The sequence below is a fragment of the Pleurodeles waltl genome, chromosome 1_1 (assembly GCF_031143425.1).
Source record: "Pleurodeles waltl isolate 20211129_DDA chromosome 1_1, aPleWal1.hap1.20221129, whole genome shotgun sequence".
Classification (NCBI taxonomy): domain Eukaryota; kingdom Metazoa; phylum Chordata; class Amphibia; order Caudata; family Salamandridae; genus Pleurodeles; species Pleurodeles waltl.
Window position 1 is genome coordinate 8,970,855 of NC_090436.1, and position 130,114 is coordinate 9,100,968.

Genomic DNA, 130,114 nt, shown 5'->3' on the forward strand with positions numbered 1-130,114 from the left:
GAACCAGACATCTGACATCAGTCCCCCTTCTTGCAGAGACTCTCACCCCTTCATCTTTCTTGGCTGCTAAAAGTTTCCTATTCTCTGAAGTGTTGTGGGCACAGCCCCTCTTTGGGGTGAGAAGGGACACATCGGGTCTGGTTTGGAGTGGTAAACACTTCGACAAAGTAAGATACTCAGTCACTCTGACGGAGTACCCGTCCACATCTAGAGATGTCCGCCGGCCCAGCGGACACCTCTTACCCTGGCAGGAACCGCTGTGAAGGCGGTTCCTGTCAGAGTGTCAGTACTTTGATGTCAGCCCGTCAACATGATTCTCTCAGGGGGTGTACAGAAAGAGGGAATGTCCTGTAGTACACTACAGAACAGCCACCCCCGGGCTGGGAGATGCACCCACACATGGCAGTGGGAGATGGCTTCCCGGCAGCAAGGCGCAGGCAGGCTTGGATGGATTCTTCAAGCGTAAAACATGATGTCGAGTTAATAAGAATGTGTGCGCAACATCAAGAACATGTTGCACTAAAACGAAAACTCTGCACTTGACAGAGCTATACTTTCCTGTGCTTGACTTGACTAGGCCCAAATTAGACCTTAGTTAAATTTTGGTTTCCAACGCAGCCTTGATGTGTGTTTTCCTTCCCTTGTTATGAAGCGCTGTATTGACTTGCTGTTCTCGAAGAGCTATTTAGGAAGCCTTTGGGAACATTGAAGGCTCTGCCTGCCGGTAATACCGCAGGTCAGTCATTCATGAGACTTCCCTTGTTTTGTGTAACTCGATTTCTAGCGCCTCATCCGAAAGATGGGTCAGACTAGGGCACATTAATACTCATTTAGGCGCTAGAGGGAGCCTGGAGGCAATGGGTGACGCTGTATAATTCTGTATTGTGATTCGTTTAGCTCTGCTCAAGTTATGCTGACTGCAATTTCCATTGAGGTCTGTTGTGGATTTCCCTGCGGCCCTTCTCACCTCCTGCAGTAATTGTAATTGTAATTGTAATCGTATTTATATAGCGCTTACTACCCCTGACGAGGCGTCGAAGCGCTTTTCGATGAGTAGCACGCTACTCCGGTACCCAACAAGAATTAGTGATGGATTAGTATAATTTAAATAAGGAGTACAGTTTTAGTATTATTATGAGTTAATTTGAGTTGCGGATATGAGAGTTTGTTAGTTAGATTGACTGGAGTAATGGAGGGGTGGAGGAGGAAAGAAATCCAGAAGTGTTAATTGGGAGTATATCCTTCATTTACTCAACCTAAAGGCTTGGGATGAATAAAGGGGGGCGGAGGGGGAAGAGTATGTGGAAGGGTTAGGGAGAGCATAGTAGTAGGGTGAGATGAATGCAGGAGAATTTAGTAGGGTTGTGTGGGAGGTCACAGTAGTAGAGTGAGGTTTGGTGAGTTAGATGTGGAAGCGGAGGGAAGAGCTTAGGCAGAGATATTTAGGAGATGAAAGTGGTCGAAGGGATTTGGGATGAGTCCGAGTGAGAATGGAGGATAGTTTGATAGAGACATGACATAAGAGTGATGAGTAGATAAGTGTGATAAGATGAGAGCAGAAATTCATAGATATCTAGTATAACAACCCATGCAATGATCCACAAACATGCCAGGCACAGAAACATATACATATACATTCACATATATATATATATATATATATATATATTTATACACACACACACACACATGAATAGACACACATATGCACATACAATACATAATTAGAATCATGGGTAAAAAATACTTAGTCAGACAGGTTTAAAAGAGTGTGTGTGTATTTTATTGTTATTGGTTTAGTTTCTGTAAAATGAGCATCGTGGCCTACCCAACCGGAGTATTTTCTACGAGTATGTCAGTAAGCGTTACCTAGCATGTTTTATATGCCCCGTTTATATTGTACACTAAGGGTACGTGATGGGCCACGGGGTAAGCGTCTCCAGCAACCTTGTGTGCCTTTGGCAATGTGATTGTTACTAGTGCGTCTTTGTGGAGATGTCCTTGTGCTTCTGCGCATCAACAACGCACCACCGGAATCGGCGGTAAACGCATTGGGGTCGTTTTGGAAAGCTGTCCATCATCCTGGTAAAAGGCGGGAATTCCTTTACCTACTTCGAGGGTCGACGGGGCGTGGCTCAGCGGGCGGAAGCTTACAGGTGCTTTATAAAGGGAGAACCTTCTACTCTGTGTCTCCAGCAGAGGAAGATAGAACCCGAGCGTCACAGTCAGATGCAGATTACGCTCCAGTACATCATCAGTTCACCTCCAGGAAGGATTCTAGATCTTTTCTGCTATGGGATCTCTGAGCGTACAGCCTTGCTTTATCTTTGCCAAGCCCAAGAGTTAGGGTGGCTTGTCCTTTCCAGAGGCTGAGCTTCAACTGCGGCACCTGCTACGTTTATATTTCTAAGTGCTTCCTGTTGAGGTTTAGTTTCTGTAAAATGAGCATCGTGGTCTACCCAACCGGAGTATTTTCTACGAGTATGTCAGTAGGCGTTACCTAGCATGTTTTATATGCCCCGTTTATATTGTACACTAGGGTACGTGATGGGCCATGGGGTAAACGTCTCCAGCAACCTTGTGTGCCTTTGGCAATGTTATTGTTACTAGTGCGTCTTTGTGGAGATGTCCTCGTGCTTCTGAGCATCAACAACGCACCACCGGAAATCGGCGGTAAACGCAGTGGGGTCGTTTTGGAAAGCTGTCCATCATCGCGGTAAAAAGGCGGGAATTCCTTTACCTACTTCGAGGGTGGAAGGGGCGTGGCTCAGCGGGCGGAGCTTACAGGTGCTTTATAAAGGGAGAACCTTCTACTCTGTGTCTCCAGGAGAGGAAGATAGAACCCGCGCGTCACAGTCAGATACAGCTTACGCTCCAGTACATCATCAGTTCACCTCCAGGAAGGATTCTAGATCTTTTTCTGCTATGGGATCTCTGAGCGCACAGCCTTGCTTTATCTTTGCCAAGCCCAAGAGTTAGGGTGGCTTGTCCTTTCCAGAAGCTGAGCTTCAACTGCGGCACCTGCTACGATTATATTGTACACTAGGGGTTCGTGATGGGCCACGGGGTAAACGTCTCCAGCAACCTTGTGTGCCTTTGGCAATGTTATTGTTACTAGTGCGTCTTTGTGGAGATGTCCTTGTGCTTCTGCGCATCAACAACGCACCACGTGAATCGGCGGTAAACGCAGTGGGGTCGTTTTGGAAAGCTGTCCATCATCCTGGTAAAAGGCGGGAGCGCACAGCCTTGCTTTATCTTTGCCAAGTCCGAGAGTTAGGGTGGCTTGTCCTTTCCAGAAGCTGAGCTTCAACTGCGGCACCTGCTACGATTATATTTGTAAGTGCTTCCTTTGAGGTTTAGTTTCTGTAAAATGAGCATCGTGGCCTACCCAACCGGAGTATTTTCTACGAGTATGTCAGTAAGCATAACCTAGCATATTTTATACGCCCCGTTTATATTGTGCACTAAGGGTACGTGATGGGCCACGGGGTAAACGTCTCCAGCAACCTTGTGTGCCTTTGGCAATGCCATTGTTACTAGTGCGTCTTTGTGGAGATGCCCTCTTGATCCTGCGCATCAAAAACGCACCACCTGAATCGGCGGGAAACGCAGTGGGGGCCCTTTGGAAAGCTGCCCATCACCCTGACAAGGCGGGAAGACCTTTGCTACTACGAGGGTGGGCGGGGCTTTACCCAGCGGGCGGAGTTTACAGATGATTTATAAAGGGAGAACCCTGCACTCTGCTGTCTCTAGGAGAGGAAGATAGAACCCACTCGTCACAGTCAGATTACGCGCCTGTGCATCATCAATTCACCTCCACGAAGGATTCAAGTTGTTTTTCTGGTATGGAATCTCCGAGCGCACACTTCTGTTTTGCCTTTGCCAAGCCCAAGAGTTAGGGTGGCTTGTCCTTTCCAGAAACGGAGCTTCAACTGTGACACCGGCGACGTTTATATTTGTAAGTGCTTCCTGTTTCGGTCTAGTTTCTGTAAAATGAGCATCATGGCATCCCCAACTGGAGTATTTTCTACCAGTAAGTCATTATGGGTTACCTAGCATGTTTAAACGCCCCTTTTGTATTGTACAGTTAGGCTACGTGATGGACCACGGGGTAAACGTTTCCTGCAACCTTGTGTGCCTTTGGCAATGCGATTGTTACTCGTGCGTCTTTATGGAGATTCCCTCGTGCTCCTGCGCATCAAAAGCGCACAAACGTGTTTTGCCTTTGCCAAACCCAAGAGTTAGGGTGGCTTTCCAGAAGCGGAGCTTCAACTAGGGCACCTGCGACTTTATATTTGTAAATGCTTCCTGTTTAGGTCTAGTTTCTTTAAAATGAGCATCATGGCCTACACAACCGGAGTATTTTCTACCAGTAAGTCAGTAAGCGTCACCTAGCATGTTTTAAACGCCCTTTTTGTATTGTACACTAAGGCTACGTGATGGACCACGGGGTAAACGTCTCCAGCAACCTTGTGTGCCTTTGGCAATGCGTTGTTACTCGTGCGTCTTTATGGAGATGCCCTCGTGCTCCTGCGCATCAAGAGAGCACAAACGTGTTTTGCCTTTGCCAAACCCAAGAGTTAGGGTGGCTTGTCCTTTCCAGAAGTGGAGCTTCAACTAGGGCACCTGTGACGTTTATATTTGTAAGTGCTTCCTGTTTAGGTCTAGTTTCTGTAAAATGAGCATCATGGCCTACACAACCGGAGTATTTTCTTCCAGTAAGTAATTAAGGGTTACCTAGCATGTTTAAACGCCCCTTTGGCATTGCGATTGTTACTCGTGCGTCTTTGTGGAGATGCCCTCGTGCTCCTGCGCATCAAGAACGCACCACCTGAATCGGCGGTAAACGCAGTGGGGGCCCTTTGGAAAGCTGTCCATCATCCTGACAAGGCGGGAAGACCTTTGCTACTACGAGGGTGGGCGGGGCGTTACCCAGCGGGCGGAGCTTACAGATGATTTATAAAGGGAGAACCCTGCACTCTGCTGTCGCTAGGAGAGGAAGATAGAACCCACTCGTCACAGTCAGATTACGCGCCTGTGCATCATCAATTCACCTCCACGAAGGATTCAAGTTGTTTTTCTGGTATGGAATCTCCGAGCGCACACTTCTGTTTTGCCTTTGCCAAGCCCAAGAGTTAGGGTGGCTTGTCCTTTCCAGAAGCGGAGCTTCAACTAGGGCACCTGTGACTTTATATTTGTAAGTGCTTCCTGTTTAGGTCTAGTTTCTTTAAAATGAGCATCATGGCCTACACAACCGGAGTATTTTCTACCAGTAAGTCAGTAAGCGTCACCTAGCATGTTTTGAACGCCCTTTTTGTATTGTACACTAAGGCTACGTGATAGACCACAGGGTAAACGTCTCCAGCAACCTTGTGTGCCTTTGGCAATGCCATTGTTACTAGTGCGTCTTTATGGAGATGCCCTCTTGATCCTGCGCATCAAGAACGCACCACCTGAATCGGCGGGAAACGCAGTGGGGGCCCTTTGGTCTTGGTTTCTTCATGGGTAGACAAGCTGGTGTTCACTCCAGAAAGGTGTGCAAACTCTCCTTTATTAATCAAGGGAACAGGATAGATGCCGGACTACATTAGAAGAATGAGGATTATTTTGATATTCCCTCAGAAAATGACACACATCACAATTTAAGATCCTTGTTTTATACTTGACATATCCTCACTGTCTTTTTAGAGTCTTTATAAACCGCTCCGCCCTTATCATTGGCCTGAAGCCCTCTGTGAGCGGTGCATCTGTGAATATTGTTGAAATTATGTACGTAAATTTGCAATTTAGTTGCCTGAAATGGGGACCCACTGTCATCTCAATCTCTTTAGGTATTCCCTGTGCTCGGAGTATACTTTCCAGTTTGGGAATCACCTTTTCGAAGAATTTTGTCAACATGAACTCACCATCTGGACAATCGTTCTAGGCTTCCAGGACCACCAAAAGCTTCCCAGCATCATTACTCTTGTGAGGGGCTCTTGGTGAGTACCGGAGAAAAGCTGCAAACAAGTGAAAGGAACTCAAAAATAAGGAGTGAGCAAAAATACTCCCCCTATAGTCTGTGAATAAATAGACTTTTTGGGGAAAGCCGACTCAACCTCCTGGTAACCACAATGGAACCCTTACAGGGGACAAGCTCACACGAGCTGGCGTCCACCACCAGTTCTATGGTTTTGACTGGAATACTATATCTCATAAAGTGCCTTGAAGCTGTACACTTTTCTCTTCTGTGGTTCTTTTGTGGTTCATGTGAAATTATGCTTACTGAGGCCCCGCTGAGCGTCTAGTAATATACAGATGCTGAGGAAGGACACCAGCCAGTATGTTGGCATCGCTGTTTCTGCACCATGATGGCCGTACTGACCTTCTGCAGATCAGTGTAAACACCCTCACTCATGAAAATATAGCAGAGGATCTTCTGCTTGTTTAGAAAGAGGTGCATTAGGCTGTGTGCACACTCCAGGAGCCTCTGCAGGAAAGCTCGCAGCCACTCATGGTGTTTGTAGATAGTGGTGGCATAAATTAATATACCCTCACTCACATTTTAGTCCTACCATAAATGGTAGTGTTTTCCTAATCATGTTCTAGGAGACTTCAGCCATTGATGAGATACAAACCTGGGACATCTGTTTCTTCATAGCCCAACAAGTGTGAAAAATGTAGTCCTGTCCTTTTCCCGGGAACAGTTGATGGTAGCCAGACTTGCTTTTAGTGCTTCTATCCACGAGCCACCTTTTTTCCACAAAGAAGTCAGTCCATAGGTCTCATTCATGAGACCCTTTTTGCCATATATGGTGTGGACCTCAAACTACTATAATACCCCCAACAAATGCCATACGCTGTCTCTCCTTGGATTCCTCTATTTGATAAAAATACAGATGGACTCATGAAATGTGGCATATGGTCACTAGTTTCAGACATCACCAAGTAGGATCATATCACTCTGGAGGTTTTAGGTTTCTCGAACACCTTTTCCTGCATTGATAGACCACCTGTCTGATACGCAACAATTTTACCACATTGCTATCTATCACAGGTTGAGGGCTCCCCACCCCCGGCCACCCCGATATCCATTTCACAGTTTCTTTTCAGTATTAGATATGCTGTTCTACTCTGGATTACTTTTTGATTACGCAGTAGCTACATCGGACACACATGATGCCCCTTTATTTTAATTTGTCTTGGATGAAGTTCTTTGCCTGTCAGTGAGTTACCTAAGGCCCTGCATGCTGTTTTTCTGTAGTTTCATCTTCGCCCAGTATCAGTATGCGATAGCACCTCAGTTCACTCTGTGGCTAGTTTGAGTTCTCTATTAGTCCCCTCTACACTGATACAGAAGCACATTTGTGTTAAGGAGCTTTCATGCCAGATGTCCTCTGGCTCTTCCAGAATTCCTTGAGTTGAAAAAGAGGCCTCTTCTCGTACAACTTTGTTTTCGGGTCAGTAGTGGCCCCTACATAGTTTAACTGTGGGAACAGCTTTTATTAGAGGTGAGTGACCGTGGAGCTCTGATCTGTTGCTGAATGGCATGTATTTTTTTGTTTTTTCCAAAGGTAGTGTATGATCTGATTGTCATTTTTCATCACTCAGTGCATTCATTCAGTCAGCACACATCAAACTCATAGTTTGTACATGCTGACGCAAAGTGATACTCGCGTTTTGCGGTCTTATAACCAACCTAGAAGGAACAATGAAACAAAAGGACAGACACATGGGACAGAAACATAAGAACATCTTTCTACTGATGCTGATGTAATTCTTCTCCCAGGCATTTCAGAGATAAAAAGGCATCAAACCTATGGCTTCTTTTGCAGGTTTGCTAATCCTACCATATTGAATTTATCGTGTTCAGGAAGTTCTTCCGTTCCTCGTTAGTGAGCTGCACCCAGTGTTTTAAGTACTTGCAGTACTAGTGATGCACAGTCTGAGCGGAAGCTGGTTTCGGTGGAGGTTGGCTATGTTGAGATGTTCAAGCCCTCATCACTGCCTCTTGCCATTAGCGTACACACCAAACCGGAAGACGGTCTTGTGCCTAAAGTTCATCCCGGGGAGAGAGAGGCGGAGAGGAAACAAAGAACAGGACAGAGATTTCCTCAGTTGTTTTTTCCTAAGTGATCTTGTGGTGGGGGAGAAAGGTATCGTACCCCTCAAGCTTAACGGGCCCCTTGTGTTTGGCTGACCTTCAGTTGTGCGCCCGGAAAGGCTAGCGAAGGGGTTGGGACAGCTGGATCACAGGGCTTCATCCTTCAAGGGTCTGTGCATCAGGTGCTGGCCCTCCTGCCTAACTTCTCTGCATCTGCACTAACTCTAGAGCTGTTTGCTCTAAACCAAGCATTTGCACATTCATACATTGCCAGTCTCTGGAGACCTCCAACATCCTCCTACTCAACAGAAGACAGCACATGCAAGCAAGCTAATGGAGCAGGGTAAGCTTGGTTAGAATTTACCTAAATTTGGTTCCAGGTGCTTACGCTGCCGGGCGAATCACTGTGTCCACCACTGGGCCTGCTCCGCCCCAACCTCCAGGAGAAATATCTCACTTAACTTCAGAGCCTGTGGTCGTAGATGGAGTCCAGCCCAGCGTTCCCTTGCTTGCCTGATGGAGAGGGGTTTCCTGAACACAATGTACCAGGCTGTTAGATAACGTCTAACTTGTTTAAGGCAACACAGACAGAAGGCAACCAAAGATAATGCAAGGCGGGCGCCATTTCAGCAGTGCAGAGCTTCACCCGTGATCAGCTGGAGCATGTAAGTCTGAATCCATACAATATTGAAACATTTTACATATTTTCTTTCACTGGAAATGAATTGGAGCAAGACCGTGTGAAAGAGTAGAAACTTAAAGATAACTATTAATATCTTCAATGTGAGAAAGCTGTACTAGTCTGAAACGCCCAGCACTAGCAGAACCTGACTCCACAACTAAAATTGTTGCTTTGTTCTCCCAACGAGGCCATGCTTTACTAACAATTGTCTAACATGGAGTTACAGGGCCGCAGTACATTAAAAATGTGTAAATGTGAAGAAATACTTGGCCTCCTGTAGCCTTCAAACTGATATAATAAAGACATAACAACCGATTCATAAAATCCAGCAGCACGTGTGTAGTCTCACATGAGCAATAGTCTTTTCATATCACACATATAAGTCTTAAGGAAAGATTCAGACGAAATCTCTTTCTAAGAAGAAGAATAGAGAATTACGAAAACTACACAAAGCATGTGTTAGAAACGGGGTCTCTAGTTGGCAGTTGGTTTGCACCCTGTCCATGTAGGGACCCTCACTCTAGTCAGGGTAAGGGAGATACTCAGTCAGACACCCCCTGCTCACCCCCTTGGTAGCTTGGCACGAGTGGTCAGGCTTATCTCAGAAGCAATGTGTAAAGCATTTGCACATAACACACAGCAAGAAGTGGAACCACTACAAAAGGACACCACACCAGTTTTACAAAAATAGCCAATATTTATCTATATAAAACAAGACCAAACACGATAAAAATCCAACATACAGTAATAAAAATATGAATTCTGCAAGATTTACTCAAAAATACAATTCCTTGAAGTCGATAGCTCCACCTGGGGACATCACGGCGTTGTGATCAACAAAACCAACAGTTCAGGCCGGCCGCGGCGTTGCAGGCCAGCTATGGTATCGGGAAGACCCGCAAACAGTACCTTGGATTTGCAGGGCGTCGTGACCCTTGCGGTGAGCTCCGGAGAGCGGCGTCGCTGTTGCCGCTGTGTCAGTTCCGGAGTTGGTGCGTGGGTCGTCGGGCCCTTGAGGTCACACGTGTTGCGGATCGAACTCTGGGCTGATGAAGTCAGGAGCACTGGCATGGATGGGTGCAAAGCGGGACGATGCGACGTGCGGTGCCCACAGGTCATGGTGCAGGCAGCAGCTCGGTGATAGCGTCCAGCGGCATCGGTGAGACCAGGGCTGCGGTGTGAAGCGGGGCGGTGTGACGTGTGGTGTCCACAGATCACGGTGCAGGCAGTGGCAGTGGCGTTGCGGAAACGCTGTCATCGGTAGGCCCAAGCCAGCGGTGCGGGACGGTACTTCGTGATCCTCATGAGCAGTGCCCGCAGCCCACGTGCAGGCAGGGATGCCTGGTGATGACACTGGAGTCGATGGCGCTGGAGTTGGTGGACCGGGGCTGCAGTGCAGGACGGGACGGTGCTTCGAGCTCCTCACGAGCGGTGTCCACAGGCCACGGTGCAGGCAGCGGCGCCGGTGTCAGCAGGAGCGTCGTCATCAGGGAGGCCAGGCTGCGTTGTGAGCAGGCGATGCAGGAGTGCGGGGCCCACAGATCGCGGTACGAGCAGCAGCTCGGTGAAGTCGTCTGATGACTGCGTTAGTGAGACCAGGGTCGTGATTCGAAGTGGGGCAGTGCAACTCCGTGCGGTGTCGGCAGGTCACGGTGCAGGCCAGTGCGGTGGTTTCTCCTCTTGAACAGCACAAAACACACAGTTCCCAGTGCTACAGGTCGAGGAAACTGAAGTCTATGGTGTCCCTGAGACTTCCAGCAGGAGGCAAGCTCTACTACAAGCCCTTGGAGAACTCTCTCAAGCAGGATACACAGCAAAGTTCACCCCTTGAACTATTTTCAGGCAGAAGCTGCAACTGTAGGCCAGTCCAGCAAAGCAACACAGCAAAGGGACAGTACTCCTCCTTCAGCTCTTCTCCTTGCAGAGGTTTCTCTTGATTCCATAAAGATTCTAAAAGTCTGGGGTTTTGGGTCTTCTTCTTATACCTTGTTCTGCCTTCGAAGTTGGCAAACTTCAAAGCAAAGGCTCAAGTATTTGCCAGATCCTTCCTTGTCCAGGCCAGGCCCCAGATGCACACCAGGGGGTTGGAGACTACATTGTGTGAGGGCCGGCACACAGGTGTGAACGACCACTCCTCCCTCCCCTCTAGCTCAGATGGCTCATCAGGATATGCAGGCTACACTGCCCGCCCTCTTTTGTGTCATTGTCTAGAGCGGTGCAAAACAGCCCAACTGTCAAACTGACCCAGACAGACAATCCACAAACAGGCAGAGTCCCAGAATGGTTTAAGCAAGAAAATGCCTACTTTCTAAAAGTAGCATTTTCAAACAGACAATTTAAAAACCAACTTCACTAAAAGATGTATTTTTAAATTGTGAGTTCGGAGACCAAAAACTCCACATTTTTATCTGCTCTAAAAAGGAACCTACGCTTTAAGGATATTTAAAGGCAGCCCCCATGTTACCCCATGAGAGATAGGCCTTGCACGGTGAAAACTGAATTTGTCATTATTTCACTGTTAGGACATATAAAACACTCCACTATATGTCCTCCCTTAAACATACACTGCACCCTGCCCCTGGGGCTACCTAGGGCCTACCTTAGGGGTGCCTGACATGTAGTAAAAGGGAAGGTTTAGGCCTGGCAAGTGCGTTCACTTGCCAAGTCCAATTGGAGGTTTAAAACTGCACACACAGACACTACAGTGGCAGGTCTGAGCCATGTTTACAGAGCTACTAATGTGGGTGGCACAACCAGTGCTGCAGGCCCACTAGCAGCATTTGCTTTACAGGCCCCTGACACCTCTAGTGCACTGTACTAGGGACGTACCAGTAAATCAAATATGGCAATCATGGATAAACCAATCGACAGTTCACTTTACACAAAGAGCATATGCACTTTAGCACTGGTTAGCAGTGGTAAAGTGCTCAGAGTCCTAAAGCCAACAAAAACTGGTCAGAATAATTAGGAGGCAGGAGGCAAAAAGATTGGGGATAACCCTGCAAAAAGGGCCAGGTGCAACACAATGCCTCTCCAAAGGTCATGTTGGACCTTTTCAGACCTGAGAACAGTAAGATGGGCTACACAGTGCATGCACACAAATATACTTGCATAAACCATATTAGAAACATTTTTAGCTACATTTAATAGTTGTTTTGTCAATCTGGCTTTTACAGGTGTCAAAATACATGTTCATGTTTCAATGTACAACAAACATGCTGTGGGCTGGGAAGGAAAGTGGGACGAGTAGGTAAACTGGATTAGATACTTGTGCTGGTTAATGAGGACAAAACAGGGCCATTGTGTTGTTCGGGCTGCTTCTGCCCTTCTACAAAACAGCAACAATGAACCAGTATTGTTTCCACTAAACCAGAACAGGCGGTGGTTGCCCAGCCAGGGCAAGATCTCATGGCCCTCCAGGCCTCTGTTGACATTGAGGCCAACCTGTCCAGAGGTCACATACCCAGCCTGTCCAGTGGTCACATACCCAGCCGGTCTAGGGCTCACAAACCCAGCCACTCCAGTGGTCACATACCCAGCCGGTCTAGGGGTCACATACCCAACCTGTCCATGGGTCACATACCCACCCTGTCCAGGGGTCACATACCCAACCTGTCCATGGGTCACATACCCACCCTGTCCAGGGGTCACATACCCACCCTGTCCAGGGGTCACATACCCAGCCTGTCCAGGGGTCACATACCAGCCTGTCCAGGGGTCACATACCCACCCGGTCTAGGGCTCACAAACCCAGCCTGTCCAGTGGTCACATACCTAGCTGGTCTAGGGGTCACATACCCAGCCTGTCCAGTGGTCACATACCCAGCCGGTCTAGGGCTCACAAACCCAGCCTCTCCAGTGGTCACATACCCAGCCGGTCTAGGGGTCACATACCCAACCTGTCCATGGGTCACATACCCACCCTGTCCAGGGGTCACATACCCACCCTGTCCAGGGGTCACATACCCAGCCTGTCCAGGGGTCACATACCCAGCCGGTCTAGGGGTCACATACCCAGCCTGTCCAGGGGTCACATACCCACCCGGTCTAGGGCTCACAAACCCAGCCTGTCCAGTGGTCACATACCTAGCTGGTCTAGGGGTCACATACCCAGCCTGTCCAGGGGTCACATACCCAACCTGTCCAGGGGTCACATACACAGCCTGTCCAGTGGTCACAAACCCAGCCTGTCCAGTGGTCACATACCCAGCCGGTCTAGGGCTCACAAACCTAGCCTGTCCAGTGGTCACATACCCAGCTGGTCTAGGGGTCACATACCTAGCCTGTCCAGGGGTCACATACCCAACCTGTCCATGGGTCACATACCCAGCCTGTCCAGGTGTCAAATACCAGCCTGTTTAGGGTCACATACCCAGCCTGTCCAGTGGTCACATACCCAGCCTGTCCAGGTGTCAAATACCAGCCTGTTTAGGGTCACATACCCAGCCTGTCCAGTGGTCACATACCCAGCCGGTCTAGGGGTCACATACCCAGCCTGTCCAGGGGTCACATACCCACCCTGTCCAGGGGTCACATACCCACCCTGTACAGGGGTCACATACCATACATGTCAACATCTTACAGCAGGCAAGTGGGAGATTTTGTTGAGGCCTCTCATGCTCTAGTCTCCTCCTTTAAGAATTCATTGCAAAGCGTTAGCCTTTGATGTCAGAAGTAATTCTTGGAGGGGGAGATGTGCGTGTGTGGCAGGCATCAACATTTCACTTTATTTTTATTTTTTTCTGTCCTCATAAAATTGTTGCCATTGAACTCTGATCTGGTGCCGCCAGCCTCATGAGCTCAGGAAGACACAACCCTCTAGGTCATAGGGTGAGACAGGTTCCCAGCCCAGCCAGGTCAGGGCGAGTAATCATCGGGCATAAGACACATTAAACACCTCAGATCTTCAAAAGATCCCAAATCTGATTCCCAAACCTCAATGCTTCTCTTTTGTCTACTTCTTTCAAGAAAATTACAGAACTTCTCCATTCTTTCCAATTAGGAGGGGAGGTTCGAACCCAACTTTTACAAACTTTCCTTCTTGCAAGTACTATTAAATAAAACACCAACCATCTTTGGTTTAAATTAGGAAAAGGAAAAGGGGGAGGAGGGTCAATGTCCAAAGTCAAAATCCCAAATATAATTAGACGGTGGTCATTTGAACCACGAAGCACAAAGAGTCAAAGACTGTCTTACCCCCCGCCGACCACAATCCCTCTCATTTTGGGCAGGCGGCAAACATATGGACATCGTCGGCCTCTACGCCGCCACACCGTTTACACTCTGAAGTTGAGCCACTTCTCTTTCTCTTTGCCAACCGCCCAGGGGTCCAGGACACTCTGTGAAGGGTAAAGAGGTGATTTCTTCTAATGCCGCTGAGTATAATATAGCAAAAGACACTCGCCATCAGTGTTCCAGCTCCACCCCCGGCAGATATCCGCTCCTTTTCCTATATAATGGTTGCAACACATTCTCTACTCTTGATAGGAGATGTTGGCACCATCGAGAGGCTTCCTTCTTTGTGTCTCCAACTGCCTGTAAATCCTGCTCCATTTGGATTGGGTCCGGGCCAAGACCCCTGTTGTAAATGGCCCTTTTTGCAGGGTTATCCCCAAACTTTTTGCCTTCTTCCTCCTATTTTTTCAGGTCTGTTTTTGCTGGTTTATTGTCTCTGCAAACTTCACCACTGCTAATCAGTGCTAAAGTGCAACTGCTCCCTATAGAAATTGTACTGTTGATTGATTGATCCATGATTGGCATATTTGATTTATTAGTAAGCCCCTAGTAAAGTGCACTAGAGGTGCCCAGGGCCTGTAAATCAAATGCTACTAGTGGGCCTGCAGCACTGGTTGTGGCACCCACATAAGTAGCTCTGTAATCATGTCTCAGACCTGCCACTGCAGTGTCTGTGTGTGCAGTTTTGACTGTAACTTCGACTTGGTAAGTGTACCCACTTGCCAGTCCTAAACCTTCCCTTTTCTTACATGTAAGGCACCCCTAACGTAGGCCCTAGGTAGCCCCAAGGGCAGGGTGCTGTGTATGGTTAAGATAGGACATATAGTAATGAGTTTTATATGTCCTGACAGTGAAATATTGCTAAATTCATTTTTCTCTGTTGCAAGGCCTGTCCCTCTCATAGGTTAACATGGGGGCTACCTTTAAATCTGATTAAAGTGTAGATTCCCTTTGGGAGCGGATGGACATGTGGAGATTGGGTCTCTGAGCTCATAATTTAAAAATACATCTTTTAGTAAAGTTGATTTTAAGATTGTGCCTTTGAAAATGCCACATTTAGAAAGTAGGCATTTTCTTGCTTAACCCCTTCAAAGCGGGCGTCAGTTTAGCAAATAGCAGAGATGGCATCTTGATGGATGACTGCTGCCGTCACTCGGGTTATAGAGGACAGCTCTGACATAGGATCAGAGACTGAGACATCAGATACTGAGACAGCATCTGAGGGATAGGACAATGGCGCAGACTCTGGGAGTGATTTTTCAGTCGGAGGAGTCCCATTCGTTAACTCCTCTTCCAGTACATTATGAGGGAGGTGATGAGGACAGTTCTGCTGTCCCTTCGCAAGCAGTCTGTGCAACTGGGTAATAGTGGGTTAGCCCAACCCAGAGAGCAGGTGAATGCGGCGGCAAGCAGAGAGAGAGAGAGAGTGCTCTCTTGGGAGCTCCCCAATTTAGTTCAGCCCCAAATTCCACCGCCCAAATCGTATTGTGGAGACATCAAAATTATCTATCGCAAAACGAACTGGTTTTGTAAGGCAGGCACCTGTGTTTTTGGTCCTGGGTTCGGTGGCCATATAGAGAAACACACTAAACCCAAACATTTCTGGAAACTAGACATTCGGGGGAGTCCACAGAGGTGTGACTTGTGTGGATTCCCCAAAGTTTTCTTACCCAGAATACCCTGCAAAGCTGAAATGTTGAATAAAAACTCTATTTTTCTCGCATTTCTGTCACACAAACTACAGGAATATGCTGGGATCCACAAAATTCCTACCACCCAGTGATTCCTCACCTGTCCTGATAAAAATACTACCCCACTTGAGTGCCTACACCTAGTGCCTGCGTCAGGAATGGATCACCCCAGGGTCAACAGCTGCCTCATGTAAGGACCAACATTGACCGTTGTGTGATCTATTCCTGTCGCGGGCACCAGGCCTACCCACACAAGTGAGGTACCATTTTTATTGGGAGACTTGGGGGAATTCTGGGTGGGAGGAAATTTGTGGCTCCTCTTAGATTCCAGAACTTTCTGTCACCGAAATGAGAGGAAAAAGTGTTTTTTTGGCCAAATTTTGAGGTTTGCAAAGGATTCTGGGTAACAGAACCTGGTCAGAGCCCCACAAGTCACCCCATCTTGGATTCCCCTGGGATAATAGTTTTCAAAAATACACTGGTTTGCTAGGTTTCCCCAGGTGCCGGCTGAGCTAGAAGCCAAAATCCACAGGTAGGCACTGTTTTCTATGAAAAAATGTGATGTGTCCACGTTGTGTTTTGGGGCATTTCCTGTCGCGGGCGCTAGGCCTACCCACACAAGTGAGGTATCATTTTTATCAGGAGACTTGGGGGAACGCTGGGTGGAAGGAAATTTGTGGCTCCTCTCAGATTCTAGAACCTTCTGTCACCGAAATGTGAGGAAAACTTGTTTTTGTAGCCACATTTTGAGGTTTGCAAAGGATTCTGGGTAACAGAACCTGGTCAGAGCCCCACAAGTCACCCCATCTTGGATTCCCCTAGGTCTCTAGTTTAAAAAAATGCACAGGTTTGGTAGGTTTCCCTAGGTGCCGGCTGAGCTACAGGCCAAAATCTACAGGTAGGCACTTTCCAAAAAACACCTCTGTTTTCTTTGAAAAAATTTGATGTGTCCATGTTGTGTTTTGGGGCGTTTCCTGTCGCGGGCGCTAGTTCTACCCACACAAGTGAGGTATCATTTTTATTGGGAGACTTGGGAGAACATAGATCAGCAAAACAAGTGTTATTGCCCCTTGTCTTTCTCTACATTTTTTCCTTCCAAATATAGGAGAGTGTGTAAAAAAGACATCTATTTGAGAAATGCCCTGTAATTCACATGCTAGTATGGTCACGACGGAATTCAGAGATGTGCAAATAACCACTGCTCCTCAACACCTTATCTTATGCCAATTTTGGAAATGCAAAGGTTTTCTTGATACCTATTTTCACTCTTCATATTTCAGCAAATGAATTGCTGTATACCCAGTATAGAATGAAAACCAACTGCAGGGTGCAGCTCATTTATTGGCTCTGGGTACCTAGGGTTCTTGATGAACCTACAAGCCCTTTATATCCCCGCAACCAGAAGAGTCCAGCAGACATAACGGTATATTGCTTTCAAAAATCTGACATCGCAGGAAAAAGTTACAGAGTAAAACATAAAGAAAAATGGCTGTTGTTTTCAGCTCAATTTCAATATTTGTTTATTTCAGCTGTTATTTTCTGTAGGAAAACCTTGTAGGATCTACACAAATGACCACTTGCTGAATTAAGAATTTTGTCTAGTTTTCAGAAATGGTTAGCTTTCCGGGATCCAGCATTGGTTTCACACCCATTCCTGTCACTAACTGGAAGGAGGCTGAAAGCACCAAAAATAGTAAAAATGGGGTATGTCCCAGTAAAATGCCAAATTTATGTTGAAAAAAGTGGTTTTCTGATTCAAGTCTGCCCGTTCCTGAAAGGTGGGAAGATGGTGATTTCAGCACCAGAAACTCTTTGTTGATGGCATTTTCAGGGGAAAACCACAAGCCTTCTTCGGCAGCCCTTTTTTCCCATTTTTTTGGAAAAAACGAAATTTTCACTGTATTTTGGCAAATTTCTTGGTCTCCTCCAGGGGAAACCACAATCTCTGGGTGCCATTAGAATCCCTAGGATGTTGGAAAAAAAGGAAGCAAATTTGGCGTGGATAGCTTATGTTGGCAAACAGTTATGAAGGCCTAAGCGCGAACCACCCCAAATAGCCAAAAAAGGGCTCAGCACGGGGGGGGAGAAAGGCCCAGCAGCTAAGAGGTTAATCCATTCTGTGACTCTGCCTGTTTGTGGATTCCCCATCTGGGTCAGTTTACAGTTGGGCTGTTTACACCTCTTCCCTAGACAGTGACACAAAGGGGGCTGGGGGTAGCCTGCATATCTTGATTAGCCATCTGTGCTGGAGGGGAGGGGAGGAGTGGTCACTCACACCTGAAAGGACTGTGCCTGCCCTCACACAATGCCGTCTCCGACCCCCTGGTGAGTGTCTGGGGCCTGGCCTGGGACAAGGAAGGATCTTTCAAACACTTAAAACTTTACTTTGAAGTTTGGAAACTTCAAAGGCAGAACTGGGTATAAGAAGCAGACCCAAAACCCCAGAACTTTAGATTCTTTCGGGAATCAAGAGGAACCTCTGCCCAGGAGAAGAGCTGAAGAGCTGAAGGAGGAGTACTGTCCCTTTGCTGTGTTGCTTTGCTGGACATGCCTGCAGTTGCTGCTTCTGCCTGAAAAGAGTGCAAAGGGTGAACTTTGCTGTGTGTCCTGCTTGAGAAAATTCTCCAAGGGCTTGGAGTAGAGCTTGCCTCCTGTTGGAAGTCTCAGGGACACCAAAGATTTCAGTTTCCTCGACCTGCAGCACTGGGAACTACGTGTTTTGTGCTGTCCAAGAGGAGAAACCACTGTGACACCGCCAACGACGCCGCTGGCCTGCACCGTGACCTGCCGACGCTGCACGGAGTCGCATTGCCCCACTTCGCACCGCAACCCTGGTCTCACCGACGCCGTCATCGGACGCTTCACCGAGCCGCTGCTCGCACCGCGACCTGTGGGCCCTGCACTCTGGCGTCACCTGCTCACACCGCAGCCTGGGCATTCCCGACGACGTCGCTCCTGCGGACACTGGCGCTGCTGCCTGCACCGTGGCCTGTGGACACCGCTCGTGAGGAGCACGAAGCACTGTTCCGTCCCATGCCGCAGCCCCGGTCCACCGACGCCAGCACCATCGGCTCCAGTGTCGTCACCAGGCATCCTTGCCTGCACTGTGGCCTGTGGACACCGCTCGTGAGGGTAACAAAGCACTGTCCCGTCCCACACAGCTGGCTTGGGCCTACCGACGACAGCACTTCCGCAACGACGACGCCGCTGCCTGCACCGTGACCTGTGGACACCGCACATCGCACTGCCCCGCTTCACACCGAAGCCCTGGTCTCACCAACGCCGCTGGATGCCGTCACCGAGCCGTTGCCTGCACCGTGACCTGTGGGCACCGCACGTCGCATCGTCCTGCTCCGCACCGCAGCCCCGACGCTATCCCCGCCAGCGCACCTGATTTCATCAGCCCGGAGTTCGTTCCCCGAGGTGCGTGACTTCAAGGGCCCGACGACTCCTGCACTGACTCCGGAACCGACGCCAGCGACGCCGCTCTCCAGAGCTCATCGCGAGGATCACGACGCCCTGCGAATCCAAGGTACTGTTCGTGGGTCTTCCCGACACCGCAGCTGGCCCGCGACGCCGAGGACAGCCTGAACTTTTGGTTTTGTTGTTCACAACGCCGTGATAGCCCCAGGTGGAGTTATTGAGTTCAAGGAACTGTATTGTTAAGTACATCTTGCAGCATTCATATTTTTATCACTGTATGTTGGATTTTTTTAATCATATTTGGTCTTGTTTTATATAGATAAATATTGGCTGTTTTTCTAAAACTGGTGTGGTGTCCTTTTGTAGTGTTTTCACTTATTACTGTGTGTTATGTGCAAATGCTTTACACATTGCTTCTTGGATAAGCCTGATTGCTCGTGCCAAGCTACCAAGGGGGTGAGCAGGGGTTATCTGAGCGGGTATCTCCCTTATCCTGACTAGAGTGAGGGTTCCTACTTGGGCAGGGTGCAAACCGACTGCCAACTAGAGACCCCATTGCTAACATTGGTTGTCAGCGGTGAGGATAGGACTTGCATTTGCACTTGACCTACAGTGATTGGGGTACACTACTACCATATCGCAGACCATTACGTGCCACATACAGTTGTTTGTTTTTGATTTTTTTCTCTTTGACCTACTTTTGATCTTAAGTTCAAGTGAACCCCAACGACATCATGTCTCAATCGAGCATCTTCAGTTGCATCCCAGGATTTGGTTTTTGAGGAGGATAGGTTGGAAACCTATTCCATGAGGGAACTGAAGGCAGTTTGTAAAAACCTCAAAGTTCAGATCAGAGGCCTTACCAAAAAGGAGGAGCTACAGAAGGCGCTGAGGGCCTGGGTAGCAGCCAGAACTGCCAGTGGGCAGTCTGAGGATCCAAATGGAGAGTCTACTGACACAAATTCTAGGGAAGATGTACTGAGGGTGCAGGAGCTGCCGGGGGGGAGGTACCCCCTGTGCCAAGCAGTAGTGGTGGATCAAAAGGACTGACTCCAGAGGAGCTGGAGGACAGGAGAGAAGCCTGGAGGCACCAGATTGAGTTGGAGAGATTAAAAATGGAGGCTCAGAGGGAGCAGCGAGCCATGGAGGAAAGAAAGATGCTTTTGGACCATGAGCTTAAAGTAAAAGAGCTGGATGTGAGGAGCAGGTCCAGCCAGGATGGTGGCAGCAATTCCTCAGTGCAGTCAGACAGAATTGTGCACATTCCTAAAAACGTAGGGAGAGAGTGTGGTTTCAGGGATATGAGGCGTCCATCCACATGAATTAGATCCCTGAGAAGAATTGGGGAGCAGGATTGTGGAACCACTTCACAGAGGAGGGGAGGGACACTTTGCTAGCTTTGGGTAAAGGGTACAACCTAAACTACGCTGACATGAAGGAGGCCCTTCTCACTCGGTATGGTCTCACTCCTGACAAGTACAGGGATCAGTTTAGGCAGAGTAAGAAAACTGAGTCCCAGACCTGATTAGAGTGTGTAGATTTGTCTTGCAGAGCACTGGATGGTTGGGTGAAGGGTAGTAATGTGACAGATTTTCAGGGGCTGTACAACTTAATTGCGTGGGAGCACTTGTCTAGTCTGTGTTTTGCAGAGCTGCTCCAGCACTTGACTGATAGTAAGCTGACTGACCCCAGGAAGCGTGCTATGGAGGTGGACCGCTGGGTGAGTACCAGGGTCCACAAGAAGGTTTATGGGGGAAACTCAGCCAAAGGTGGGCAGGGTTCCCAGAAGAAGGAGAGGGAAGTCAAGGGAGATGCAGACAGGTCCCAGGATAAGGAGGGAGAAAAAGAGTCCCTGGCCCCTTCTGACAGGAAGGAGGGAGGTTCTGGTAGGCGGTGGCCCAAGCCACCCGTTCACCTGGAAAATCTTGAATCTAGATATGGTCCCTTGTGTCTTATTGTTCCAAAACTCCCAGCTCAAAGTTAGCTCATCGCCAATTAACTGCCTCAATCTAGTAACTCCACTGTGTTTAAGGTGCACAGCCAAACTATGCAGTAAACACTCTGGGATCCCTGGTGAATCCCAAATGGGAGCTAATTTACTATAGTAGGCTGATACCAAGAAAGGATCTAATTTCGTACCAACTAACGGCAGCTGCTCGTAGACATTTCAGCCTAACATTTTTGAAACATTTCGGGGCCCTAAACTTATAAGAGAAGCCAGTTGTGGGATAATCTCTCAACCTTGCCCTGAACATAGATCCCATTATTGAACCATCTGGAGTCAACAACAACATGCTATTATTCTTTAATTGGTAAGACCAACAGTACAACTGCAGATCAGGAAGGGCCAAACCCCGACACCCACCTTCCTCCTCAATTTTTCCAGGAAAGGCAAATACCTTTACTGGCCCAAATGAATGACGTAATCTTCACCTGCAAATTTAGGATAACTTTTTTTATCAAAATGTAAAGGGATATTATCAAATAAGAAAGTAATCTTCAGTAGAATGGACATCTTGATCGGATTAACACGTTCAAAGATCATAAGTGCCAAATTTCCCCACTTTCTCAAATTACCTCCTTAGCCACCTTTTCAAGATTCTTGAAAGCTAGCTCTCCCAGATCTTGCGTGATCCTTATACCCAAATACCTCATCTCAGGAACCTTTCTAGGATCTTCACAGTCTTGCTTCCAGGACATTATCTCTGTTTTCGCTTCGTTTACGTCATCAGAAGCCAATTTTGAGAAGATCATCACTTCCTTTACAAGGTTAAGGATCGCCGACGTAACATCGGAGGTATATACCATCAAATCTTCGGCATACCGCATAACTTTCCTATAAAAATCGCTGACCACAAAAGGTCTTATATATTCATTTGACCTCAGACTCTCTGCGAAGGGTTCAATATATAGACCAAAAAGGATCGGGGAGAAGGGACACCCTTGCCTGGTACCTCTTTCTATCCCCACTTTCGGCGATAAAATGCCACTGACCAAAATTTTCGCAGATGGGGCACTATATATCTATGTCAGTACATTAATTAGAGACTTGCCAATTCCAAAGTGGGCTAAGACCACCATGAGATATTTCCAATTCACATGGTCATCTACCGTTAGGACTGCCAGGGAAATATCTAAAGTTGTAGCCAAATCAAAAGAGCAAATTAAGGTATGATTAAGATCTCTCATATTTCTGCCCAGCAGAAATCCCTGCTGATCCTAATGTATCAAATGTCCAGCCACTTTATTCAGGCGCCCTGCTAGAATACTGGTAAAAACCTTGTAGTCGCAATTAAGTAGTAATATCGGGCGATAAGATTGGAATTCCAAGGGATTCTTACCGGGCTTCAACAATAAGGAAATTACTGCATCATTCCAAGAATTCAGGATGGGGGAACCCCCCAACAGTATAGCGTTAAACAACTGCACCCAGACTGGAATAATGACGTCTTCCATTACTGCATATAGCTCACTAGGGATCCCATCGGGATCCGGCACTTTCTCTTTCTTTATTCTCTTAACAGCGGCTAAAATCTCATTGCCAGATATTTCTTGACTCAATAATTGTGCTTCCTCACTCGGCAATCTTGGAAGTGCTTCTGCCCAGGCCATGCCTGCATTGCCCCTAAATCTGGATCTAAATCTTCCTTATGTAACTCCTGGAAAAAGGATTTAAATGCAGCGATTATTCTAGAGTTATCCTCGACCACCGCACCTACGCTATCATTCATAACCTTCTTGATGTTATTCTGGCGCCCTTCCAAGCCAACAGCTTACCACAACTTTCCTCATGAATGATATCACATGCTCTGCCGGCTTCCCACTGCTTGGCCACCTTATCCTGCAGCAGAGTCCTGAATCTTAACTGTAGTTCTTCTAAGTGCTCTAGCGCTGCCCCCTGCCTGCCTCACTAAACGTATCTGCTTTTAACTCCTCTTCGGCCTGCAGTCTCCCCCTCCAATTTGACTTGTTGCAACTTCTCATGACTCACCCTGTGAACCGCCAAACTAGTTATCGGCCCCCTTAGCCAAGCCTTATAAGTTTCCCATATCACATGAATTGGAGCTGTTGCCATATTGCAGGAGGAAAACTTGTGCAGCTGCTGAGATATCCTGTGAACTAACTGTGACTGCGCCACTTCTATCAATTGTCCACCTCCTTGCCTCCCATCCCTCCTTCTGCTGAATTTTCAACAGTAAGGCCGAATGGTCCGATACATGGATGGGCATCTGCTCATTCAGTAACTCTCTCCATCACTTTTCTCTCAACAAGAAAGAAGTCTAGCCTAGAATAATGACTGTTCTTTTTACTATGAAAAGTGTACTCCCCACTATTCCCTCTTAATTTTCGCAAAACATCACATAGATCAAAATTATCCATCATATCCAGCAAATAACTTCTCATTTTTGGTGAATTAATTTGTATTCTCTACGACGACCTGTCTAAAGCATTATCCAGTAGGACAGATCCCCCCAAAATAATTGGGGCTTTAAACACAAGAAGGTTATCAAACAGCCGGGACAATGAAGTAGTGTTATCCACATTTGGCCAATAGTAACTAATGTGTATATGACATTGTGAACCTTTATCTCCGCAATTATCCATCGCCCTCCCTCATCCATCTAACACCGAACTAAACTTACCCCTGAATTTGCTTTACCGACCAGGGCCACTCCTTTAGACCGTCACGATTGATCTGTTGCTGTTATAGTTTCCACCCATCCTAGCTTAGAAAATAGGTCTTTACACTCCTGCCTCAAGAGATGAGTCTCCTGCAACATCAATATCTGTGCTTTACTATGTTTTAAGTATTGCAGAATCAATCAACGTCTTTGAACAACCTGAAGACCGTTAACATTCCAGCATAGAATCGCCCACGGTTTCATCAGGTTTTCCTGACCCGAACCCATTCGGTCCAGCCTAGTTTCTGCTGAGCCCTATGCCCAAAGAAGCTACTTAATACTTCAGTCAGGCTACTGGTCTCCCTGATAGTAATCTGACGGGTCACCTGCCTTGAATTGAGGACATTCAATTTTTGTTTTCTTTTTTCCCACTTCCCCCCACCACAAGTGCCCACCCTGGAGTAACCCAACCATCTCATACTGGGCATATCCTGGTGCCCATTCCACCTAATCCCGTTGGGGAGCCAACATCACATCTCTATGCCCCTGCTTCGCTATCTGGGAGATAAAACTATCCAAATCCACAGGATCCGAAAAATTGTACGTCTTATTTCACCATATAACTTTCATGATAGCCAGAAACCACAATTGCGCTGTGGCACTCAGTTTCCTTAACTCCTCCAGCCTCTTCCCCAGTTCCCACTGTCTATCAGCGGTCTCCTTAGAGCCATCAGATTGAATCCTGAAGGATGCCCCAGGAGCTTGAGGCGAGCCATATTTTACGGCCAACCCCAATAACTTCTCTTTCACAGAGTATGAGAGAAAATTTATTGTGATCTTCCAAGTGCTCTTCTGCCCAGGATGTTGTTTGAATAGATCTCTGTGCACTCGCTGGATTTCCACTTCGAGATTATCCATCCAGTTGTCGTGCGGGAGGGAAGTTTTCAGAAGGTTAATCACAAATGTTTTAATATCTGAGCCGTCCACACCCTCCTTCACCCCTGGAATCCTAACATTGTTCCGTCTAGCATTATTTTCAATGCTCTCGAGTTTGGACTTAAGACTTGATACCTCCTGAGAATTTTCCTGGACCACTGTTTGGAGCATCTGAAACCCCTCCTCTAAGTCCTGTGTACGCTGGGCCAAAATCTCAATTTTAACTTCTAGGCTGGAGCAGTTAATTTGAATCCATTCTGATTTGCCTCTGAGATTGCAAAACGATCCTTGATCTCTTGGGACAACTGGGCAAGAGTCGTCTGGACCAAATCGCAACCCCTTGGCCCGCTAGCCTGTAATCCTGAATCTTCCAACACTCTGGGCTTCTGGGGCCCTAGAAGTATTCCGCCGCCCCCTCCAAACACTTCCCCATCAGACAAGTTAGAGGGGACCATCCCCACATCTACAGCACCCTCATGAGACATTAGAATCATAAGCGAGGAGGGGAGGCACAAATGGGTAGCTCTGTCAAGACTGCACTCTCCAAATCCATCCCACTTGCCTCGCGACCACGCTCAGTTAAACTTAGCTGCTTCCTCTTGCCCTCTGTAAGATGATCACTCATTTCTGTACGAGTTTTAAAATGCGATTTTAATGAAGACGTGATTCTCTTAGAATTTTTAGTTAACAGACTCTTATCCTCGGTTAGGGATTTCTCTGCTGCCACTCTCGTTGCAGGTGATTTCAGCGAGTTTTGGGGATGGGGGCGTTTATTAGTGCGTTCTTCAAGTGGGGTTTAACCAACCTAACAGAAGCCCGTGCTTTCATCTGTTCTACACCAGTACTCAGGCCTTCCTCACACTCCTGTATGCTACGGGAACGCACGGACCTCAACAAGTGTCTCTCAAAACAATCCTGCTTCATGCGTTTCATAAAGTGAGCCTTATCGTCAGCTCCTTTACCCAGCTCACCGCCTGAACTTTGGTCTGGAAACTCCATTAACTGAGAAAGCGGCTTGTTTCAATCATCTGCCCCACTCCGCTGTTTCAGGTGTTTTTTTCCTCCGGTGCTGAACCCAGGGCTGGTGCAGGCAGAAAACTCCAACTTGTGCTGGCTCTGCCCCAGCCGCCCTCTGCGAGGCCTCAAGTGTACTGCGCACTGACTCCAGACCGCGCCGGCCATCGAAGTCCAAAAAGAAAAGACCCCCGGGGCCACCATGAAGACCGGCACCCACAAAATACGATGAAGGGGGCTCCCTACATTACCCTAAACATTGTCGCGCCGCCAGGTAGTCTGCTGCGCTATTCCCACCGTGATGAGCCTCTCCCCAGGCTGGTGCTCCGACCGGGCCCTAGCCAGCCGCCATGTTCCCCGCTTCCACACTCATCACTCCCCAACATTTCTCTTTTGCCTTGTTTCCAGCGGAGCATGATTCAGCAATACCAATCAGGTTTCTGCATGAAGGAATCAGGAGAGTAGCCTTGAGACTTGTAGTCTCTAGCCTGTATCAGGGCGGTTCGCATGTATGACATGCTAAGGCTCATCCTGGCCAGTGGTCACATACCCAGCCTGGCCAGGGGTTACATACTTAAGACCCAGCCTAGCCAAGGGACACATACCCACCCTGGTTAGGGATCACATACTTAAGACCCAGCCTAGCTAGAAGTCACAGACTAAAGACCCAGCATAGCCAAGGGTCACATACTTAGGGGGTTATTCTAACTTTGGAGGAGGTGTTAATCCGTCCCAAAAGTGACGGAAAAGTGACGGATTTACCACCAGCCGTATTACGAGTCCATTATATCCTATGGAACTCGTAATACGGCTGGTGGTATATCCGTCACTTTACCGTCACTTTTGGGACGGATTAACACTCCTCCAAAGTTAGAATAACCCCCTTAGTCTGGTTGGGGATCACATACTTAAGACCCAGCCTAGCTAGGAGTCACAGACTTAAGACTCAGCTTAGCCAAGGGTCACATACCCAGCCTGGCCAGGGGTCACATACCCAGCATAGCCAGGGGTCACATACCCAGCCTAGCGAGGAGTCCGAGACTTAAGACCCAGCCTAGCCAAGGGTCACATACCCAGCCTGGTTGGGGATCACATACTTAAGGCCCAGACAAGTTAGAAGTCAAAGATCTAAGGCCCAGCAAAGCCAAGGGTCCCATACCAGCCTGGCCAGGGGTCACATACCCAGCCTGGTTAGGGATCACAAACTTAAGGCCCAGCCTAGCCAAGGGACATATACCCAGTTTGGTTAGGGATCACATACTTAAGGCCCAGCATAGCCAAGGGTCACATACATAAGGCCCAGCATAGCCAGGGGTCACATACCCAACATAGCCAGGGGTCACAAACTATAGGCCCAGCATGGCCAGGGGTCATATACTTAAGGCCCAGCCTGGCCAGGGAACACATACTTAAGGCCCAGCATAGCCAGGGGTCACATACCCAGTCTGGCCAAGGGTCACATACCCAGCCTTGCCAAGGGTCACATACCCGGCCTCGTTAGGAATCACATACTTAAGGCCCAGTCTAGCTAGAAGTCACAGACATATGGCCCAGCATAGCCAAAGATCACATACCCAGCCTAGCCAGGGGTCACATACTTAAGGCCCAGCATAGCCAGGGGTCACATACTCAGCCTTGCCAGGGTCACATACCCAGCCTGGTTAGGGATCACATACTTAAGGCCCAGCCTACTTAGAAGTCACATACTTAAGGCCCAGCATAGCGAAGGGTCACATACATAAGGCCCAGCTTATCCAAGGGTCACATACCCAGCCTGTCCAGGGATCACATACATATGGCCGAGGATAGCCAGGGGTCACATACCCAGCCTGGCCAGGGGTCCCATACCCAGCATAGCTAGGGGTCACATACGTAAGGCCAGGCATGGCCAGGGTCACATACTTAAGGCCCAGCCTGGCCAGGGGTCACATACGTATGGCCCAGCATAGCCAGGAGTCACATAACCAGCCTGGCCAGGGATCACATACCCAGCCTGGCCAGGGGTCACATATTTAAGGCCCAGCATAGCCAAGGGTCACATACTTAAGGCCCAGCATGGTCAGGGGGCACATACTTAAGGCCCAGCATAGCCATGGGTCACATACTTAAGGCCCAGCCTGGCCAGGGGTCACATAATTAAGGCCCAGCATAGCCAGGGGTCATATACCCAGCCTGGCCAGGGGTCACATACTTAAGCCCAGCATAGCCAAGTGTCACATACTTAAGGCCCAGTCTGGCCAGGGGACACATACTGAAGGCCCAGCATAGCCATGGGTCACATACCCAGCCTGGCCAGGGATCACATACCCAGCCTGGCCAGGGGTCACATATTTAAGGCCCAGCATAGCCAAGGGTCACATACTTAAGGCCCAGCATGGCCAGAGGGCACATACTTAAGGCCCAGCCTGGTCAGGGGGCACATACTTAAGGCCCAGCATAGCCAGGGGTCACATACTTAAGGCCCAGCCTGGCCAGGGGTCACATACTTAAGCCCAGCATAGCCAAGTGTCACATACTTAAGGCTCAGCCTGGCCAGGGGCCACATACTTAAGGCCCAGCATAGCCATGGGTCACATACCCAGCCTGGCCAGGCGTCACATACCCAGCCTGGCCAGAGGTCACATAACCAGCCTGGCCAAGGGTCACATACCCAGCCTTGCCAGGGGTCATATACCCAGCCTTGCCAAGGGTCACATACCAAGCCTGGTTAGGGATCACATACCTTGTCGCGTGGGCTCTCATTATCCTAAATGAGACTACTGGATTTCTAGGCAGCAGGATCGATAACGGTGTGGGGGACTGAGTCTGGCCCACGTGTAAGGAACTCTGTCACCCTAAATCCGTTTTTTGCTCCGGCTAACTAGCAGTGCCTCATTTCTCCCAAGGGGAAGAGATGATTGGGCAGCCGAGCGCATGACATCTTTGGAACTTCTCAGGGAAGTCGTGGTCACTCAGATCCAAACCAACTCTCTCATTTACAATATGATCTCATATACAAATGACAAAGGCGGTTTAAGTTTTATATAATGTTTTAATAAAACGACTGCATTTTAGATATTAAGGCGTGAGCCGCAATAACCAGAACCATACAACACAGTAGGATTGAAATAGTCACGAGGAGAGTGAAACATAAGAATAACGCTATCATGGTGTTAACAATTTCTACTCTCTCTCAGCTAGTTCTATTTCGAGCACAGCATGTTAAGCTTTAAACTTGCATTTCAGATTCCCTGGGAAGACATCAACCCTTATACCTGAGCAAAGGCCTGTGATCTGGTTCAGCATCTGCAACGAGGCAGTCAGAGTCTAGTTGTGGTTCCCTGGTCGGAATCTCCCTCTCCCGTGTATTGGGACAAGGAAGTGTTTTTATAACTAACATGTCAGCGTGATCACAAAATGTCCCTACGCAGGAATGCCAAAGACTAAACTCCTACCACGTCTATCGGCAATGTACCAGACTGTATCCTTGACTGAAGCACAGAGTAATGCGTTATGGAGAACTCCAGTGCTGAAGTAGGCTAAACAGTGTGATATGAAATATAAAACAAGACCGTAGAACTGGCTATTTGAAAAATAACAGTACGAAGCCGAATAAAAAGCATTTAGAGCAAAGTGCACGAAGGCTCTAAGCTACGAGCAAAGGAATAAAATACATCCAGGGCAAAATGTACAAAGGCCTAAAGCCTGAAGCTTATGCGCAAAGGATACGTAAAACTGACCACACTACACCCTCCCCTTGTCGGTAGCAAGTGATTAAAAAATTAATAAAAATATGCCCCAGATATAAACAAAACAGAACAAGATACATTTCGACAAGGTCAGAGGACAACAAAGTCATAAATTTGGGAAGCATGTGACGATAAAGCCAAATTCAATGTAATATCAATTTCTGCTTCATTGAGAAGAAAAAAAAAAAATCCAATTGTCAGACAGAAGCAATAGAAAGCAGCAGTTCCTCCACTTCGAGATATGTCAATATCGGAAGATCCACGCCAAAAAGTACCATGGAGCAGGTGTGTTCCAAAGCCCCAAAACCATTCAGGGCGGCACCCCGTGCAGGGCCTATGAATGAGACAATACCATCTTCCTCCAGGAAGGGAATCTCATAAACTGCCTCGCGAAGCAAACGCAACCGTAGTGCACAAGTCTGGGAATGAGCCCTAATCGGGAACATCAACAGACCAGCATCGACCACTGGAGGGCGCTGCAGTGAGAGACAGAGGGTCAGTGCATGTTCAAACGAGCACCAGAGGCACCGAAACACGGGCTGCACACAATCCAAAACCAGCCTGAATGTCAGAGACCAGTCACTCTCCAAATGTCCCAGGAGTGTTGCTCCAAAATGCTGCATCATGCGTTCACGACACAGCTGCGTCGACGGGAGCATCAATATGGGATCTCGTCGTTGCGGGACAGCCATTGCGGAAGAACAGCAGCAACAGCAAGACTCCAGCCAATAAAGCTAAAGTAATCGGGAAACCCCCAAAAATGCTTCCGAAAATAGAGTGAATAGCCGAAGGTATTAAACCGAATATGGAAGAGAAGGTGTGAGCAAAACCAACGGCTTTGAAAAAATGTGCAATTCCAGTACTGCTGGATGCATTAAATATACGTCCCACAAGTTCACCAAAGTGCCTCGGAAAGTTAGTATTCAAAAGGGACTGTATCTCTGCTGATGACCTTGCCACCTGAAGTGCGTAGGTCTCGCTAGCAGATGTAAGGGCCACATGCTTTTGAAACAATAGAGCCTTTAATCGACTCAACTTGTCTAAATTTACCTTGGAAGTAGCAATATGAGGCCAGATGTCTGCTACCTCCTTAATTTGAGTGGGGGGAAACAACACATTCCCGCAGCACGTAACGGCCTTGGTGACAACGACTACGTAAACTATTCCGGCACGCATGCCACAACAGTGTTCGCTGTTAAGAAGAATGTAACTGCCGTTACAAAGCACCTGGAAAGTGTTTTTAATAACTGGGACTGGAACTCCCTTCAGATAACAAGCTAAGTTAGCAATCGAAGCATTACACGCCCCGTGCAAGGACAGCTGTTTACAAACCATGGAATGGCTGACAGAAGTTTCGCATTCGCTACCGCTAAGAAAAACCTCCCTCAAACCATTAATACATCTGTATAGAAAGGGAAGCTCCCAAACCTCGTGTATGTAACTGTCTCCCAACCGTTCGTATCTACCCACCGGAACGTGCTTCAAACAAGAAGTAAATTGCAGAGTGGAGATAGGCAGATTAATAACCCCATGAATCAACCACTCATCTGACGGAATCTCAGCAACCGTAAAAGGCAGTTTCTCAAATTTTTCAATATTTAACATAACATACGTTGCTTCCTTTTTAGCCATCAGCTGTTGTTGACGAGTCAAATTAAAGGAAACAAATATCTCCCTGGCACGAATGTGCTGCCACATGACACGACCTGCCTTCAAGGTCTGTAGAGTCCAACCCAGCTGCATGATGGACCGCGTCTGACTCTGCCCATGATATAAAGAAGACATATCTGATTTAATAATGTCTATAGCAGAGGAAACGATGTTATCTATTGTGTAAACACGGTCTGAAAGGATATGTATCCCATTATCCACAACAGACAAAGCCTGTATCAGATTTTCCTGATCAATTAGTCTCAACCGGGCCGCTGCCTCTTGTTGTGAAAGCTTCCAAATCTCATTATATACTTCATATAAAAAACGTTTCTTCCGTGGCATCTTTGGTCCTGACAAAAAATCTTGTAAGTCCGTATCATTAGACAGCAACGTGAGATGTGATTTAACTGCATCCAGCGTGGATGATTTTAACCATTGCTGACAAAGCTTTCCCACGCTGTATGTAGTTATGATATCAGCATGTTCTGGTGAAATGTAGCGAGGGTCTGCCCTACTAGTCCTGAACCCCCCTGCAGAGGTGACAAAACGTTGATGACACCTATTAGTGTCTACAGGCCATAATAATCACCCGCCCGGATGTACCAATGAAGTGTTAAGCGTACCGTTCTGGACCCAGTGTGTAAACTCACTAAACGTAGCATTAACATATCGCTACCAATTGTTCAATTTGGAAGGGACAGGTATACCAGGCAAATTCAAATTCCGAATCGTTGCTAAGCCCAAACAGCTAGTCTGTTGCACGGTGTCATTGAGGAAAATCATTTGGACAGGAATAATACAAGCCCTAAATAAAGTGTCCCTGCCTCGCATTTGCCAATTTTTCGTTCCCCAGACACTTTTCAAGTCAACAGTCTTGGACCAATAGTCATACCCCTCAACTGAAAGTTTAGATACAAACAAATTCGAATACAGCAATTTTGTGTCGGTCAATAACATCTGCTTATTAGCATACGGAGTAACTTTAAAATAGTAAGACTTAGCATTTTGTAGGTTATGCCCAGAGAAATATGCAAATTTATCATAATTCGTTTTAGAACTCCCCTGTGGAGGAGTTGGGCAATGTTCCCATTGCACATATTCAAACATGGACTTAGGGCTACTAGCTTTATGAATAAAGTGGTGTCCATAATAATTGTAACAAAACATGTCACCATGATTATCTTTAAATAGGTAAGCATCTTCATCGTCATAGACAGTATAATATTGCAATTCTGTCAGCATAGAATCAACTGTCTTCACATCCCAATCATCAGAAACAATGCCTGGTATAACGATATCATTCATAGATAATTTGAGAACATACGGTATTTGAATCAATTCAGTAGGACCATATATATCAAACATTACTTTATCCCACACAATCCCATCCGGAATCGGTATTGCAGAAATGTTCACATTGGACAAGTCTCTTCGAACCATATGAGACGAAAAATTTGGTTTTAACACTGTTTCCACGTGCTCAAAGTCAGATCGTTCAGGAAGAAAATGACCATGTATTACCAGAAAAAAAGTAACCACAAATCCCAACCACAAAAAAGGAGTCATTACGGCCATAAAAAGCCACAAATAGTTCCAAGGAAAAACAAAATATGTGCGTTTAAGCCAACACAGCAGCTTACGTGGACCCCGGATTGAAGATAGTGATGACGAGGAGTCGGACACGGCACCATCAGTGTCGTTGAAGCAGCCAGAGGCAGTTCTTGCAAAAGGTGCAACTGTGAACAAAGAAGCAGATGGTTGCTCTCGCCTTGGCACGCTATAAACCACATGTTCAGAAATATCAGTAGAACGTACAGCAACTTGATCAAAAGACTCCAAATTAATTGTCGTCTGTGGAACAATCGCAAGATCATCTTCCACCCTCACCAAGCTCGGAGAGGAAACAGCATCGGTGCAAATCGCCTCCAGCATGTGCCGATGCCGCCCCCTCATGTGCTGCAAATATTAATCGAGGTCTCTCAACCTTATTGGGCATTTCACGTACACCAACGCCAGGAATTTTAACAACAGCATTTAGCATACTACCCAAGCAGTAACTATATTTAGAAGGGAATCCTTTAGGAAACGGCGTACCATCAGCCGTAGCTTGTATGGCAGCTGAAATCTCTGTGTCTGGTTTGGAACTCGAACGAGTCACTGCAGCCACAGTGGCAACTGCCACTGCCGACTTCGCGGCTTCATCAGCCAAAGTATTTCCAGCAACGTGTATTCCAACGCGCTGGTGTCCAAGTGTATGTACAACATGGACTTTAGGAAGCGTTTCCTTCAGATTCGCAACCTTCCCCCACAGCAATTTGTGTTTAATGATGTTGCCTTTAGAATCTCTGAACCCATTCAACCTCCAGTAGTGTAAATATTAATTGAAAGACTGAACACAGTACTAGGAGTCACAGACCAGCAAGGTTAGTATCGCCGGATCCGCGTGTTCCAATGCTAACAATAGAGCTTTTAGCTCAGCCAACTGTGCCGTACAATCTCCCAAGGTCTGTGTATAAGTATGTCGGGGGCAGAACACTTCCCCCTCCATAGTGCCGCTCACCACCGCACATGCAGCAGAATACTGTTGTTTAGTCCCAACCGCTGGTTGCGCAGAGCCATCGGTATACATGACCACCTGATATGGTCGATAGGCAATGTGCCAGCGGGAACTGGGTACTCCATTACATATTGAAGAAATTCTTGAGTCTGCAGTTTAGGGTCAAATATATAATCTACATCAGTGGCTGTCAAAGACGTAGCCCATTGTATCCATCGCGGTGTAAAGCTTTCGAATTAGGAACACTCGCTTTTGTAACAGCCTCCAAGGCTGGAATCGGGGAAACAACAATGATGCGTTGGCCCTGGGCAAGAGGCCTTTCTTTAATTACAGCCATCTGCACAGCAGTGAGTATTTTCTCAGTCTGTGCAAATCGTTGTTCTGCAGCAGAATACAAGTGGGACTTGTATGCTATCGGGACTGTCTCACCCTCATTAAAGGTGACATACGTAAACCCAACAGCCCCAGGTATAACCCTGATGACTAAATGCGTTTTATTGTCCTGTGTGTGCAAATGTTTAACTGCTAAGAGATCAGTTTGTAAATCTCGTAGTATATGTGTATGCTCAATCGTCCAAAATCTACTCGAAAAATTTGGGCTAATCAACTCGTATAAGGGTTTTATACGCTGCCAGGATACTTCAATTCGATTTCCTCAGAAGCAGAAGATAACTCCTCAGTCCCGACCCGAGCTACTCACAACGAATATTAATCCTTCGTGCTGAGTACCCCGGAGGGGGAAAGGGGAATGGGATGGTAGAGAGACTGCCACAGAGATGATGAACGCCAGTACTCAGTCTGCCTCTTCAAATCTAAGATTGGATACAGCACCCTGAGTTCTCTGTAGCCTTGCTTCTCTCTATAAATGATAACTCTTCTTAAAAAAATGCTTATTACTGATTCTGGAAGAACTTCTCAACCTTGGTTAGAGATTGGTTTTATGTTGCTATATATATATATATAGTTGGTGATAATGCGTTCTTCAAATCAGCTGATGTTATTTAATTTCTCCTGTCTTATTGTGACTTCTGTCAATACTTGTATTTGTAAATGCTTGTTTATTAAAGTTCGTTTCTCCTTTCTTACTTCGACATTTGTTGTTAACTTGTATTTGTAAATGCTTGTTTATTACAGTTAGTTTCTCCTTCCTTACTTCGACATCTGTCGATAACTTGTAGTTGTAAATGCTTGTTTATTTAAGTTAGTTTCTCTTTTAAACTCTATTTTGGTTTATTACCATTGACTTTGTAAATGCTTATTTGTTAACAGTTCTTTTCTCCTTTAAACTCGGCCTTTGTTTATAACCTTGACATTTGTAGATACTTGCTCTTTTAAAGTTCGTTTTTTCTTTGACTTTAATATCTTAAACAAGAACCTTGTAAACATAAGGTTAATTCATACATTAACTCTGTAGCCTTGCCGACTTCCACGGGAACGGTCTACTATCAAACTCTTCGAATAAACCTTGACAATATTTATCAGTTTTCTGTAATATAATCTTCAAATGTAATTTTACCTCACAGGAGTTTCTGCTCTGAAGCGCGCTCTCTCTCCACACAGCTGATTCCTGTCAGACCTCAGTTGAAGTGCAAGGCTTCCAGCTGGAGAGCTCGTAACCTAGCAACCAACCGATTGCAAGACTAGAACTGTAACTAACCTTCAGGACTCACAGCGGCCATCTTGGATCTTCTCTTCTTGATTCTTCCTTTGAAATAAGCGCAAGATTACTCTGCAAACCTTCTTCCAGTTTGGGCTTTGCTGTCTCCACTGAGGATATCTCTTTGCTTTTCTCATGCACTTCTTTGATTTGACTTGGTAAGTTTGTGTGGTCATGACAGTACTCCCCCTCAAGGAACAGTTCTCCAATTTAGGTTTGCTTGGGTAGGTTCTATGAAAGTTTCTCACTAATCTTGAAGCATGTACATACTCGTGCGGCTCCCAGGATCTTTCCTCTGGACCATAACCTTTCCAATCAATTAGATAATAAAGCTGGCCATTACGGATTTTGGAATCTAAGATTTGATTGACCTCATACTCTTCTGCAGAGCTAATCTGGATAGGAATTGGAGGGGAGTTTTGACGTACATTTGGAGGACTGTTCTTTAACAAGGAGACATGGAAAACAGGATGTATCTTTAGATGAGCTGGCAACTGCAATTTAACTGCCACTGGATTGATCATCTTGTCAACTTTGAATGGGCCTATAAATCGTGGCTGAAATTTGCGATTTCCTTTGAGACGTAAATGACGAGTGGATAACCAAACTTTGTCTCCTTTCGAATAAATGGGTCTCTCTCTTCTTTTTCTATCAGCCTGAGTCTTATATGAGTCTTTTGCTTGAATTATGTTTTTTCTAGCCCTAACTAACGTGGTCTGCAAATCCCTCACCATCTCTTCTACTGCAGGCACTGAATCATCTTCTTTACCCAACATTACATTAGGATGTCTACCATGGTTCAGATAAATGGGGGTGAACCCAGTGGTGGAATGAACAGCATTATTGTAAGCAAATTCAGCTGCCCACATCAACTCGGGCCATTCCTTCTCTTTATCGAATAAATTGAGTCTTAAATACTGTTCTAACTCTTGATTCACTCTCTCTGTTTGCCCATCGGTTTTACGATGGTAACTGGTAGAGTAACGAGAATCAATTCCTAATCTTTTACTAAAGGCCTTCCAAAAGCGAGAAACAAATTGGGACCCCCTGTCTGAAACTAGAATTTTTGGGATACCATGGGCGCGTACTATGTGTTGTGTAAACAACTGTGCAACCTGTGGGGCTCGAGGGATTTCTTTCAAAGGAATGAAATGCGCCATTTTAGTGAAAGTGTCTACAAAAACTAGGATAGTGTTAAAACCTTGGCTACTAGGGAGGTCCACTATAAGATCCATAGTAACAGTATGCCAGGCATGGGGTGCAGTGGGCAAAGGTCTTAACAGACCTTGTGAAGCTGTTCTATTTGATTTCCCTCTTTGACATTTGTCACAAGTTGACACATATTGTCTTATCTGAGTTTTCATTTTTGGCCACCAAAATTCTCGTTGTATTAGATTTTGAGTCTTTTGAATTCCTTTGTGTCCAGCCAATTGATCGTCATGATAAGCCTGAAGAATTTTTTCTTGCAGCTCCACAGTCGGACCATACAGTGCATCTTTAAAGTATAGCAAACCTTTTTTGATTTCTCTTCCTTGGCCTTCTTTGGACCACTTCAGCATTCCTTCGAATGTTAAGTTTTCTTGAATTTCTTTGGTTAAATTTTCATACAATATGGCAGATATGAACTTCTCTTGTGGAATAATCAATTCTTTTTCTGGAGGCTCTTTAACTGCATCGGTATCAATTCGAGATAGAGCATCTGCCTTCCCATTTACTTTTCCTGGTCTGAAAGTGATAACAAAATCAAAGTCTGCAAAATATAGGGACCAACGCAGTTGTCTAGTTGTTAGAGTTCGAGCTGATTTTAAAAACTGTAAATTTCGGTGGTCCGTGTAAACGGTCACTTTATGCTCAGCTCCCAAAATGTAATGCCTCCACTCACGAAAAGTTTCTTTGACTGCCAATAGCTCCTTATCCGCAATTGAATAATTTATCTCTGGTGGTGTTAATTTTCGAGAGAAATAGGCCACTGGATGTAATTGACCTGTATCTTTATGACGCTGGGAAAGGATACCTCCTATGGCAACATCTGAAGCATCTGCCTCCACATAATATGGCTCATCTAGATTGGGGTGGAGCAAGATTGGAGCTGAGACTAAGGAATTCTTCAAAAAATTAAAAGCATTTTCAGCTTCTTTTGTCCACTCAAACTTCACTCCTTTCTTCAACAATCGAGTAATGGGTGCAACTGTTTGAGAAAAATTGGATATGAATCTTCGATAAAAATTAGCGAACCCCAAGAAACTCTGGATCTCTTTGACATTGCAAGGAGAAGGCCAATGTTGCACTGTCTTTATCTTGGCAGGATACATACTAACTCCTTCTGGTGACAAAATGAATCCTAAGAACTCAACTCGTTCCACATGAAATGCACACTTCTCCAATTTTACATAGAGATGGTTTTCTTGCAACCTTGTGAGGATGGATCGACCATGGGAAATGTGCTCCTGTAGATTGTCGGAAAAGATTAAAATGTCATCTATATAAACCACGGCAATCCGGTCGAGGAATTCTCGCAATATATCATTAATGAAATGCTGGAAGGCAGCGGGAGCATTGCATAACCCATAAGGCATCACTTGATATTCAAATAATCCGTATTGAGTCCGAAAAGCGGTTTTCCATTCATCCCCTGAAGCCACTCGAATCAAATGATATGCTCCTCGCAGGTCCAATTTGGTGTAGATTCTAGCATTCTTTACTTGATCTAATAAAACTGACACTAAAGGCAGTGGGTATCGATTCTTGATGGTAACCTGATTGAGGGCTCGATAATCAATGCAAGTTCGAAGACTCCCATCCTTCTTTGGTATGAAAAATAGTGGGGATGACACTGGAGATTCAGAAGGACGAATAAAACCATTAGCAAGATATTGATCCAAATACTCCTTTAAATGTTGATTCTCTGCTTCGGTCAATGTGTATATTCTGCTACATGGCAATATCGCACCTGGCTCCAGTTCAATTTTGCAGTCGTAGGGTCGATGTGGTGCCAATTTGTCAGCCTCCTTTTCATCAAAAACGGCGACTAAATCCTCATATACTTTTGGGATTTCTGCTGTCTTTAGTGCACAGATCATTGAAGAGTGTGATGCTAAACAGGCCGCTTGGGACTTGGTGGACACTTCCACTCCATCATGAAAGCAATTCTCTTTGCAGTAAGAGGAATTCATCTTGATCGTTCTTTTGCTCCAATCAATTTGTGGATTATGTTCTGTAAGCCAGGGCAGACCCAAAATGAGTTGAAATTGTGGAGCATCTATCAAATTAAAGATTATCTGCTCCTGATGTCCACCAAAACCTTGCATCTGAATTGGTTCGGTCTCATGGGAAATGGGTCCTGAAGAAAGATTGGTTCCATCCACAGCTCTTACTACTTCCAAAGTAGATTTCTTGATAAATTGAATACCCATTTTACGAGCGTATTTGATATCACAGAAGTTGCCCGTAGCTCCAGAGTCTATCCTAACTGAGATCCCTTGAATTTCCTTCTCAAGGGTCTTAACTGATAGTGTTTGTACCAAATGTGGCGCTGCGGTTTGTAAGGTATTCGCCACTCGTTGATCTAAAGGAGTTGTCTTGGGTTCTGCTTTCATCAGGGCAACTCCCTCTACTGATGAAGCTGGCCTTTTCCCGACTGAAGAGCTTTGGGTTTCTTGGGACAGTTTTTAACAAAATGCCCAGATGCACCGCAATATAAACATAGTTGATTCACTCTTCTTTTCTCTTTTTCTTCCTTAGATAAAGGACCTCGGATGGAACCAATTTGCATTGGTTCTTCTATCGTTATCCCTTCTCTGGCTCTCGTATGATCATTTCTTACACGATCAATTCTCAGGGGAAATGGTCGATACTCTCTTCTCTTTTCTGCTCTTCGTTCAGTTAACCGGTGGTCAATCTGTAACACAAGATCAATTAACTCCAAAATTTCGGTGGGTCTATTTGGAACTTGTGCTAAGGCATCTTTCAATTCATCTCTCAGTCCACGATAAAATATGGCAGCTCTTTTTGACTCCGGCCAGGCAGTCTCTGCAATGAGTTTATTGAAATGAGCCAGATAGGCTACTAGATCTTTATTACCTTGCCTGATTTCCAGTAGTTCATTGTCAGTGGCTTGAGCTGCAGTTCGCCGATCAAATATTCTTAAGAACTCTTCCTTGAAATTTTGGAAATTATATAAAACAGGATCATTTCCGGAAATTATTGGCATGGACCATGCAGCCGCATCTCCTGTCAGATAAGACAATATAAATGCCACTTTGGACTGGTCTTCGGAAAAAATGACTGGTCTACATAAAAAATGCAATGAGCATTGGGTCAGAAAAATCTGCGCCTTATTTGGATCCCCACCGTAGCGCTCGGGTTGAGCCAAAGGAATAATAGGGGAAACCGCATGACTTACTTGAGTGGATATACCTGCAGACTGTGAAGGGCTAGGGATTTGTGAAAACACAGATTCATTTGATTTAGCGGTGTTCCCTAACTCATTTATTCGCTGTTTTATTTGGACTGTTTCTTCTATGGTGTTATTTAATTGTTTCTGTAACCCTTCCAAAACGGTGGCTAATGCTTTTATATCAATTCCTTCTGCCATTCTGCTCAGGAGGAAATCAGTTTTTTCCCTAAAATTAGGGTGAGGGCACTTCAATCTGTCAGGATACTTCAATTCGATTTCCTCAGAAGCAGAAGATAACTCCTCAGTCCCGATCCGAGCTACAAACAACAAATATTAATCCTTCGTGCTGAGTACCCCGGAGGGGGAAAGGGGAATGGGATGGTAGAGAGACTGCCAAAGAGATGATGAACGCCAGTACTCAGTCTGCCTCTTCAAATCTAAGATTGGATACAGCACCCTGAGTTCTCTATAGCCTTGCTTCTCTCTATAAATGATAGCTCTTCTTAAAAAAATGCTTATTACTGATTCTGGAAGAACTTCTCAACCTTGGTTAGAGATTGGTTTTATGTTGCTATATATATATATATAGTTGGTGATAATGCGTTCTTCAAATCAGCTGATGTTATTTAATTTCTCCTGTCTTATTGTGACTTCTGTCAATACTTGTATTTGTAAATGCTTGTTTATTAAAGTTCGTTTCTCCTTTCTTACTTCGTCATTTGTTGATAACTTGTATTTGTAAATGCTTGTTTATTACAGTTAGTTTCTCCTTCCTTACTTCGACATCTGTCGATAACTTGTAGTTGTAAATGCTTGTTTATTTAAGTTCGTTTCTCTTTTAAACTCTGTTTTGGTTTATTACCATTGAATTTGTAAATGCTTATTTGTTAACAGTTCGTTTCTCCTTTAAACTCGGCCTTTGTTTATAACCTTGACATTTGTAGATACTTGCTCTTTTAAAGTTCGTTTTTTCTTTGACTTTAATATCTTAAACAAGAACCTTGTAAACATAAGGTTAATTCATACATTAACTCTGTAGCCTTGCCGACTACCACGGGAACGGTCTACTATCAAACTCTTCGAATAAACCTTGACAATATTTATCAGTTTTCTGTAATATAATCTTCAAATGTAATTTTACCTCACAGGAGTTTCTGTTCTGAAGCGCGCTCTCTCTCCACACAGCTGATTCCTGTCAGACCTCAGTTGAAGTGCAAGGCTTCCAGCTGGAGAGCTCGTAACCTAGCAACCAACCGATTGCAAGACTAGAACTGTAACTAACCTTCAGGACTCACAGCGGCCATCTCGGATCTTCTCTTCTTGATTCTTCCTTTGGAATAAGCGCACGATTACTCTGCAAACCTTCTTCCAGTTTGGGCTTTGCTGTCTCCACTGAGGATATTTCTTTGCTTTTCTCATGCACTTCTTTGATTTGACTTGGCAAGTTTGTGTGGTCATGACATACGCGTAGCATAATCAGGAATGTAAGTTCTGCCAAAATTCAGAAACCCCAACAATGACTGGAGCTTCCGAACCGTATTAGGAGGCTGCAATTGAGCACATTTCTCCAAATAATGTGGCGCCAAGCTCTTGCCCTCATTCGACAACTCATATCCCAGGAAAATGACGCTGAGGAAGGCAATCTTTGATTTCTTAAAATTAAACTTATAGCCAATTTCAGCAAACCCCACAACAATGCGTGCTACACACCTTAGATGTTGCAGAATCTCATCATCTGTCAAATATATGTCATCAACATATGATAACGCCTCAGGGTCCAACTCGTGCAGAATTTCAGTTACACAAGCCGAAAATAGTCCTGGGCTATTCTTATACCCCTGAGGCAAACGACAAAACTTTTTTTGAGAGCCAAACGCACTGAAACTGGTATAGTCCCGACTCTATGTCGCTATATTCTGGCAGAAAAATCCATTCGAGATATCTAATGTGTTTTGTATTTATTACGCACTATATTATTCATAAGCGCTGCGCTGTGTGAATTCTGTATTGCATATGTGCGTGTATGTCCATTTAAGTGTCTGTAATCCACCACTATCCTATATGAATGGTCCGGTTTAGCAACTGGAAATAAGGGATTATTCATCGGCGAGACACAGGGCTCAATTACACCCTGGTACTCCAATTGCGTAAGAATCTTTCTAACCGATGCCCTTGCCTCAAATTTGATAGGATACTGCGGCTGAGGTTCGCCCTTTATTGGAATTACATGATATGGTGATTGTCTATCCCACCCCACGTTATTTCTATATAGTGCGGGGGCCTGTGCCAGAGCCCATGACTTACTATAGGACTTCACTAGTTCTCTCGGAACAAGTGGTGAGAATGAAGGTGTAATAACCTCCTCCCCAACCGGACAGTCGCGAACAAAGTCAGGTGGCCAATCTTGTTCAGCCAGCAGAACGTCATATGATTTTACCACATGGTCCCAAAAGATGGCATGTACAATGCGGTCAATGTCCCCTTCTAATCGCAGAGTTACTTTATATACTCTATCAGGATCAGAGACTCGCATATCCGCCGTTTCGACTTGTATGAAGTCATCAGTCGCTTTCACCTCCAGATGCTCTAGAAGACTCCGGCGAACTATTGTGACCTCTGCTGCGCTGTCTAACAGTGCCAACGCCCATGTCTTGTTTGTCAAGAGAACTCTCTTCTTGAGTGGCATGTCTAACTGAGACTGCTGCCACCTTCTTCTTTTTAAATTGTTGTTTTTGTTGGAGTGGTTTCTCTTCCTGTTTAATAGAAACCTCCGTTGAGCGTTGTGATTCCTGTCTCGGTTTCACGTACTCAGTTCTCCCCTCTGACCGCCCACCTCTCTCACTTCTCTTGTCCGAGGAGTCCTGAAAGGAACGAGATTGGCGTGTATCAGTATGTTGATATCTATCAGGCGTCTTCAAATTATCCCTATTCCTGAGATTATACCTATTCTGCGGGTTCTCCGGTTGCGGAGACTGTCCCCCATCTTTCTTAGGTGTTTGCTGTTTCTTTTCCCCGCGCTTTTTAGTACCCTCAGGTTGCTGTTGCTTAGCATTATCTTTATTATTTTTATCCTGTAATTGGGGTTTTTGCGGTCTAGCCCCTAGGCTATCGCGACCAATACTGGAATATGTTTAGGCTATTATTCTCTGGAGTTCCCGCTCCTGATTAATTTGCGGAACGTCCCGAAGACGCATACGCACTGCTAGTGCTACTGCCTCACCCTTGAGATTACTCAAAATAATAGAAGAAACTGCTGCAAAATTGCCCATCAGCTGCATGCCTAAATCTAAGGCGGGGCAGCCCCATATTCATCTTGAATTTGTTTAAGCACCTCCGGTAGATTAGCCAATGTTGGAGTACCGTGTGCTGTAGTGTAGAGCGCGGCAAATACCGTGCCCCAGGTATTACAATGGTCCACTGTGGGAACCATTCCATACGGCAAACACATCGTCAATATTCTATGTTTATCCTGAGGTCCCGTATGGGGAAACACTGCTTCCAGCGTATTCATTTTTTGCGCCAGCAAAATGGAGTCTCCTCACGTTTAGCCGGTACCTTACCCATTACTGAGTGTACAGTGGCCGGATTGATACCCGGAACTACTGCCTGGGGGTGTGCAGGAGTAGCACGCGCTGCATTAGTATTTAAAGCCTGCATCACAAACTGAACCAGTCTTCTGTATGTAGTTGCTAAGTCTATATATAAACTACGAACGTCAGCCACTGCCAAGTTAGCAACCGCAGGATTTGGTGTGTATGTAGCCAATAAATGCCAGGTCGGACCATCATTACTCAGTGGACCTAACCTAACTTGTGCTACTGTGTGTGGGAGGGCGCCATCAAGCCAATTATGGTGTTCTTGATAAGATAAAGGTATCTCTAAGTATGCATAATCCCTGTACTGTCCAGGGACATTCGCAACAGTGTATTCGTGAAAAGTGTTTGTACCCCCATCAACTGCTGGAAATACGACCCAAGAATAAAAAAGTTCAGTTCTATAGGCTGCATGGGCGTCCACCACAAAAGTGACCGGACCCCCCTGGACCGTCAGGCCATGTGCTATCAGATGTCCTGTGAGCGGTTGTCGCATATTAAGCGCTATATTCACCACTAGAGGATTTGCCATCTAGAGAAAACCAGCACCTGGGTAGAGAAGGCACACCAATAACGGGGTTTTTCCTTTCACAGTTCGAGCTTGAACCACTGACCACTAAGTAATAGGATGCACCTATCCCGTGGCGGCGGAAATCCTCAGCCCCACGGACGTGTCCGCTTACGGAACTGAGTAGTCAAAATATATATGAGACCGAGAGAGTCAGCTGGACCCAAAAATTAGAGCCTGACTAATCGTTGGCGGCGCCATGTCACGTGGGCTCTCATTATCCTAAATGAGACTACTGGATTTCTAGGCAGCAGGATCGATAACGGTGTGGGGGACTGAGTCTGACCCACGTGTAAGGAACTCTGTCACCCTAAATCCGGTTTTTGCTCTGGCTAACTAGCAGTGCCTCATTTCTCCCAAGGGGAAGAGATGATTGGTGGGCAGCCGAGCGCATGACATCTTTGGAACTTCTCAGGGAAGTCGTGGTCACTCAGATCCAAACCAACTCTCTCATTTACAATATGATCTCATATACAAATGACAAAGGCAGTTTAAGTTTTATATAATGTTTTAATAAAACAACTGCATTTTAGATATTAAGGCGTGAGCCGCAATAACCAGAACCATACAACACAGTAGGATTGAAATAGTCACGAGGAAAGTGAAACATAAGAATAACGCTATCATGTTGTTAACAATTTCTACTCTCTCTCAGCTAGTTCTATTTCGAGCACAGCATGTTAAGCTTTTAACTTGCATTTCAGATTCCCTGGGAAGACATCAACCCTCATATCTGAGCAAAGGCCTGTGATCTGGTTCAGCATCTGCAACGAGGCAGTCAGAGTCTAGTTGTGGTTCCCTGGTCGGAATCTCCCTCTCCCGTGTATTGGGACAAGGAAGTGTTTTTATAACTAACATGTCAGCGTGATCACAAAATGTCCCTATGCCGGAATGCCAATGACTAAACTCCTACCACCTCTCTTGGCAATGTACCAGACTGTATCCTTGACTGAAACACAGAGTAATGCGTTATGAAGAACTCCAGTGCTGAAGTAGGCTAAACAGTGTGATATGAAATATAAAACAAGACCGTAGAACTGGCTATTTGAAAAATAACAGTATGAAGCCGAATAAAAAGCATTTAGAACAAAGTGCACGAAGGCTCTAAGCTACGAGCAAAGGAATAAAATACATCCAGGGCAAAATGTACAAAGGCCTAAAGCCTGAAGCTTATGCGCAAAGGATACGTAAAACTGACCACACTACACCTAAGGCCCAGCCTAGCTAGAAGTCACTGACTTAAGGCCCAGCATAGCCATGGGTCACATACCCAGCCTTGTTAGGGATCACATACGTAAGGCCCAGCATAGCCAAGGGTCACATACATAAGGCCCAGTATATCCAAGGATCACATACCCAGCCTGTCCAGAGATCAAATATATATGGCCCAGCATAGGCAGGGGTCACATACCCAGCCTGGCCAGTTGTCACATTCCCAGCATAGCCAGGGGCCACGTACTTAAAGCCCAGCATGGCCAGGGGTCACATACTCAAGGCCCTGCCTGGCCAGGGGTCACATTTTTAAGGCCAAGCATAGCCAAGGGTCACATACCCAGCCTAAACAGGGGTCACATACCCTGCCTGGCCAGGGGTTACATATTTAAGACCCAGCCTAGCCAAGGGTCACAAACCCAGCCTGGTTAGGGATCACATACTTAAGACTCAGCCTAGCTTAGGGTCACATACCCAGCCTGGTTAGGGATCATGTACTTAAGATCCAGCCTTGCTAGGAGTCACAGACTTAAGACCCAGCCTAGCCAAGTGTCACATACCCAACTTGCCCAGTGATCACATACTTAAGATCCATCCTATCTAGGAGTCACAGACTTAAGACCCAGCTTGGCCAGGGGTCACATACCCAGCCTGGCCAGGCGTCACATACCCAGCCTGGCCAGAGGTCACATAACCAGCCTGGCCAAGGGTCACATACCCAGCCTTGCCAGGGGTCATATACCCAGCCTTGCCAAGGGTCACATACCAAGCCTGGTTAGGAATCACATACCTTGTCGCGTGGGCTCTCATTATCCTAAATGAGACTACTGGATTTCTAGGCAGCAGGATCGATAACGGTGTGGGGGACTGAGTCTGGCCCACGTGTAAGGAACTCTGTCACCCTAAATCCGTTTTTTGCTCCGGCTAACTAGCAGTGCCTCATTTCTCCCAAGGGGAAGAGATGATTGGGCAGCCGAGCGCATGACATCTTTGGAACTTCTCAGGGAAGTCGTGGTCACTCAGATCCAAACCAACTCTCTCATTTACAATATGATCTCATATACAAATGACAAAGGCAGTTTAAGTTTTATATAATGTTTTAATAAAACAACTGCATTTTAGATATTAAGGCGTGAGCCGCAATAACCAGAACCATACAACACAGTAGGATTGAAATAGTCACGAGGAAAGTGAAACATAAGAATAACGCTATCATGTTGTTAACAATTTCTACTCTCTCTCAGCTAGTTCTATTTCGAGCACAGCATGTTAAGCTTTTAACTTGCATTTCAGATTCCCTGGGAAGACATCAACCCTCATATCTGAGCAAAGGCCTGTGATCTGGTTCAGCATCTGCAACGAGGCAGTCAGAGTCTAGTTGTGGTTCCCTGGTCGGAATCTCCCTCTCCCGTGTATTGGGACAAGGAAGTGTTTTTATAACTAACATGTCAGCGTGATCACAAAATGTCCCTATGCCGGAATGCCAATGACTAAACTCCTACCACCTCTCTTGGCAATGTACCAGACTGTATCCTTGACTGAAACACAGAGTAATGCGTTATGGAGAACTCCAGTGCTGAAGTAGGCTAAACAGTGTGATATGAAATATAAAACAAGACCGTAGAACTGGCTATTTGAAAAATAACAGTATGAAGCCGAATAAAAAGCATTTAGAACAAAGTGCACGAAGGCTCTAAGCTACGAGCAAAGGAATAAAATACATCCAGGGCAAAATGTACAAAGGCCTAAAGCCTGAAGCTTATGCGCAAAGGATACGTAAAACTGACCACACTACACCTAAGGCCCAGCCTAGCTAGAAGTCACTGACTTAAGGCCCAGCATAGCCATGGGTCACATACCCAGCCTTGTTAGGGATCACATACGTAAGGCCCAGCATAGCCAAGGGTCACATACATAAGGCCCAGTATATCCAAGGATCACATACCCAGCCTGTCCAGAGATCAAATATATATGGCCCAGCATAGGCAGGGGTCACATACCCAGCCTGGCCAGTTGTCACATTCCCAGCATAGCCAGGGGCCACGTACTTAAAGCCCAGCATGGTCAGGGGTCACATACTCAAGGCCCTGCCTGGCCAGGGGTCACATTTTTAAGGCCAAGCATAGCCAAGGGTCACATACCCAGCCTAAACAGGGGTCACATACCCTGCCTGGCCAGGGGTTACATATTTAAGACCCAGCCTAGCCAAGGGTCACAAACCCAGCCTGGTTAGGGATCACATACTTAAGACTCAGCCTAGCTTAGGGTCACATACCCAGCCTGGTTAGGGATCATGTACTTAAGATCCAGCCTTGCTAGGAGTCACAGACTTAAGACCCAGCCTAGCCAAGTGTCACATACCCAACTTGCCCAGTGATCACATACTTAAGATCCATCCTATCTAGGAGTCACAGACTTAAGACCCAGCTTGGCCAGGGGTCACATACCCAGCCTGGCCAGGGGTTACATACTTAAGGCCCAGCATAGCCAATGGTCACATACCCAGCCTAGCCAGGGATCACATACTTAAGGCCCAGCCTGGCCAGAGGTCACATACTTAAGGCCCAGCATGGCCAAGGGTCACATACTTAAGGCCCAGCATGGCCCTGGATCACATACACAGCCGGACAAAAGGTCACTTACTTAAGACCCAGCCTGGCCAGCGGTCACATACCTAAGGCCCAGCATAGCCAAGGGTCACATAGCCAGCCTTCCCAGTGCTCACATACTTAAGTCCCAGCCTGGCCAGTGGTCACATACCCAGCCTGCCCAGTGCTCACATACTTAAGGCCCAGCCTGGCCAGGGGTCACATACTTAAGGCCCAGCCTGGCCAGGAGTCACATACTTAAGGCCCAGCATAGCCAAGGGTCACAAAGCCAGCCTGCCCAGTGCTCACATACGTAAGGCCGAGCCTGGCCAGGGGTCACATACTTAAGGCCCAGCCTTGCCAGAGGTCACATACTTAAGGCCCAGCATAGCCAAGGGTCACGAAGCCAGCCTGCCCAGCGCTCACATACTTAAGGCCCAGCCTGCCCAGTGGTCACATACTTAAAGCCAAGCATAGCCAGGGGTCACATGCCCAGCCTGGCCAGGGGTCACATACCCAGCCTGGCCAGGGGTCACATGCCCAGCCTGGCCAGGGGGTCACATACTTAAGGCCCAGCATGGCCAGGGGTCACATACTTACGGCCCAGCATAGCCAGGGGTAACATACCCAGCCTGACCAGGGGTCACATACCCAGTATAGCCAGGGGGTCACATACTTAAGGCCCAGCCTGGCCAGAGGTCACATACTTGAGGCCCAGCCTGGCCAGGGGTCACATACTTAAGGCCCAGCAAAGCCAGGGGTCACATACCCAGCCTGGCCAGGGGTCGCATAGCCAGGGGTCACATACTTAAGGCCGAGCATGGCCAGGGGTCACATACTTAAGGCACAGCATAGCCAGGGGTCACATACCCAGTCTGGCCAGCGGTCACATACCCAGCACAGCCAGGGGTCTCATACTTAAGGCCCAGCATGGCCAGGGTTCACATAACCAGCCTGCCCAGTGCTCATATACTTACGGCCCAGCCCAGCCTGGCCAGGGGTCACATACTTAAGGCCCAGCCCGGCCAGAAGTCACATACTTAAGGCCCAGCCTGAACAGGGGTCACATACCCTGCCTGGCCAGGGGTCACATACCCAGCCTGACCGGGGTCACATATCCAGCATAGCCAGGGGTCACAAACTTAAGTTCCAGCATGGCCAGGGGGCACATACCTAAGGCCCAGCCTGGCCAGGGGTCACATACTTAAGGCCCAGCCTGGCCAGGGGTCACATATTTAAGGCCCAGCATAGCCAGGGGTCACATACCCAGCCTGGCCAGGGGTCGCATAGCCAGGGGTCACATACTTACAGCCCAGCCCAGCCTGGCCAGGGGTCACATACTTAAGGCCCAGCCTGACCAGGGTTCACATACCCAGCATAGCCAGGAGTCACATACTTAAGGCCCAGCATGGCCAGGGGTCACATACTTAAGGCCCAGCCTGGCCAAGGGTCACATACTTAAGGCCCAGCATAGCCAGGGGTCACATACCCAGCCTGGCCAGGGGTCACATACCCAGCATAGCTAGGGGTCACAAACTTAAGTTCCAGCATGGCCAGGGGGCACATACCTAAGGCCCAGCCTGGCCAGGGGTCACATACTTAAGGCCCAGCCTGGCCAGGGGTCACATACTTAAGGCCCAGCATAGCCAGGGGTCACATACCCAGCCTGGCCAGGGGTCGCATAGCCAGGGGTCACATACCTGAGATCCAGCATAGCCAGGGGTCACATACCCAGCCTGGCCAGGGGTCACATACCCAATATAGCCAGGGGGCACATACTTAGCCTGCCCAGTTCTCACATACTTACTGCCCAGCATGGCCAGGGGTCACATACCCAGCCTGCCCAGTTCTCACATACTTACTGCCCAGCCTGGTCAGGGGTCACATACTTAAGGCCCATCCTGACCAGGGTTCACATACCCAGCGTAGCCAGGGGTCACATACATAAGGCCCAGCATGGCCAGGGGTCACATACTTAAGGCACAGCATAGCCAGGGGTCACATACTAAAGGCTCAGAATAGCCGTGGATCGCATACAAAGCCAGGGCAAAGGTCACATACTTAAGGCCCAGCATAGCCAACGGTCAAATACCCAGTCTGCCCAGTGCTCACATACTTAAGGCCCAGCCTGGCGAAGGGTCACATACCCAGCCTGGCTGGGGTCACATACTCAGCATGGCCAAGGGTCACATACTAAAGGCTCAGCATAGCCGTGGATCACATACACAGCCAGGGCAAAGGTCACCTACTTAAGGCCCAGCCCGGCCAGGGGTCACATACCCAGCCTGGCCAAGGGTCACATATGCAGCCTGGCCAGGGGTCACATACCCAGCATGGGCAAGGTCACATACTTAAGGCCCAGCCTGGCCAGGGGTGACATAGTCAACAGGACAGATGGAAGTGATAAACTTTATGTGTAGGTCAGACACACAGACAACACAAAGGCCTCTGGCCAGCTGAGACCTCTGGACAGTTAGGTAATGACCCCTTTTATGTAAGAGTCTGGAGTTTAGGGTTAACTGGAATAACAACAGAGGGTCACATATTTAAGGCCCAGCATAGCCAGGGGTCACATACTTAAGGCCCAGCCTGGCCAGGGGTCACATACTTAAGGCCCAGCATAGCCAGGGGTCACATATCCAGCCTGGCCAGGGGTCGCATAGCCAGGGGTCACATACTTACGGCCCAGCCTGGCCAGGGGTCACATACTTAAGGCCCAGCCTGACCATGGTTCACATACCCAGCATAGCCAGGAGTCACATACTTAAGGCCCAGCATGGCCAGGGGTCACATACTTAAGGCCCAGCCTGGCCAAAGGTCGCATACTTAAGGCCCAGCATAGCCAGGGGTCACATACCCAGCCTGGCCAGGGGTCACATACCCAGCATAGCCAAGGGTGACATACTTCAGTTCCAGCATGGCCAGGGGGCACATACCTAAGGCCCAGCCTGGCCAGGGGTCACATACTTAGGCCCAGCATAGCCAGGGGTCACATACTTAAGACCCAGCCTGGCCAGGGGTCACATACTTAAGGCCCAGCATAGCTAGGGGTCACATACCCAGCCTGACCAGGGGTCGCATAGCCAGGGGTCACATACCTAGAACCCAGCATAGCCAGGGGTCACATATCCAGTCTGGCCAGGGGTCACATACCCAGTATAGCCAGGGGTCACATACTTAAGGCCCAGCATGGCCAGGGGTCACATACCCAGCCTGCCGAGTTCTCACATACTTACAGCCCAGCCTGGTCAGGGGTCACATACTTAAGGCCCAGCCTTACCAGGGTTCATATACCCAGCATAGTCAGGGGTCACATACTTAAGGCCCAGCCTGCCCAGTGGTCACATACCCAGCCTGCCCAGTGCTCACATACTTAAGGTCCAGCCTGGCCAGGGGTCACATACTTAAGGCCCAGCATGGCCAAGGGTCACATACTTAAGTCACAGCATAGCCAGGGGTCACATACTAAAGGCTCAGCATAGCCGTGGATTGCATACAAAGCCAGGGCAAAGGTCACATACTTAAGGCCCAGCATAGCCAAGGGTCGAATACCCAGCCTGCCCAGTGCTCACATACTTAAGGCCCAGCCTGGCGAAGGGTCACATACTCAGCCTGGCCAAGGGTCACATACCCAGCCTGGCTGGGGTCACATACTCAGCCTGGCCAAGGGTCACATACCCAGCCTGGCTGGGGTCACATACTCAGCATGGCCAAGGGTCACATACTAAAGGCTCAGCATAGCCGTGGATCACATACACAGCCAGGGCAAAGGTCACCTACTTAAGGCCCAGCCTGGCCAGGGGTCACATATGCAGCCTGGCCAGGGGTCACATACACAGCCAGGGCAAAGGTCGCATACTTAAGGCCCAGCCTGGCCAGGGGTGACATAGTCAACAGGACAGATGGAAGGGATAAACTTTATGTGTAGGTCAGACACACAGACAACACAAAGGCCTCTGGGCAGCTGAGACCTCTGGACAGTTAGGTAATGACCCCTTTTATGTAAGAGTCTGGAGTTTAGGGTTAACTGGAATAACAACAGATCAGGGCACATTGGCTCGGAGAGGTGACAGGGACAAGGGGGGGGGAGTAAATGGCGGCCATGTTTAATCAGAATAAACTTTCACTGTTTAGGGTTAGGGGTGCCAGTCACACAGGGGGACAGAAAGATTCATTTTGTCTGACCAGATATATACCTAAACAGGTGTGTGGAGAAATAAATAAATATGAAATTAAATGTAACTTTAAATTAAAAAAATAATTATTAAATGTTCAACTATTTCAAAGTAGCTTAAAAATAGCCTATTTGAAAATAGTTTATAAAAGTGTTCTCGAGTTTTGCTTCCGTTAGATTTCTGGCCGACATCTTTTGGGAAATGCTTTTGTTTACTCGAGGATATACCCGTTCCAAGATGGCGGCGCTCGTCTCAGGCAAGGTCACGGACTCGGAGGTTTGTCCTTCTTTTGTGTCTATCGGAACAAACAAGTTTCCCATGTCCTCCTTGTTGCTGGGGGAAGTCCAGGCAGTACGGGGGTTTCGAGTCACGTTGGGCGGGAGAGGTTTCCAATGTTCGCCTCTCATTGGGTGGTTTCTTATCGAAAACAAGTTTTCTGTGTCTTGATTGGCTGGACGGGACGTCGGCTATCGCGGAATGGCGTGCCCAGCGGGTCTCTTTGTCTGCCCTGTTGTTTTAGAGAAGTCTTTGGTGAGGTGGATAGGGTGGGTCCACGAGGCAGGTGATTGGTGATCTCGGAGGTGATGGGCGTGCCTCTTTGTGGCGTGCTGGGTGATTGGCGGAGGCGCCCGTCCGTCCAGCCGCCGCAGCGTGCGCTGATTGGCTGCGCGCTGGCAGCGGGCACTGCTGCTGGCCGGCGGGTGATGGCGGCGGCAGCAGCGGGCTCGGCGGCGGAAGCCCTGGCGGATCCGGCCCGGGGAGAGCCGGGGATGTGTGGACGCGGAGCGCTGGGCCGGCGGGGCGGCCTGTAGGGGCGGAGGGATGGAGCGGGCGTGGCTGAGCCACGGGAACAGCAGCACGGAGCGGCCGGCGGGGGAGGAGACCTGGGCGGCCCGGCAGCGCCAGCAGCAGGTGAGCGGCGTGTCGCGACACGGGGGGGGGTATCGCGATAGAGCCGGGGGGGGGGAGTGTATATACCACCCCCCCCCGGGGCAAATATACCCAGAGAAGTGGCAAGTACCCCAGGAACAGAGGGGGGGTTAACATGTACCCCAGAAACAGAGGGGGGGTTAACATGTACCCCAGAAACCCCGAGGGGGTAACACGTACCCCAGGAACAGAGACTTCTACCCCGGGGGGGGTTAACACGTACCCCACGACAGATACACGTACCCCAGGAGCAGAGAGGGGGCATTATACCCCAGGGGCAGATAAATGTACAAACAGCAAGTGATGGACGGAATGCTGAACATTGTCAGACACTCACCCCCAGTCACAGATCCGGGTTTAATCAAACACTCACCCCCGGTCACAGAACTGGGTTTAATCCAACACTCACCCCCAGTCACAGATCTGGGTTTAATCAAACACTCACCCCCGGTCACAGATCCGGGTTTAATCAAACACTCACCCCCAGTCATAGATCTGGGTTTAATCCAACACTCACCCCCGGTCACAGAACTGGGTTTAATCCAACACTCACCCCCGGTCACAGATCCGGGTTTAATCCAACACTCACCCCCGGTCACAGATCCGGGTTTAATCCAACACTCACCCCCAGTCATAGATCTGGGTTTAATCCATCGTTCTTTTGCTCACCATGCCACCCCAGTTTGGACCCAGCCATATGCAAATCAGTCTTGACCCTGTTCCTCATGGGAACAGTCCAGACCGAACTGCCAAGCCGGGTCCTCACTGGACCGGAAACAAGCATCCTGGGACCGGTTTCGGGGTTTCACCCCTCATCAGCCAGGCTAGCTTGAATCCAGTGGCATGGGAAGCACGGGACCCACGTCTGGGCATACCCTTCCCACTTAGGGCGACAAAGCAAAAACAACAAGTGATGGACGGAATGCTGAACATTGTCAGACACTCACCCCAAGTCACAGATCTGGGTTTAATCCATCGTTTTTTTGCTCACCATGCCACCCCAGTTTGGACCCAGCCATATGCAAATCAGTCTTGACCCTGTTCCTCATGGGAACAGTCCAGACCGAACTGCCAAGCCAGGTCCTCACTGGACCGGAAACAAGCATTCTGGGACCGGTTTCGGGGTTTCACCCCTCACGTCTGGGCATACCCTTCCCACTTAGGGCGACAAAGCAAAAACAACAAGTGATGGACGGAATGCTGAACATTGTCAGACACTCACCCCAAGTCACAGATCTGGGTTTAATCCATCGTTTTTTTGCTCACCATGCCACCCCAGTTTGGACCCAGCCATATGCAAATCAGTCTTGACCCTGTTCCTCATGGGAACAGTCCAGCCCGAACTGCCAAGCCAGGTCCTCACTGGACCGGAAACAAGCATCCTGGGACCGGTTTCGGGGTTTCACCCCTCATCAGCCAGGCTAGCTTGAATCCAGTGGCATGGGAAGCAGGGGACCCACGTCTGGGCATACCCGGCGCACTTAGGGCGACAAAGCAAAAACAACAAGTGATGAACGGAATGCTGAACATTGTCAAACACTCACCCCCAGTCATAGATCTGGGTTTAATCCATCGTTTTTTTGCTCACCATGCCACCCCAGTTTGGACCCAGCCATATGCAAATCAGTCTTGACCCTGTTCCTCATGGGAACAGTCCAGACCGAACTGCCAGATAAATGTACCCCGGGAATAGAGAGGGGGTGCATATACCCCAGGGACAGAGAAATGTACCCTAGGAACAGAGGGGGCACTATACCCCAGGGACAGATAAATGTACCCCGGGAATAGAGAGGGGGTGCATATACCCCAGGGACAGAGAAATGTACCCTAGGAACAGAGGGGGCACTATACCCCAGGGACAGATAAATGTACCCCGGGAATAGAGAGGGGGTGCATATACCCCAGGGACAGATAAATGTACCCTAGGAACAGAGGGGGCATTATACCCCAGGGGCAGAGAAATGTACCCCGGGAATAGAGGGGGGGTGCATATACCCCAGGGACAGAGAAGCCCCAGGAACAAAGAGGAGGCAAATATACTCCAGGGACAGAGAAATATACCCCAAGGTCAGAGAGGGAGCAAATATACCCCATGGACAGATAAATATACCCCAGGAACAGCGAGAGGGGGTAACCTATACCCCAGGAACAGCGAGAGGGGGTAACCTATACCCCAGGAACACCGGGAACCGAGAGGTGGCAAATATACCCCAGGGTCAGAGAGGGTCTGAATATACCCCTGTAATAGAGAGGGGTATAGAGAGAGAGCCAGAGAAGGTGGTAGTAAATATACCCCAGGAAAAGAGGGTAATTATACACTCCAGAAAAGAGGTGGTAAGTGTCCCCCTGGAGTACAGGAGTAAACATAGCGGGGGTGGGAGATAAACCCCAGGAGAAAGGGAGGGGGTATATATGTTTTTCAGCGGAAACAGTAGTAAACACACCCCTAGAACAGAAAGGGGTAAATGTAATCCGGAGCAAGGGGTAGTGATACCTCTAGGACGGAGAGGGGGCTACACCCCTTGGGTGAAGATGGGGACCAGTACTCCAGGAGTAGCACGGGGGGGGGTGCCCGAGGGATAGAAGCTTGTATAAACATGAGTAGGGGCAAGTATGCGCTGGCAGGAGAGAGTGTGTGCACTCGAGGTATCAAGGAGGGGGTTATGTGCTTCAGAGTGAATATTACTGGGGATCTAATAGGCTTCAGAGTGAATATTGTTACTGGGGATCTAATAAGCTTCAGAGTGTATATTGTTACTGGGCATCTAATAAACTTCAGAGTGAATATTACTGGGGATCTAATAAGCTTCAGAGTGAATATTGTTACTGGGGATCTAATGAGCTTCAGAGTGAATATTGTTACTGGGGATCTAATGAGCTTCAGAGTGAATATTGTTACTGGGGATCTAATGAGCTTCAGAGTGAATATTGTTACTGGGGATCTAATGAGCTTCAGAGTGAATATTGTTACTGGGGATCTAATGAGCTTCAGAGTGAATATTGTTACTGGGGATCTAATGAACTTCAGAGTGAATATTGTTACTGGGGATCTAATGAGCTTCAGAGTGAATATTGTTACTGGGGATCTAATGAGCTTCAGAGTGAATATTGTTACTGGGGATCTAATGAGCTTCAGAGTGAATATTGTTACTGGGGATCTAATGAGCTTCAGAGTGAATATTGTTACTGGGGATCTAATGAGCTTCAGAGTGAATATTGTTACTGGGGATCTAATGAGCTTCAGAGTGAATATTGTTACTGGGGATCTAATGAACTTCAGAGTGAATATTGTTACTGGGGATCTAATGAGCTTCAGAGTGAATATTGTTACTGGGGATCCAATAAGATTCAGAGTGAATATTACTGGAGATCTAATAAGCTTCAGAGTGAATATTATTACTAGGGATCTAATAAGCTCCCAGACGTAAGGTTAAATAAACTCTGAGAAGAAACCCCATTTTTAAGAAGGCGACGATTAGAAGTACTCCAGTGGGGTATGTGTAAACACGCACAGCACAGGGAGTTAGCACTTTATCACCAGACACCGTATGATTGTAAATATATCCTGGGCTTGGGGATGCTGTTAAATATTTACCAGGTCAGTGGAGACTCTAATCTGGTCCCCGTGTGTCTGTTTTGCTAATGATAAACACGGCCCATTGGTATCGTATTTGGAACAAGCTGCCAGGAAATGCATTTCTTCCACAGGTTGAAAGGTCCCATTTAATGTTATTACCACAGTCCAGTTGGGTGGCTTCAGGTTACTTCTTAAAGCCTCACACGCTGCAGTCCAGAGGATCAGCGCAGGGCACCACTCGGCGCCATTTGCACTGTTTAGTTGTGAGTTTACTGAGCTGCCCAGATTCCCATCTGTGACCTCTGGTTATGGTTTCACATCTTTCCTTTGAAGTATTGGCCACGAACCGACCAGCGTTGCATAAACCGTACGTGCAGGTCCCCTCAGTGGGGGTGTGTTACCATCCTGGTGCCAGCTTGACCTGTTGTGGGATTCAGCTGCTGCCCACACTCGGCGGTGGCAGTAGAAGGATCTGCCCTCTTCATATGCACAGTCCAGTGAAAGGGCGAGAGCCTGCCCCTCAGATGATGTAAACACACATCATCCCACTGCCGGCTTCTACACGGCGCCCCTGCCAGTTCCTTGGCCCCGCGTTGGCGCCCAGATGGCCGGGGATAGACTGTTTCTGGTTTAGTGAGGGTGGTGTTGTGCTGAGTGCAAGCTTCCCTGCTGGTTGTTCTGGACAGGTGTGGGGGGTGCTTACCAACCTGTGTGAGGGCAAGGAGTGTCTGTGTGTACATGGTGGCTAGTGTGCCCACCCTGTGTGAGGGCAAGGGGTGTCTGTGTCTACATGGTGGCCAGTGTGCCCACCCTGTGTGAGGGCAAGGGGTGTCTGTGTCTACATGGTGGCTAGTGTGCCCACCCTGTGTGAGGGCAAGGGGTGTCTGTGTCTACATGGTGGCCAGTGTGCCCACCCTGTGTGAGGGCAAGGGGTGTCTGTGTCTACATGGTGGCCAGCGTGCCCACCCTGTGTGAGGGAAAGGGGTGTCTGTGTGTACATGGTGGCCAGTGTGCCCAACCTGGGAGGGCAAGGGGAGTCTGTGTGTACATGGTGGCCAGTGTGCCCAACCTGTGTGAGGGAAAGGGGTGTCTGTGTGTACATGGTGGCTAGTGTGCCCACCCTGTGTGAGGGCAAGGGGTGTCTGTCTACATGGTGGCCAGTGTGCCCAGCCTGTGTGAGGGCAAGGGGTGTCTGTGTGTACATGGTGGCTAGTGTGCCCACACTGTGTGAGGGCAAGGGGTGTCTGTGTGTACATGATGGCCAGTGTGCCCAACCTGTGTGAGGGTAAGGGGTGTCTGTGTCTACATGGTGGCCAGTGTGCCCACCTTGTGTGAGGGCAAGGGGTGTCTGTGTCTACATGGTGGCTAGTGTGCCCACCCTGTGTGAAGGCAAGGGGAGTCTGTCTACATGGTGGCCAGCGTGCCCACCCTGACCTGCCCAAGGTGCTCGGTGGAATCCACCCACTTAGCATCTCTCTGGTCCTTGTCAGGCCACGGGCGTCCCTGCACCGTTCCTGGGGTATGTGGCCCGTACTTGGGGTATGTGTGTGACTTGGCTTGAGTATCAGGGCAGTGGCTTGCTGCTCTGTATAAACCCAGGATAAGGCAAGAGGTTTGTTGTCTGGGGGGTCACAACTGGTAACATCTTTACTGTAGCAATTCATTGTGGGGAGGGGGTAACATACCTTACAGAGGAGTGATAAACTTACCGTGGCTGGAGGGTAGGGGGCGTTAATAAATCTGAGGGGGAGTAGTGATTGACCATCACCCATGCAGGAGTCGGATAAATATACCCCATACTGGGATGTGTGTGTACCCTCCCCAGAGATATATTTCGCTGACATAGAGGGCGCAGATATGATAGTGGAGTGAATATGTCAGACGTGCAGTAGAGGGACGTCAGTCTACTCACTCCGCTGGGGGATAGCGCTGAAGGCAAGCGAGAATGGTTGGAGTAAGCATACCCTGGGACAGAGGCAAGGTAACCGTACCCCACGGATAGGAGCTCAGTGTGTCCAGGGAGAAGAGGGGCTTTCATATACATCTGATCTGACAAAGAGGAACAAACATGTCCTTGAGGAAGGTGAGGTGTCTAGTGTCATTGCATGGTGTCCTCCTGCTCTGAGGGGTAAATAAATCCCAGGAAGATGCAGACAGACCGGGGGGGTGGGCAGAGTAAGGATGAGTAATCTAGCTTCAGGCCGTGTAAGAAGGGGAATCCCACCCCAGGCAGGAGCGAGATAATGTCTGAAAGCGGGAGGGGCAGATCTGTAAACCCAGTGAGGTTCGTTCATAGTTCCCAGAGTTTTACAACCTCTGGTTTGTCTCACAATCATCGCCCCTTTCATCCTCTGGTGAGATTTTACTCTCTTTATCCACACTTTCTTGGGGGCAGGTGTCCCCCCACAGTATACTCCTGTACTAACGCTTGAAGGGTGTCACTAACATGTATTGGGGGGTGTATATTACACCCCCTGGAAGTAGGAGCATGTACCTCCTAATTACGTACTGGCGCCCACAGTCGAGCCTGGGTCTTGTGCAAGCCCCCGGACTCCCTGGAAGACTTGTGTGTTTTTGAGCATGAATTGTTAGCATAGAAAGCTGCCCAGGCTCTCATCCAAGCCTAAAGCCAGATTACGCAACCTGGCCACAAAGGGAGGCTGAGCACAAGTTCGCATCGTGTTTACCTACTCTTGATGTCCGGCTCTTGGTGCTTTAGACGAACTTAAACATTTTAAAACGTGTTTCAAGAGAGAGAGATACCTGATCCTTCTTAGGTTATGTGGGTGTATTTTGTGATACTGTCTATATGTGGGAGACCCTTGCTGCCTCACCTGTGTAAAACCTCTTCTGCAATAGGTTGCCTCACTGGGAAGCACCCGTTATTAATTACAATATATAAATACATAATCGGGGTTTGGGGTTGGGAGCCATGCAGGAGGGTAAAGGTGCGTTTAGGGGGTGGATAGGGCTATAGGGTGGTAAGGGTAATTTTAGGATTCAGAGGTGGGTAAGGGTATTTGATGGTAAAAGTATTTTAGGGGTGGGTAAGGATATTGTGTGGTAAAGGTATTTTGGGGTTTAGGGGTGGGGGATAGGGGGTAAGGATACTTTCAGGGTTTAGGGGTGGTGAGAGTACTTTTAGGGGTGGGTAGGAGTAGTAAAGGTCATTTAAACAAGCATTTGCAATGCAATAGGTCTCGCCTCCACAGCAAAGAAAAGCTTACAGACTCAAGTAAAATGTCTGGGATATTACTCCTGTTGTTGCTATTGTTGCATACCCCTACAGCCACAATAACCTTTGGATCAGACAGCTCACACCGTTGGCAGCTCCGTCCATAGAAAGTGAAACCTTTTCTGCTGTGTGAGCCAGTGTTTCCGAGGCTTGGCTGCTTGCCTGACACTTGCAGATCTGGACGCTTAATCCGATTTTTAGACCACAAGGATCGTAGCAGAGTCAGTTGCAGGTACTGGCTTACTTAAAAATGAAGGGCGTGGCTTAAACCTGTAAACACATTCCCAGAGTCTCCCTACTCACACACTTGCACAGAATCGCAACTGTACCTGCCATAGGTGAGCACTGCTGTGTGTGCTGCGCAGAGATGCCCAGGGTTGTAAGAGGCGAGCGCCTATTCTGAACCCCTTTAGACCCACAGAGAGAAGCTCACACGACACTCGGCGCCATCTCTCTTATAAACACCTGGATACAATTTAGTGTACAGAATCCACTATACAAGAGCACTATGCTGCCTGAAGAAAATACCTAAAGACAACATCTTGGAAACGGCGAATAGTCTTCGGGAACACAAGATTAAGTAAACCATGTCCAATATACGCAGCAGCGACAGAGTACCTTAACATTTTACGTTTATTGTTTAAAAACTGATGAGGGACCGAAAATGATCAGTTTCAGTGTCCTATTTTAAATACTACCAGGTCTGAGACCAGGATGCATCCCCCCACAGTTAAAGCCCTGGGCACACAGAGTACTCTCTCCAGGCTGGTGCTCTCCTCACTTTGGTGCAAGCATTTTGGGATCTGAGTTCCTCCATAATAAATCAGTCAGGAGGCGACACTGAGTCTGACAGTCATGATACCAGATTATACACCCACCAATGATCTCCCGGCTGGGAACATCTTTCTGTTTGAACCCCTTGTAAGTGTGGGCTCTGTGGACCTCTGAGCAGCTCCTGGACTTCAGGTCTTGGTCAGCTGTGCACGTTGTGTGGGGCGGCCTCGGCGGTTGAGAGGAAGAGCAGCAGCACAGTGGCCACCCCTCCACGAGCCCGTACCAGCTGAAGCGTTCCTTGATGTGGGTGGCACTGAGGTTGCAAGGCTCCGGAGTCCTCACCCTGAAGGGCAGCCTGCCCAGCAGCGTCCCCTCCATCTTCTGGATGACCCAGCAGGCGCTGCACACCGTCATTCACTGCATGCACGGAGGGAGCTGAGTGCGGCTTGCTCCGCTATTGCAGTATTGTTTGTCTCTGTGGACCCAGTAAATACATTAAAAAAAAAAAATACCTTATGCCAGGTAAATACATTAATACACAAATACCTTATGGATGTTTGTGCTGCTTTCAGTTAGCACATACAGCGCACAGATCACAAGGTCTCAGGGAGAACGCAAAAGTGAAACCAATCAGACAATTGCCTGCACTGGATGAGCAGAGGGCGTCCATGCTCCTCTAACATCATGTTTGGCACTGTGGGCTTGCTAAATAAATCACCATTCACTATAAATACCTCCTGCACGTCCGTGCTGCTTGCAGTCAGCGCACACAAAGGCATCAGCAATGGAGTGGGAGGTGCGGAAAGGATGGCACAGGGAAGCTGCAATAAAATACAGCGCAAAGTACCCACAGTGAGAAAAAATAAATAAAGTAGTCCCTGAAACCAAGAGATAAAGAACCAAAGCTTTGTAGCGATGTAGTACTTGGTCCCTGCTCCTCTGAGGATAAAAGGAGGGACAAAGAGGAAGGATTGACCATTGCCAAGCCAGGATTTTTAAAGGAAACTGAAATAGACAAACTAAATGGCTTTGAGCCCACACACCACCTGAAAAGGATCTGGTTCCCCCAAACAAGTGAAAAAATATTTGGGGGTGTGTGTGTTATACTGGCGGTCGCCAGCAGGTAGTTATAGTTAGGACCCAGTTTCTATAGAAAACCCGTTTTTACTTGCCTATATCATTGACACTGGGTAATGAATCTTCATGAAATTTTGCACACAAAAAAATATGCCATTCGCATCAGCTGCTGTTTGGAAAGTTTTGGGGTGATCTGTCAATCGGGGCCAGTGGGATCCATCCTCTTTCACCCGCGAGAGCGTTGTTGAAGCATTCCTGTCCTGGATGCTTCCAGGGAGTGTATGAGTCAGTAACATTCATGGCCTTGTTTTGGTGGATGTGTTGCTGGATTTGCCAGCATCCTCCACGTCCTCAGAAGCAACAGCAGGTCCTCTGCCCAGGACGCCCGGTTCATACTCTTCCCCCTCCGACAAGATGTCCAACACCAGGACCCACCGCTCCGCCTGCATGACTGAAGTCACCAGATAGGTTGAAACCAACTGCCTCGAGCTCAACAGACAAGACAGAAGTAGGAATCTTTGGCAAAGATGCCCCGCTCGAGGGAATGGAGGAAATGCTACCAAAGTGACACTAGTGCCCCCCTAACAATGTGACCGGCCAGTAGGCCCTTTACACTGACATTAATGTGGGAATGTCACGGATGAAGGAGGAGTGATTCTGGATCAGTCCAAACCTGTAGCAGAATTAAAGACGAGTTGGGCTCCCGTGTGATTGTAAAATGCGATCAGCGGCCTTCACCTTTTGACTTCAAGCCTCAGTAAGTGTTGTGTAGTGTATCATCTCTCTCCACTGGAACTCTCCTTAACGTTTGTAATTCCAGATTTCTGTACTTCGTTATTCATTTCTTTGCTAAACATTTGGACACCCAGCTTAGGTGGGCCACGCTGTATGAAATGCAACTGTGCAGAAAAGCACCACTGTTTATTTCGCACAGATGCGCACAATGGGAAAGTAAATCTACATTCAAGAAAAGTTGGCTAGATGTGAACAGAGCCCAGCTGTGGACAAGTTGTTCTTTGTTAGGCCTTGGTAAGTACTTTGTGCACCGCAGGAAATCCTGTTTCCTTGTTTTGTTCGAGATCAGTCACCTCTGTTATCAGGGCGGCGTTTCCGCACAAGTACAGCCCGCAGCAGCTCTCGTTGTTTTCATGGTTTGATTTCGCGAATATTTCGCTTGTTTTTACACAAGAGCGTAGTTTGAGGCCTCACAGTGGACTTGTGTAGCGGCTCCGGCCTGTTTGTCTGCTCCTTGGTGTGCCACCGGGGCCCGCGCCCATCTCAGGAGCCCTGGGTCTGACTGGACTCTGCTTCTGTTGATGGAACTACAAACCACCCTCACACCAGTGATTGCAACAAGAGAGGTGGTGATTCTGCCATCTGCGAATCCACCACCACCTTCATCTACCAGCATTTGTGGTTTTCCAGGTTGTGCCTGCTTCGCCCTTCCACCATAAAGCTTTCGCGATTCCTGCAAGGGTAGCTGAAAGCCTCTGCCGAGCATCGCTGCTATTGATAACAAGGGTCCCCAGCTTGGCCCACTCGCCTCCTTCGACGGGTCCCATAGCTACCTCCCCCACACCTCACTCCTTGAGTGTCTGGTGTCCAGTGCGTTAACTATTTGAGGACTCAGTCCTTCATACATCACTTGCTACCACGGGGCTGTGAATAACCATTGTTACAGTGTGGGGTGCTGTCGCCCCTGAACGATGACGTTAGGGCAGATCTAGGGGTTCCCCACTATCAAGAAAAGATGCCCCCCACATAGACGCGGCCTGTATCTCTATATTTCATATTCTGTCCGTCTATGAAATGGGAGGGGGTCTGCTCGGCTCTGTCTGCTCATCCAGAATTGGGACCCCTTTGGGAGAAGGTTTACTTATTTACCATGTGATTTGATCAAGATGTAGGATTACAACGAGCTGTGAAATCATATTTCATAAGTGCACATCATTACAGAATTATTCCTTTCAAACCTCCGAGTGCTTTGGTACCTACCGGACAGCGTAAACATTTTACAATCGGAAGGTTAGAAATGTGTGAAAGGTTCTAAACTGTGATATCTTGATAATTCTGCATTCTTACTCTAGGCGATGGATTGACTGTTATTTGAAAGTATAGAGAATGCTTATTGTGCAAGTACAATAAAAGGAAAGGGAAACATGTGGTCGCCAGACAGTCTAGGACTTTCATGACATATTTACTGACCCCCTGTGTTCTTGTTTTCATAATAGCCAGAGGTTTTAGTTTCATAATCCCAACAACCACCACTTCTGGCTCCGTTTGTTCACTTTCCCCCAAGAATCGTGTTTAGACTGTGGTATCCGTGTGCTTTAGGGGCTCCTGGTTAACTCTGTGCCGAGGCTGCAGTGCGCCCAGACATCTCCCTTTCTAGGCGCTAGAAGGCCAGAATGGCGTAGCCTTGCCCCACGCTGAAACCCCTTCACAGCAGTGTTGGTTTGTGTTAAATGCCACAGAAACATTTGTCGGCGCGTCCTTTACTCGCGTTACTGAGGTGAGTTTGCCCCCTCTAATTTTTAAGGTTAGTAGAGTCTAGTACCCCGTTGGGTAACCAGGCGCTATATAAATTCAGGTGAATAGAATAGGTTGTTCACAATGTCATTAAAGTCTTTTGTAGCCCCTTATTGCAATTTTTTGGGGATCAGGCTCCCAAAATCCACCATGATGGATATTTAAATTCTGTAAATTATTTACCTCTCGCCTGAGGCGCACGGAGGTGTAAGGATGTGTCAGGAAGCGCTGTGAGGGCGCCGAGCATTGGCCAGTATCGGAGGTCCTGGCACATCAGCCATAGGAGATAAATGCACTTCTTAAGGCCTGAGATACCTGGCATCTGATGTGTCACTAACAAATGTGCTAGAGTTAGCATCGCAGGCACTCACTGCTGATGGTCTGACGAGGTCTGGGAACCCTCACAGCAGCCTGGCTCATCCAGGGCCTGCGGAAGCCTTTGTTACCTCCTGCCCACATTGGACCAGTCTTCGAGGAGGAGGGCAGCAGCCTGGCTCATCCAGGGCCTGCGGAAGCCTTCGGTACCTCCTGCCCACATTGGACCAGTCTTCGAGGAGGAGGGCAGCAGCCTGGCTCATCCGGGGCCTGCGGAAGCCTTTGTTACCTCCTGCCCCACATTGGACCAGTCTTCGAGGAGGAGGGCAGCAGCCTGGCTCATCCGGGGCCTGCGGAAGCCTTTGTTACCTCCTGCCCCACATTGGACCAGTCTTCGAGGAGGAGGGCAGCAGCCTGGCTCATCCGGGGCCTGCGGAGCCTTTGTTACCTCCTGCCCCACATTGGACCAGTCTTCGAGGAGGAGGGCAGCAGCCTGGCTCATCCAGGGCCTGCGGAAGCCTTTGTTACCTCCTGCCCCACATTGGACCAGTCTTCGAGGAGGAGGGCAGCAGCCTGGCTCATCCAGGGCCTGCGGAGCCTTCGGTACCTCCTGCCCACACTGGACCAGTCTTCGAGGAGGAGGGCAGCAGCCTGGCTCATCCGGGGCCTGCGGAAGCCTTTGTTACCTCCTGCCCCACATTGGACCAGTCTTCGAGGAGGAGGGCAGCAGCCTGGCTCATCCAGGGCCTGCGGAAGCCTTCGGTACCTCCTGCCCACATTGGACCAGTCTTCGAGGAGGAGGGCAGCAGCCTGGCTCATCCGGGGCCTGCGGAAGCCTTTGTTACCTCCTGCCCCACATTGGACCAGTCTTCGAGGAGGAGGGCAGCAGCCTCGCTCATCCGGGGCCTGCGGAAGCCTTTGTTACCTCCTGCCCACATTGGACCAGTCTTCGAGGAGGAGGGCAGCAGCCTGGCTCATCCAGGGCCTGCGGAAGCCTTCGGTACCTCCTGCCCACATTGGACCAGTCTTCGAGGAGGAGGGCAGCAGCCTGGCTCATCCGGGGCCTGCGGAAGCCTTTGTTACCTCCTGCCCCACATTGGACCAGTCTTCGAGGAGGAGGGCAGCAGCCTGGCTCATCCGGGGCCTGCGGAAGCCTTTGTTACCTCCTGCCCCACATTGGACCAGTCTTCGAGGAGGAGGGCAGCAGCCTGGCTCATCCGGGGCCTGCGGAGCCTTTGTTACCTCCTGCCCCACATTGGACCAGTCTTCGAGGAGGAGGGCAGCAGCCTGGCTCATCCAGGGCCTGCGGAAGCCTTTGTTACCTCCTGCCCCACATTGGACCAGTCTTCGAGGAGGAGGGCAGCAGCCTGGCTCATCCAGGGCCTGCGGAGCCTTCGGTACCTCCTGCCCACATTGGACCAGTCTTCGAGGAGGAGGGCAGCAGCCTGGCTCATCCGGGGCCTGCGGAAGCCTTTGTTACCTCCTGCCCACATTGGACCAGTCTTCGAGGAGGAGGGCAGCAGCCTGGCTCATCCAGGGCCTGCGGAAGCCTTTGTTACCTCCTGCCCCACATTGGACCAGTCTTCGAGGAGGAGGGCAGCAGCCTGGCTCATCCGGGGCCTGCGGAGCCTTCGGTACCTCCTGCCCACATTGGACCAGTCTTCGAGGAGGAGGGCAGCAGCCTGGCTCATCCAGGGCCTGCGGAAGCCTTTGTTACCTCCTGCCCACATTGGACCAGTCTTCGAGGAGGAGGGCAGCAGCCTGGCTCATCCGGGGCCTGCGGAAGCCTTTGTTACCTCCTGCCCACATTGGACCAGTCTTCGAGGAGGAGGGGAAACCGTGGCTTAAAGCTTTAAGCATCAATGGGCCTGGCCCCAGGGTGGGGTTGCAAGTAGTTGCCAGTTTGTTTTCTCCGGTCATTTTAAATCCAGGAAAGAACCCAACTCCAGGAGCTTGAAACTGTTATTTTTCCGCTTTTGAAAACAAGTGACCCTAGATGCTGCTGCCCTGGGATAACTGGGCTCCCGGTCATCGGTGACCATCACAGGACCGGCCCCTCCTGCTGTTCTGTGTCACAAAGCACAAGAACAACAAGTACAAGATGGTGGCGCAGTGCTCCCTGCAGACGCTTCTTGGCGCTGTGCTGCTGTGGAGGGCGCGAAGGGCTGTTAGTGTCATACAGAAGTGGGCGTCGGAGCCGCCGGTGCCAGCCGTGAAATTACAGAAACGTCTCTGGGGAGCCGCCTTTGCGGCATGGCCGCCTCCTTTTTTTTTTTTTTTTTCCCCTTCCTTTTACTGGGTTCTATATTTTTTCCTAATGCCCCCAAACAGCTTCAAATTGGCATATGCCTATTTGATATATTTAACTTGCCTAGCGGGCCTCAGAGTATGCCACATTATGTGAAGGGCCTGTACGTTAAATGCCACTAGTGTACTGCAGCGTCTATTGCACCTTGCACTACAGTGGCAGTGTAAACATACCTTCATCCTCCTAGTGTTGGCAGCGTAAACACTGCAATTCAAATTCTCAAAAGAAACCCCTTTGGCAGGTCCGCATTTCCCTTATAGATATCAGTAAGTCACCCCTATGTAGGTCTTGCGCCCACAAGGCTTGCGCGTGATATTTAATTGTAGCATATGTAGAACTGTAATGTTAACATTTCCTTACGCAGACTAACACCTAGACGCTGTTTATCACTGTGGTAGGACTGCCTCGACGGTTGACTATACTGGCACTTTGTGTTCTTTAGCACTATTCCTATTTAAAACATTAGAAAATGATATCTCTAGTCCCCTGATTGTTTTTTTTTTTTTTTTTTTTTTTTTTTTTTTGCATATTAAATTTCACTCTGTAATTTTAATATGCATTTCAAATTAATTACTGTTTTCATACTTCATAAATATTTAACACATTGCCCTAAGTTAGGCCTGTGTGCTCTGTGCCATGGGAACTAGGAGGTTGAGCTCAAATTAAGTTAGTGCTGTGAGGGTCCACCCTGACATGGGTTGTGATTATTCCTTGGTCGGTATTCATCCATCCTCTGCACTCCACCACCCCCTAAATAATCAAATTTCTTTTACATCCTCCGCTCAAAAGAAGGCGAGACAAGTGTTTCTTGGTCGGGACAAACCACGAATAGTGTGGAAAACCATGGAGTTGGGAGCAGTGACCAAAGATAGACAAACAAATCCAGTGAAGGGTAACTCGGAGTCCAAAACTCCACTCTGTCTATATTAGGTACAATAGGTCTCTTTCCAGTAGATATCTGAACCTCTTTCTAGGCGAGAGACCTGAAAATCAGCAGTTCATTCTTCATCCAAACGGACAAAATACCCGATGCATCAGGCAAACGTGATAATGCCTTACAGTGAAACAATATTTAAAGAAGCCGTGCTTGAGATGAGTGCCCCCTGTCGTGATCAGTGCCAATGCATCTTTGGCATTCCTAGCACAGCCCAGTTTGATGTGAGTTCTCGCGGCAGGTGACAGTGTATCCAGAACTAGCTGCTTCGTCGAAGCAGTCAGTCTAGTCGATTAATAACCAGTGAATACACAACTGAAGCTCGCTGCCCTGTGCCTTAGTGATCGAAGGTCAAAAGTCCCTCGTCTCTTGCTCGGCTTCTAAACTTACCTGGCAGTGGGGTGCCCCATTTGGGCGTGTCCTGTTGTGTCCCTGCACTTATGGCCCAGTCCTACATGTCACTCAAAATAGTATTAAAACGGCTTTGCTGTAGAGGTTGCAAATCATGGGCTTGAAAGTCAGTCCGGGGCTGACTGACTCTGAGGCTGACATTGCGCCTGCCCCTCGCAGTACTGTGGATTGCTGTAGGCTTGTTACATTCTGTTCCTTAATCTCTGTGTTTGTTATCATAGCTGGCTTGTGCTGTGGTCAGACTGAAGTGTCCTACTGGAGCATGCTGGGTAAACCCTCCAGTCACCTGATGGATCTTGAGTGCCCTGTGGATCGCTGTTCCGTAATCTCTGTGAATGATGTTTGGTAACCCCTCTGGTCACCTGATGGAGCTTGAGTGTCCATCTGTGTGATTGATGCTGGGTAAACCCTTTGGTCACTGATGGATCTTGAGTGCCCTGTGGATTGCTGTTCCTTAATCTCTATGATTGATGCTGGGTAAACCCTCGTCACCTGATGGATCTTGAGTTTCCATCTCTGTGATTGATGCCGGGTAAACCCTCTGGTCACCTGATGGATCTTGAGTTTCCATCTCTGTGATTGATGCCGGGTAAACCCTCTGGTCACCTGATGGATCTTGAGTTTCCATCTCTGTGATTGATGCCGGGTAAACCCTCTGGTCACCTGATGGATCTTGAGTTTCCATCTCTGTGATTGATGCCGGGTAAACCCTCTGGTCACTGAGGGATCTTGAGTTTCCATCTCTGTGATTGATGCAGGGTAAACCCTCTGGTCACCTGATGGATCTTGAGTTTCCATCTGTGTGATTGATGCTGGGTAAACCCTCTGGTCACTGGTGGATCTTGAGTGCCCTGTGGATCGCTGTTCCTTAATCTCTATGATTGATGCTGGGTAAACCCTCTGGTCACCTGATGGATCTTGAGTGCCCTGTGGATCGCTGTTCCTTAATCTCTATGATTGATGCTGGGTAAACCCTCTGGTCACTGAGGGATCTTGAGTTTCCATCTCTGTGATTGATGCAGGGTAAACCCTCTGGTCACCTGATGGATCTTGAGTTTCCATCTCTGTGATTGATGCCGGGTAAACCCTCTGGTCACTGAGGGATCTTGAGTTTCCATCTCTGTGATTGATGCCGGGTAAACCCTCTGGTCACTGAGGGATCTTGAGTTTCCATCTCTGTGATTGATGCAGGGTAAACCCTCTGGTCACCTGATGGATCTTGAGTTTCCATCTGTGTGATTGATGCTGGGTAAACCCTCTGGTCACTGGTGGATCTTGAGTGCCCTGTGGATCGCTGTTCCTTAATCTCTATGATTGATGCTGGGTAAACCCTCTGGTCACCTGATGGATCTTGAGTGCCCTGTGGATCGCTGTTCCTTAATCTCTATGATTGATGCTGGGTAAACCCTCTGGTCACTGAGGGATCTTGAGTTTCCATCTCTGTGATTAATGCCGGGTAAACCCTCTGGTCACTGAGGGATCTTGAGTTTCCATCTCTGTGATTGATGCAGGGTAAACCCTCTGGTCACTGAGGGATCTTGAGTTTCCATCTCTGTGATTGATGCAGGGTAAACCCTCTGGTCACTGAGGGATCTTGAGTTTCCATCTCTGTGATTGATGCTGGGTAAACCCTCTGGTCACTGACGGATCTTGAGAGCCCTGTGGATTCTCGTGGCTTAAAGTGGAATGACTGTGCACACTCTTGTTCACTTCACATGTTCACGCTGCCACTTTTCTCCCCTCAGGCTCGTGAGTACTGTCCCGGGGTGAACAACCAGCCATATGTGTGCGAGACGGGCCACTGTTGTGGAGAGACGGGCTGCTGCACGTACTACTATGAACTGTGGTGTAAGTATTGCAGCTGGACTTCTCAGATCATTTGTATATATTATGTTTAATAAATTTTCTTAAAAGGTCAGCTCCCAGATTCAGTCGAACGCCAAAGAATACACCAGTCAGCAAAAACATTTCAGAAGAGGGGAGCTGGTATCTCAAAGCCCCACATTGAATTGAAAAAAGTCCCAGCACGTCCTGCAAACATTGTAAGATCAGATCTCGTGCAGCAAGCATGGAGACCGCTGTAGGGTCGATGGTAAGGATGAAGATTTGTAGAAAATCACATCAATCAGACCACCTGCTAATTCTCTTCACTGAAAGTTTCATATAGCAACTTCCCAGAATTATCCAACCCTGTGTCGCAAGTGCCAATATCGTGAGGTACAATATGTCGGGGAACGCGTCTGGCGAGTTCAGGGAAATTAAGAACTAATCTGTCAGGTAAGGGTCTGGCATAGTAGCATGAATGCATCAAAGGGCTGTTTTAATGTTTTTTCTTTTCTCCTAAAAATGGTCCGCTTTTTTTCGTTTCTGATATCTTCTGGGAGTGAGTCCCTGAGAGAGGTCCACCTGTGAATGGCCTTTGGTGGACTTAGTTTGAATTACTTTTCTTGTTTTCATGTCTGGGTCATCTCTTGCTTCTTAGAATTTGTTTCCTCCAGAGACCAGTGTGGAATGTAGGTAGAATGTTTACCTGAAGCATCCAGCCTTTGAAAGACAAGCACTACTTAAAATGTTATTCAAGGCTCCAGGGTGGCCATTGTAGATCCCTCAAGATAGGGGAGATCTGGTCATATTTCTTGGAGTTTGTTGCTGGGTGAGCAGCTGAATGGAGGATGCTTTAAAGGTGTCAATCCTGTCTTTGAGGCTCCTTTAAAGAGGGCAATTGCATAGGTAGTTTTGAGATGATTTAGGGAGTTTTGTGCTCCCAGGTCGCTTTCGAGGTTGATCAGTTCAGGATTGGTGGACAGATTTTAGTCGATTGAGAAACGAAGAGATTTCACTTTGTCCTTTGGAGTAGCCTGGAAACTATCTTAAGTTAACTCGGGGAACCTATTGCTGTCAATGTTTTTAGGTTTGATGTGCAGAATAGAATAAATGTGGTATTTGTGGAGTAACTTGATGGCAGTTATTTAATTTGTTACGTGAAATTTGTGCATGCTTGTTTTTGGACAGATGCTGGAGTTCTGTATTTTTTATTTTTGTACTATTTGTGCAGCTATTTTGGTGTGCTTAAAGAATTTTTAATCTTCTGTTGTGGGAAGGAAAATTTTGTTGCAATACAAAAATGTTTGTAGATTTTTTTTGCCCCCATCTTAAGATACGTGAGAATCTTCTTTTCCACTTTCTTCCTCTTGTTTCTAATATTTGCTCTTTGTTGACGCAACACATTGGAGAACCTTTGATCAGAGACATTGAGTGAATTTTTCTTTTTTGGCGGTTCCAGATTGTGAGGTCACTCAAAGGATGGACAATATTATTTACACTGTGAAATTGTGTGATGGGTAAGAGAGAACCTCTGGCAGCTCAGTTATCTCGTGAGCTAAACTTTTAAACCTTCCCTTCAGTTGAGTATTTCTCTGTATCTTTCATCGTTCCGTCTGATGCGGTTTTGTTGCAACTAGAATAATGGCGTGGTCCTATCCGTCTGCTTGAGTTGGACCAGAGCAGGTAATGTTGGTTGTTGTTTAAGGTTACTGTTACCTAAACCGTGGTAAAATTGCTGGTCCTTTTAATTTCTCCAGTGGCTGTTGAAGCCTCCAATGCAGATGCTGTTTGTAGAGTTGATTATATATTTCTTCCTTAAGGTCTTGTGGGTTTTCAGTAGTTTGTGAATCATGTGAATATATATTGTTTCCTTTGTGAGATTAAGAATCTGTCGTCAAAGGTGGGTATTTAAATTTTCATCGATCATAGGAATGACAATAAATAAGGGTAGTGCTTCCTCCTGCCGTGTGTGCTCGACTGCTAAGTTAACCTCATCTCTTGACTTCCCTCTGCTTAGACCTGAGTAAATGAGCATCTTGTTCCTTCTGAATGCAGTGTCCCTCTGGTGACCATAAATATCTTGTCTCCACCAGAACTGGTCTCAGCAGTGACAGCCTTCTTAGAGGCACCATCCAGTATGCTCAGAGGAGACCACATCACCCCTCAAACTATTGCCATGCCCAGCTCCTCACTAGACAGTATTTCTGCAGCAATAATTGGATCACTTTCGTTCGACGTTTAACCTCCTGAGGATCGCGAATACCAAGATGTGTGAATACGTTTGGCGAGTATTGTTTGCAGAAATCTTCCAGTGACTGTCATTGCCTACTGCTGCTTGCTAAGCCCAGCTCCCCCCTACTTTGGTTTCTCTCATGGACCTGTTAGTCTCACTTGAGCCTTGCTCCAGCCTCGCTGCGTCTTTCCAGCTTCTCCTTCATGGATCTCCTTTGACGAGGTGCCCTGGTGCTCCACAACTGCTGCCATCAGTGGACATCCCGCTCAGAGGCCTCTGGCATAGCCTACCATGCCCTGTTTAATGCCCTCTGGACTAAGTGGCATCAGGGCTGAAAATATTTGTGTTGTAGCTGCCAGCATGGGTACTAAGAATCAAAAGAGGGGTTTTGGGCATCAGCAGTGTCCAGCTCCAGTGGGCACCCAGTTTCGAACTGCCATTATAGCTTTGTACTTTTGCCTCATTGTTGGAGCAGGACTGGGAGACAAAAGAATACTGGGGCACTGGGGTACCCCAACACTCATCTAGCAGCATGTGCTGCCCCCACCATGGATCGGGGTGGGGTCAGGGCCACTCACAACCAAAGTAGTGTCATCTCGTGTTCACCTGTATAATACTATGGTTAAGGTGCTCTTGGCGTGCTTTCTACACCTGCCATGTATGGCGTGTGCACTGACAAGGCGCAGACTTACCCTGCAGCATGCCACTTCCCGCATGTCGACTACCTTTCAAGCTCTACTAGCTGTGTCGTCATTGGTGGAACAAGAGAAGGTTCTCTGTAAGTCCAGGAATGCCGGATCCGTGCCAAATACTCCGGATTAACGCTGACAGTCAGATGTATTGTATGTAAATATCAGGAAATTCCAGTAGATCTGGTTCGGCCGGCCTGGCGCTGGCCACCACTCACTTAACCTGTACGATGTTCACTTTTCCTGAGCACACCTGGTACTTGAGCAGCTTAACCTTCACTGGTCTAACCAGTGAGCTGCAGTTTTCTTTACTCCAGGTCTGTTATGTGCTCTTCCAGTTTGGCCCTGGTTTCAACCTGTTTTCTGTTCTTCAAGACTTCGAGGCGCTTTCAGATAGTTATCTCCTGCTCTGATTGTTTCCACTGAATCACTCATTTCTATAGCGCATTTGTAGTGTTTTTCAGTCGCCGCCTAAACCAGGTTTAAAGATGAGAACCCCTTTCCTTTCTGGGTGCTCTCAGAGAACACTTCTTGGGGCTTCGTTATCGACCTAACGATATCACCATGTCGGCGATTCCAGGTTTATGCTAAGCTCCCTTCTCTGGTTTGTAGCAGATATTAAGCGGCGTCTGCTAGTGCAAACACTTCGCACGTTTATAGTCGTAGGCTTAAGACCACGACGAAATATCTTCCAGGAGGCATTTTTGTGGACTCCACTTGGGTTTTTACAAATTCGAGGTCACTGTATTCTCAGCCTTGTCGAGCACAAAAATGTGCCAGTTAATTGGAAACTGGTTGCTTTCAGGTCTCCAAAGCAGTGACCCACCTACCGTCAACGGACATAAGGCGGGCGGTGTTTGAATGTAACGAAAGCAGGCCAAGCACAGACGGCACATTTTCCATTGAAATGGGCATTAGCTTTGCACAGTCCTGCAGTTTCATAGATGAAACTTTAGCACACAAATGGTGACAATCTCTGCTACCAGCACACTTCTGAATTACAAAAAAATGTGCTTCATTTTTTCTATCCTAACTGCTGAATGCATAGTAATTTATAGATATTTACATTTTGTTGCATTGCAAAAAAAAAGTCTTATAGCCTTTCCTTTCAAACTCCCAGAACTCCAGCAAGATTGTCACACAATTCACTCTAAAAGTTCTCCTCAATTAAAAAAAGAAAAGTAAAAGCCAATCCCAATGTTGAAACCAAATCGTCAAAAGACGTGACCTTTGTCTTTGAAGCACCAGCAGAATAAGAGCAGATAACGATAGATATTTATTGCTCGGACTTATCTGACCCTCCAAAAATCGACTTGCGACCCACAGTTTGGAAAACATCGCTTGAAATAAATTAGCCTTTAAAATTCGAGGTTTTTTTCTAGCTTTATTGTATCCTGTGTCAGTGATCAGAAAATGCCTCAAGACAGTAGGTTAGCTCATAATGGGCTAAATGATCGCCCAGATGTTTTGCTGTTTGTATAATGCCAGAGCTTTACTCAGTTTGGAGGGAAGAACCCGGCGTAAGGAAATGTCGCGTCCGAGACGTCCGTTGGGAGACATCAAGCCACTTCCAAAGGTGATTTTTTGATGTGATGGTCCTCAGGTCCTCTTGACACCCGAGCTGTGACCCTGTGCAGATCACTAATGCAAATAAAAAAACTGTATTTTTCATTAAAATTTTGTAACCCCACTATACAAAAACTGTACAATTAAGAAGGCAATGCCAGGTTCTGGCAGCAGCTTAACTTCGGCTCCCTGTGCAGCTGTCTTGTGCACCAGATTGCAGCCTTGAATTCCTTAATGAAGTCCTGAATTGAAAACCATGTCCCTCCATTAATGTATAGCTTGCTATTCTAAATCTAGGGGATATTCCTATAGAGCGGACTTGGTCTCTGAAGGCAGTGTCTGTCACTCCACAGAACAGGAGGTGCAGAGCGAGGGCAGTGTTACGGGGGAAGAAAATATCCTTCTGTAGGTCTGGGTGAGGTGGGAGGGGGGGAAGCATGAACAGTGGATCCTGTAAGTCCAGAAGGGGGCAAGTGAATTGGAAGTGGTTCTTGGTATCTGTGAAATCCGTTTGCAGCAGATCTAGAAGAGTGCTTGGCCTCTTCAGATAGATAAACCAATTCACGCAAGTCAATGAGTGGCCTGTGAGCGTGATTACTGAGAACAAATTCACAATAGCCTGATGTCACTGGTCAGCTGCACAGTAAAAAAAAAAAAAAAAAAAAAAATATATATATATATAAATTACTTTTTCCACCTCCTACCTTGCGTGATCTGTCCAGAAGGCACTCAGCTCCTTCTGTGAAACATACAAGGCGCTAGGACCCTGCTTGCATCAGACACGCTGACTTGTCAACTCCTTTATTGTGGCTTTGGTCCATGGGTGCTTCTAATTTGATGATCTCATCCAGATATTAAAACTCAAATGGTTAATAAAAAAACAAAAAGTATACTTGCACTTAAGGTGCATTAATCCTAAGGGTGATTTAAATAATTACCAAAGATCTATTGCCATCTTATCATTATTAGCAAAAGTATATAAAAAGGTGCAAGTTAAATAGCTTCCAAAAAAGCCTGTTAGCACCCAAACTGCACCCCAATAACAACCAGCCAGTCAGGACTCTGCCACAAACCTGCAAGTAAGCGTGCTGTCCGCTTGGGTTAGTAACATCTTCATAGTGAGTGGGCAGCTGTGCCAGGCCTGCCGTCTCTTCTTCTGCTGTTCTTTGTAGCTTGAGAGTAAGCAATGCAACTTGCGACTTTCAGATCAGTATCCCTAACCTTGGATTTTGGTGTTCCAGTGGGGTTCCCTATTTTTGCACCTCTTTTTCTTCTCTTATTTTAAAAAAAATTGTGGCATGTGCTCAAAGCTGACATGTCTGTGGTAGATTTGTAGGGTACTATGTCTGTTAGCAAACTTACCTCTGTAGGATTCAGCAGTCCGTGGCAGCTTGATACTGCTAAGAGCTTTAAACTGGAAGCTCTGACAGGAGATTGGGAGAATACCCTTCCAAGGCTTTATGTGGCATTGAAGATTCAGAGTCTAGTGGAGAAAGTTCAACTGCTTTATTTAGAACCTCGTAGCCACAGCCTGCAGGATGGTTCGAGAGGTTTCACCAGTGGTCAGTTGGAAATGAGCAGTCAGATGAATACAAGCTTAGAGCCCCGTCCATGCAGCCTTCGGCTAGTAGCATGCAGTAGAAGAAAATACCAGATATCTCCTTCCCAAACATGTTGGACTACAATGGTTAAAACAGAGAAGGCGATCATTAGAAGCAGCAAACAGTAGGATATAAGGAAGAGAAACCTATTGTAAAGAAATGGCTCCCTGTTGCAGTTACCCCCCACTTTTTGCCTGATACTGATGCTGACTTGACTGAGAAGTGTGCTGGGACCCTGCTAACCAGGCCCCAGCACCAGTGTTCTTTCACCTAAAATGTACCATTGATCCCACAATTGGCACACCCTGGCATCCAGATAAGTCCCTTGTAACTGGTACCTCTGGTACCAAGGGCCCTGATGCCAGGGAAGGTCTCTAAGGGCTGCAGCATGCATTATGCCACCCTAGAGACCCCTCACTCAGCACAGCCACACTGCTTACAAGCCTGTGTGTGCTAGTGAGAACAAAATGAGTAAGTCGACATGGCACTCCCCTCAGGGTGCCATGCCAGCCTCTCACTGCCTATGCAGTATAGATAAGACACCCCTCTAGCAGGCCTTACAGCCCTAAGGCAGGGTGCACTATACCATAGGTGAGGGTACCAGTGCATGAGCATGGTACCCCTACAGTGTCTAAACAAAACCTTAGACATTGTAAGTGCAGGGTAGCCATAAGAGTATATGGTCTGGGAGTTTGTCAAACACGAACTCCACAGCACCATAATGGCTACACTGAAAACTGGGAAGTTTGGTGTCAAACTTCTCAGCACAATAAATGCACACTGATGCCAGTGTACATTTTATTGTAAAATACACCACAGAGGGCACCTTAGAGGTGCCCCCTGAAACTTAACCGACTGTCTGTGTAGGCTGACTAGTTCCAGCAGCCTGCCACACCAGAGACATGTTGCTGGCCCCATGGGGAGAGTGCCTTTGTCACTCTGAGGCCAGTAACAAAGCCTGCACTGGGTGGAGATGCTAACACCTCCCCCAGGCAGGAGCTGTAACACCTGGCGGTGAGCCTCAAAGGCTCACCCCTTTGTCACAGCCCAGCAGGACACTCCAGCTTAGTGGAGTTGCCCGCCCCCTCCGGCCACGGCCCCCACTTTTGGCGGCAAGGCTGGAGGGAACAAAGAAAGCAACAAGGAGGAGTCACTGGTCAGTCAGGACAGCCCCTAAGGTGTCCTGAGCTGAGGTGACTCTGACTTTTAGAAATCCTCCATCTTGCAGATGGAGGATTCCCCCAATAGGGTTAGGATTGTGACCCCCTCCCCTTGGGAGGAGGCACAAAGAGGGTGTACCCACCCTCAGGGCTAGTAGCCATTGGCTACTAACCCCCCAGACCTAAACACGCCCTTAAATTTCGTATTTAAGGGCTACCCTGAACCCTAGAAAATCAGATTCCTGCAACTACAAGAAGAAGGACTGCCCAGCTGAAAACCCCTGCAGCGGAAGACCAGAAGACGACAACTGCCTTGGCTCCAGAAACTCACCGGCCTGTCTCCTGCCTTCCAAAGATCCTGCTCCAGCGACGCCTTCCAAAGGGACCAGCGACCTCGACATCCTCTGAGGACTGCCCCTGCTTCGAAAAGACAAGAAACTCCCGAGGACAGCGGACCTGCTCCAAGAAAAGCTGCAACTTTGTTTCCAGCAGCTTTAAAGAACCCTGCAAGCTCCCCGCAAGAAGCGTGAGACTTGCCACACTGCACCCGGCGACCCCGACTCGGCTGGTGGCGATCCAACACCTCAGGAGGGACCCCAGGACTACTCTGATACTGTGAGTACCAAAACCTGTCCCCCCTGAGCCCCCACAGCGCCGCCTGCAGAGGGAATCCCGAGGCTTCCCCTGACCGCGACTCTTTGAACCTAAAGTCCCGACGCCTGGGAGAGACCCTGCACCCGCAGCCCCCAGGACCTGAAGGACCGGACTTTCACTGGAGAAGTGACCCCCAGGAGTCCCTCTCCCTTGCCCAAGTGGAGGTTTCCCCGAGGAATCCCCCCCTTGCCTGCCTGCAGCGCTGAAGAGATCCCGAGATCTCTCATAGACTAACACTGCGAACCCGACGCCTGTTCCTACACTGCACCCGGCCGCCCCCGCGCTGCTGAGGGTGAAATTTCTGTGTGGACCTGTGTCCCCCCCGGTGCCCTACAAAACCCCCCTGGTCTGCCCTCCGAAGACGCGGGTACTTACCTGCAAGTGGACCGGAACCGGGGCACCCCCTTCTCTCCATTCTAGCCTATGTGTTTTGGGCACCACTTTGAACTCTGCACCTGACCGGCCCTGAGCTGCTGGTGTGGTGACTTTGGGGTTGCTCTGAACCCCCAACGGTGGGCTACCTTGGACCAAGAACTGAACCCTGTAAGTGTCCTACTTACCTGGTAAAACTAACAAAAACTTACCTCCCCCAGGAGCTGTGAAAATTGCACTAAGTGTCCACTTTTAAAACAGCTATTTGTCAATAACTTGAAAAGTATACATGCAATTTTGATGATTTGAAGTTCCTAAAGTACTTACCTGCAATACCTTTCGAATGAGATATTACATGTAGAATTTGAACCTGTGGTTCTTAAAATAAACTAAGAAAAGATATTTTTCTATACAAAAACCTATTGGCTGGATTTGTCTCTGAGTGTGTGTACCTCATTTATTGTCTATGTGTATGTACAACAAATGCTTAACACTACTCCTTGGATAAGCCTACTGCTCGACCACACTACCACAAAATAGAGCATTAGTATTATCTATTTTTACCACTATTTTACCTCTAAGGGGAACCCTTGGACTCTGTGCATGCTATTCCTTACTTTGAAATAGCACATACAGAGCCAACTTCCTACATTGGTGGATCAGCGGTGGGGTACAAGACTTTGCATTTGCTGGACTACTCAGCCAATACCTGATCACACGACAAATTCCAAAATTGTCATTAGAAATTGATTTTTGCAATTTGAAAAGTTTTCTAAATTCTTAAAAGACCTGCTAGGGCCTTGTATTAGATCCTGTTTAGCATTTCTTTTAGAGTTTAAAAGTTTGTAAAAGTTTGAATTAGATTCTAGAACCAGTTGTAGATTCTTAAAAAGTATTCCAACTTTTAGAAGCAAAATGTCTAGCACAGATGTGACTGTGGTGGAACTCGACACCACACCTTACCTCCATCTTAAGATGAGGGAGCTAAGGTCACTCTGTAAAATAAAGAAAATAACAATGGGCCCCAAACCTACCAAAATACAGCTCCAGGAGCTTTTGGCAGAGTTTGAAAAGGCCAACCCCTCTGAGGGTGGCAACTCAGAGGAAGAGGATAGTGACTTGGAGGAAAATTCCCCCCTACCAGTCCTATCTAGGGAGAACAGGGTCCCTCAAACCCTGACTCCAAAAATAATAGTCCGAGATGCTGGTTCCCTCACAGGAGAGACCAACACCTCTGAAATCACTGAGGATAGCCCCAGTGAAGAGGACATCCAGTTAGCCAGGATGGCCAAAAGACTGGCTTTGGAAAGACAGATCCTAGCCATAGAGAGGGAAAGAAAAGAGATGGGCCTAGGTCCCATCGATGGTGGCAGCAACTTAAATAGGGTCAGAGATTCTCCTGACATCCTAAAAATCCCCAAAGGGATTGTAACAAAATATGAAGATGGTGATGACATCACCAAATGGTTCACAGCTTTTGAGAGGGCTTGTGTAACCAGAAAAGTAAACAGATCTCACTGGGGTGCTCTCCTTTGGGAAATGTTCACTGGAAAGTGTAGGGATAGACTCCTCACACTCTCTGGAAAAGATGCAGAATCTTATGACCTCATGAAGGGTACCCTGATTGAGGGCTTTGGATTCTCCACTGAGGAGTATAGAATTAGATTCAGGGGGGCTCAAAAATCCTCGAGCCAGACCTGGGTTGACTTTGTAGACTACTCAGTAAAAACACTAGATGGTTGGTTAACTGGAAATGAAGTGTGTGACTATGTTGGGCTTTATAATTTGTTTATGAAAGAACACATTTTAAGTAACTGCTTCAATGAAAAGTTGCATCAGTATCTGGTAGACCTAGGTCCAATTTCTCCCCAAGAATTGGGAAAGAAGGCAGACCACTGGGTCAAGACTAGGGTAACCAAAACTTCCACTGGGGGTGACCAAAAGAAAGGGGTTACACAAACTCCCCAGGAAAAAGTGGGTGACACTAGAAACAAAGAAAAAGAGTCCTCTGTAGGCCCCCAAAAACCAGAACAGGTGGGTGGGCCCCAAGACACAACCCAAAACAAAGGTGGGTACCAGGGTAAGAACTGGGATGCCACTAAGGCATGGTGCCACAACTGTAAACAGTCTGGGCACCACACCAAGGACACTTCTTGTCCCAAAAACAAACCCCAGAACAAAATTCCAGGGGTAACCAGTGTAGCCATGGGAGATGACTCCTCAGATGAGGAGGTCTTCATAGCCTTCAACTGGAAACAGGGCCCAACAGGTGAGTTGGAGATTCCAGAGGGAAGTAGACACTTCCACCACCTACTGGTGAATGGAATCCCAACCACTGCCCTGAGAGACACTTGTGCCAGTCACACTATTGTGCATGACAGGCTGGTGCTCTCAAACCAGTACATCCCAGGTGAGATGGCCAGAGTAAGAGTTAGCCCAGACAGGGTCACTAATAGGCCTGTGGCTCTTGTGCCCATAGAAGTGGGTGGAACTTTTAGCTGGAGAAGGGTGGTAGTCAGTACAGACCTCCCCCTTGATTGTCTCCTTGGAAATGACTACCCAGAGGTTAGTCAGAGCCTAAGAGAAGAACTGGTCCAGGGCCAGTCCTCTCCCAAGGATTCTGGAGTGCCTGCCTCTGCAGTAAATGCAAGTAGGCCCCAGAAGAAAAAGAAAAGGAAACAGAGTAGGAAAGGTGGACAACCTTTAGCCAAGGTTCCAGCAAGCCAAGGAGATTCTGCTCCAGTAGGGGGGAACTCCAAAAATGGCTCTGATAAAGTCCAACCTGACCCACAAGAAGTCCTGGCTAGTCAGGCAACTGTTAAGCCTGAGTGGGTGGCCCCTCAGCTAACAGAAGAAAGAGTGGAAGAAGGGTGTTTACTACAAGATGTGGTAACCCCCCACTCTAATACAGCAGACAGGCACCCTGAACCCAAAGAAGCCTGTAACTTAGCCCCTTCCCTTGTAGGTGAAGAGCTAAAGGTGTGGTTCTGGGCACTGACAGCTGTCAGTGGCCTCTGCTGGGTGTTAGCCTTTATGGCTGCACTATCCTTGGCATGGTGGTCTGACCCCATGCCAAATAACAAGTTAGGCCCCCTGACCCTGTTGGTCATGGTGGGGTTACTCCAGCTCTGGGTAACCTCTTTGGGTAAGCTAGGGGTGACCCTGGCTAAGATAAGATTAGCAGAGGTGGATACCTCTGACCTCAAAATAAAGAGAATGGGTAAAGACATACAAAGCACAGACAAGAGGCAGTTCAGACTAGGTCCTATCACTGTGGAAGTGGGTCAGTTCCCCAGAGGGAATGACCTGAACAGGAGGATGTAAGGCAGAGTAGGCCCTGCAACAAACCAGCCATTTCCTCTACTCTTCCTCGCCTGACAGACTAGGAAGACTCTTCCAGCGTTGGCTGAGTCTCCTGGCCTGTGGGCTGGGGGGGGCTTGTGTAAAGAAATGGCTCCCTGTTGCAGTTACCCCCCACTTTTTGCCTGATACTGATGCTGACTTGACTGAGAAGTGTGCTGGGACCCTGCTAACCAGGCCCCAGCACCAGTGTTCTTTCACCTAAAATGTACCATTGATCCCACAATTGGCACACCCTGGCATCCAGATAAGTCCCTTGTAACTGGTACCTCTGGTACCAAGGGCCCTGATGCCAGGGAAGGTCTCTAAGGGCTGCAGCATGCATTATGCCACCCTAGAGACCCCTCACTCAGCACAGCCACACTGCTTACAAGCCTGTGTGTGCTAGTGAGAACAAAATGAGTAAGTCGACATGGCACTCCCCTCAGGGTGCCATGCCAGCCTCTCACTGCCTATGCAGTATAGATAAGACACCCCTCTAGCAGGCCTTACAGCCCTAAGGCAGGGTGCACTATACCATAGGTGAGGGTACCAGTGCATGAGCATGGTACCCCTACAGTGTCTAAACAAAACCTTAGACATTGTAAGTGCAGGGTAGCCATAAGAGTATATGGTCTGGGAGTTTGTCAAACACGAACTCCACAGCACCATAATGGCTACACTGAAAACTGGGAAGTTTGGTGTCAAACTTCTCAGCACAATAAATGCACACTGATGCCAGTGTACATTTTATTGTAAAATACACCACAGAGGGCACCTTAGAGGTGCCCCCTGAAACTTAACCGACTGTCTGTGTAGGCTGACTAGTTCCAGCAGCCTGCCACACCAGAGACATGTTGCTGGCCCCATGGGGAGAGTGCCTTTGTCACTCTGAGGCCAGTAACAAAGCCTGCACTGGGTGGAGATGCTAACACCTCCCCCAGGCAGGAGCTGTAACACCTGGCGGTGAGCCTCAAAGGCTCACCCCTTTGTCACAGCCCAGCAGGACACTCCAGCTTAGTGGAGTTGCCCGCCCCCTCCGGCCACGGCCCCCACTTTTGGCGGCAAGGCTGGAGGGAACAAAGAAAGCAACAAGGAGGAGTCACTGGTCAGTCAGGACAGCCCCTAAGGTGTCCTGAGCTGAGGTGACTCTGACTTTTAGAAATCCTCCATCTTGCAGATGGAGGATTCCCCCAATAGGGTTAGGATTGTGACCCCCTCCCCTTGGGAGGAGGCACAAAGAGGGTGTACCCACCCTCAGGGCTAGTAGCCATTGGCTACTAACCCCCCAGACCTAAACACGCCCTTAAATTTCGTATTTAAGGGCTACCCTGAACCCTAGAAAATCAGATTCCTGCAACTACAAGAAGAAGGACTGCCCAGCTGAAAACCCCTGCAGCGGAAGACCAGAAGACGACAACTGCCTTGGCTCCAGAAACTCACCGGCCTGTCTCCTGCCTTCCAAAGATCCTGCTCCAGCGACGCCTTCCAAAGGGACCAGCGACCTCGACATCCTCTGAGGACTGCCCCTGCTTCGAAAAGACAAGAAACTCCCGAGGACAGCGGACCTGCTCCAAGAAAAGCTGCAACTTTGTTTCCAGCAGCTTTAAAGAACCCTGCAAGCTCCCCGCAAGAAGCGTGAGACTTGCCACACTGCACCCGGCGACCCCGACTCGGCTGGTGGCGATCCAACACCTCAGGAGGGACCCCAGGACTACTCTGATACTGTGAGTACCAAAACCTGTCCCCCCTGAGCCCCCACAGCGCCGCCTGCAGAGGGAATCCCGAGGCTTCCCCTGACCGCGACTCTTTGAACCTAAAGTCCCGACGCCTGGGAGAGACCCTGCACCCGCAGCCCCCAGGACCTGAAGGACCGGACTTTCACTGGAGAAGTGACCCCCAGGAGTCCCTCTCCCTTGCCCAAGTGGAGGTTTCCCCGAGGAATCCCCCCCTTGCCTGCCTGCAGCGCTGAAGAGATCCCGAGATCTCTCATAGACTAACACTGCGAACCCGACGCCTGTTCCTACACTGCACCCGGCCGCCCCCGCGCTGCTGAGGGTGAAATTTCTGTGTGGACCTGTGTCCCCCCCGGTGCCCTACAAAACCCCCCTGGTCTGCCCTCCGAAGACGCGGGTACTTACCTGCAAGTGGACCGGAACCGGGGCACCCCCTTCTCTCCATTCTAGCCTATGTGTTTTGGGCACCACTTTGAACTCTGCACCTGACCGGCCCTGAGCTGCTGGTGTGGTGACTTTGGGGTTGCTCTGAACCCCCAACGGTGGGCTACCTTGGACCAAGAACTGAACCCTGTAAGTGTCCTACTTACCTGGTAAAACTAACAAAAACTTACCTCCCCCAGGAGCTGTGAAAATTGCACTGTGTCCACTTTTAAAACAGCTATTTGTCAATAACTTGAAAAGTATACATGCAATTTTGATGATTTGAAGTTCCTAAAGTACTTACCTGCAATACCTTTCGAATGAGATATTACATGTAGAATTTGAACCTGTGGTTCTTAAAATAAACTAAGAAAAGATATTTTTCTATACAAAAACCTATTGGCTGGATTTGTCTCTGAGTGTGTGTACCTCATTTATTGTCTATGTGTATGTACAACAAATGCTTAACACTACTCCTTGGATAAGCCTACTGCTCGACCACACTACCACAAAATAGAGCATTAGTATTATCTATTTTTACCACTATTTTACCTCTAAGGAGAACCCTTGGACTCTGTGCATGCTATTCCTTACTTTGAAATAGCACATACAGAGCCAACTTCCTACACCTATGAACTAGAAATAGAAATCAATTTCCCCCTGAACGGCACAACTCAATTTTCTCCTATCATCAGACTTCACAGCATTGCAAAATAACTTGTTGGATATCATCAGTGAATTTGTATTACCCAAAAATTGGATAGCAAACTTTTGAGAGCCCAACCTTGCCTGGCTGTGGGCCCCATGAAAAGAACATTGCTGAAGACTTCGGGTTCAAGTAGAAGATACAGCCAGATTTAAAGTTCTTGGTGTTGTATGTATAACAAACAATGGAGTGTCTCCTCTTTAGAAGAATGAGGAACGTAAAAAGCAGGCAAAACCAAGTTTTTGCCAACATGAAAGGAGGTGACCACCTTCGGGAAGGAACAAGGCACACGTCTGAAGGACCTGTTTGTCAGTAAAGAAGTGGGTGTTTGGAGGGTGAACCGACAGCCTGAAGCTCACGGACCCTCCGCGCCAATGTAAAGGTCACCAGGAAAGCCGCAAGAAGCAGAGATGCAGGGGCTCCAAGAAAGACCACACGAGGTAAGGAAGGACCAAATTAAGATACCATTGGGGCATCACAAAAGGAGTCCACGGGAATAAATGGTGTAAACGAGTCCCAATCGGTGACTGGAACAGGGAGGATTGATCCAGCAGCTACAGAAAAGCCGAAGTAGCTAACAAATTACCTTAATAGTGCCCAGGGCGAGGCCTTGCCGGGCTAAAGATTGAATAAACACCAAAACCTCTGCTACAGGTGGAGAGAGCGGATCCACGTGGCATGAAAATCACCATGCCACAAACTTCAACAGCCGGCATAGACCGGTTTAGTTGATGGGCGCCTGGCTGTCAAGATGATACAACCTGCTTTGGGAGGGAGACAAAAACCCCTCTACTGTCACCGCCCAGTCTGCCAGCACGAAGGTGGCGCGTGCGCGGGTTCAGGTGTCACCGCTCAGTCTGCCAGCACGAAGGAGGATCGTGCGCGGGTTCAGGTGTCACCGCTCAGTCTGCCGGCACGAAGGAGGAGCGTGCGCGGGTTCAGGTGTCACCGCTCAGTCTGCCGGCATGAAGGAGCAGCGTGCGCAGGTTCAGCTGTCACCACTCAGTCTGCCGGCACAAAGGAGGAGCGTGCGCAGGTTCAGCTGTCACCGCTCAGTCTGCCAGCACGAAGGTGGCGCGTGCGCGGGTTCAGGTGTCACCGCTCAGTCTGCCAGCACGAAGGAGGATCGTGCGCGGGTACAGGTGTCACCGCTCAGTCTGCCAGCACGAAGGAGGAGCGTGCGCGGGTTCAGGTGTCACCGCTCAGTCTGCCAGCACGAAGGAGGGAGCGTGCGCGGGTTCAGCTGTCACCGCTCAGTCTGCCAGCACGAAGGAGGGAGCGTGCGCGGGTTCAGCTGTCACCGCTCAGTCTGTCAGCATGAAGGAGGAGCGTGCGCGGGTTCAGCTGTCACCGCTCAGTCTGCCGGCACAAAGGTAGAGCGTGCGCAGGTTCAGCTGTCACCACTCAGTCTGCCAGCACGAAGGAGGGAGCGTGCGCGGGTTCAGCTGTCACCGCTCAGTCTGCCAGCACGAAGGAGGGAGCGTGCGCAGGTTCAGCTGTCACCGCTCAGTCTGCCGGCATGAAGGAGGAGCGTGCGCAGGTTCAGCTGTCACCACTCAGTCTGCCGGCACAAAGGAGGAGCGTGCGCGGGTTCAGCTGTCACTGCTCAGTCTGCCGGCACAAAGGAGGAGCGTGCGCGGGTTCAGCTGTCACCGCTCAGTCTGCCGGCACAAAGGTAGAGCGTGCGCAGGTTCAGCTGTCACCGCTCAGTCTGCCAGCACGAAGGAGGGAGCGTGTGCGGGTTCAGCTGTCACCGCTCAGTCTGCCAGCACGAAGGAGGGAGCGTGCGCGGGTTCAGCTGTCACCGCTCAGTCTGTCAGCATGAAGGAGGAGCGTGCGCGGGTTCAGCTGTCACCGCTCAGTCTGCCAGCTTGAAGGAGGAGCGTGCGCGGGTTCAGCTGTCACCGCTCAGTCTGCCAGCTTGAAGGAGGAGCGTGCGCGGGTTCAGGTGTAGACCCTTACTCTGCTGCTGCAACAGGAGGCCCTTGCAAAGCGGCAGCTTGACTGGAGGATAGATGATCATGCTCAGGAGTTTGGGATGCCATACTCTGTGTGTGCCCAGTCCAGAGCCACTAGGATGACTTGGGCTTGATCTGTCCTGAACTTCTTGAAAACCCTGGGCAGGGGTGGTATCATTGGAAAGGTGTACATGAGTCTCTAAAGCTGCGTTGGAAACTACTGTGCGCAGAAGTGCTGACGTGCGTTCTCAGTGGTGGGGGACAGATAGAGCCAAGGTCCTCCCCTGTCTTGATAGACTTTGCACCACCTCCAGGTGTGAACACCATTCATGATCCGCGAGGCATTGATGAGTTGAGTTTATCATCATTGGTGTTCAGAGATCTCATGAGGTGCTGCACAATCAGGAAAATGTCCTGGTGTTCTAGCCAATTCCAAAGGCGCAGAACCTCCGAGCACACTGCACAAGCCCACCCTGTTTGTTGCAGTGCCACATGGCAGTGGTGTTGCCTGCTAACACTTGAATCAACTCTCCCTTGATGGATGTAAGGCATTCAGTGTGAAGCAAATAGTCCTCAACTCCAACAGATAAATTTTAAGGTGAGACTCCGCCGGAGCCCATAGTCCTCTGATCTCCACCTGTTCCCCCTTATATCTGGACTAGGTTGGAAAGATTCCTCTCATACTGCGCACACTGGGACTTAAGGTCCAACTACACAACCTGCATATGCCATCGGGCACGCTTTACTAGCAGAATACAAGAGGCCATGAGACTAGCAGCCTTTCTCACAGAAATCCCGGAACGAGGATGAAACATCGCATTATAGCCTGAATATCCTGGACTTGCCGCTCTGGAGCATAGTCTCAGAACTACACTGTGTCTAGAATGGCTCAGATGAAAGGGAGCATCTGAGAGTATGTAGGTGTGACTTTTGTATGTTGATGGTGAACCCAAGCAAATGCAGAAGGCTTGCCTCAGTCTAGAGGTGGGTGACGAATGCCTGGGACGAGCTTGCCTTCAACAGCCAGTCATCAAGTTAGGGTAAGACTGGAACACCTGGCCTCTGCAGATGTACTGCAAACCACTGCCATGACTTTCATGACCACGCTAGGGGCCCTGGTGGGTCTAAAGGGGAGCACAGCGAACTGGAAGTACTCATGGCCCACTGTGAACTGCATGTAACACCTGTGGGCTGGCAGAATGAGGGCAGACAGAACCTTGGCATCTTGAATTTCTCTTCTGAAGTTGAGGGGTGCTGGTCTAGTATAGGACGGTGGCCTCTGTCTTTTGTTTGGGCACCAGACAGTAGCTGGAATAACAACCACCCCTTACTTCTGCTGTAAGCACTCTCTTGATGACCCTTAGGCCAAAGGAGCCTGCACTTCCTGACGGAGTAAGGGGAAGGTGGTTCTCCGTCAGTAGTTCTTGGTATGGTGGGAGAGGCTAAAGAGTTTCCACAAATGGTCGGACGTACCTCCTCTGCATGATCAGAAACACCCACGTGTTCTCAGGTGGTGCCAGATTCTGCTGCCAGAAGGATGGCTGTGTTGGGTGGAGGGCACACTAGAGAGGCTTAGAGGATGTGGCCGCAGGAGGGGCGGAGAACTGGGCAGGCTGCTGCTGGACTGGGTACGGTTGATAATGCAGAAGCCCAAAATTGCCCGTCCACAGTAGGGGCAAATGGGTGGGTTGATGCAGTCCAAGGGATCCGGCAGTGACCCAGCTCTTGCGAAAGCGCTCGAGTGCCGCGCCAGCCTTGTTGCCAAACATATGGGAGTCATCTAAAGGCATGTTGATTATTGGTGACTGGGCATCCCCAGATAACCCAGTGGACCATACCAGGCATGGCAACACAGCATAGACGCCATGGCTTTATCCAGGGATCTGTGGGTGTCCAGTATGAGAAGCAGCTGCGCAACCCAGAATGCATGGGAATATTGACCCAAGAGGCACGCGGTGTTCACAACGGCAAGGCTAGAGGAAGAGAATATTTGCGTCCCAAAGGTGTTGAGTCTCTTGGATTCCCTATCCAGTGGGGTGGTGTGGAACATGCTTTGCGTGACCTTCGCTCTTGAGGCCAGCCACCACCTAGCTGTCAGAGAAGGCGTGCTTGCGCGGGAAGACTTGGACTCCCGGGGTGGGACAGTGCCGACGGGCAATCGTTCAATGCACAGAGGCTCCTGTGCAAGGTTTCATCCAGACCTCTTGGAGAAATTCAGTGAGAGCTTCATTAAAGTGGAGCACGGACTCAGTCAATCTCGTCCCAGGGTAAAGCACCTTTGTCAAGACATTGGTCTTGACCTCAGCAGCTGGAGATTGGGGACCTCCGCTGCCCTGCGCATCACAGAGGCAAAAGATGCATCTTCTTCTGAAGCCTGGCCTGGAGAGGAGAGCATGCTACAGTCTGGGGAGGTATTCAAGCCATTGGCAATGCCAAGCACCTTATACCAGTTCTCGCAATTGTTCTCTAGGGAACCTTCCACCTCCTCACCTTTATCCCCTTCAGGGAGGTACAGCCTGTCACTTGCCAGAAAGTACAGGGAACGATAGGGGGTTATGATTGACTCATCGTTGAGGTGTGTTGGGGTGGGTGGAGGCATCCTCTGTGGAGTCCGATCAGATCTGGGCTCAGATCTAGGTGGCCAAGCTTGCGTCCAGAACAAAGGCACTAATTGTAATGCTGCAGTGGCGCTCCTTGGGGCCCGACGGGAGTTGGTGGCCTGAATGTGGCATGCATGGCGTCCTAGAATTCTGTAAGTTAAGCGAGTGTTGCTCCGGTACCGGGGAAATCTGTAGGTAGCGACGAGTTGGCCTGGACATTGGCACTGCGGGTGGAGTGGTAATAAGGCCTAGAAGCTCAAGCTAAGGAACACTTTGACTTTTTCTTGTGCTTCTTCGGCTTAGCTAACTTCAGTGCAGACGTCTTGGCTCAGGAAGACTTATCGTCCACAGGAATGGCCCGAGATCCTTTACTGGAATGGCTCTGAGCCTACTTTTTTTATGCCACCAGGAGCTTCATCATCCACTTTAACGGCTTTCGGTGAATCGACTTGCAATCGGCGCAGGCCTTGTGGTCGCACTGTGACCCATGCACCAGAGGCAGACCGAGTGGAGATCGGACACAGACATCCACCTATGGGAGTCTCTGCAAGGCTTGATCTCTGAAGGTTTTGCAGGGGTCATATCCCTTGCACACTGGGGCAAAGCAAAAAAAAATGTTCAATAAAAGGCCCAAAAAAGTTAGTCAAAAAATGACGGTGGTGGCTCTCCTGATCTTCGTTGTTGGTGCAGAACAAACCAAACCCATGTCAGCTTGCCCAGGTGGTGCCTATATGGGCACTGCACAGTCTCTCCCGATGCAAATGACACGTTAGCACTGGGCCGAACTACACCACCTGCTGGCGCACAGAGGAGCTGCCACCTGCTGGCGCACAGAGGAGCTGCCACCTGCTGGCGCACAGAGGAGCTGCCACCTGCTGGCGCACAGAGGAGCTGCCACCTGCTGGCGCACAGAGGAGCTGCCACCTGCTGGCGCACAGAGGAGCTGCCACCTGCTGGCGCACAGAGGAGCTGCCACCTGCTGGCGCACAGAGGAGCTGCCACCCGCTGGCGCACAGAGGAGCTGCCACCCGCTGGCGCACAGAGGAGCTGCCACCTGCTGGCGCACAGAGGAGCTGCCACCTGCTGGCGCACAGAGGAGCTGCCACCTGCTGGCGCACAGAGGAGCTGCCACCTGCTGGCGCACAGAGGAGCTGCCACCTGCTGGCGCACAGAGGAGCTGCCACCTGCTGGCGCACAGAGGAGCTGCCACCCGCTGGCGCACAGAGGAGCTGCCACCCGCTGGCGCACAGAGGAGCTGCCACCTGCTGGCGCACAGAGGAGCTGCCACCTGCTGGCGCACAGAGGAGCTGCCACCTGCTGGCGCACAGAGGAGCTGCCACCTGCTGGCGCACAGAGGAGCTGCCACCTGCTGGCGCACAGAGGAGCTGCCACCTGCTGGCGCACAGAGGAGCTGCCACCCGCTGGCGCACAGAGGAGCTGCTCAAGATTTTCCGGATCCAGTCCAACGCTTGGGGAATATTCTAGAATGAGGAATCTGCGGTTGGAAGTCTATCAGAAACTGAGACCAGATCAGGAATATTCTTGCTCTTTGTTTTTGCAAAAAAAAAAAAAAAGTTGAAGCGATTTAGAAGCAGTTTGGTATTCTTGGTTTCATTTGTGCCTCATTGATTTTAAACTGATTGCATTTGAATGTGGATGTTTAAACAAAAAAAATCATCCCCTGCCTCGTACAAGGATGTGTCCTAGAAATCTCCTTCAAAGGACCAAGTGTCTGTGAGACAAAGGTTCTGTGGTTTCATAGAAAAGTCCAAGAATGCCAGTTCTGAGAAATCATTTCACCTAAAATGTAATTACAACTTTTAATACGGTTGGCATTTTCAGTTTGACAGAAACCATTGAAATAGAATGTGTTTTATTTGGATGACCGTTTCTAGGTGCTTTTTTAAGCTCTAAACAGTGTTAATAGCGAAACTGGAATCTGAATTTTCTACAAGGTTTGAATAGTTCCTTCAGTCCCTATCCCACAGTTTGTCACACTGGCGCTGCTTTGTTTTTTTTTTTAAGTTGCTGTTCGGACGTCACTTCCTAAACTCCTCCTACCTTTCAGTTTTTTTTTTTTGCCTTCAACATTTTTTTAACAACTGAAATTTTTTTCTCTCTTCCACGCCACCTTCCCGCTCATTCCTTTGCGTTATAGGATATTTCAACTATCATGCTCATTCTACCTTGGTCCTTTTTAGCGCCATTCCTCTTTAGCGTTATAACTCTTCTTTGACTGGGATTCGCCCTGGGTTTCACATTTATATTTTCCCTTTAAAACAAAAAGATGAGGTTGTGCTAGCAAATCATTATGAATTTTTGTCACTTGTTCCTAAACTCGTATGGTTTTTATTTTTCAACCAGTCTCTGTTTCCATCTAAACGTTTTGTTTCTATCATTTTTGTTCTCTAAAATAGGTTTCTGTTTTGCTTTTCCATGAATTCACATACATCATGTTAAACTGACTTTGAATAATTTGTGTTGTATATGAACCTACCTCTAAGGCAGAAATTTGTTTCAGTTGTGGGCTGTGACGCGCAATAGATATTTTCCATTCAAGTTGACACTTGGCCTGTTCTTGGGAGTGTTTGTCACGTGTATGACTGTCCACTCTTACCATGGCATTAACAGTTTAATCTGATGATTGCACTATATGTTTGAAGTGTGCTGCTAATTCAACAATCCTCTATATGAGAGGTGTGCTAATCTGGGATACATTATAAAAATCAAATACATTTGATCAGTGTTTCAAATCCGATTATTATTGAAAGTGGACACAGTTTCAAATCCTGTAATCGAGTAAAGAGTGATTGTGGCTAACGTTCATGCAACAAAGGTTAGCACTGGGAATTTATCCAAGTAGATACTTATTCAATTTATTTTGAGTAAACATGTAAGAAATTGTAAGGCCTGTTTAAAAAAAAAAAAAAAAAAAAAAAACATGCTTAAAGGGGTGTGTAACGTTCAAGGCCCTTTAACTAGCTTTCCTCTGCACCTTGAAGTTTTCAATGGTTTTAAACTCCACACTGGCTACAAATTTGGTATAAAGGTTTTTCTCTTAGACAGTTGTATGTGCTTACTCCTAGCCCAGACATATGTGCACTATTTCTGGACAAAGCAAAAACCGCTTCAGTCTCAGAATATCATCTCATGACTACCACCCCACCCCCCCATCTTTTGTTTACAGTTTGTGATTTAATGATTTAATCCCTGCGTGACACCCTCCTGTCGTTCACACCCTTGGCCACAGACTTTCCATCCCCGTTATCATCATCTTAATCGTCCAATATTATCAGGGGCACCCTTTACATGCGGTCCCACATCTCCATGCCTCAGCCTCCTTAAACCCCCCCCCCCCCCCCCACCCTCACTCAACTGCACATTTGTCTTCATGCATGAAAAGAATTCACATTTTCAAATCAGCTGATCCTTAGTGCGCCCTCTTTACCCTGAAACCATCAATCCTGTGGCTTTCTTCCCAGCCTAACCTCACTGTTCAGTCGCTGGCATCTAGCCAGTGTTTCAAAATGGCTGTGGTACTATCAGTACCTGGAAAAAAACCATTGCAGCGGCTTCCTTCCCTCCTGTCGTGCAGTACCACTTTCCTTTCCGCATCAAGGTGCTGCAACGAATGCTTTTGAACCAACTTGCTGCATTCTTCATACTAACCTGCTCCTCCCTCTCCAAACTGGCAACAGCAACATTGCTCGCTCTTGTTGCCTACTTCGTTCTGCTTCTTGCAAACACCAAGCACAGATCCAGCCGCGTTCCTGCTATTCTCCGGTGGATAACCCGGCCCCAAGCAAAACTCCCTGTATCCCCATTTCCTTGCCCTACTCCCTCCCAACATGTCCTTCGCCTCATCAGCCACACATTGAAGTACGTTTTTAAAAATCCTTTGATACATCCGGAAGAATTATTTTGTAGTTCGCTCAGGACCAATTATTATACCAAAAATACTCCCAGGTCTCCCAGTCAACACTGCCAGAGACGAATCTACTGTAGTACTTAGGACATTAGAGCTGATTATAGGCCCAGCCAGAGACAAATCTCTACTGTAAAAAAAACGGTAAACTTTGCACTTGTATAGCGCACTACTCACCCGTTAGGGTCTCAAGGCACTGTACTCATACCGCTGTGGAACCCCTCATGGCTTTTCCCTGTGAGGTGCCCACTCCTGGGCACCCCCAGGGTGAAGCCAGGCATCCAAGCGCTGTTGGGGCCGTTGTGGAGATTAAGCAAGCTATTGCCCAAAGTTGCAGATTGGGACCCATTAATTAGATTAGGCACCGAGGCGAGAATTGTCTGGTCCAAGGGAATTGAGCCCAAGACCTGCCAAAGCGGGACTTGAACCCTGGTCTTGAGCCAGATCTCTGCTTCAGGGTCTGCCGCTCTAACCATTGTGCCACACTTCTCCACTTCTCTACTGTAGTACTTAGGACCTCAGGGCTGATTATAAGCCCAGCCAGAGACGAATCTCTACTGTAGTACTTAGGACCTCAGGGCTGATTATAAGCCCAGCCAGAGACGAACCTCTAAGGTAGTACTTAGGACCTCAGGGCTGATTATAAGCCCAGCCAGAGACGAACCTCTACTGTAGTACTTAGGACCTCAGGGCTGATTATAAACCCAGCCTGAGACGAATCTCTACTGTAGTACTAAGGATATTAGAGCCGATTCTAAGCCCAGCCAGAGACGAATCTCTACTGTAGTACTTAAGACATTAGAGCTGATTATAACCCTCCTTGTACTGTTCCTTTGCCCCACTTCATCACATTCTGAGCTTTGCTACCAGAAAAGCTTCAGCCCTCTAGTTTGACACAAACTGGGCTGCTGTGTCTCAACACTGGGCCGTCTACAAGCTGTTGACAGTAGCTTTCAAAATCGCTCTTGGAAATACTCAACATGATGGCGTCTTACAGTGCCACTAGGACCTTGAAACCTGTCACCCAGAACCTGCACTTATTACCTAAATCGCTGCCCTTTCCTGCTTCCAGTTCTCTATTACGCCAACACTCTGCCTGCTGCTATCTGAGGCTGCCACAGATACTGCCAGTTCTAATGCAGCAAAAGAACCATCTCATTAAGTCGAAGAGTGAGATCACCTTAAATACGCACATCGTGCCCAAACTGTAACTAGAGCCATCTTCAAATAGACCCTGTAACCTGCCTAAATGTCTGTTTTGCTGATCAAAAAATAATCCTGGTTGCATCACCTACGCTTGCTTCTGTTACCCATACAGCATAGTGATAAACTGCTCTCTTTGACAACATTTCTGATTGAATGTCACACTCCTTTCGTCGGATACATCTCAGTTTGTGAAAGTTCAAAGCAAAAGCCTGTTTCCATCCGTGAAAGTAGATGTGAGGTCCAGCTGGGCATGCTCCATATGGTGAAGGTTTAATGGACCCGAGAAGCATCTGAGCTCTGAAACCACTTAATCCTTCATTTTACTCTGTTCAGTTTTCACTGTTGCCCTCGGCTTCTACCCATGTTTTATCAAATCTTCCTTCCCTTAGACCCATCTGGTCAAACCCTGTACTTGTGCTCTGTGCTGGTGATATGTAGTGCAAGGGGTCCCTGCCGGAGGACACTGGAGAGAGGGGGTGGTTGAGGACATATGTGAGAAAGGAAGCAATAATTTAAAGCTGGCTGCCTAACACGAAGTGTTGATACTTGTCGGTTTAGTAAGTCTTCCTTTCAGCTGGTAGTGAGCTAGAGTTACCATGGAAGGACACTTGGTGGCCTCCAGGAACAGTATGCTGTGACAATGTCTCTAAACAATGCTGTTTCTGTAGTATATTGCAAGCTGCAGTTGCCTTCTTCAGAGCCTCTGTGGAACAGGCAGACCAGTTGCGAACGTTACACTGAGAAGATTTATCACAGGTTTTTAAAAACCTAGTTTGTGTAAGACTCATCTTCTCCCTAAACAGATTATGGCTGCTACATGAAGTGTCTCGCAGAGTGTAGAGACCAGATGCACAATAAGCACTCCACGTATACCTTTGGGCTTTATCCTGTCGCTGTATTGATTCGAAGCACAGTAAATGTAGTTAACCTGCTCCTCTGCTCTTAATCATTGCTGTCGCACTGTGCGTTTCCATTTAGGGTTCTGGCTGCTTTGGACCATACTCATCCTCTTCAGCTGCTGCTGCGCATACCGACACCGCCGTGCCAAACTGCGCCTACAGCAACAGCAGCGCCAGCGGGAGATTAACCTCATCGCCTACCATGGTGCCTGCAACTACCCACCTTCTATGCTGGATCTTGGTGAGTAACATTGGTAATCTCAGCGGTGCGATCGTGAAAGTGCTTGACCCAGTCATATAGTGTGATGGAAGTACTCTGGCTCCAGCAAAAGGATCCGCTCCTTCTGGCTGCTTTCCTCATTCATTCTTTTGATTTGATAAACCAGTAAAGATTGTAGAATCTAGGAAGTTACCCTAAGGATCAGCGTTCTATATGTTTTTGGCAGAATGAAGTTTATCAGGGTTCAGCACTTGATCCTTGTATCTGTACTGGGGTAGCCGACCCTCTCCTGGACTCTTCTACTAGGATTACCCTGTATGTGTGTTGTATCTTGGTGAGGTCGTTTGACTCTTTTCATACTAAAGCTTAGCTGAGTGTTTCTGGAGATAGGTAACTGGCCCTTTCCTGGTCTCGTCTACAGTGAATGACCTAGGGATGGGTAGCTAGCCATTTCCTGGTCTCACGTACAATGAATGACCATGGGATGGGTAGCTGGCCCTTTCCTGGTCTCATGTACAATGAATGATCTAGAGAATGGGTAGCTGGTCCTTCCCTGGTCTCATGTACAATGAATGACCTGGGGATGGGTAGCTGGTCCTTCCCGGGTCTCATGTACAATGAATGACCTGGGGATGGGTAGCTGGTCCTTCCCTGGTCTCATGTACAATGAATGACCTAGGGGTGGGTAGCTGGCCCTTTCCTGGTCTCATGTACAATGAATGATCTAGAGAATGGGTAGCTGGTCCTTTCCTGGTCTCATGTACAATGAATGACCTAGAGATGGGTAGCTGGCACTTTCCTGGTCTCCTGTACAACGAATGACCTAGAGATGGGTAGCTGGCCCTTTCCTGGTCTCACGTACAATGAATGACCTAGGGATGGGTAGCTGGTCCTTCCTTGGTTTCATGTACAATAAATGACCTAGAGATGGGTAGCTGGTCCTTTCCTGGTCTCGCCTACAATGAATGACCTAGAGAATGGGTAGCTATCCCTCTCCTGGTCTCATGTACAATGAATGCCCCAGAGATATGGGTAGCTGTTCCTTTCCTGGTCTCATCCACAATGAATGACCTAGGGATGGGTAGCTTGTCCTTTTCTTGACTCATCTACAATGAATGACCTAGAGATGTTAGCTGGCCCTTTCATTGACACACCCAAAATGAATAAACAGTGTGAATGCTTATACTACTTAGTCTACCACTATTGAAGCATAATAAGTTGTAAGCACTTTCAGCTTCTAACTTAGTGTCTTTTTTTTATTAATGTCTCTAGGGATGTTGGCATCTTTCAAGCTGCCAGCATACGAGGAGGTGGCACATCGTCCGAGCACCCCTCCTCCACCTTACAGTGCCATCCTCACCCAACTCAGTGGGCCGAGCACCCGACTTGAGTCCAACACCGAAACCCCTTCGCCAAGCTCTGAGAACTACACCACCTGTTCGTGTGAGTCAAGCACAGTTACGTCTCCCAGCAGCACCTCTTTCTCTGTACAAGTCACCGATGAGACTGATACCAGCCACGCCAGCACGCCCAGTGATGAAGCCAGCAGGCCTCTCAGCGCCGATACCTTAAGTGCTAGCCCTGGGACTGAAGATCTAGATGCATCGGACTGTTCTGCAGAACCCCCATCCAGGGAATACCCGCCTTCCAAGCAGACCGTGTTCTCATCCTATGTGGACTTCTTCGAGGTGGACTGTCATCGGTGCTCAGACATAGAGGAAGAAGATGAAGAGGAAGGCGATGAAGAACATTTCCGGCACCGTCGGCTCACCGGCGACTCTGGCATTGAAGTATGTCGTTGCCAGGTTCAGGGTGAAGAAGGTGAAGAGAGTGAAGAGCTGCATCTGTTGCACGATAGTCCAGGCTGCTCTGGGCGGCTGAAAGGCGTCGAGGACCCTCCGCCTGGGGAAGCTGTGCTGCCCTCTGAGTGTGAGAGCTTGTGCAGGCATCAAGAAGGGAAAGATCTTGAATCGCCGGTGCAGCCTGTGTGAATAGAAGACCACGGAATCCATGATTTAATGGGCTAGATGGAGCACTTGATGTGCCTCTGCGGCAGCCAGCCCTTCTTCTAAGCGGCAGCAGAAGAATCTTTTCAATATTCAAAAGGCGCCTTCTGTGTAATCCAAATGCTGCCATGTGAAGGACCAACGGTGGAAGCGCAGGGTGAATCGGCTGATCCGATGAACCCTTTGAGACACTCGGGCCGTGCGGTATAGCTTCTTGCTCATGCGGACCATCAGACATGTGCCGTCTTTGGTTATTCACCATGTGGACTCTGTGCTATTCATCCATGTGAATTTCCAATCTTACAGGCAGAATTCTTTCACTGCTACGCCTGTCTTCCTGCGGCTGCTTTCTGGTGGAGGGTAATCCTAAAAAGCTGCCAGTTCCCTCCTTGTGCGGTGAGGGAAGGTCACAAGCACGCGGTCACCGATAAAAGCTGGACTGTCCCTTGTCGCGCACACTTGTACATCGGCGGAGAAAGGTCTGGGTTGACCTCCAGAAGTGGCTATAGAATGGCATGTATACAGGGCACTTCAACATGATGCCACAGCTGGCTATTAAGAAGACACTTAATCGGAGCACTATACCCAGTGCGCCTCTAGGCTTTTCATGGAGGATATTGACATTCAGTTCCATCTTTTGGTGTCTTTGGTGAAATGAGTTCTAAGCTGCGTTCCAGTTCTCAGGGAGTAGGATTCTTTGTCGCAAACAAACCCACAATGCCAGTCACCACTGATCAGTACGCACCGTTGGTGTCGGAGCTGTGCACCACAGACACTGAATGACCACTATAGTCAGGTCCTCTCTAGCATTGGGCTCTAATCGCTGCACGTTGGACAAGGTCATGCTGCAAGAAATGGGGTGGTGGGACTTGCAAAAAAGATGAATGGGATTTTCAGTCAATTTTTACAAATTACTTTATTTTGGTCATTAATTTTTGCTAGTTACGTTCTCTTGCTCAGGCTTTCCGTCCCCATACACCAGCAGAAATTAGATAAAGGAAGGGAGAAAATTTGGCTTGCTCAATCCCGGTGCGTATACAAGATTTACGGACATTGACTGCGCGGCTCATGAACGTCTCAAGTGGCTGAACTGCTTGGGTTCTTATCTGCCTGTGAACGGGTAGGTTGACCAAGGCTAGTGAAATAACGGTTAAGGCGCGCAAGATTGTTCTGAATGTTTTCAGCATATCCTTTGCAATAGTCCACTTGTTCTCTTCTCTGTGTTTTTGTATACTCAGTCATTAGAATGTCAGCCTTTCGTACGACAACCTCTGGTTTGATGAGCTATACGAAAATTGGGTGTCTGTGCCCGCCGCACTGCCTCTTCATCAAGAGGAGCTTCCAGAGGAAATACTGGCTGTGGCAAGCCTGCCCCCCACCTCGCCTTGGAAATGTGGAGATGCTTTTACTTCTCCCCCGTTTGAGGGGATCACTTGCGTCAAATTGGAGCACATCTTCTCCCAGCCTATTTTCTCTCAGCTTTAATATTTGATGTGGCTTTACTCTTAGGACTTTCTTAATGAGGAACGCCCAGCTGGTTGGTGTCACAACATAGCTACAGAAAGCTGATGCCAAGAGGTGACCTCCCGAGGACAGCAGGGTCTGCTCTGATTTGTAGTCTCCATGCTGTGGGGTGCAGTCACTGTGTAGCATTATCTCACTATTAAAGAGACATTTAAATTACTGTTTGAGATTCATTTTTTCCGCTTCATTCCATGTATTCCTATTTTTGGAAACCTTTCATTGGAGCTTTTTGATGTGAAGAGATTCACCATGTGCAGTAAGGAGGGTGGGGTCCCGAACACACCTCTAACGCGTTAAACTAGAAAGCAATCGCAAGGTCAGGGCTGTGTCCATCCGTACTCTCAAGACAACTTTGCGCAATGAAAACCCGTCAGCAAGCCCCACGTATCGAACACTGGTCCCCGAGTATCTCCAGTTTGGTCTTAAGGCTCTCTGTTTGAAGCACATCTTCAGAGTGCAGGGCACCCTATTTATGGGTAAAGTGTGTATGTGTGAATAACTGCTCCTGTGACAGTTACTTTTGGGTGTCTGTAGCTTCGTTTGAAAGATATCTCCCAGAGTTCTCAGCATTGAATCATCATAGTGTCATGCTTTAATAGTCCACATTATGAAGCTGGGAACCCTCCGTAGTCAGTGGTAGCATATACCGCATACCATGATAACATAGTAACCCAAATATAATTTAAAACAGCACCTCAAAACCCAAACTCTTGTTACCCAAACTCTGGCTAGTGTGGTGAAGGATCTCTGGAGTCCATCTCCCACAGAGGCCGGGTTGCCCATGTTTTCTACCGTAGTTGAAATTAACAGCAAGGCACTCCTCAAGCTCTGCTCATCTCTTCAGATAGCCGCTGTTTACTTTAATGCCAAGCTCCATTCCTTGGGACTCTTCTCATGACCATCTGCAGAAAAATAATCAATTTTTCCTATTTGTATTTGGCTGACAGTCATTGGAACTCCATTCAGGAGGCATCTCCAATTATTTAAATGTGCCAACCCCAGGTTTTACCACAAAAAATACTTGCTGTGTCTTCATCGCTGTGCCCATGTGGTGGTGAGAAGCAACATCTGTCATACCTTCAGTCAGAAGTTGATTTAAAGGGAGACATTCTCTGTGACCTCTGACCAGCGTGGCCTTGGCTAAACGTGAGCCTCTTGCTAAAGCTAAAAAGCAAGCTTCATCTGTGGGGACTCCCACAAACCCTCTGAGCTTGTATCGAAGGTGCAGACTTCTGTGGGACTCATAAGCTTCCAGAACCTCAAGAGTTGCAAGGCCTTAAACACTGCACTGGTTTTTCCTCAGCTGTTGGCAAAGACCTTCTTGAGCAGGTCAGGGATGATCTGTTAGTAGCTCCATCTGTAAACAAGTATGCTTTGCTGTGGGCTGCCTCTTACTGGTATTGGTTCATCCACATGAGGTGCCCAATGGAGAGGTAAAGGTTTTTCATCTGGAAAATCAAAGACCCATTGCTCACTAGTCGGAGGTCATTGTGGTGGACTGTCCCTGCCTTTGCATGCCAGGACTTATACCTGTTAAAAGTTGCGTTCCTCCACATCTGGGCAGCCCACCTCCAAAATCTTTCTTCAGATAGCCTTTGTTTGGCAGAAGAGGTCAGTCCTTCACATTACAACCTTGTAGTTGAGATTGGCGCCATTGGCTCTGAAAGCCTTTCCACCCTGGATTGTCAGACCACCTTTTATTACATGAGATTCTATAACAGGAAGCTCAAAGCCTTTTTCTTTGGGCTCTCCCTAACACCAACTGAATAGTGGAGCATGTCCCTGTTGTACAAAATACAGTCACTGTCTTGAACGGTGCACTTAGGACTGCCTTAAGTGGGGATTGATCTTGAATCAACTGTAGTTAATGTTCAACAGATGGAATGAACTTCCACTCAAACTGTTTGGTACTCTAGACAAAGGTAAAACCCACTTCATGCTAGCAGGTAGGGGTAGCTAGAGACCCAATGATATGGTGGTTGAATTTCCTGGTCAGGGGGTTTATGCGTAGACCTTTCCTTCAGTCCCTCTCATCCAAACTTCTCCAAAAACGAAATAGCTGTGCAAGCTGTTCCTTATAGCTGAAGCCGGGCCAGACGGTTTTGTTAAACAGACATGTTGGTGGATGTCCCAGTTCAATTCAAGGCAGACCCTTACCTCCTAACCAAGGTTTGTGGTCAGATTCTGCCCAGCAATCCTCGATCACTCTGGCTACAACAGAATCTGGACCATCTGTGTGCCGAAATATACTAATAGTAGCAGTGAAACAGACATTCTCGGAGAAGGACTGGAAAACGGAAACCTTTATTCATGCACCCTGGAAAAAAAAAACCTTGCCTACCCTCCTGTTCTCCACCCCCCAAAAAAGAATACACACGCCGAATCCCCTCTCAACCCCCCCCACCTCCCCTTTGTCTTTAACACACAATAATTGGATTAAATGTTCCTTAGTTCATCATCTCTCTATGATCTCCATGTAACACAGAACTTCAGTAACACCCATTTCATTTCTCCATCAGAGCTGTCATGGAGTTTATGTATGAAGAATTTATTCTTCACCCGCACACTGACATCTGTTGCCTCCCTGGGGTTGACCCTACAGTCCTGGGGCAATCTTAAAGTCCTATTGAGCCCATGCTTCTCTACATTTTTTTCAAAGTAAACTACTTCGCTAGTCAACACATCAGACGGGGGAGTGAGGGAAATTCAAGTGTTATCTATTAAGCCCCCATTCTTCAGGTTTAAAAAATATATTTGGCCAGACAACAGACCCCTTTTTCTCGCCTTAAGTGCCATCATTGTTCCGCTTCAACTAGAAAATACACCTACCACCGTTTACCACCACCGGTAACCGCAGATGCGAGAGCTCCTAGCTCATTGGGTATGAGACGCTGCTTAAAATTCTGCACTGACAGGCCGATGACTTGGAGGATCAGGTCAACTCTTTCGATTATACAGCAGTTCACTGATAAATGCTTTACCTCATCAAAGCAGGATGTAGTTCACTGGATTTCAACATGCATACATTTTGTGGAGCATTACTGCCTTTACGTCCAGAGGACATCTGAGATGATAGTAGGTCAGTCAGCGTTGCGCAGCCTGTTCAACGAAAGTTAGCCTCTTTCCACTTCATGTTCACTGTACAGTCCTGCTACGGTAATCCTCATTCAGGCAGTAAGGTCCAACTACAAGTTCATAGCATATATTGCTGTGGATACAGGTGCTCTGCATACTCCTGCATCTAAGCTTGAATGTTTGCAAGTTGTTTCTCTTCTAAGAAAGTGTTTCCAAACATAGCATGCATTGAGACTCCACCCCTATTTGGCATTGCGCATGGATGCCAACTGTCTGAGATAGATTTTCCTGCCATTGGGCTCCAACATATACAGACATGGATCTGAGAAGCGACGTGTCTGTCATGGTCCTTTGGGCCATCATAGTAAAATTTGACACCTATATTTCAGAAAGCTTTTTGCTTCCATGCTTTCAGAGGCATCCTTTAGAGACTAATCTTAGTTGATGGATTCTCAGCCGCTAGGGCCTCTGGCCCTCTCCTGGGCAATGTCTCCCTCGTCTTTGACTCCTTTGTAGAGAACGCGCATACATGGGAGCATCTCAACGTCTTCAGAGAATAAGCGCTGCTCAATGTCGGGGGTGGGGGTGATGCCAGCACTTCGGGTATTCCGCCCCACCAGCCAGCGTTTTTCTCCAATTGCGACTAGTAGAAAAAGTTGGGCTTGGATGGATATTCCCCATAGTCACAGAGCCTAAAGATCCACAAGGCTCCAGGCCCTTCGAAGCAGATGGCCTTTTTTGATGCCTAAGCTACCATTTGGGCCAGAGAATGTAGACAGCTGGCTCCGCTAACATGGAGCAGCCCATCCTGCAAAGGTCTCACGAGGAACTGGATGCAAGGCAGAAAACACTGTTCCTCCACTCCAAACAGGGACCTCTGCTGAAACCCTCAGAAGACTGCCTTGGAAGAGGGAGCTGACTTTGGAGCCCCCGCCAGCTTCCAAGTTGAAAAGTACAGGGGCACCTCTCCCATTATGGCTCACCACATGGTGATTCAACAGATGGCCACCGTTAATATAAAGGATGTGCATATCCTCTACGAAGAAGATGATTTCTTAGCTGAGATGTGATCTAACGGAAAGAATAGTCCAATTCGTGCCCATGCTAAACGGCATGCTAAGATGGGCTCCTGACACCCTTAAACAGCCATTAAAGCCCAGAGTTGTAATACCGGAGGTCGAGGAAAAAATACAAACCTGCCATCGACCCACTCTGCATTAGAGGGCATGTACCACCAGATTCCCCTAGTAGTGCACACAGCATACAAACAGGCATCTGCTCCGACCACAGGCGACACTAGGCGTATGGGGCACAACCCACTGAAAGATGGCCAACTCTGAGGGCCTTCCCTACCGCTACGACAGGGCACAGTGGAACGGGATGCAAGAAAATAGTCAAGCATCTCCAGGAGGAATTCAGGAAGGGGGGGGGCGGGGGGGGAAGTACCATCTCAGATACTAAGACGATCTCCAGTGCCACCATCCACTGCACACTTGATGCCACGGACACTGCTTCTTGGAGGGTGAAAAACACCATCTTCATGAGAGACCATGCTGAGCTCTGCTTTTCATGCTTTGAACAGGAGGCCCAGCAGCATCCCCTCAACCTGCTCTTTGATGGGGAACATCTATTTGTAGTACGAGCTGATGCTGGAAAAACTAGCGGACGCCAATCTTCCCAATTATATGAGTGCCTTCAAACTCATCCAACAAGGACTTCTTTAGGAGACAGGTTCGAGACTTCTAGGTCGCTTCCACAGATTACCTGCCCCGACCCGATACCACGGGCAGCAACATTTTTACAGGCAAACACACAGCGCTCTGTCCCTTGTTCTCTCTTTGGGCTTCAAACCACGCCCATGTCACGTCATTTTCTTTTATTGGTTCGTGAGCTTGCCTTTTAAAATCGGCTGCTTTTATTAGTGAAAGGCATGCATAAGTCCTACCTTTTCCGGTGTTTAGCCCTCCTCGAGCGCAGTGTCCAAGTACTGAAGTCTTTTCGAGTCACGAGACTGAGGGACTCCTCCCTTTCGGCTCCATTGCGCATGGGCATAGACTCCATCTTAGATTGTTTTCTTTCCGCCATCGGGTTCAGACATGTTCCTCTTCGCTCCGTATTTCGAATCGGGAAAGTTAGCTAAATATCGAAAATTCAACGGTCTTGTTCTTGTTCGGTACTGGGTTAGTGTTATTGTATTCGCACCGACAGCAAGAGAGCTCCGGCGGCCCTTCGGGGCTTCCGTTCTTCACCGGGGCCTGGTTGGCCCAACCACATCCATCGTCGAAGACTAATGGACCGGACCCCCTTCCGTTTCTGTCCGAAGTGTCATTCGAAGTATCCCTGTACAGACCAGCACCTGGAACACAGGGAAGATACTTGCGAGGCTTGTCGAGCGTTTCGATCTAAAAAGACACTACGAGATCGACGAGTGAGAAGACTACAAATGGCGTCGACACTGAGAGAGCAACTCTGTCGGAGAGGAGGAAAGAATTTCCATCCAGGGATCGGACTCTGACCAATCCGAAAGTGACCGAACCTCGACGGTGCAGCGAACAGTGAGTAAACCTGCCCCGTCCAAAACTCACACAAAGATCTTTAAGCCCAAGGGGACGCCACAGCCAACAGGCCATGGCTTAACCCATCGAAAAGAAGGTGACCAAACATCGGCACCGAAAAAGGGCAGAGATTTGCCGAAGACTTTCGACTCCGGTTGAGATTCCGGCACCGAACGTTCTCGACACTGACTGTTGACTCACCCAAAGTGAGAAAAATATCATCGGAACTGAAAAAAAAGAAAATATCTGAAACCTCGGTACCGAAAAAAGCGGCTTCGGAGCCGAAAATAAGCTCTTACACAGAAGAGCAAGGACTTTTCCAGCCAAATGAAGGAAAGACATAGGTTTGAGCAGGAATTAAGTATGGACGAACCGGACCATACACAAAGGAGGTTGCATATCCAGAAAGAGACTGGAAAAATACAAACTCTCCCTCCGATCAAGTCTAAAAGAAAACTGGCATTTCAGGAGACAGAAATGCAGCCTAAGTGAAGGTGGCTAGAGAAAAATCCCCACCTCTGAGGTTTTCAACACAACCGTCCCCACCTCACTCACCACAACTGTCTCCAGTGGGAGCACCTCATACAGGGATGACACAGGATGATGCTGATACATGGGACTTATATGATGCACCAGTATCGGGTAACAGTCCGGATTGTTATCCAACAAAGCCGTCCCCTCCAGAGAACAGTACTGCATATACGCAGGTACTATCCAGGCAGCTACGTTCCACAACTTAGCAATGCATTCAGAACCAATAGAGGATGATTTCCTGTTTAACACCTTGGCATCCACCCATGCTTCCTATCCGAGTCTGCCAATGCTCCAGGGTATGCTCAAACACGCAAAACAAGTATTCCAGGAGCCAGTTAAAGGAAGGGCTATCACGCCTGGGGTGGAGAAGAAGTACAGATCCTGTGTTCATAACACAACAACTTACACCGGACTCAGTGGTTGTAGGAGCAGCAAGAAAGAGAGCAAACTCTCAATCGTCAGGAGACGCTCCACCGCCTGACAAAGAGAGCAGAAAGTTTGACGCAGTGGGCAAACGAGTGGCAGCACAAGCAGCCAATCGATGGCGAATCGCTAATTCGCAAGCCCTACTTGCTCGACACGACAGGGCACATTGGGACGAGATGCAACACATTATACAACACTTGCCCAAAGGACACCAGAAACGTGCCCAGCAGGTTGTGGAAGAAGGACAGGCCATATCCAACAACCAAATAAGGTCCGCACTGGACTCCGCAGACACGGCAGCACGAACGGTCAACACGGCGGTAACCATTCGCAGGCATGCATGGTTAAGAAGCTCTGGATTCAAGCTAGAAATCCAACAAGCGGTGTTGAACATGCCATTTAACCAAGAACAATTGTTTTGGCCGGAAGTGGACACAGCAATTGAAAAGTAAAAAAAAAAAAAAAAAAAGACCAGGCCAAAACCATGGGCGCGCTCTACTCCCCACAAGTCAGAGGCACATTTAGAAAACCACAATTCAGAGGAGGTTTTCAACAGCAAACACCAGAGCCTTCCACCTCTCAAACCAGACCCACCTATCAGGCACAATATCAAAGGGGAGGGTTTTGTGGTTCCTATAGAGGACAATTCCTAAGAGGAAGGGGAAAGTTCCAGGCAACCAAAACAATACAGATCAAACAGTGACTTCAATGTCACAAAACCCCAACACTTATCACCAGTGGGGGGGGGAAGACTAACTGCATATTATCAAAACTGGACACACATTACTACGGACGCATGGGTCCTATCAATTATCCAACATGGTTATTGCATAGAATTCACAAATTTCCCGCCAGATGTGCCACCAAGGGCACACAATCTGTCCAAACAACACTTACACCTATTACAAATAGAAGTCCAAGCACTATTACAAAAACAAGCAATAGAGCTAGTACCCAACCATCAGAAAGGAACAGGCGTCTACTCACTATATTTCCTAATTCCAAAAAAGTTCAAAAGGTTAAGACCTATCTTAGATCTCAGAACACTGAATCTCTTCATCAAATCAGACCACTTCCACATGGTAACACTTCAAGACGTGGTTCCCTTACTAAAAAAGGAGGACTACATGTCAACATTGGATCTCAAGGATGCGTATTTCCACATACCCATCCATCCTTCTCACAGAAAATACTTAAGGTTTGTAATGCACGGCGTACACTATCAATTCAAAGTGCTACCGTTTGGGATAACAACGGCCCCAAGGGTATTCACAAAATGCCTTGCAGTAGTAGCCGCTCACATAAGGAGACAGCACATGCACGTATTCCCATACTTAGCCGACTGGCTAATAAAAACCAACACTCAACAACAGTGTCGTCTTCGCACGCAATACATCATGAAAACTCTACACAAACTAGGGTTCCCTATAAATTACCAGAAATCTCATCTGCAACCATCCCAAATACAACAATACTTGGGAGCAACACTCAACACACAATAGGCAATTGCCACTCCAAGCCCACAAAGGGTCCAAGCATTCCAAAATATAACATCAAGCATACATTCAAACCAACACTACCCAGTAAGGTTTGTAATGAAACTTCTAGGCATGATGTCTTCATGCATAGCCATTGTCCCAAATGCAAGATTACACATGCGGCCCTTACAGCAGTGCCTAGCAAAACAAGGGACACGAGCACAGGGTCAACTTCAAGATCTAGTGTTGATAGACCGCCAAACACACTTCTCGCTTCAATGGTGGAACCCTATAAATTTAAACAAAGGGCGGCCATTCCAGGACCCAGTGCCTCAAACTGTTATCACAACAGATGCTTCCATGATGGGGTGGGGAGCACACCTCAACAAGCACAGCATACAGGGTCAATGGGACAATCAACAAAAATAACTTTACATAAATCATTTGGAACTGCTAGCAGTGTTTCTAGCATTAGAAGCACTTCAACCACTGGTAGCCCACAAACACATTCTTGTCAAAATTGACAACAATGTATTATCTCAACAAACCAGGGGGACACACACTCGTCACAACTGTGTCTCTTAGCACAAAAGATTTTGCATTGGGCAATTCACAATCACATTTGCATGATAGCACAATATATACCAGGTATTCAGAACCAGTTAGCTGACAACCTCAGTCGAGATCACCAGCAAACTCACGAATGGGAAATTCATCCCCAGATCCTACAGGATCACTTCCTCCGCTGGGGAACACCAAACATAGACCTATTCGCAACAAAAGAAAACGCAAAATGCCAAAACTTCGCCTCCAGGTACCCACACCCTCAGTCCAAGGGCAATGCAATATGGATCAGTTGGTCAGAATTATTTGCTTATGCTTTTCCCCCTCTCCCACTCATTCCTTATCTGGTCAACAAACTAAGTCGAAACAAACTCAAACTAATACTCACAGCACCAACCTGGGCTCGCCAACCGTGGTACACAACACTGTTAGACTTGTCAGTGGTACCTCACATCAAATTACCAAACATACCAGATCTGTTAATACAACACAAACGACAGATCAGACACCGGAATCCAGCATTGCTCAATCTAGCAATCTGGCTCCTGAAGTCTTAGAATTCGGACATTTAAACCTTACACAAGAGTGTATGGAGGTCATTAAACAAGCTAGAAAACCTACAACAAGACATTGTTACGCGAACAAATGGAAAAGATTTGTTTGCTACTGCCACACTAATCCAATTCAACCACTACATGCTTCCACAAAGGACATTGTAAGCTACTTATTACACTTACAAAAGTCTAATCTAGCATTCTCTTCCATTAAAATACATCTCACTGCAATATCTGCAGATTACACATACAACATCACTTTTCTTTTTATTTTTTAGATTACTAGTCATTAAAGCATTTATGGAGGGACTAAAAAGAAGCATACCCCCAAGGACACCACCAGTACCTTCATGCAACCTCAATATTGTATTAACACGACTCATGGGCCCATCATTCGAACCCATGCAATGTTGTGAAATGCAATACCTCACTTGGAAAGTAGCATTTCTTCTAGCTATCACATCACTTAGAAGAGTAAGTGAGATACAATCATTTACTATTCAAGAACCCTTTATACAAATACATAAACAAAGTGGTTCTCCGTACAAATCCCAATTCTTACCAACGGTCATATCACCATTCCACCTAAACCAAACAGTGGAACTCCCAGTCTTCTTTCTGCAACCAGACTCGATAGCCGAAAGAGCCTTACATACATTAGACATAAAAAGAACACTAATGTATTACATTGACAGAACAAATCAATTTCGTAAAACAAAACAATTGTTTGTAGCCTTCTAAAAACCTCATGCAGGTAATCCTATATCCAAACAAGGCATTGCCAGATGGATAGTGAAATGTATTCAAACTTGCTATATTAAAGCAAAAAGAGATTTACCTATTACACCAAAAGCACATTCCACTAGGAAGAAAGGCGCAGCAATGGCTTTTCTTGGGAATATACCTATGACAGAAATTTGTAAGGCAGCCACATGGTCTACGCCTCATACATTCACTAAGCATTACTTTGTAGATGTGTTAGCAACGCAACAAGCCACAGTAGGACAGGCTGTATTAAGAACATTATTTCAGACAACTTCAACTCCTACAGGCTAAACCACCGCTTTTGGGGAGATTACTGCTTATTAGTCTATGCACAGCATTTGTATCTGCAGCTACACATGCTACCGAACGGAAAATGTCACTTACCCAGTGTACATCTGTTTGTGGCATGCGACGCTGCAGATTCACATGCGCCCTCCCACCTCCCCGGTAGCCTGTAGCCGTTATTAGTTGAATGAAAATTGTAAATTTTGAAAAATAATTATTCTTTTGATACACATTAAGTACATACATCCCTACTCCATTGCATGGGCACATCTAGCATAATCACAAATCCTACCTCACCCTCTGCGGGGAAAACAATCTAAGATGGAGTTGACGCCCATACGCAATGGAGCCGAAAGGGAGGTTTCCCTCGGTCTTGTGACTCGAAAAGACTTCCTGGAAGAAAAACAACTTGTAACACTCCGAGCCCAACACTAGATGGCAGGATAATGCACAGCATGTGAATCTGCAGCATTTCATGCCACGAACAGATGTACACTGGGTAAGTGACATTATTATAATTATATATATATATATATATATATATATATATATATGTGTGTGCTTGATGGCATGTGTAGCTGCAGATACACATGCTGTGCATTATCCTGCCATCTAGTGTTGGGCTCGGAGTGTTACAAGTTGTTTTTCTTAGAAGAAGTCTTTTCGAGTCACAAGACCGAGGGACTCCTCCCTTTCGGCTCCATTGCGCATGGGCGTCAACTCCATCTTAGATTGTTTTTTTTCCCGCCATCGGGTTCGGACGTGTTCCTCTTCGCTCCGTGTTTCGGTTCGGAAAAAATAGTTAACAATCGGAAAATTTGATGGTATTGTTTGCGCTCGGTATCGGGTTAGTGATAGCACATAGACACTGAAGAAAAGAAGAGCTCCGGCAGCCCTGCGGGGCTTCCACTCCTCGGCAGGACCTGGTAGGCCCGGCAGCGTGCGTCTTCAAGGCTCATGGAACGGACCCCGTTCCGCTTCTGCCCTAAATGCCATGCTAAGTATCCTTATACAGACCAACATTTGGTCTGTAATTTGTTTGTCCCCCCCGAACACAGCGGATACGTGTGAGGCCTGTCGGGCATTTCGGTCGAAGAAGACGCTGCGGGACCGGAGAGCTCTAAGGCTTCAAATGGCGTCGTCACCGGCCGGACAACCCGACGTCAAAGAAGAGGAGACATTCTCCATTCCAGATTCGGACTCGGACGAGCCAGAGAGTGAGCAGCCGACAAGGCAACAAAGCGTGAGTAAACCAGCCCCGGCAAAAACTCACTCAAAAATCATGAAAGCCAAGGGGACGCCACCGCTGACAGGCCATGGCTTTACCCGAAAGCACGGTGACCAAGCATCGGCACTGAAAAAGGCTTCACAGCAGCCGAAGACATCCGACTCCGGTCAAGATACAGGCTCCGAATATACTCTGCACTGAGAAATCGGTACCCCCGAAAGCCAAAAAGGTTTCTTTGGAGCCGAAAAAGACTACAGAAAATGTTTCGGTGCCGAAACACCCAGCCTCTGAGCCGAAACAAAGCTCCTATACGGAGGAACAGGGCCTTTCTTCACAATTACAAGGCCACAGGTTTGAACAACAACTGGGGATGGGAGAGCCAGACCATACCCAGAGGAGGTTCCATATACAGAAAGACACATGGAAAATAAGTACACTTCCCCCCCCCCCCCCCCCCCCCCCCCCCCCCATTAAAATTAAGCGGAAGCTCGCATTCCATGAGGCGGAAATGCAGCCAAAAGCAAAAGTGGCTAAAGAAAAACCAACACCACAGTTTTCTCCACAGCCATCGCCCTCACCACATCTGTCCCCAATAATAACACCACCAATGGTGCAGTCACCAACGCACACAGGGATGAGCCAAGATGACCCAGATGCATGGGATCTGTATGATGCACCAGCCTCTGATAGTAGTCCGGATTGCTACCCGGCAAGGCCATCACCACCGGAAGATAGTACTGCTTACATGCAGGTGGTTTCCAGGGCGGATACTTTTCATAATGTAGCATTGCATTCAGAACCTATAGAAGATGACTTCTTGTTCAATACCCAGTCATCAACACATAACCAATACCAAAGTTTGCCAATGTTAGCAGGTATGTTAAAACATGCCAAACAGGTGTTTCAAGACCCAGTCAAGAGCAGAGCCATAACACCTAGGGTGGAAAAGAAATATAAACCTCCCCCTACGGATCCTGTATACATTACACAACAGCTGACTCCTGATTCAGTGGTAGTGGGACCAGCCCGAAAAAGGGCACACACACAAACTTCTGGGGACGCACCACCACCTGACAAAGTCGGAAATTCTATGCTGCAGGCAAAAGGGTGGCAGCACAAGCAGCCAATCAATGGCGAATTGCCAATTCACAGGCCCTATTGGCAAGATACGTCAGGGCACATTGGGACGAAATGCAACATTTCATTGAGTACCTTCCCAAAGAGTTCCAGAAGAGTGCCCAACAGGTTGTAGAGGAGGGTCAGACCATCTCCAACAATCAAATAAGGTCGGCTAAGGACACAGCAGACACGGCGGTCACCATTCGGAGACACGCGTGGCTATGTACCTCCGGATTTAAGCCAGAGCTCCAGCAGCCTGTGCTGAATATGCCATTCAACGAACAACAATTGTTTGGGCCGGAGGTGGATACAGCAATAGACAAACTAAAGAAGGACACTGACACGGCCAAAGCCATGGGCGCACTCTACTCCCCACAGAGCAGAGGCACTTTTAGGAAGCCACACTTTAGAGGGGGTTTCGGGCCCAAAGCACAGAGCCCTCTACCTCACAGGCCAGACTCACATACCAGGGCCAATACCAAAGAGGAGGCTTCCGGGGACAATATAGGGGTGGACAGTTCCCTAAAACAAGAGGGAAATTCCAAAGCCCAAAAGCTCCACAAACTAAACAGTGACTCCAACGTCACAAACCCCCAACACACAACACCAGTGGGGGGAGACTCAGATTATTACCAAAATTGGAAAGACATAACTACAGACTTGTGGGTCCTAGCCATTATCCAACATGGTTATTGCATAGAGTTTCTACAAGTACCACCAAATGTGCCTCCAAGAGCACACAACATGTCCAAACAGCACTTAGATCTGTTATAACTAGAAGTCCAAGCGCTGTTACAAAAAGAAGCAATAGAACTAGTACCCAATCATCAAAAAGGAACAGGTGTTTACTCCCTGTATTTCCTAATTCCAAAAAAGGACAAAACACTGAGACCCATATTAGACCTCAGAACACTAAATATTTACATCAAATCAGATCACTTTCACATGGTGACACTTCAAGACGTGATTCCCTTGCTCAAACAACAGGACTACATGTCAACATTAGATCTCAAGGATGCTTACTTACCCATACATCCTTCCCACAGGAAATACTTAAGGTTTGTAATACAAGGCATGCATTACCAATTCAAAGTGTTACCGTTCGGGATAACAAAAGCACCAAGAGTATTCACAAAATGCCTTGCGGTATTAGCTGCTCCTATCAGGAGGCAGCACATGCACGTATTCTCTTACTTAGATGATTGGTTAATAAAAACCAGCACTCAACTACAGTGTCTTCAGCACACAAAATACGTCATAGAAAGCCTTCACAAGCTAGGGTTCTCTATAAACTACCAGAAATCACATCTACAACCGTGTCACATACAACAATACTTAGGAGCAACAATCAGCACACAAAAAGGGATTGCCACTCCAAGTCTACAAAAGGTACAAGCATTCCAAAACGTAATACTAAACATGCACCCAAACCAACACTATCAAGTGAGGTTTGTGATGAAACTTCCCAAACGCAAGACTACACATGCGGCCCTTACAACAGTGCCTAGCAACACAATGGACACAAGCACAGGGTCAACTTCAAGATCTAGTGTTGATAGACCGCCAAACACACTCCTCGCTTCAATGGTGGAATCCTATAAATTTAAACCAAGGGCGGCCATTCCAAGATCCTGTGCCTCAATACGTGATCACAACAGATGCTTCCATGGTAGGGTGGGGAGCACACCTCAACCAGCACAGCATTTAGGGACAATGGGATGCTCAACAGAGCCAACTTCATATAAATCATCTGGAACTGCTAGCAGTATTTCTAGCATTGAAAGCATTTCAACCGATAATTGTCCACAAACACAATCTTGTCAAAACAGACAACATGACAACAATGTATTACCTAAACAAACAGGGAGGGACACACTCGTCACAGCTGTGTCTCTTAGCACAAAGAATTTGGCATTGGGCGATTCACAATCACATTTGCCTAATAGCACAATACACCTCAGGAATTCAAAACCAGTTAGCCGACAATCTCAGTCGAGATCACCAACAAACCCACGAATGGGAAATTTATCCCCAGATACTACAAACTTACTTTCAAAGCTGGGGAACACCACGAATTGCAACAAAAAACGCAAAATGCCAAACTTCGCGTCCAGGTATCCTCACCCTCACTCCAAGGGCAATGCGTTATGGATGAGTTGGTCAGGGATATTTGCTTATGCTTTTCCCCCTCTCCCACTCCTTCCGTATGTAGTAAACAAATTGAGTCAAAACAAACTCAAACTAATACTAATAGCACCAACTTGGGCACGCCAGCCATGGTACACAACACTACTAGATCTGTCAGTAGTACCTCATATCAAACAGACCAGATCTGTTAACTCAACACAAACAACAGATCAGACGCCTGAATCCAGCATGCCTCAATCTAGCTCCTGAAATCTTAGAATTTGGACATCTAGACCTTACACAAGAAAGTATAAAGGTCATTAAACAAGCAAGAAAACCTTCTACAAGACATTGTTACGCAAATAAATGGAAAAGATTTGTTTATTACTGCCATAATAATCAAATTCACCCACTACATGCATCTGCAAAAGACATTGTAAGCTACCTATTACACTTACAAAAATCAAATCTTGCTTTTTCGTCCATTAAAATACATCTCCCTGCAATTTCTGCTTATCTGCAGAATACACATTCAACATCACTCTTTAGAATCCCAGTCATCAAAGCATTTATGGAGGGTCAAAAGAGAATCATACCCCCAAGAACACCACCTGTTCCCTCATGGAACCTTAATATTGTATTAACACGACTCATGGGTCCACCATTTGAACCCATGCACTCTTGTGAAATGCAGTACTTAACCTGGAAAGTTGCCTTCCTAATAGCAATCACATCTCTTAGAAGAGTAAGTGAAATACAAGCATTTACTATAAAAGAACTCTTTATACAAATACACAAACATAAAGTGGTTCTACGCACAAATCCAAACTTTTTACTAAAAGTTATTTCACCGTTCCACCTAAACCAAACAGTGGAACTCCTAGTCTTTTTTCCACAGCCAGACTCAGTAGCTGAAAGAGCCTTACATACATTAGACATTGTGGGGCATATTTATACTCTGTTTGCGCCGGATTTGCGTCGTTTTTTTTTACGCAAATCCGACGCAAAACTAACTCCATATTTATACTTTGGCGTTAGACGCGTCGAGCGCCAAAGATCTTGGAGTTTGCGTCATTTTTTAGCGTGGACACCTTCCTTGCGTTAATGATATGCAAGGGAGGCGTTCCCTACTAAAAAATGACTCCGAGGCATGTGCGTCGTATTTATACTCCCGGGCAAAAATGACGCCTGGGAGTGGGCGGGTCAAAAAAAATGAGGTCTACCCTCGTTAGCGTAATTTTTTAACGCCTGCTCAGGGCAGGTGTTAAGGGACCTGTGGGCTCGGAAGGAGCCCAGAGGTGCCCTCCCATGCCCCCAGGGACACCCCCTGCCACCCTTGCCCACCCGAGGAGGACGCCCAAGGATGGAGGGACCCATCCCAGGGAACTTAAGGTAAGTTCAGGTAAGTATTTTTTTAAAATATTTTTTGTGGCATAGGGGGGCCTGATTTGTGCCCCCCTACATGCCACTATGCCCAATGACCATGCCCAGGGGACAAAAGTCCCCTGGGCATGGCCATTGGGCAAGGGGGCATGACTCCTGTCTTTGCTAAGACAGGAGTCATTTCAATGGGGGTTGGGAGTAAAAAAAAAACGGCGCAATTTGGGTTGAGGCGAAAATTTTGCCTCAGCCTGAGTTGCCCCATTTTTTGACGCCCAAGCTCCATATTCCCCTACGCCGGCGCTGCCTGGTGTAAGTCATTTTTTTTTACGCACACCAGGCAGCTACGCCGGCTAACGTCATTGAATAAATACGACGCCCGCATGGCGCTTCAGAATGGCGTTAAATTGTTTGACGCACAACTGCGTTGGCGCAGTTGTGCGTCGAAAAGTATAAATATGGCCCTAAAAGAGCACTAATGTATTACATTGATAGAACAAAACAACTTTGCAAGACAAAACAATTGTTTGTAGCCTTCCAAAAATCTCATGCAGGAAATCTAATATCCAAACAAGGCATTGCCAGATGGATAGTGAAATGTATTCAAGCCTGCTATATTAAAGCAAAGAGAGAACTGCCTATTACCACAAAGGCACACTCCACTAGGAAAAAAGGCGCCACAATGGCCTTTCTAGGACATATACCTATGACAGAAATATGTAAGGCAGCCACATGGTGTACGCCTCATACATTCACAAAACACTACTGTGTAGATGTGTTAACAACACAACAAGCCACAGTAGGACAGGCAGTTTTACGAACATTATTTCAAACAACTTCAACTGCTACAGGCTAAGCCACCGCTTTTGGGGAGTAACTGCTTACTAGTCTATGCACAGCATGTGTATCTGCAGCTACACATGCCATCGAGCGGAAAATGTCACTTACCCAGTGTACATCTGTTTGTGGCATGCGATGCTGCAGATTCACATGCGCCCTCCCGCCTCCCCGGGAGCCTGTAGCCGTTTTAACTTGATTAAAACTATATATTATATGTTGATAAAACTTGTACATTTGTAAATTTGTAAATATATATATCACTTATAATCACATTATGTACATACATACTTACTCCATTGCATGGGCACCTTTACTATATACACAACTCCTACCTCACCCTCTGCGGGAAAAACAATCTAAGATGGAGTCGACGCCCATGCACAGTGGAACCGAAAGGGAGGAGTCCCTCGGTCTCGTGACTCGAAAAGACTTCTTCGAAGAAAAACAACTTGTAACACTCCGAGCCCAACACTAGATGGCAGGATAATGCACAGCATGTGAATCTGCAGTGACTAATGCCACGAACAGATGTACACTGGGTAAGTGATATTTTATTTATATATATATATATATATATATATATATATATATATATATATATATATATATATATAGAGAGAGGAACTGTACTGTGACCTCAGAGAGGGGCAGCACCACTGATGTGGACCAGTTGATGGTGATCCCAGAAAACTGACCAAACCTCACAATCTCATCCAGTAAAACATCAAGATGCAGCTGCGGATCGCAAATGTAGAGGGCGACATCGTCCGCATACATGGAGACCAATACTGGGCGCTGCCGGAATGCCAAGCCCCTATGATTATGATGCTGACGCAAGCAGCTCCATCGCAATGGCAAAAAGTATCCCAGAGAGTGGGCACCCTTGACGAGTACCTCTAGCAATCGGAATTGGGTCAGAGATGACACCGTTGACCCTCAACCAGGCAGACGGCTGCCAGTACGGCAGACAAATCAGCTGAATAAACCTAAAGCTCAACCCTACCGAGCCAGCAACGCAAACATATAGCGCCATGACAGAGAGCTGAAGGCCTTAGTGGCATCTAGAAACACCACCACCGTGCTGTCTGCAGGCTGAATCTCACTTGATATCGCAAAATAATTTCAGAGGTTATATAGGGTGGAGTGGCCTGGCACAAAACCCGATTTGATAAAGCAGCACCAAAGAAGGGAGCAGAGGCTGCAATGCGCTTCGCCAGGATCTTATTATCAATATTGACCAATGAGAGAGGCCTGTAGGAATCGCAGCAGCACGGATCGTTCCCTGGCTTCAAACTTGTCACAGGGAGAGCCTCATGCAGCGAGGGCGGAAGGAGCCTGGTCTCTAGAGCTTCCGCATAAACCTCTAAGAGGTGAGGAGCTAATACATCCACATATTCCTTAAGGAAGGCTGGCGTAAGACCATCCAGCCCTGGTGCCTTATTCCCGGGTAAGCTGCATATTGCCTTGTAACATCATCCTCCAAGAAGGGAACATGTAAATACTGCCTATGTGCATTCTCAAACAACAGAAGGCTAATATCCTCGAAATAGTCAGTGGCAGCCTCCTGGTTCAACCTGGGGGTTGAGCATGTAGAGCTGAATAAAAGTCAGTAAGGGTACGCTTGATCTCGCCTGTGCCAGTGTGACGCACTCCAGACACGTCATTCAGCTCCACAATATAATGACTTGCCCACAGCTTGCAGAGCATTGCGACCAGAGTACAGCCAGCTGTCACCCTCACCGTATCTCCTCGCTGTAGCGTTCCTCTCTAAGAAGCATACCTAACGCAGGGCAGCCTCCTCAAGCTGTCCTCTCCCCCCTGAGCGCCGCCAGAAGGTCCTTTGACCAGTTCAAAGCCAAACGATTTTCAAGATCTGCAATCTGGGCCTCCAGGTCTGTCAGCTCTCGCCTTAACATCTTCAGCACACCGTGCTGTTTAGAGACACAAATCCAGCGGATCACCACCTTAAAGGCCTCCCATACAGTGCAGGCGGAGGTCACCACCCCCGATTCTCAGCAAAGTAATGAAGTATGGCATCACGGACCCCATCCCTGAATACCTGGCCCCAAAGCGCACGGTGAAGGCACTGCGAGGCCCACCCAGAGCTCCAGCATGACCAGCGAATGATCTGACAAAGTACGGGCCTTATGCTCAATGGACATCTTCCAGAGCCCAACATCCCTGGTGCCGAACCATCGGTCTATGCGGGACCAGCTACCATGTTCAGAATTGACGCAGGTGCCTTCTCTGTCAGTTCCATGTTTTTCCCTTCATAAATCCACCAAGGCACCCATCTCCTTCTCCCGCACCAGAGCTCCAGCAGCTGGCACATGCTGGGGTCTAGCCCGGCTCTCACGATCTAACGACCCTGTTACATAGTTGATTGCACTTTTGCCAGTTATGAAGATAATTGCACTTTTGCCGATAAGCTGAACTGTTATTTCTGTTTGTGTGTTTGCTTTGCACTGATGGCGGCTGTCAGCTCGCTTATGTGAAACTTTTACTTTTCAGTTTATATGGCAAGAAAAGTCCAGTTAGTTATGTGAAAATGTTTTATTTTCATTTTCAATTTATGTGGCAAGAAAAGTCAGGCTAGGAGTTTATAATGCTAATTGTTCTAGCTCAAGCAAACGCGCGACCGGTTGCATTGTAAATGCTTGTTTCCAACAGCAGGCAGCAAGAGGGTAGACTGGGAGTGCATACAGGAGAAACGGGGGCAGAGGTGCTTGTGGTGGGGGGGGGGGTGGGAGGCGGGAGGGTGTCTGCACCTCCAAGCACTGACTCATACCCACCTTTTTTTTTTTTTTTTTTTTTTTGCCTGATATTGATGCTGACTTGACAGAGTGTGCTATAATCCTGTTCTAACCAGGCTCCAGCACCAGTGTTCTTTCCCAAAAACTATACCATTGTTTCCACAGTTGGCACACCCTTAGCACACAGTTAAGTCTCATATAAAAGGCACCCCTGGTACCAAGGGCCCTGTGGCAAGGGAAGGTCCCCAAGGACTGCAGCATGTATTATGCCACCCTAAGGGACCCCTCACCAACCACATGCACACTGCCTCACAGCTTGTGTGTGCTGGTGGGGTGGGGCGGGGGGGGGGAGAGGGGGGGGAAGACTGTCAACATGGCACTCCCCTCAGGGTGCCATGTACACAAAACACTGCCTGTGGTATAGGTAAGACACCCCTCTAGCAGGCCTTACAGCCCTAAGGCAGGATGCACTATACCACAGGTCAGGGCATAGCTGCATGAGCAATATTCCCCTACAGTGTCTAAGTCCATTCTTGGACATTGTACGTGCAGTGTGGCCATATTGAGTATATGAGCTGGGAGTTTGTCATTACGAACTCCATAGCTCCATAATGGCTTCACTGAATACTAGGAAGTTTGGTATCAAACGTCTCAGCACAATAAACCCACACTGATGCCAGTGTGTGATTTATTGAAAAATTTACCCAGAGGGAATCTTAGAGATGTCCCCTGTATGTTAGCCAAGCTGCTAGTGCGGGACTGACCAGTCTGTGCCAGCCTGCCACTTTCAGACAAGTTTCTGACCACATGGGATGAGAGCCTTTGTGCTCTCTGCTGCCAGAAACAAAGCCTGCGCTGGGTGGAGGTGCTTCACACCTCCCCCTGCAGGAACTGTAACACCTGGCGGTGAGCCTCAAAGGCTCAGGCCTCTTGTTAGAGTGCCCCATGGCACTCCAGCCAGTGGAGATGCCTGCCCCCGGACAAAGCCCCACTTCTGGCGGCACGTTCGGTAGGAAACTTAGGAAAAACAAGGAGGAGTGACCACTTCAGATGGGATCACCCCTAAGGTATGCAGAGCTGAGGTGACCTCCTACTTGCAAAATCCTCCATCTTGGTTTGGAGGATCGGGACCAATAGGTTTAGGTCTGTGTCCCCCTCCTGAAAGGGAGTGGACACCGGAAGGGTGTAGTCACCCTCTGGGACAGTAACCATTGGCCAATGCCCTCTGACCCCTGTAGCGCTCCTAACTACAGGATTTAAGGGCTCTCCTGAACCTAGCTCTCAGATTCCTGGCGACCTCACAAGAAGAATGAGGAAAAGAAGGACTGCTAAGCTGACCTCCAGCAGAGAAGACTGAAGACGCAAACTGATTTGGCCCCAGTCCTACGCCTGTCTCCAGCTTCACAAGCCCTGCAAAAAGGCGACTCATTGTGCAGGACCAGCCACCTCTGGAAAACCTCCAGAGGACTTTCTGCATCCCCAGAGGACCAAGAACTTCTGTATACAGCGGCCCTGTCCAAGAAGAAACTCCAAGGGCTCCAGTCTCCCCGGATCCGCGAGTCCTGTTCACTCTGCACCTGACGCCCATGTCCAGGTGGCCCAAGAGACTGGACCTGGTCCCCAGGCAATACTGACAAAGTGCCCACCCTAGGTTTGCCCCTCCTGTCCACGATGACGCCTGAATCCGGAGTACCCCCCTCACCGCGACCGAACCAGACGATGATTCATGACTCCAAAAATTACCCCTGCACCTGCAGTGCCCTGGCCTTGGGGAATCTCACCTGTGCAGCAGCGTCCAGCAGGTGGACCCCTCCTTGTCCAGCCTTTGGTTTCCAGGAACCGACCCCCTGGGCTTCAACTGCAGCATCTTTGTGGCCCCTGGGGGCCCCCTATAGGAAAGCATTGCAAGCCTGACACTGTGTTTGCACCCTGCCCCGCGGAGGGTGTGTTTGGTGCTGACCTGTGCCCACCCCGGTGCTACTCTAAACCTCCCAAGTCTGCCCTGTGGAGACACAGGTACTTACCTACAAGCAGGTCTGATTCCGAGTTCCCCCAGTCTCCATAGGAGCCCATGTTAAATTGATCTCAGCGTTGGCCTCTGCATCAGGCTGGCCCCGTGTTGCTGGTGGTGGGTGTTTGGGGTTGACTTGACCCCTGACCTGTGGCCATTCTTACCCCTGGAGACTGGAACTGTAAGTTGTGTACTTACCTCAAAACTGAACTAGCTTTTCTTCCCCCTCCCCCCCCAGAACTATTTCTGAAAATTGTAGTCAACGTTTAAAACAGATTATTGCTATTTATTTGAAAACCGTATAACTTTCCAAATTGGAACAAAGTGGTGTTGATACATATGCTTGCTGCAAACTTACAAATGTACTTACCTGCAAACTGGATTTTGTAGCTCTAGAAATAAAGTAACAAAATATATTTTTGCTATATAAAGCCATTGGCCTGGAGTTAGTCATTGAGTGTGTGCTTCGCTTCATTGCCTGTGTGTGTACAGCGAGTGCATTTGTTACCCTCTGTTAAGCCTAACGGCTCGACCACACTACCACAAAAGAGAGCATTAGAATTATCTACTTTAGCCTCTGGGGACCCCTGGACTCTGCACACTATACAGGGAGTGCAGAATTATTAGGCAAGTTGTATTTTTGAGGATTAATTTTATTATTGAACAACAACCATGTTCTCAATGAACCCAAAAAACTCATTAATATCAAAGCTGAAATTTTTGGAAGTAGTTTTTAGTTTGTTTTTAGTTTTAGCTATGTTAGGGGGATATCTGTGTGTGCAGGTGACTATTACTGTGCATAATTATTAGGCAACTTAACAAAAAAAAATATATACCCATTTCAATTATTTATTATTACCAGTGAAACCAATATAACATCTCAACATTCACAAATATACATTTCTGACATTCAAAAACAAAACAAAAACAAATCAGTGACCAATATAGCCACCTTTCTTTGCAAGGACACTCAAAAGCCTGCCATCCATGGATTCTGTCAGTGTTTTGATCTGTTCACCATCAACATTGTGTGCAGCAGCAACCACAGCCTCCCAGACACTGTTCAGAGAGGTGTACTGTTTTCCCTCCTTGTAAATCTCACATTTGATGATGGACCACAGGTTCTCAATGGGGTTCAGATCAGGTGAACAAGGAGGCCATGTCATTAGATTTCCTTCTTTTATACCCTTTCTTGCCAGCCACGCTGTGGAGTACTTGGACGCGTGTGATGGAGCATTGTCCTGCATGAAAATCATGTTTTTCTTGAAGGATGCAGACTTCTTCCTGTACCACTGCTTGAAGAAGGTGTCTTCCAGGAACTGGCAGTAGGACTGGGAGTTGAGCTTGACTCCATCCTCAACCCGAAAAGGCCCCACAAGCTCATCTTTGATGATACCAGCCCAAACCAGTACTCCACCTCCACCTTGCTGGCGTCTGAGTCGGACTGGAGCTCTCTGCCCTTTACCAATCCAGCAACGGGCCCATCCATCTGGCCCATCAAGACTCACTCTCATTTCATCAGTCCATAAAACCTTAGGAAAATCAGTCTTGAGATATTTCTTGGCCCAGTCTTGACGTTTCAGCTTGTGTGTCTTGTTCAGTGGTGGTCGTCTTTCAGCCTTTCTTACCTTGGCCATGTCTCTGAGTATTGCACACCTTGTGCTTTTGGGCACTCCAGTGATGTTGCAGCTCTGAAATATGGCCAAACTGGTGGCAAGTGGCATCGTGGCAGCTGCACGCTTGACTTTTCTCAGTTCATGGGCAGTTAATTTGCGCCTTGGTTTTTCCACACGCTTCTTGCGACCCTGTTGACTATTTTGAATGAAACGCTTGATTGTTCGATGATCACGCTTCAGAAGCTTTGCAATTTTAAGAGTGCTGCATCCCTCTGCAAGATATCTCACTATTTTTGACTTTTCTGAGCCTGTCCAGTCCTTCTTTTGACCCATTTTGCCAAAGGAAAGGAAGTTGCCTAATAATTATGCACACCTGATATAGGGTGTTGATGTCATTAGACCACACCCCTTCTCATTACAGAGATGCACATCACCTAATATGCTTAATTGGTAGTAGGCTTTCGAGCCTATACAGCTTGGAGTAAGACAACATGCATAAAGAGGATGATGTGGTCAAAATACTAATTTGCCTAATAATTCTGCACTCCCTGTATCTCATTTTGATATAGTATATACAGAGCCAGCTTCCTACACACCTGCCAGGTTTAAGTTATAACCCCGACTAACTATTGAACAGCTCTCCACAATGCCTGTTCACGCTGGTGTGGCTACACCGCCCGCACTGTACTGACATTGAACGTGTGCAGCATGGCGACACCAGCTAAGAGATACCGCATACACGCACTCTTCAAAAGTCATGAGGTGCATGTCTCCATTTCACAAGAGACTCACCTGACAGATGGTGAGCTTCGGAAACTTAAAGCTAAGTGGCCTGGTCAAGTGTATGGTACATCATCATCCGCGTTTGCTTGGGGGGTACTTATATGGATAGCACCAGGAGTGCCGTACATCATACACCGCCATGAGATTGACAGCAGGGACCGTTTCATTGTTTTGGAGGGCACATTGGATGGATTGCCTTTGGCGATAGTTGGACTTTATTTTCCTAACCATGACCAGGGAGACTTTCTAAACACACTTACTCCTGCGCTCTTTCAGGATCCACATGCGCCTTGTTTATGGAGAGGGGATTTAATTGTATTTGATGTGGATCTTGACTGCTTGTTCTATATATATATATATTCTCTCTCTCTCTCAACACACACTCTAGAGGTCCTCAAGATTTATGTTGCATTAGACATCCATTGACAAGAGAGTACCCTTTCTACTCCTCTGTTCACGATCTCCACACATGGGTAGATTTGATACTAGGCAACACACTTCCAGGCCAAACACCTATGCACTTGGAATTTCCTGCCTGCACCCTCAATGATCACTGCCCCATGTTACTTATTCTGCAGTGGAGCAAATCACCCCCATGCATTCCCACATGTTGTCTTCAAACGGATGCCCTACTGTATCTCCCTTTCCGGGAGGAGCTCTCCATGTCCATTAAACAGTGTCTGGGAGTATAATAATGAATCAACCATCGGTCAAAACTGGCACATGACCCAGCACAATTGGAAGCATCTCTAGAAGAAGAACCCACATATCCCCTTCACAAATTGCGGACCTAGACAGGCTGATTCGGCTTGAGGAACTACGTACCGCAATCTCCCAGCTGGCTAGGAACAAGTCACCTGCAGCAGGTGGACTACCAGTGGAATATTGTACCACGTTCTTGGCGTCCATCACTCAACCACTACTAAACGTATATAAGGAGGCGTGGTCGCGAGGTGACCTTACGAGTTCACAACGGCAGGCATAGATTATAGTCCTATCTAAACCCGGGGTGCGACCCCACTAATGTGCGCTCATATAGGCCATTGTCACTCTTTAATATTGATTGCAAGATTTTTGCGAATAGGCTCCCCCCCTCCTGATTGCGGTATTAGTCCACGAGGATCAATCTGGATTTATACCGGGGGCAGTACATTTCTGAACATTAGACGATTTTTACATATCTTATACAACACCCCACCAATTGCATATGATCAGGTTGTGGTCTCATATATCGAAAAACAGTTTGATATGCTAAGCTGGGCTTTCCGATTTGCAACTTTGTCATATGGGCTTCGTCCCAGGCTTCCTAAAATGGCTCTGAATACTATACACCAAACCCACAGCCAGAGTGAGAACTGGTCACTTTATATCAGAGGGCTTCCCGATATCCAGGGGCACCAGACAGGGTTGCCCTCTATCGCTGATGCCCTTTGCATTGCGACGGAACCGTTGGCCTGCTACCTGAGACTAAACCCCAAGCTCTGGGGTATCCAGGAACTGAATACTTTCCACGTAATATCGCTATATGCAGTGACTCATTAACATGCCAGTGCCTCCATTCCCAGTCTGTTAACTCTCCTTGTTCCCTCTGACCCAGATTCCCCAGCCGCTTAGGGACGTCCTTCCAACATATTTCTTACCATGGTGTCATAACTTCATTAAATACTTGGGCATAGAAACGTATCACTCAGTAGCAGCTCTCCACGATAGGAACTTGGGCCGAGCACTTCGCTCATGTCGTAGCTCCCTGCTGCTGTTGCCACTGGGGAGAGTGGCAGTAGCCAAGATGCTAATACTCTCAAGATTATTGTATTTTTTTGCGGTCTTGCCAATAGTCGTCCCTAAGAATTTATTTCGTGAATAAAACAGCCTATTATCATTGATATGGGAGAATGATAGATGACGGATTGCGTTGAGCATATTACAACGCCTGCGTCTAGAGGGGGGCTTGGGCGCACTGGACTTTGAGCTTTACTGTGCCACAGCACAGCTACAATGGTCTTTACGATGGCTTGACACATCCGCAAATGCAGAACAGGGGTTAGTACACGCAAAACTGGGCACAACATCTGTTTACGCCTGGCTGTTGGACCCACCACCCAGGGGAACCACTTTAATGAAGACTGCCTGAACATACTGGGGCTGTTATGTCCGGGGCAATGTTGGAGATCCTCCGTTGATCCCCATGGCTCAGCTGCCCGGGTGGACAGGCACTGCCTAGGTCTCACAACTTGACCCCTCGGGTGGAGGCGGGTATAAAAACATTGGGGGACCTATTCAAGGATGGCACTATTTTATCATTCGCAGACATCATGGAACTATACTTTTTGGGCCCTGGGCCCTTCCTGACTTACCATGCTATACATGGGCTACTCCGGGACACCACTGACATGGAACCCCCTCAATCACCTATATTACACACGCTACTGTTGGGCATTGGTGGTCAATGAGTCATATCACTGCTATATGCTACCTTAACAGCTGTCAGTGGAGGGCTCATGGGGAGTGCACACGTCAGATGGAGAACAGATCTCCCACAACCACTATCAAAGTGGTTAAACACTCTAGAACAAGAGAAACTGTTGTCCAATAACCACAGATTCTGCTACACCTGGTTCAGTTACATACATCAAGCGTAATTATCTCCACAGCGACTGATCAAGGTGAAATTATGCATTGTGGTCTTCGAATGCACTCAGGCACCCCACCCTCTGAGCACGTGGCACACTATCACAGCACACACATAAATAATAGAACACACACTGAGCCTCACCCCGGAATCCTGCTTACTAGGGGTCTGTCACAGAGCCATGAACAGTTAAGTTCCTGCACAGATATGTAGATCTTGTCTTTATACTTTTTAAGAGACAACTAGCCATGCAATGGAAGGCGCCCACACCACCAGACGCTTCAGTGGCTTGACACAGTATTGCAGTGGGCCAAAGCAGAGGCCAGTGTATTACGCATGATGCGAGACAGAGGCCAACTACGAATAGGTAGCGAAGTTTGGGATGTTTTTGTGGTGAGAATAGAGGCTAAAAATGATCACCGTCCACTATGAAGTAATAACCACAACTAACACATTTAAGTCATATCACAGCACTCATAGGAGCTGATGTCACAAAACTTTGTCCATTTGGTCGTCTTTTGATGGGGCTGTGTACAGATCTCAGAGAGGATTGCGGCACAGCGAGTGCCCATAGGTTGAGTCGGAGATTATAACCTGACCACTGAATATCGCATTCTTCACTCCTGACTTTCTTTTTAATCTTTATCGCTAGGTCACTCGCACTCTCTGGCACTAACAAATATAACTATTCGTGCTGTGCAGATCCTTATGTCTTTTGTTTTTGATCAAAGCATTGCGGTTTACCTTCATTTGCCTTAGCATGTGTTTGAAATATGCATTAATGATCTATACCAAGCCACACTGTCCTCACACATACATAACTCCAATACTTTGTCTGCAAGATGATGCTCTCATCTCTGAATTAACTCCTGTGTATTTATTAGTTCTACACCCCACTGATGTAATTGTTCAATGTTACCATCTTATAAGTCAATAAAACAGATATAAAAAAAATAAGTGTTCCTTCACAAAGGGACCGCAGAACCCGTGCCCTCCTCCCCATGCGGGAAGGGTGATTACTCTCTTTGCTTCCTCAACCCTAAGGACGGCTCCCTTTTTCGAAACATACTGTTCGATGGCATCTGTCGCTGTAGATACGCATGTTCTGCAATAGCTCGCCATCTGGTGTTGGGCCGGAGTGTTACAAGTTGTTTTTCTTCGAAGAAGTCTTTCGAGTCACGGGACCGAGTGACTCCTCCTTTTGTCTCCATTGCGCATGGGCGTCGACTCCATCTTCGATTGTTTTTTTTCCGCCATCGGGTTCGGACGTGTTCCTGTCGCTCCGAGTTTCGGAACGGAAAAAATAGTTAATTTCGGAAGATTTTCGTCGGTATTGTTGCGTTCGGGATCGGCGTACTTAGATTCAACACCGCATCGAAGATCGAAGAGCTCCGGTGCCCTTCTGGGTAGTTTTTCGATCCTCCGTCGGGGCCTGGTCGGCCCGACCGCGTGCTGAGGAACGCCGATGGAACGGACCCCGTTCCGTTTCTGCCCCAAATGCCACAATAAATACCCCTACACAGACCAACACTTGGTCTGCAACCTGTGCCTGTCACCTGAGCACAGCGAAGACACCTGCGAGGCCTGTCGTGCGTTCCGGTCCCGAAAAACACTCCGAGACCGTCGAGCCAGAAGACTTCAAATGGCGTCCGCACCGACAGCCCAACGGGAGTTCGAGGAACAGGAAGAAGAAGGTACCTTCTCGATCCAAGACTCAGACTCCGAAGGATTCGACGACACACAAACCGTGAGTAAGACGTCGAAAACCACACAAAGAAACATTTACAAGGCCCAGGGGACGCCACTGCCACCAGGCCATGGCTCCACCCATAAATTCGGTGACCGACCGTCGGCACCGAAAAAGGCCCAAACAGTGCCGAGATCGTCCGACTCCGGTCGAGACACCGGCACGCAGCCTTCTCGGGACCGAGAAAGTGCTGGAGACAAGCCTCGACACCGAGATGCCGGTGTGGACACGGCTCGACGCCGAGACAGCGGCACCGAAACAGATCGACGCCGAGAGGTTTCGGCCCCGAAAAGGAAAAAAGTCACCTCGGAGCCGAAAAAACACGCAGACAAAGTTTCGACGCCGAAACAAACTGCAAGCGACCCAGCTTCAGGCTCTTATACAGAAGAGCACTCGCTAACCTCCCAAATGCAAAGGCATAGGTTTGAGGAAGAGCTACAAGCAACTGATGTGGACCATACGCAAAAGCGTATCTTCATTCAGCAGGGGACAGGAAAAATAAGCACCCTTCCCCCCATTAGGAGAAAGAGAAGGTTGGAGTTCCAGACGGAACAAGCACCACAACCAAAGGTGGTTAAAAGAATTACACCACCACCCTCTCCTCCGCCCGTGATTAACGTTTCACCAGCACAAACTCCATCTCACTCCCCAGCTCACACCACCATGAGCCAGGGTGACCAAGATCAGGACGCATGGGACCTATACGACGCCCCAGTGTCAGATAACAGCCCGGAGGCCTACCCTACAAAGCCATCTCCACCAGAAGACAGCACCGCGTACTCTCAGGTGGTGGCTAGAGCAGCACAATTTCATAACGTAAGCCTCCACTCAGAACAGGTCGAGGATGATTTCTTGTTCAACACACTCTCCTCCACCCACAGCTCCTACCAAAGCCTGCCTATGCTCCCTGGTATGCTCCGGCACGCAAAAGACATATTTAAGGAGCCGGTCAAAAGTAGGGCAATCACACCAAGGGTGGAAAAGAAGTATAAGCCGCCTCCTACGGACCCGGTTTTCATCACTACACAGCTGCCACCAGACTCTGTTGTTGTAGGAGCAGCTAGGAAAAGGGCCAACTCTCACACATCTGGAGATGCACCACCCCCAGATAAAGAAAGCCGCAAGTTCGATGCAGCTGGTAAAAGAGTCGCAGCACAAGCTGCAAACCAGTGGCGCATCGCAAACTCCCAGGCACTACTTGCGCGCTATGACAGAGCCCACTGGGACGAGATGCAACATCTCATTGAACATCTGCCCAAGGACTTCCAAAATAGGGCGAAACAAGTGGTTGAGGAGGGACAGACCATCTCCAACAACCAGATACGTTCCTCCATGGACGCTGCAGATACAGCTGCACGGACAATTAATACATCTGTAACTATCAGACGGCATGCATGGCTCAGAACGTCTGGATTTAAACCAGAGATTCAACAAGCAGTTCTCAATATGCCTTTTAATGAAAAAGAACTGTTCGGTCCAGAAGTGGACACAGCGATTGAGAAACTCAAAAAAGATACAGACACTGCCAAAGCCATGGGCGCACTCTACTCCCCGCAGAGCAGAGGGAATTACAGCACATTCCGTAAAACGCCCTTTCGAGGGGGGTTTCGGGGTCAAAGCACACAAGCCAGCACCTCACAAGCAACACCGTCCACTTACCAGGGACAGTATAGAGGAGGTTTTCGGGGACAATATAGAGGAGGGCAATTCCCTAGAAATAGAGGGAGATTTCAAAGCCCCAAAACCCCTACTACTAAACAATGACTCACATGTCACTCACCCCCTCCACACAACACCAGTGGGGGGAAGAATAGGTCATTATTACAAAGCATGGGAGGAAATCACTACAGACACTTGGGTTCTAGCAATTATCCAACATGGTTATTGCATAGAATTTCTACAATTCCCTCCAAACATACCACCAAAAGCACAAAATTTAACAACACACCATTCCAATCTCCTGGAGATAGAAGTGCAGGCACTATTGCAAAAGAATGCAATCGAATTAGTGCCAAACACACAAATAAACACAGGAGTTTACTCACTGTACTTTCTGATACCAAAGAAGGACAAAACACTGAGACCAATCCTAGACCTCAGAGTAGTGAACACTTTCATCAAATCAGACCACTTCCACATGGTCACACTACAAGAAGTATTGCCATTGCTAAAACTACACGACTACATGGCAACTTTAGACCTCAAGGATGCTTATTTCCATATACCAATACACCCATCGCACAGGAAATACCTAAGGTTTGTATTCAAAGGAATACATTACCAATTCAAGGTACTGCCTTTCGGATTAACAACCGCACCAAGAGTCTTTACCAAATGTCTAGCGGTAGTCGCTGCACACATAAGAAGGCAGCAAATACATGTGTTCCCATATTTGGACGACTGGCTAATCAAGGCCCATTCGTTCATACAGTGCTCAAATCACACAAATCAGATCATACAAACCCTCTTCAAACTCGGGTTCACCGTCAATTTCACAAAATCCAAAATTCTGCCACGCAAGGTACAACAATACCTGGGAGCCATAATAGACACATCAAATGGAGTAGCCACTCCAAGTCCACAAAGAATTCAAAATTTCAACACCATCATACAACGCATGTATCCAACACAAAAGATACAGGCAAAGATGGTATTACAACTCCTAGGCATGATGTCATCATGCATAGCCATTGTCCCAAACGCAAGACTGCACATGAGGCCCTTACAACAATGCCTAGCATCGCAGTGGTCTCAAGCACAGGGTCACCTTCTAGATCTGGTGTTAATAGACCGCCAAACTTACCTCTCGCTTCTGTGGTGGAACAACATAAATTTAAACAAGGGGCGGCCTTTCCAAGACCCAGTGCCACAATACGTAATAACAACAGATGCTTCCATGACAGGGTGGGGAGCACACCTCGATCAACACAGCATACAAGGACAATGGAACGTACATCAAACAAAACTGCATATCAATCACCTAGAACTTCTAGCAGTTTTTCAAGCACTAAAAGCTTTCCAACCAATAATAGTTCACAAATACATTCTCGTCAAAACAGACAACATGACAACAATGTATTATCTAAACAAGCAGGGAGGGA

The 130,114-nt window shown here is 47.8% G+C and overlaps 1 protein-coding gene across 1 annotated transcript; it reads left to right on the forward strand.

Moving 5' to 3' along the window:
• The first annotated feature begins 52,491 nt into the window (after window positions 1-52,491).
• On the forward strand, window positions 52,492-98,704 carry WBP1 (WW domain binding protein 1). The gene is made up of 4 exons (XM_069205668.1): window positions 52,492-52,725; window positions 69,649-69,751; window positions 94,874-95,035; window positions 96,287-98,704. Exons 1-4 carry the CDS (start codon window positions 52,636-52,638, stop codon window positions 97,003-97,005), a joined length of 1,074 nt encoding a protein of 357 aa, XP_069061769.1. The 5' UTR covers window positions 52,492-52,635; the 3' UTR covers window positions 97,006-98,704.
• The last annotated feature ends 31,410 nt before the right edge of the window (window positions 98,705-130,114 follow it).

Excerpts from the sequence above, each read along its gene's own strand:
- WBP1 (XM_069205668.1), top strand. The coding sequence starts at position 52,636 with ATGGAGCGGGCGTGGCTGAGCCACGGGAACAGCAGCACGGAGCGGCCG. Across the intron at positions 52,726-69,648 it reads CCCGGCAGCGCCAGCAGCAG|GCTCGTGAGTACTGTCCCGG; the intron begins GTGAGCGGCGTG and ends TTCTCCCCTCAG. Across the intron at positions 69,752-94,873 it reads GTACTACTATGAACTGTGGT|GGTTCTGGCTGCTTTGGACC; the intron begins GTAAGTATTGCA and ends GTTTCCATTTAG.